Source organism: Pipistrellus hanaki (genome assembly GCF_964339955.1).
Source record: "Pipistrellus hanaki genome assembly, chromosome: 13".
NCBI lineage: Eukaryota > Metazoa > Chordata > Mammalia > Chiroptera > Vespertilionidae > Pipistrellus > Pipistrellus hanaki.
The window spans coordinates 57,765,085-57,886,980 of record NC_140515.1 but is presented as its reverse complement, the minus strand read 5'-3'; the positions used below and the strand labels follow the sequence as shown (position 1 = coordinate 57,886,980).

The 121,896-nt window shown below is 64.3% G+C and overlaps 6 protein-coding genes across 11 annotated transcripts in view; 1 reads left to right on the top strand and 5 right to left on the bottom strand.

Moving 5' to 3' along the window:
• Positions 1-391: 391 nt before the first annotated feature.
• TWF2 (twinfilin actin binding protein 2) lies at positions 392-99,514 on the bottom strand. 3 transcript variants are annotated; one of them, XM_084902355.1, is made up of 10 exons: positions 99,338-99,514; positions 95,840-95,917; positions 94,064-94,242; positions 93,654-93,749; positions 92,902-93,006; positions 92,230-92,355; positions 91,555-91,705; positions 91,361-91,482; positions 90,227-90,402; positions 392-404 (listed from the first exon to the last, which is right to left on the bottom strand). In XM_084902355.1, the coding sequence occupies exons 1-9, from the start codon at positions 99,360-99,362 to the stop codon at positions 90,235-90,237; spliced, it is 1,050 nt and encodes a 349-aa protein (XP_084758481.1). In that variant the 5' UTR covers positions 99,363-99,514; the 3' UTR covers positions 392-404; positions 90,227-90,234. The 3 variants fall into 3 exon arrangements, with proteins under 3 accessions (XP_084758481.1, XP_084758480.1, XP_084758479.1); XM_084902354.1 differs by lacking the exon at positions 392-404 and adding an exon at positions 79,322-79,333; XM_084902353.1 differs by lacking the exon at positions 392-404 and having other exon boundaries at positions 89,835-90,402.
• On the bottom strand, positions 4,280-10,746 carry DUSP7 (dual specificity phosphatase 7). The gene is made up of 3 exons (XM_084902321.1): positions 10,018-10,746; positions 8,241-8,675; positions 4,280-5,981 (listed from the first exon to the last, which is right to left on the bottom strand). The coding sequence occupies exons 1-3, from the start codon at positions 10,532-10,534 to the stop codon at positions 5,674-5,676; spliced, it is 1,260 nt and encodes a 419-aa protein (XP_084758447.1). The 5' UTR covers positions 10,535-10,746; the 3' UTR covers positions 4,280-5,673.
• On the bottom strand, positions 19,990-45,425 carry POC1A (POC1 centriolar protein A). Of its 4 annotated transcripts, none has more exons than XM_084902324.1 (11): positions 45,267-45,425; positions 42,319-42,403; positions 41,391-41,562; positions 40,914-41,093; positions 39,691-39,798; positions 38,916-39,031; positions 37,082-37,215; positions 35,014-35,082; positions 33,694-33,789; positions 26,106-26,252; positions 19,990-20,577 (listed from the first exon to the last, which is right to left on the bottom strand). In XM_084902324.1, the coding sequence occupies exons 3-11, from the start codon at positions 41,549-41,551 to the stop codon at positions 20,479-20,481; spliced, it is 1,110 nt and encodes a 369-aa protein (XP_084758450.1). In that variant the 5' UTR covers positions 41,552-41,562; positions 42,319-42,403; positions 45,267-45,425; the 3' UTR covers positions 19,990-20,478. The 4 variants fall into 4 exon arrangements, with proteins under 4 accessions (XP_084758450.1, XP_084758451.1, XP_084758449.1 ...); XM_084902325.1 differs by having other exon boundaries at positions 41,391-41,558; positions 45,267-45,418; XM_084902323.1 differs by having other exon boundaries at positions 45,074-45,393.
• ALAS1 (5'-aminolevulinate synthase 1) lies at positions 63,112-74,858 on the top strand. Its single transcript, XM_084902291.1, has 11 exons — positions 63,112-63,228; positions 63,970-64,196; positions 67,069-67,290; positions 67,937-68,086; positions 68,425-68,644; positions 69,229-69,413; positions 70,176-70,355; positions 70,643-70,807; positions 72,849-73,117; positions 73,877-74,039; positions 74,595-74,858. Exons 2-11 carry the CDS (start codon positions 63,998-64,000, stop codon positions 74,753-74,755), a joined length of 1,914 nt encoding a protein of 637 aa, XP_084758417.1. The 5' UTR covers positions 63,112-63,228; positions 63,970-63,997; the 3' UTR covers positions 74,756-74,858.
• Positions 80,930-85,195, bottom strand: TLR9 (toll like receptor 9). Its single transcript, XM_084902267.1, has 2 exons — positions 84,976-85,195; positions 80,930-84,238 (listed from the first exon to the last, which is right to left on the bottom strand). Exons 1-2 carry the CDS (start codon positions 84,976-84,978, stop codon positions 81,062-81,064), a joined length of 3,180 nt encoding a protein of 1,059 aa, XP_084758393.1. The 5' UTR covers positions 84,979-85,195; the 3' UTR covers positions 80,930-81,061.
• Positions 99,515-104,274: 4,760 nt separating the features above from the next.
• Positions 104,275-121,896, bottom strand: part of EDEM1 (ER degradation enhancing alpha-mannosidase like protein 1) — a 22,523-nt gene continuing 4,901 nt past the window's right edge. The window contains exons 2-12 of the mRNA XM_084902290.1: positions 119,786-119,858; positions 116,619-116,722; positions 115,039-115,210; positions 113,879-114,062; positions 112,769-112,943; positions 111,962-112,082; positions 111,303-111,473; positions 110,438-110,511; positions 109,326-109,422; positions 108,299-108,496; positions 104,275-107,126 (exon numbers count right to left, since the gene is read on the bottom strand). Of these exons, the coding sequence (XP_084758416.1) occupies positions 107,037-107,126; positions 108,299-108,496; positions 109,326-109,422; positions 110,438-110,511; positions 111,303-111,473; positions 111,962-112,082; positions 112,769-112,943; positions 113,879-114,062; positions 115,039-115,210; positions 116,619-116,722; positions 119,786-119,858 (1,459 nt within the window). The 3' untranslated portion in view covers positions 104,275-107,036. The remainder of the gene's footprint in view (positions 107,127-108,298; positions 108,497-109,325; positions 109,423-110,437; positions 110,512-111,302; positions 111,474-111,961; positions 112,083-112,768; positions 112,944-113,878; positions 114,063-115,038; positions 115,211-116,618; positions 116,723-119,785; positions 119,859-121,896) is intronic.

The window sequence follows — 121,896 nt, the reverse complement described above, 5'->3', positions numbered from 1 at the left end:
CCACCTCACCGACGAGGGGAGAGAGGCCCGGAGCAGGACTGGGGTCCAGGCGCACAGCACTAGCCTCCCACAAGCACCCCCTCCCCGTGGGCCTCCTCTCCGGACACCTCCATCCTCAGCTCCCAGCCCCCAGCACCTGGCATCCCCCTCCCCCGACCCCCGCCTTTACCAAACCCAAACCTGACTGGCCCCTCCTCGGCTCCGTGTCCAGCCAGCTCTCCTGCAGCCCTTCCAGGCCTCAGGCCTGGAGTCTCCCTGCCCGTGTGGCCGCTGCCTGCACCGTGGCCTGTTCCATCGGCCCGGCGCCCGCCCCCTCCGGGCTCCGGGAGAGCCAGCGGCTGGGCAGGGTGGCCAGGAGTGGCCTGTCCCGGCCCGAGCCGGGGCCCCTCTGCCCGGCCGGCGGCCTGCACGGCTTCAGTGCCCACACTGCTCTCCCGCCCCCCCTGCCCGCTGCCCCCCGCACCTGGCATCGGGCTCAGCGGACCCAGGCCAATTAGCCCTCCCCCGGCCCAGAGGAGAGCTGGCTCAGAGAGAGCCTTTCCCCCCGGAGGGATGGAGCTAATTAACCGAGAGGGCTTAATTAATCAATTAGCGTGGCCTCCAGACCCCGCCACTCAGCTGAGGCAGAGGCGGGCGTTAGAAGCAGGAGCTGCCAGCCCTCCTCTGCAGCCAAAGGGGGCGGCAGCGACCACGGTGGGCGCAGAGGCAGGAGACCCAGTCCGTGGGCAGAGCGGTGCCAGCCTCCGCCCTGGAGCTCTGAGCAGGTGCAGAACCAGCACCCGGGCGTGTGGCACACACAGGGCGGCATGGCCTCTGTGGCACACGCCATGCGCACAGGCCACAGGCCTGGCGTTCAGAGGTGCCCAGACAGTGTCCAGAGAACCGCTGGTTCCAGCCGGACCCAGCACCCTGGCCAGCCAGGCCTCCCGGGGATGGGGCTGCACAGAGGGCCAGGGGAGCCAGAGCAGGCACCGGCGCCCCCACTGGGGGAGGAGTCTGGGAAGGCTTCCTGGAGGAAGCATGTGAGCCGGAGAGAGGAAGTGGGGGTGCAGGAGGTGCGGGTGATGCAGAGAATTAAAGGGAGGACAGGCTGGGGGGGGGGGGAGCACTCTCTGAGACAGCTCTCCTCTGGGCCGGGGGAGCAGCAGGTTCTTCACCGCGATGCCCCTGCTCTGGGGAGCCCCCCAGGCCCCATACCTGCCCCCTGAGTCTCGGCCCCTGCAGCCGGCACACGCCAGGGCAGCCCTGCCTCAGCACCTCCTCCCAAGCCCTGTCCGCCCTGGGCGGCGCCCATCCCTTCGGGAAAGGGGCTGATCTCGCCCTCACATGCTGCCTCCAGGGGCGGGAGCCCAGGTGGTGTCAGGCTTGGGAGCAGTCAGAGGTCGGTGGCCAAAGTCGCCCAACCTCCCTGGACCGCTCAGGCCGGGTAGTTAGTTGAGAGCAGGGGCTCGGAGTCAGCAGACCTGCCCCGGGTCCCAGTCCTGCCCCTGCCCGGCTCTGCTGCCCTCCCTCTGCGCCTGGGGGTGATCAGCCCTCCGCCCTCCGAGGCTGCTGGGAGGGTAAGTGAATTGCAGGAAGCCCCTGTGCGCAGGTGGCCTCACTCTCCCTGCTCTGCAGGCCGCAGCGGGCGGCTAGGTCAGCAATGAGCCCGGCCGGTGGCCACGCACAGCCCACGTGAGCACCAGGCCCCGCTTCCCTTTGGAGCCCAGGCCTTTGCCCTGGAAATGCCACCTCTGGGCACGAAGCCCCGAAATGAAAAAACACTCCACCCGGAGTCCCAGACCAGGGTGCTGAGGGCCAGCTAAGACCCCAGCCCGAGGGGCCTCCGGGGACCCGCAGACAGAGGGAGCGGTCCCAGGGCCTCTGCGAAGAGGTGAGAGGGCTGTGCCCAGAGAGAGGCCCAGAACCCGTGGGGAAACGTGTCAGAGGTCAGACCGCACCACCCCCCCGCCCCTCCCCCCGGTCTCCCCCCCAGCGCCCCCCAGCAACCCAGCTCCTGGGTGCGGGAGGTTCACGTGGGCACCTCCCTCCCGCGCACCTGCTTCCCGCCAGGCCTCTGGCTTCGGAGAGGCTGGGTGTGGGGGCTGATGTGGTGGCCACATCCACCCTGACCGAGGGCAGCCGCTGCAGACGGGGGGGGGGGGGGCTGAGGTGCCAGGCAGGGGCGCAGCAGGGAGGGGCTGGGCCACACGGGCATGCATCCTGCCCCTTCTTGCCCATCCATGAGGATGAACGGCTGTCTGCTCGCTGGGAGGGGCTGTGGGGTGGCGGCTCTCCTGAGGGTGCCCCTCCCCCCGCCCCCCGCCCGGCAGACCCACCCTGAGGAAGCGCCCACGTCTGTTGTGGTGTGGTCAGACCGCATGTGCAAGCCCGTGCCTGCGCCTGCCTGAGTCACCGCCGCCGCTGCACCTGATTCATCTGTCAGAGGACAGTGAGGCCCCATCATCCGCGCCCAGCCTGACATCACCGAGCCCCCGGGCACGTTCCCACTCCCCGGACGCCCGGCGGCCCCGGAAATGGCTGCGGGATGAATGTGTGAGCGGGTGGGTGGCTGGGGCCTCCTCCGTGGGAATGGGAATGCCGAGAGGTGTCTGGGGGGGAGGGGCGCTGGGAACGGGGCTGAGATGGAGAAGCAGCAGAGGGAGCCAAAGGGTCAGGGAGGTCAGGAGAGAGATGGCACTGAGGACACAGAGACAAAGCCAGCTCCGCCCCAGAGAGCTGGTGTCCGGGAGCGGGGGGACCAGGCAGCCAGGGCTCAGCCAGAGGCGGCCGGGGCTGCACAGGGGGGCGGGGGGCGGGCGGGCAGGAGCAGAGGGGATGTCGAGCGCCGAGGGGACCGTGAGTCCAAACACAGGGACCACGAAGCGAGGACCTGGGACTCAGGGTGAACGCAGAGGAAGCATGGCCCAGCCCAAGGTCACCCAGGGAGGCCCCAAGGTCACAGGTGAGCCAGCCAGGACCTGGACCCCGTCCCCAGGCAGGCGCAGTGCTGATGAGGACACTGAGGGTCAGAGAGCCACTCAGCCTGGGAGGGCCTGTGGGGGCCTCCCCCTGAGGCTGCCTCCCTCATCCTGTGCTTGGGCACGCTGGCACTGCCAGGAACTTACTCAGCCTCGAGGGCCCAGCCCCCACCGGGCACCGCAGGCTTTCCCAGCGCTGGCCCAGGGCAGTGAGCGCGAACAAAGGCCCAGTCTCTGCTGCCCAGGCTCCCACCCCCTCGCCCGCCCCGGGCACAGAAGCACCAGGGCCTGAGGAAGTGCAGGAGCTAAAGCAGCAGCCACCCCTTTGCCAAGGATACAACCGCCCAACCGCCCCCCCCCCCCCCGGCCTGCTGGCCGCACAGCAGTGCCCACATTCCAAGTGAGGGGTAGGAGCTGGCGGCCACACAGCCAGACGAGGCTAGGCCCCTCTGCTCAGAGCCACCCTCCAGTCTGCACCGTAGGCTTGTCGGTGTGACAGTTCTGTCAGGGTCCCTCCAGGCAGAGGGGGCAGGGAGGGCAAGAGCCTGGAGTGACCCCTGGGAGAGGTCACCTGGAAGGAAGGGATCAAGTCACGTGAGAGGCAGAGAAGGGGAAACTGAGTCTGTGCCCAAGCCTCCTTGTCCCTGACATGGCCACTCAGTCCAGTTAGAGATGGAGACAAAGGCCCCTCTGAAGCCCCATCTCCCCGTCTGTGACCACTGGGCTGTCACCACTGGGCCTCACTCCCCCGGCCCGGCACCATCCTTCTGCTGGCCCTTCCCAGCTCCCTGCAGGGCTGTCCCTGAGCCCGAGGGCCTGGCTGGATGGCCAACTCCCCCCGTAGGTCCAGGCTGAGCAGGAAAGGGACACTGGGTGTCTGGGCGACTGGCCCCCCTCAACAGAGATGGGAACAGGCTCGGAGCTGAGGGACCTCAGGTCATCTCGTTCCACAGGAGCAGCAGGTGCCCGGTCCCTGGCTGGTTTCCTGACCCACTGGTGCCCGTAGCTGCAGAGGTGGGGAGGGTGATCAGTGTGCACCCCATCCCACCCACAGGGCCTGGGGCTGCAGGGCACAGAGCCCTGGGCAACCCGGACAACGTCCCAGCAGACAGACGCCCCAAGCCTCCTCCCCAGTCAGCCAATCAGCAAAAGCCGATGCCCGGCCTGCAGGGCCTGGGCCGTGGATTGCCCGCACCCGCTTCTCCAGAGGCGTGGCAGTCCTCCTGCGGTGGGCACCTCCGACGGAGCCCAGCTGCCACTGCACACAGGACAGGCGCTGGGATGCTGGCCTGTGGCCCCTGGTCCCTGAGACACCACGATTCATTTTAAAGAAAAAATAATATTTATTTGCAATATAAACAAAGTCCCGTTGCTGGCCGGGATGTGTGTGTGTGTACATATATGCAGGGTCACAAATTTTCCTTCATAAGGTCATAAAGCAAAACCGGCCCTTCTTGGCATACTCTCAACTTACACAAACTGATGCATCTTTCTGGGTTTTTCTTTTTAAAAGTAAAAAAGAGAGAAAGAGAACCATGTACAGCATGGAACCTTTTCGTCAATTTCTCGACTGTGGCAAGATCGGAGTCTGCTGCCGTGAAGAATCCCTGAAAACAACCCCGAGGTAAGATGCGTGGGCAGAGGGGCCATGGGCCCGGCCGCCCGCTCCCCGCCTGGCCCCCAGCGGTCCCGGCTCCCGGTGGAACTGAGGCTGGAGAAGGAACAGAACCGGAGAGGCGAATGGAATCCGTGGCTTTGTTCTGTGGAGACTGGGGGTGGACAGAACCCTCCCCGCCCCTCTGCGCCTGCCGGGACGGAAATGGGATGGGGACAAGGTTCCTGTCGCAGAAGGTATGGGCAAGGTGAGCGCTGAGCAGGCCTCACTGGACAAAGGGCTGGGAGTGGCAGCTGACCCAGAGCAACAGCCGGGGGGAGGGGGACTGACACCTGGAGGCAGAGCGGGGCACCCTGCCTGAGCTCCCCCCGGCCACTGGGCCTCACTGTTACCAACAAACAGAGGAAGAGACAGAGTAGTGGGTGTGTAGAGAAGAGGCCTGGCCCAGGCCCTCCCAGGGGCTGAGCCCAGAGGGCTAATGCTGCTGCTAATGCTAATGCTGTCCATCCTGTGGACCCCCTCCCGCCCCCTTTCCCCAGCTCCCTTTGCGGTTAGTCTGCGCACCGGCAGCTGTCACACCAGCGCAGGGCCTCGGGGCCGGGCCGGGCTGGGGGACATGGAGGAGGGCCCGCTGCAGAGACAGGCTTCACGCATGTGCAAAATGCATTTGGTCAAGGTCAACGCGGGGTTCGACTTTCCCATTAAAAAAAGAAAATAAAAAGTCAATAACGGCAATTTGGAAACAAAAACAAAACGGAGAACACTTCTCTCTCTCTCTCGCAGGATCAAGAAAGGGATGAAATACTGGTTTATACAATCCACTGCTGCATGTGGCCTGAAAATAACACTTTTCATTAAAAAAGAAAAGTCAAGAAGAGGTGGCCTTGGTGCCCGGGCTTGGCTTTACCTGCCAAAGTAAAAAGTAAACTGGGTCCGTGTGTCTTTAAAAACCGCCCGCCGGCTGGGCGTTCGTAGGAAGTGTCCTGCGGCCGGGCCGGGCCCGTGTGGCTCCGCAGCCCTGAGTCCGAGGCCGGGCCCCGGAGTCCGTGCGGGAGCGCTGGGGGCCGTCCCCGAGGGGGAGCGCCCGCCCCGCCGGCCTCACGTGGACTCCAGGGTGTTGAGGGGGAACAGGCTGTGGGTGGGGGGCGTGGAGAAGTAGAGCTGCTCGCTGGGCCTGCGGTTGTCGCACGGGCTGCTCAGCCCCAGCGTCCGCTCGAAGTCCAGCAGCTGCCCCATGAAGTTGAAGTTGGGTGAGATGTTGGACTTTTTCCTCTTGACGAAGTCGTAGGCGTCGTTGAGCGACAGGTTCATCTTCTGCATCAGGTAGGCCACCGTGACCGTCACCGAGCGGCTGATGCCCGCCAGGCAGTGCACCAGGACGCCGCACTTCTTGGAGCGCGCCTCGTCTGAAACACACAGCGGGGTCAGGCGCCCCCGAGGAGCGGGAGGGCGGGCACCCAGGGTGGCGCGGGGTGGCTGGTGCCGCCTCTCCACATGGCGGGCCCGCGGGGACGGGGAGGGCTCTGCCCGGCGCCAGCTCAGGCCCCTGGGCGCCGGGCCTCAGCTGCTCGTCCTCAGAGCAGGCCCGAGAGCCGGGCTCGTACAGGGACCGAGCCCAGTGAGGCCCAGACAGGGCTGTGGACGGCAACCGGCTGGTCCCCCTGCTGCCAGTGAGCTGAGGCGTCACCGGCACCCTCTCGGTCAAGGCACCCAGGGCCAGGGAGCTGACAGCTGAGGGACAGACACAGGGACAGAGCGACAAGCCCCCGGCCTCAGAGGCTCCTCCCACATTGCAGCACCAGCTATGGCCAGCCCGGGACCCGCTCCCCGGGCACCCCTCAGAAAGGGACGAGGGGCCCCGGCCCCGCAGCTGGCTCTGGCTCGCCAGGGAGGGAGGAGGGCCTCACAAGGGGGGTTTGCTGAAATGGACCCCTTACTACCCTCCCCCAACCAACCAGGTTCTGCTCCGCCGCCCCCACCCCCACCCCACTCTCAGCTCCTCTGCCTCGGAGAGAAGGAGCTCAATAAACAAAGGTGGAGCCACTGGCCCCTCCCCTGTGATCCCCCCCCCCCACACCCAGGGCAGCTGCCCCTGACCCCGCCACAGCTGTGCCAAGTTCACAGGTTAACAAGAGGCAGCCCTAGGCCCTCAAGGCTCCCACTCCCCTGCCTGTGAGCTCACTGGGCACCAGGCATACAGTCGGTGCTCAGTCAGTGCACTCCTACACGATGACCCGGGGGTCACAGACCGCCCCTCGCCCGGTGCCCACAGCCTGTGGCCTGGCAGAGCTTCCTCCCCTCCCCGGGGGCTAAGCATTCAATAGGTGCTTAATCCAGACTCGAGGACTGTCAGGGGCGAGGGCAGCAGGGGAAGCCAGGCACCTGGCTTCCCGGGGAGCTGTGGTCTGACCTTGAGGCTGGGGGCAGACGGCAGGTAGAGATGGGCCTCCAGCGGTGACAACACCAGGATATGGCCTCGCCTGGCCCCCAACCCACTCCGGTGGGATCCAAAGGGAAACCACTTCCGCGCTTTATTTTTAGCCTCGGGGTGTGGCTTCGCAGTGGGGGCTGGTGCTGGATCCTGTGCCTGGGCCTCCATTTCCTCCTCCAAATGGGGAATAACTGTCCCCATTACACCCTGTGCTGCTCCCCCCCAGACACCGGGGCCTTCAGGGAGTTGAAAGGCCTCCACAAGCCAGACTCAGCCCGGAACCGGGTCCCCCACTCCCCTCCCTCACGGGGCCGGCCAGCGCAGACGCTGAGGCAGCACCCAGGGGGGAGGGGGCCTCCCGGGCAGCCCCAGCCCCGCCCCGAGGCCTCCGCTTCCTTCCTTCCTCCCAGCCAGGCACCTAGTTTTGGTTCCCAGTGAGCGGATGAGGCGGGGAAGCCTCCCACTTCCTGTTATTAAAGCCAGCCCAGCCCGGCTGACACCCAACGCCCTCACAGGACACGGCCGCCTGGCACCCTCCCTGCCACCGGAGGCGGCACAGCCTCTGGGCACAGCCCCGGAGAAGCCGGGTCCCATTCACTGGTCCCTTCCCCACTCCCTGGGTGCCCCCCCCCAGGCAGCCCCCAGCTGGCCGAGGAGGAAGTAGGATGGGGTCAGAGATAAGGCGTCTCTTGGAGACCAAGTCAGCTGAGGCCGGGCTGTAGGAGGCTCCGAGCCGCACAGCAGAACACAGCCTTCCTCAGCCTCCACCCCGTTCTCTCTGCGCTCCATTTACTCCCAACGAGCGCGCGGGGAGCATCTGGGGCCCCACCAAGGCGCTCGGGGTCCCCACATTCGAGCAGCTGCCTGTGTGGGTAGGCCTCTGGCTCCAGACCCCCGTGAGCTCACTCAGGTGGCACCGTGACAGCCCCAGCCTCAGACACGTGTGCCAGGGCGTGAGCAGAGCCAGCGAGACCCGTGGGAGGTCTGCGAGCTGAGATGTTCCTGCTCCTTCAGCTCACACAGCCGCCGGGAAGGCCAGGCGGGCCGGGGGGCCCGGGGCCCAGGGACTGCTCAGACTGGGGGCCTCGGTGACTCACAGCGGGCACGGGTACACCCATGGGCACAGGCTGGCACATGCAGGGCACACACAGGCCTCGGCAGGCCCAGAGGTACCCAGAGTCCTGTGCGCATCCGGCCGCGCCTGCCCCCTCCCCGCCCAGAGCGCAGCACCTACCGATGAAGCTGATGGCCTCGGGGAAGAACTGGGAGAGGTTCTGGCTCCAGTGGTCGGAGATGGGGATCTGCTTGTAGGTGAACTCGCCCCCATGCTCGAAGGCGTTGGGCAGGTTGGGCGTGACGTTGAGGATGTACTTGATGCCGTACTTGCCGAGCACGTCCAGGTTGGTGGAGTCCTTGGCGCAGCCGAGGTAGAGGTAGGGCAGGATCTGGACGGGGAAGGCCGGCTGGCTGGACGGCGCAGGGCTGCCGTCCGACTCGGTGGCACTGCTGGGCAGCTCCCGGTCCGACTCCCCGTCGGAGCAGTCGGAGCTGATGCGCAGGCCGCCCAGGCCCAGCACGGAGGTGGGCGGCGAGCTGCTGGGCGAGGACGAGCTGTCCACGTTGGTCTCGCAGTGCTCCGAGTACTCCGTCTGGAACTTGTTGAAACCACCTGTGGCCGGGGCAGGACAGGGCCTCGGTGAGAGGCTGCCCCTGCCCCTGTTCCCGTGTCAAGCACTATCACAACAGCCAACACGGGCTGTGCCCACAAGTCACACGTGTGCCTTCTCCTGTGTTCCCCACATCTGTGCTGTGACCCACTTCACAGATGAGGAAACTGAGGCCCAGGAGGTGAAGGAACATGCCTGAGCCCAAACCCTTCCTCATTAGGCGTCAGGGCCCAGCCTCACCACCGGCATTGGGGCCGGAGCACAGGCCCGGCTCCTCCCTCTCTGCAGCTCTTCTGCGCACCTGGCCTGGGGTGCCCAGGAACGCTAAGTGGTAGGGAAGGCAGACGACCCACGGCAGGCAGCACCAGCAGGTCCGCAAGCCACTTTCAGAGGAGACTGCAGAGGCCGAGCTATGTCCCGGTTAGCAGCAGAGGCCTGAGCCCTGGATTGGGAGTCAGAGCCTGCCCCCACCCCCCGCCAGAGTCTGCATTGGCCGGTCATCTCCCCCTCGGGGGCAGATCCATAAGAGGCCCAGCTCCAGCTCCAAACCCTCCCTCAGAACACAAGACCCCCCCCAGCCTTGGGCTCGGGGGGGCACCAGGGGCTTCGCAGGGAGGAGAGGAGGGGAGCGCCTGCTGCTAGGAACCCGCCGCAGACCTCCCCTCCCTCCCTCCCTCCCGCCCGCCCGCCCCGCTGCCAGCGAGAGGCCATTTTGGAATGTTAATTGGAAACACCGGCTGCAGCCACTCGAGCCCCCCCACCCCAGTGCTCTCCCTCTTCGGCAAGCTCCGGGGCACAGCCTGGTCTGGGGGCCCCGCAAACTAAGGCCGGGCGAGGCGCGCTGCTCACAGCCCCGCCCCCAGGGGCCTCCAAGGCGGGATCCCCAGCAGCCGGCTATGCGGGGAGGCTCGGTCCCCTGGTCCCTGCGCCCGGGGGCTCCCGTCGTGACCCTGGCCTTCCAGGGACAGGCATTCCGGCCGGAGGAGCGGAGCCCGGTGCCTCTCGCCTTTGCGGGTCCCAGGACGGGTCCCTCCCTCCGCCGGGGGCTCCGCTGGAAGTTGGGCGCTGCTAGGGCGCCAACAACAGTTAAAAGGGAAGCCCAGCGGGGGAAAGTTGGTTCCGTCCTCTGGAATCGGACCCAGAGAGGGGTGCAGAGGCGCCCCAATCCCCCCACACACACACCCCAGGCTGAACCCTCGGGGCCCGGCTCCGGGAGGGGCGGTGCGGGCCGGGGGCGACGTGGCGCCCGGGGGCAGGCTGAGCGCGGGGAGAGGAGCGCCGCGCCGGCGGGGGCGCCCGGGGGCCGCGGGGACCCCCAGCCCGGCCGGGCCCGGGCCGCCTCACCTTGGAGGTAGTAGGCCTGGCAGCCGTCGTCGCGCAGCTTCTGCAGGAGCAGGCCGAGCACCGAGGCGGGCGCGCCGGGCTCCGGCTGCCACTCGGCCGTGGCCTCGTCGTAGAGCAGCACGGTGGCCGCCTTGCAGCGCGTGGCGAAGCGCTCCTTGTCGGCGTGGTTCGGGATGATGGAGCGGATGGGCAGGTTGCCCTTGCGCAGGCGGCGCAGCATGAGGCCCGGGATGGCCAGGTTGATGGCCGTCTCGATGTGCGACGACTCGAAGAGCTCGTGCGGCCGGCAGTCGAGCAGCAGCAGGGACGCGCCGCCGCGCGCCTCCAGCTCCTCCTGCAGCCACTCGGCGCTCTTGCTCGGCATGGTCCCCGCTCCCGTGGCCGCGCCGCTGCCGGTGCCCGCGCCGGATCCCGCCCCGGGCTCCGACCCCGCCCCGGTGCCCCCAGCCGCCGCCGCCGCCGTCCCCGAGGCCGACATGTGCGCCCGCGCCGGGGGGCCGCGGACCTGGTTTTTCATGGGGCGCGCGGGTGGCCCGGGGCCGGGGCCGGGCAGCCCTGCCCAGGGACGGCGCCCCGGCCGCGCGGGCCCCAGCCGCGTCTCCCGGCGCCCGGCTCCCGCCTCGCTGCGCGCCCTCCGCCCCGGCCTCGCGGCCTCCCGGCCTCCGTCCGCCCGGCCCTCCGCGCGCGCCGCGGCCTGACAGCCCCAATTAAACGGCGGCTCCGGCGGCCGCGCGCCCGGGCGTCCTCCAGGGGGCGGGGCCACGGGCGGCGCCTGGGCTTAAAGGCGCCGCGCCTCCGCCGCCCCTCCCCGAGGGGTCCCAGGGGGCGCCCAGGCCCTCGCCCTGACGGCGCCGCCGCCCGGAACCCGCTCCGACCCGCCTGGAGGGCCCGGCCAAGACGCCCTCCGGGGTCCTCTGTACCCGCGCTCCCAATCCTACGGCGAAGGGCTGCCTTGGGGCGTCCTGCGCCTGGCGCCCCCTCTCCACGTGAACAGAAGCTGAGTCCCCCGGGGGTGGGGCGGTCACGCTGAGCCGATCCCCTCCTCCTGTCTGTCAATCCCACTCGTTCATCCTCTCAATGAGTTCATTCTACGAGGAAACTGACCGCCTACTACGTGCCAGGCAGTGTGCTTAGGCGGCCACCGTTTTGGTGACTGCGCGGTCCCTGAGACGGCCACAGGCTCCGAGACCTGAGCGAGGTCTCACCCCAGCCGGCCTGGCCGGGAGTCTGCACCTCGACAGCTGGCGGAGCAGGACGGCCCAAGGCCGCGCCGCCCTCGGCGGGCAGGGGTGGAGAGATCCTGAAAGGACCGGTCCTAGGAGGAGCGAGCCCTTTAAGAAAGCTTTCCAGGCGGAGTGGTGACAGGCGCCGAGCGGAGCGCCACGTGACTTTTGCACTGGGGCGGGTGGACGAGGCATCGCTCCTTTATAATCGGCTCTTTTCCTACTCCCCTCTTCCCAATGCACCAATCAGCTTTCGTGGTGGGCGGGAGCGCGTCGCGCAGATGGCCAATCGCGGCCAAGAGAGAACGTGGTGGGAGGGGGTGGGGCCCGCTGCGGGTTCCGCCCAGCGCGGGAAGTGGGCGGGGCCCGCGGGAGCGGGCCGCCGGTTGGCCGGCGGGCGGGGCGGGGCGGAGGCGGTGAATGGGGCCGCAGGTAGCGCTGGAACAAAGCGGCTCGACGCGAGCGGCGCGCGTGCGCAGGGGCCGCCGCGCTTTTCCTTCGGAGTCGGGCTCGTCTGCCCGTAGGGAGCTCGCGGCCGGGCCCCGCGTGGTAGACCGTCCCCTCCCTGCAAAGCGCCCTCATCTCCTTTGGCTCACCCCTCCCGCTCTGTCCGAGGCCAATGGGCTCACAGCCACCAGGCCTCCGCCTCGAGCTGGAGGGAGTCGGGCTGTCGGTTGGGGGCTGAGGCCTGAGATTTGCCTCCGTAGCCCAGAGGGGTTGAGCTTTCCGCTGACCCGGAGGCGCAAAGAGAGTGGCCCTGGAGGAATCCCCCTGCGAAGGACGGTCTACCCGGAGGGCTTCCTCCCGGGCCACCGGGCTGCCTCGCATGGAAGCAGGGGCCTCTCCTCTGTCAGCCCCAGGCACCCACAGCATGACAGTCAGAGAGGCTCTATCGTCCGGGGCTGTGCTGGGCTGCTGGGTGGACCACCTCCCTGGGGTCCTAGAACCTGTGGGAAGAGCTTCCAGAGCCTGGGAGGCCGGACCCAGATTCTGCCCTGCCCCTTGCTGCCCGGAGTGCGGTTGCCACCTATCTGGGCCTGGGTTTCCCGGCTGTAGAAGGGCGCTGGCCAGGACAGCACCCAGCCAGTGTGCGCACACCTCTCTGTCTGCGAGCTGCTTCTCCCAGGCCAGGGCAGGCGCTGGTGGTCAGGGATGCAGGGAGCACTCAAAGAGGCGTTCTGAGGACCTCGGGGCGGGAGGGACCTGCTGGCCAGAGCACCGTTCAGGGAGGAGGAACTCCCTGCAGCAGTACCGGAGGAGGGACTGGCCAGTGCTCTCACTAGTGGGGGCACAACTGAAATGACCTCCCCTGCACCCCACAGTCCCTGGCCCCGTGCACGAGGGAGAACCACCCTCACATTGCCTGCCTCGGCTCCCCTCTCCCCCTCTGCACTCCTCCGGTGGGGACAGACCCCCTGGAGGAGGGGCTGGGGGGAGCTGGGAGAGCCCGGGGCAGATGTAGGGAGGCAGGGTTTGATAGTGCAGGAGAGCATATGGGAGGGGCGGCAGTGGAAACACAGGCGTGGAGGAGGATGAACACGGCAATGGCCACGGGTGGGGCCCAGGGCCCCCATCACAGGTTCCTGAGCGGAAGCCCAGCCTCCAGCCTCGAACAGCGGGACAAGCGCATAGGATGGGTCAGAGGGTTGCCCCTGGGTGTGTGGGGCAGGGGTGGGGGGACCCGGAACCCTCTGATATACAAGGCCCAGAGCCCAGCAGGAGCCTGCCCAGGGTCGGACAGCAGGAGGCTAGTGTCCCTGCCCAGGGTTAGACTTGCTCTGCCGCTGGAGCCTCCCTCAGGACGCTGGGAGTGGGAACCTGTGCCGGGGGACAGGCCTCGGGATCGGAGACAGGCCTCCTTCTCAGGACTGGCCGTTCCTGCCCTCAGGGGCGGGCCCTCGCTCTCCGGCAGCCCCGGAGCGGTGCCTGCCCACAGGCCCACTCCTCCTCCCCCCGCCATCCCTGTGGCATCCCTGTTCCCCCGGGGCCAGGCACGCCCCTGCGGCATGCTGGTGCCTCGAGCCCTAAATGAGTGCTGGCCTCTGAGGACAGGAGGGCGAGGGCTGACCGGCCTTCTCCTCTCCTCTTCCTCCTCCTCCTTCTCTTCCTCTTCTTCCTGCTCCGCCTCCAGTGTGTGCCATTCACAGTGTGGTGCCCGTCTCTGAGAGACCGTGGACGCCCGTGGGAAAAGGAGCGTCTGCTCCTGAGATGCTTAGACTATTCTTGGCGACACAGCTCCGGGTCACTAAGGCAGGCAGACGTGCATGGGGTGCAGTCCCAGCTCACATCAATCACCCACCATTACAGCCAGTGGCATGCTCCCCCCAGCCCCCTGGAGAAGGCAAAGGGGAAGAATGAAGACAGCCCCCTCCATGTGCGCAGACCCGTCCCAAGCCCCTACCCTGGGCCCGGGAGTGTGCGGGACGGTGTGTGGGCCCCAGAGCGGGACAGACCAACAGCACTGCTCCCTCTCCCAGCTCCTCGCCAGCAGGGACCCCAGGCCCTGGGTCAACCTCCCCACGTGGGTTCCCCCACGGCCACTCTCCCAGCCACACACCCAGCCACCACTCTGCAAAGCTTTGTACCTGCACACATCACCAGTCCATCCCAGAACTTTCTCTCTTGCCGAGCCATCTGCCGGCTTCAAACCCCTTCTAAGCAGGCATGACCAGTTGATTGACCAGGGTAGACAAGCAATTTCAGACCCACGTGCTAAGGCCTCCATTCATAGCCAGACCAACCAAGGCCTCTCTGTCCCTACCCCCAGCTCACCTCACCCTGATCTGCTCCCTCCTGCGCCCCAGACTCAGCACCGGGCCTCCACTTCCTCCTTCCCTGCCCCCACCTCTGACATCAGCGGCAGCTCCTCAGGGGCACCAGGGCACGCTGCCCCCCCCCCCCCTCATCCTTCCTGAGGGGCCCCTGGGCCGCCCTCTCTACCCACTTAAGGGCAGTTAGGTCTGCAGGGGGCCTGGGGTGGGGCACCGGCTGCCTCGAGCCCCACCCTCCCTCCACTTCAAGCTCCTGTTGGGACAGGCTCCCCAAGGGGGCCGGGGCCGGGCCGCGGGGCTGGGCGCCAGGCAGGTGAGTCTTGCTGGCTGTGCACGGGGCTGGCTCGGGACTGATGTCAAGCGGCCTGGTTTCTGTCCTGGCGCCAAGGCCACGCCCTGCGCCCAGCACCCACCTCCTCCGCCCTGCCTTCACCCCAGTTTCCCCGGGGAGGTGGCGAGCGGCCCTCTGCTCTACAGATGGGAACTCGGAGGCCAGGAAGGGAAATTGCCTAGCCCCAGGGCCTGGCTCCGGCCCAAGCGGGTTACTCACTCACCCACTGGGCCGGGCTGAGTCACGGTGGTGGCCCAGGTGATGGGAAGGAAACATAAACACGGCGAGTGGGCGGAGGCCTGCGGGAGGGCGGTGCGCCCGCCCACCGGGGTTCCCAGCTCTGAACTTCCCACCACGGGCCCTGGGCGGCCTGGGCAGGCACACACCTGACTGTCCGTCACACTCCCTGGGCCCCAGGCCCAGGCTTTGCATCAGCTCTGGGAGGGCTATCCACACCTTTGAAAGACGGGGAAACTGAGGCCCCCTGGTTGTAAGTCAAGCTGTGGCAGGGGGCTGAGCCCCAGACCGATACCCAGGTGCTGGCTCTCGCTGTGGCCCCTGCGGGAGGAGGCCTGGTTCTCCCAGCCGCCCCCATGGCTGGGCCACCACTGCAGGGGACACCTGGAGGCGGGGCAGCCACCCGTGCATAAGGAGAGGGCTGGGCGTGCACAGCTTCGGTGCTGTCTGCCGAAGGCCTTCCATGTCCCTGGCCAGTCCTTCCGGGGCCCACGTGCGAACCCTCCTCACTCTAGTCCCTGCAGCCCAGGCCCCTTCCCTCTCCTGGACCCTCTCGCCAGCCTCCTCTCCGCTCCCTGCCCCTCCTCAGTCTGCACTCATAGTAGCCGGAGGGATCAGGAAGAAGCCGAATCAGACCCGGCCCTCCCCTGCCCAAGGCCTCACGTGGGTCCCAGCACAGTCCCTCCGGTGGCCAGCATGGCCCTTGGTCTGGCCCTGCCCCCTCCCCACCTCAGGCCTCCTCTGACCGGTCGCTGCCCAGCCCCTCGTCGTCCTGCCCACTCTCTCCAGGGCCTCTGCACGCCGAGGCCCCTCCTCTCGGACCCTCCTCTCCAGCCTGTTCCCCTGACGGCCTTTCAACCCTGCCCACACCGTCCCCAGGGCTCCGGCCTCCTAGGCTCTGGTCCGCACCTGGTGTGAGAGTTAAGGTGCCCCTGGCTCTCCCCACAGGCAGGGGGCTCTGAAACCCCTCACTTGCGTCCCCCGCGGGCCTCAGCCTGTCCTGCAGGACCCGCAGTGAGACAGACGCTGTGTCCAGAGGCCCCACCAGGCCTCCACAGCCCTCAGTCCACAACCAGAGTCTCCGGCTCAGCGAGGGCTCTCCTCCCGCTCAGGCCTGGGTTCCAGTCCTGCACGCTGCCACCTGGAGGAGGGGCTGAGCCGGGAGGGGGTTCTGACTCTGCGGGGAGCCCCACTTCCTGGCACTGAGGCTGTGGAGGGTCAGAGAAGCCCCGGAGCCGGGCAGCTGGGTCCAGTTTCCCGCCCTCAGGCCCCAGGTGAAGGCCAGAGCCCGGTGATCTTACACCCCCTCCCCGCAGCAGGCCTTCTGGGCAGCACCCCAGGAGCCCACACGGACTCTGAGGACGGAGGGCTGGGCTTTGGGGAGCAGGGGTCCTCAGCTGCCTGCCCGTCTGGCCCCCAGGTCCCCCAGGCCTGCTGTTCCAAGCTTCTGACCCTCCTGAGCCCCCTGGGCCCCGCCCCCACCCCCCCACCCCCCGCCCAAAGGGCCTGGGTCCCGGGTCACTGAAGCGGGGATGGGGATGGGGGTCGGGGAGGCTGGAGGGCGTGGCGGCCAGGGAAATGGCAAGGGGCTTTGCCCAACAGCCTACAGTTGGGATCGGAGGGCCAGCGGCTCCCCAGCCCAGCCCGTCCAACTGGTGAGGCTGGGAGTTCTCCGCACCTGGCGGGCGGATGTGCCAGGGCCTGGGCCGGGCCTGCCAGGGCGGCCGCGGCGGTGCGGGTGCGGGTAGGCCTGTAGCTGCCAGGCCTAATTGCCTCATTAGCGTCTGCCTGCTGCCCAGGCCTGTCTGCTCCTCACCACGGCCCACACGGCCCTGTTTTTCAGGAACGGGCCTGGGAGGCGCGGAGCATCGATGGCGACACTCAGGGCAACCACGCGGCCTGATGAGGCTGGGACCGTCCTGGGAGCGGGTGCCTGGTTCCGGGGTGAGGCTGCTGGGTTGAGGCCTCAGGGCCTGCCCGCCCCGGTTTCCCGGTTTCGCGGTCAGTGCCAGCGGCCCAGGACCTGCCTGGCGTGTGGCTCTCCGTTCCCAGGCGGGCAGCCCCAGCACCAGGGAAGTCTGGGGCCTCTCCTTCCGGCCTGGCCCCACCCAGCCCTATTCTTGCCACAGGGACCCCACAACCTGGGAGACCCCCTTCCTGCCAGGACAAGGGTCTCCTGGGAGTGAGGAGGGGTTAATGAACCCTGACTCTCAGGGCTCAGGCCAGGGGCCAGGGGCCAGCTATGCCTGAGGCCCCAGTCCTGGCTTTGCCGTCTCCCATCATTGGATAGCACTGCCCTGCCCCCCTCCTTATCCCCACCTACCCCTATCTCCAGATGGGGCGGCCCCTGGCCTGAGCCTCAGGGCAGCGCAGAGCCCAGGCTGTAGGGGTGAGGAGAGGAGAGGGCAGTTTGGCCAGCCCCCCCCCCCCCAAGGCCCAGCCCAGGAGCTCAGGCTGGGGAGCGGGCTGGATCCCCCACAGAGCTGGGGACACAGCTGACTGCCTGCTGTGGAATTGGGGGCCCCTGGAGGAGCCTCAGTCTCCATCCCCAGAGGGGGCAATACTTCTGCCCACCTAACTCCCCGGGTGCAGGCCATGGCAGGGTCTGCAGGGGACTGTCGGGGAAGGGCTCCTTGGCTTAAGGCACTGGGCTCAGAGCCCACCCTCTGCACTGCGGGCGCAGGTGGCCTTGGCCTGGTCTGCCACTTGCCAGGCCTGCTCTGGGCACAGCGGACAGTCCCACGTGACCCTCGGATGACAAGGGAGTGCTGTGCGGGACAGGGCTGGGTGAGATGCGGGGGGCGGAGGTGGAGATTGGGGAGCCTGACCTAGAGACTTGATGCTAATACTGACTTAATCACTGCCCCAGTTTCCTCCACTATAGCATGCCATGATGTCCAGCTTCCATAGCTCAGTGGTTGAGCATCGACCTCTGAACCAGGAGGTCACGGTTCGATTCCTGGTCAGGGCATGTGCCCGGGCGGTGGGCTCAATCCCGTGTGGGGCGTGCAGGAGGCAGCTCTCTCATCGTTGACGTTTCTCTCTCTCCCCCTCTCCCTTCCTCTCTGAAACGAATACAAATATGTTAACAATAAAAATAAAAGACGTTTGTGAGGCAGGAGGAAACACACCAGGTGAGGGGCCCAGCCCTGGGCGGAGCACGTGCCCTGGCCCAGCCCTCTTGTGCCTGGACAGTGGAGAGAGGGCCTGAGGGCAGACAGTGAACCCCCCCACCCCCCCAGCTCCACCACGGGCAGGCAGGGAGTGTGGGCAGAGTGGGCTCCGAGGAGAGGCTGCCCCATGGGGAGGGACACGGAGACGGGACCGAGCGACTGCCCATCTGTGGCTGTCGTGGTGGGGGTGGCGCAGGGACACTCCCAGCACCGGGCCTGCCTGTGCAGGTCCCTCCCGTGGGGCAAGGCTCTGCTCACAGCCTGTGCCTCTGCCTGTGCCGCCTGCCCTCTCCCGAGGAAGGGGCGGGAGGACATCAGTCCCGGGCCCTGCGTGGCTCGTGGTTCTCCCTCCACGCCGTGGCCGCCCCAGCCCGGCCTTCCCTCCCTTCGCTATCACCCCATCCGGTCCCCACCCTCTGCTCAGACCAGCAGAAACCCCCTCTGACCTCAGGGAGCCCTCCCCTCCGGGCTCTGACCCAGGCCTCCTGCCTCCGCAGGGCCCCTCCTGCGGCGATGTCCAGAGTGGGATCCGTGGAACCCTGCCCGCCAGGTACGCCTGATGAAAAGGCTCGTGTGGTCAGATGTGTGGCCCCGGCCGCACGGCACAGGAGAGGTTAAAGGCTCTGACAAGTCCTGCAGGCACACGGCGCCTTCATGCTGTCCACCTGGCGTCTCCCTGACTGGTGACCACAGCATGGCTTCCCACAGCCTCTGCGCCCAGCGCAGCCACGGCCCACACCCTCTGCGTGTTCTTCGGGAAAAGGGGGCCTTATGCTGCCCGGGAGCTGTTCACACCCGTTTCTCTTCTCTGGACGCCCCTCTGTTTTCCGATGAGAAGCCGCTCAGAACCCCACAGCTTTCTCTGGCTGCACAGCCCGAGACCTGCTCTCCACAGCGGTCCAGCTGCCAGGGGGATCGGCTGTCCTGGCCCCCGGGGAGGGGGGGGCGGTTAACTGGGTGCTGCAGAGCAGGCTGGAGAGGGGCGAGAGGAGCCGGACGCCTGGCTGGGCGGCCCCAGCCGGCTCTTGGCCGTACCCACCCCCCTCTCCGCTTGGGGGCTGTGGCAGGGCCCCTCCCCACAGCCAGGCCCGAGCTGGGTTAGGAGCCCCGAGTCTCCTAATGAGTTCCACATGCAGCGGATGCGAGAGGAAGTGGGAAGGGGCTGGGAGGGGGAGAGGGGCCTGGGCCGGGATTGGAAACATGTGCTTTGGAGGAGGAAGAGGACGACGAAGGGAACGGGCAGAGGAGGCAAGAGCCCGGAAGACTTTATCCCTAGAACTCCACCCCCCTCACCCCCCACTACCCTGCAAGGTTGACCCGTCTCCCAGGCCCCTGCAGAAGGCCCCCGTGGCCTCCTGGTGTGGGGAGACCCCTTAGAAGGCCCAGGCCTCTCCTTCAGGCAGAGGAGCCCCCCATCCCTGGCTCCGCTTGGCTGGGTTCTGGGCCATTAGGGGCCGGACTATAGGAGGCGGGGATGAGGGTGGGGGTGGGGAGGTGGGGGCGTGGCATGAGGAGGGCTCTGCACAGCCAGCCAGCCAGCAGCCACGGCTCATTCACATCCACGGCCGACTCCCCCAAACTCCCCTTACCAGCCCTCACTGCCTGCCACCCCACCAGCTGGTGGGCAGGAGGTCTGGCTTGCGGGTTGGTGGCCCCATCCTCCCTGTCCAGGGGGGCTGCGCCTGGGCACCCAGATTGGCCTGGCACCTAAAGCCCCCCCGGGAAAGGCTGTGGGCGCTGGGCTGGGGTGTGGGGTGGGTGCTCAGTGGCGGTTAGGGAGTGGAGCCTGAGGGCCTCGTGGGGTACAACGCGCTCCCCTCACAGGAGCCCAGCTTTCTGGCCTCATGACCTCTCTGAGCCTGGAGTGGGCCTTGCAGCCGGCAGGACTGATGCTGGGCCCCGCCTTCAGCTCCACCTCAGCCCCTCCCAGGCCGTGGTCGGAGCCCAGCAGGGATGAAGCCTGAGCGCAGAACTTTGTGCCAACTGAGCAAATCGCCCCGCACCCGTGTGACGGAGCGGGAGGGCGAGGCAGGAGCTGGTGGTCAGAGCATTCCCGGCGGTGGGAATGGCAGGAGCAGAGGCCCTGGGGTTGGAATTGGCCTGGAGTGGCCGGAGGGACATGAGGGGAGTGACCAGTGGCAGAAGATGGGCATGGGGACCCAGCAGGTGCCATTTTTGCCGAATGGGCCCCGGGCCAGGCTGAGGAGGCCGTCCTCAGAATGAGCCATTTCTAAGACCACCGCGTGAAGTCTTTAATGTTCAGATCGTTTGCCCTGTGAACAGAGGGAGAAACCAAAGCCACCACAGGCCGGCGTGCTTGTTCCTGGACCCCCTGAGCCAGGGCCGCACGGGCATCGGTCCGAGTCAGAGACCAGGCTCACCCGCCAGGAGTCCCGCCCAGGCCGAGGCGGAACAGCGGGCACGGGGCAGAGGACATGGTGCCGAAGGCAAGGGAGCAGGTGGCGTGGGGCCTCAGGACTCGGCTCCGAAGCAGCAAACATCTCCCAGGGGCTCCTGCACCGGACCGGACACAGTCCCTCAGGCCTGTGCACTGCGCCGCTGACGGGCGTCATGGCTAGGCGGGGCCGCCAGGTGGGCAGAGGCAACACCCCTGGGCTTGGGACGGACCTGATTCCTGCCGAGTTGAACCCCGTTTATTTACCTGAGTCCCACAGTACAAACCCGCCCGCCACCCCGAATCAACGAGTTCCTGATTGCACCCCCGATCACGGTGTCACTCTCTGCATGATTAGCCGCTGGTTCTCCAGGCACTGCTTCAGCTTGTCCTCCGTCAGCGTCAGCCGCTGCTCCAGGATGCACACCGTCTGCAACAAACAGGTAGGCTCAGAGGGCGGGCGGGCTGCCCCGGACCCGCAGCCAGCTCTGCGCTGCCCGAGGCCAGCTGTCAGCTCTTCCCACCCAGGGGCTGCCCGCGTCTCTGGCGGCTGCTCGGACAGCTGTGCTCTGATGTCGTGGGCCAGGCAAGACCCCGGGTCCCACAGCCCCACCAGACAACCCAGGTCAGGAGCCCCTGGTCCTGGTGGCCTGGCATTTAGGCTGGAATCTGGGGCAGAGCCACCTCCTCATGAACCACCGGACACCAGCAACCACCTTCATCCAAAGGTGAGGCACGGCGCCCACAAATGAAGGCCCCCACACGTGAGGCCGGGCCCGCTGAGGCCGGGCCCCCTGGGAAGACTAACTCGCATCTCCGAGCCCATTTCTCCTCGGCGAAGGAGGGTGGCTGAGCTCACGGCAGCCTTGGAGCCTGAGGGGACAGCACGCGGCCAGCTTGCTGGCGTGGCCCACAACGCCTGTCACCACGACGGCTTCCGAGGCTGCGCCCGGGCTCCCAGCACGGTGGCTGGCCTCCACCGCCCGCAGCTGCTGGGCTGCACGTCCTTCGTGGGCCCACGAACCAGGTCACCCATTCAACTCCCGGTCAGGGCACACGCCCAGGTTGCAGGCTCCATCCCCGAGGGGGGGTGACAGGGGGAGGGCATGCAGGAGGCAACCGATGCATGTTTGTATGGATCTTTCCCTTCCTCTCTCTAGAAATTAAAAAATAAGACTTGTGGGCCCGCTCTGGCTCCGGACAGTGGGTCTGGGCGCCAGTGTGCTCCCGGAGGGGCTGACCCACCTTCACCGCATCCCAGCACTGCTCAGCCGCCCCAGGCCAGCCCCAACATCTGTGCCCCCACTAGGGGAGCCTGAGCCTGCCGGCCCGTCTGCTGTGGGCAGCATCGACACGGTCAGATAGTAACAACCTTCTATGAACGTTCCCTTTGGCTGAGGCTTTCCCCAGAGGTTTCGCCACCTTCCCCGAGGCTCCGAGAGGCACTGGCCTCGGTCCAGTCCCTTCGCTTAACGCTTCGAAGAGCGAGGCCTCTGGGAGGGCACATCCCACTCCGGCTGCTGTAAACCCTCCAGCGCCCGTACTCCCCCCCCCCCCCCCCCCCCCCGCGCCGGGGCCTGCACACACACACACACACACACACACACCCCGCCGGGGCCTGCACCCCCCGCAGGGGCCCAGACCCAGCCCGAGGCACAGCTGGACTGGGATGTCACTCCTCTGGCACGGGAGGGTCTCCATCTCGGAAAAGGTGGTGGAAACAGCCCCTGGCTGGTCCAGACCAACCAGCATTCCTGAAGTTTCCACTGGCTGCTGAGACACTCAGTGAGCCAAGCTTCAAACTCACTCTGCATCCAGCCTTTTCCGCAGCCCGGACTCCGGGCTCCGGCGGGGAGACCCCGGGCCCCGGCGGGGGGCCAGCCTGCCGTTCCTCCCCCAGCCCTCCCCGTAATGTACACAGGGACCCCTTTCCAAACGCGGAGGCAGAGGGTGCCAGGCCACCACAGCATGGGGTGCTGAGGGGACCCAAACCGAGATCCCGGCCAGGGGTGTCCAGCATGACCCCCAGGGGAATCCTCCCGGGAGAGGCTGCCAAGCCCCCGCCCGCCCGCCCAGGGGAGCCTGCCCCGTCCTCGGGTGGCATTGCCGGGCCGGCGCGCCCCCTCACGGCTCAAGGTGCGTAGGAGGCCTCCTCTGACACCCGAAGGGCCGAGTGCAGCACAAAAATAAAGAGCCATGGTGAGACCAAAGGCGCTGCCCCACGCCGGGCCTCGGCAGCCGTCAGCATCTGGCCCCGACGGGGAGCACAAGGCCTGCAGGTCCGGCAGACCCGCTCCGAGCCTCCCCTCTTCTCTCTGGGCACGGGGTTTCCAGAATCTGCCCAGGAGGGTCCTGGGGGCTCTGGGACCCAGAACAGGGGGCCCCGCTCCCACAGTCCCCCACACCCACCAATGGCCCACATCGGCCAATTCAGACGACCCATGAGGGCCAGGGCCTCGGTGTGCTGGCCCCCAAGTGGCCGAGGGTGAGCTCCACTCCCGGCGTGGGTGCAGGGCTGAGCTGTGAGGGGTCGGGGCGTGGCCGTGGCCAGGATTCTCCCTGGGCTGCGGGGGTGCAGGCGGAGCTCGCCCTGCGGAGGCAGTCAGGTGTGACCCGAGGAGGACCCGGTAGGAGGAGGGAGCGGCCCAGGCCCTTCATGCCGCCCTGTCCCTGACCATGTCCAGCCGAGCTGGGCGCTCTCCCCGGGCTGGGCCTGTTCCTCTGGAGGTGGGTCTGTCCTCACTCTGGCAGCTCGTTCTAAGTTCTGACTTCCACTTCCTTTCAGGCCTCTTTCTCACCCCCTTCGCACATGTGGCTGTTTGGGTGCAGGGTGTCAGTCTGGCCCAGGGGGACTGAGCTCCGAGGAGAGCCGGGCTGGCAGCCCTGGAAGGAGAGCTTCGGCCATGACGGGGCTTGGAGGCCAGTGGTCACAAGATCTCATTAAGTTTCTGAGATACCAAGCTTTTAAAATGCTTTTAAAATAAAAATCAAATAAGTTAAAAAAAAAAAAAAAAAAAAAAAAAAGACACACTCCAAAATGAGTTGAGGGAAATGCATTGCAAATAAAATATAGCAGGTGCAAAGGCCCTGGGGCAGAGGAGAACATGACAGCCTTACAAATGCCAGGAGACCGGGTGGGTGAAGAGGGAAGAGAATGCGGTGGCCACAGGAAGGGGGAAGAGGGCTCCAGGGCTCTCAGCCAAAAGGGACAGGAGGGGAAGCCACTATGTCAGAGCGGGCGGAGCGGGAGGAGGGTCCTGCGGCCGGAGTGCGCTCTGGGCCTGCCCGGGCTGCCGGCCCCACTATCAGCCGGGAGCCGGGGGAGGAACAGGCCCCTCCACGCTGACCAAGGGCGCGCCCTCCCTCCAAGCCAGGTCCTTCCAGCAGCTGCTCCTCCTCCCGAGGCCACGGCCCCACCTCCTGCGTGGCCCACGAGCTGATGTCGCGGGAAAACTGGAGCCGTCGCTTCCACCCACCAGCCCCCTGACGTCACCCACTCCCACACGCCCCTCAGGTGCTGCCACGTGCAGCAGACAAGACTGGCTCCCAGGCCCCCAGGCCGGCAAGGCCACAGGACCTCTGGGCTGGCTGAGGGCAGAGCTCGCCCCCAGGACGGACACGTTTTGGAGGAAGGAGGAAGGAATGATGGTCAGCCAGCCACTCTGTCCCGTCTCTCAGACCTCTGGCCACGGTCTTACAAATGCTTCTGCGGGCACAGCCTGGCTCTCGGCTCCCACTGACCCCTAGGCCCGCCATCTTGGGACTTCTCCGCGCCCACATCCTGCTCCAAGCAGGGCCCTTAGGTTGGCACCGGTTCTGTGGACAAAGTTCCCGCCTGGACATGGACACAGGTGGACAGGGCGGCTGGCCCAGATGCCGATGGAGGCCCAGGGCCGCCCTCCGTCCACTGGCCCCTCAAGCTCCTGCGGGGCTGGGGCACAGTGAGGGGACCGAGACTGCCTGGAAGGCGCCAGGGCCGTGTGTGGGCTGCACATGGCTCCGCACCTCGTACCCTCACGAGGGCCATGGCTGAGCTGGGCCCCTGGGAGCTCTGGGCCCCGATGGGGCGAGATGAGGCCGGAACACGCCAGCCTGTGGTCAGCCCGGGAGGGCTGGGATCCTTGGGGCACGTGGTGGTCTGGCTGCTTCTGTGACGGAAAGTTCCCTTTAATCATTCCCAGGCTGCGGGTGATTGTGCTCCTCCGAGCCCCCAACGCAGGAGCCAGATTACTGGGGACAGAGGGTCTCAAGGAGAGGGCACAGTCACCGGCACTGGTGCCAGGCCAGAGAGGCACCAGGGCCAGCCACTGGCTCAGCGCCCGGCTGACTGTGCCTCCCAGAATGCCGAGCTCCCCTTGTTTCAGCGCCCAAAGGGGAAATGTGGAATTAATCTCCCTCACCACGGTTTACTTCACTGGGATTCCAAAGATCGAAAACAGATGCAATCAAAGGGGCTCTCTGCCGGGGGTCCAGTGAGCCACCAAACGAAGGCTGCTGGGCCAGCGCCGCCCACTCCTGCGGCTCCAGCTCCCGCTCACTGCGTGTCTGTGCGTGTCTGTGCGTGTCTGTGCGTGTGCGCATGGGAGGGCAGGCTGCTGCCTCTCAGCCCAGCCGCCCAGACCACGGTCTCAGCCCGGGGCAAAGGCCAGGGCACGCGGGCAGCTTCCTGAGCAGCCTGATGGCAGCAGCAAGGGGACGGGCTTCCTTGCTCCCCCGTCACTGGCCGCCTCTCCCAGCCCAGCTCCTGCAGGATAGGTGCACGCCGAGTGCCGAGTGCCCGAGCCCTGGGGCCTTCGCACCAGCGCGGAGCGGGACGCCTCGCCTGAGCAGCCCATCCACCAGGGCCCGGCCAGGACCCCGGGGTGGGGTCACGGTGTCTCGAAGCTAAGGGGCCATCCTCGCCAACTCCCCAGCGGGCTCCTCAGTGACCACCCTTCCCAATGCCAACAGGAACGACCTTCCACGCGCACCCCAAACAGCCACAGGAAGCGTTCTTAGCGTTTTACTCCTCTGGCTCCAAGGGAGCTATTTTTAACCGTCTTCTCAGACTTCCAAGTCTGAGGTCTATCCTCCGAAGTCCTCATGGAGTCCACCTCCCAGCCCGGCCCGGCCCGGCCCCTCCCCTCTGATGCCTGAGTCTCAGGCCTGCTCCCCTCCCCTCCCCTCCCCTCCCTTTCCCTCCCCTCCCCTCCCCTCCCCTCCCCTCCTATGCCTGAGACTCAGGCCTGCTCCCCTCCCCTCCCCTCCCCTCCCCTCCCCTCCGATACCTGAGTCTCAGGCCTGCTCCCCTCCCGCACGGGCCTTCTCAGGCGCACAGATGTCTGATGATGTGCCACAGGCCCGCCCACCCCGTCCGTCACCGATGTCAGCCTTGCCCTCCGTGGGTCCAGGGGAGCAGTCCCAGCTGGGACACGGGACACGCTGGAGGCCGTGGGACACGGGGCTCAGGGCAGGGAGGCTGTGGCTGTGTTTGTCACAGAAGCCAGGGTCCTCTGCGTCCCGCTGGAGCTGAACGAGAGGGGGCTCTGCACCCGAAGCCAAGGGAAGGGGCTGAGCACCTTTAAAGCTCGCCCGTCCGCTCCACCCTTGCTCCCCGCACCGACCACGTGGGCTTGGCTCGGGGCCGGGACATGCTCAGGGCCCCAGGCTGCAGGCGAGCTGCTCGCTCGGCTAGGACGCTGCTCCCCAGGATGAGATGCCCGCTGTCCCCCGCACTGCCGGCCAGGGGGTCCTTTACCGAAGCCACTGCCCTGCAGGCTGAGGAGCAGCGGACCCACGCACGCTCACGGGTGGGCCCACGTCTGTCCTGCGATGAGGGTGGTCAGTGCCATAGCCCCAGCCAGGCACAGGCCAGCACCTCCCACAGGCTGCCCTCCTTCAAAGCTCACCACGGACACGGAGGCCGAGCCACGCCCACGCCCCTCACACACACCGAGGTGGCCCCGCGGCCGCGGCTACCTGGGTGAGGACGTCCAGCTGGCCCACGATGTGCTCCAGCGTGCTGGTCAGCGCCTGCGGCGTGCTGGCGGGCTCCCTCGGCGGCGGCACGCTCTGCGCCGACTCCTGGCTCCTGGCTCTGCCCGGCAGGCGGAAGTCCACGTCTGGCTGAAGAGGACAGGAGGCCTCAGTCGGCCGAGTGTGGAGGGACACTGAGCGAGGACCGCCCTGCGAGGGGCTGGGACACCACGGCAGTGGAGGAAGCGAGTCCACTCGTTCAGAAGGAACGGCCACGGGAGGGCCCCACCTCGGACAGCCGGGGGGAGCAGGAGGCCCTGGGCTGCCCCTGACAGGGCTGGGTTTCTGCCCAAGATCCTTCCGACCCCAAATGCAGAAGACACTTCCCCCGGCCCCAGCACCACTGCGGCAAGCGGCTCCCGGAGACGGAGGCCGTCCCCCGTGGCCCCCAGCCACCGCCCCGCAGACACAGCGGTCGGTACCCGTTTGGTCTTGGAACCTGCAACCCCTGGACTCGCCCCTGTGGGAGGGACGTGCTTCCATGGGCCCAGCTGCCCTGGGTCTGACACTCTGGGTCACTGCCCCCCAATGCCTGCCGGGCACAGGGCTGAGCACAGCCAGGCCCCCCCACAAACACACTTCAGACAGCCAAGCACCCCCAGCGGCATTCCTGTGCAATGACCCCTCCCAGGCAAAGGGCCCGCAGCCCCGCCTGGCCATGACCCCGTGACCCCACACCGGCACTCCAGCACCGAGAGGTGCATTTCCCCAAGAGCTCAGCAAGCAAGCGACCAAGCAGAGCTAAGATGGCGCCAGCGTGGGGAGACACCCTATTGGGGGAACTGCACCGGTGCCTTGCTGGACGTCAAAGGGCAGGAGCAGCCTTGCCCGGTGGCGTCTGTCACGACTAAAAGCACACGAGCCCACACACACACACCTGTGGAGCTGGTACTGTAACAACACAGGTGAGTCTGAGAGGAACCGGACTGAGCGGAAGGAAGCGGACTGCGAGGACGTGGAACCGCGGTCCCTGTGCGCGGCTGGCGACGCGCGGCCTGTGACAGCAGGTGCTGCCGCGGCTGGAGGGGGCGGGGTGGCTGCAGGAGGCACGAGGGAACTTTGGGGTGGTCACTCTACGCCCGGACGTGTGGTGCCTACCTGCCTGTGTGGCCACTTTTGCACACAGTGGATGTTACTCTCCACATGTTATCACGACTAGCTTTTAAAACGGCGGTGACAACGGAAATGGCCCTGGGCCCCGACCTGCTGCCGCTCTGCGCCCCGCGTGCCAGTCGCTCTCAGCGCCAGCACAGTGGGAAGGCCCAGCTGCAGACCCGAGAGCGGCGCCCATGAGGTCCACACGGGCTGGGGGTACAGCTTCCCAGGCAGAGTCAGCGCCACACCTTAGAGCTTTGGCTCCCCGTCGTCAGGGGAGCCGGCGTCCGGGCAGCGCGGCCCAGCAGCGGCTGTCCAGTCTGTGGACATCAGGCCGCAGCCACTAGGGGGCACACACCTGGCCAGCAGCCAGGAGCAACTGGAGTTCCCATGGGGAGGCCAGGAGCTGACCCGACAGCAGGGGGTCTCTGGTGGGTGGGCGGTAACTAACACCTGCCCCAGGCTCTTCTCTTAACCCCTCGCCCCAGGCCCTGCCCTGCCGGCTGCTCCAGAAACAAGCTCTGCAGCAGGCACGGGTCCGCGGCCTGAGCTGGAACATGGGCAGGACAGGGAGGGGCCCAGGCCCGAGATCTGGGCTCTCACTGGTGCCGCCTCCTTCGGCGACAGGCAGGGAGAGCTGGCCACTGCCCGAGCAGAACACCAAAGCACTCACCCTTCCCAGAGCGGAGCAGGAAGACGGACACGGACACACACACACACACACACACACACACACAGGAGGAGACCTGTTCAACCGAGTCTTTCGACCTCAGTCCAAGTGTGGGCGCAGAGGCTGGAGGCCAGCTGTTCCCATCGCACCCCAGCCCCTGGCCTGGCCGTCCCCCTCAGGGAAGACAAGGGCGCCTGCCTGGCCGCCGCCCTGCCCGCTCCTGGGCGCCGGCGAGCAGCAGGCGCCGGGCACTCACTGGCGCGCCCGCACCTCCACCCTCCGTGGAAAACAGCGCGGCTCTCTTCTCAGTCCGCGCGCACACGCTGCTGGGTCCCCACACGGGCCGTGGGCTGGACGCACAACAGCCTTGTCTGCCCTGTAATTAGGGTTCCGGCCTGGAGTCCAACAAGAGGAACTTCTGGTTCTAAACATAGCCCTGAACTCAAGAGGAATTCTGGTCCTTAAAACCTTTAACTTTTCAAAAAACAAAACAAACAAACAAAAACTTCAACTTGCTTGGCCACCTTGCCCACACCCCCCGGAGCCCGCCTGCTGGCTGTGAGTGCAGATGGCAGTGCGTCCTGTGACCCCCCTCTGCTCGGTGAGGGCGGCCCTTCCCAGCGCCATCACACACACACACACACACACACACACACACACACGCACGCGCACACGCACGTGCACACACACACACGCGCACACACACACACGCACACACACACACGCACACGCACACACGACCGAGGGCTCTCCCGCTGGCGCTGAGCACCTCGCTCCCACACGGAGCCTGGGCCGCCACACAGGAGCTCAGGCTTCTGACCAAGCCCAGGTGTTGACTGCAGGTTTTTTTAAAAAAAATTAGACTGCTTTAAACTAATGTTAGGCTTAGAAAAAAGTTGCAAAAGTGGTAAAGAATTGTCATCTATTCTCCTCCCAGGTTCCCCCAGTATTTTTTAAAATATATTTTTATTGATTTCAGAGAGGGAGGAGAGAGAAATCAATGATGAGAGAGAATCACCAATTGGCTGCCTCCTGCACAGAACCTCCTGGGCCTGTGTCCTGACAGGAATCGAACGTGACCTCCTGGTTCATAGGCTGACGCTCAGCCCGAGCCTCGCCGGCCGGGCAGGTCTCCCCGTATCAACATCTCACATAGCCATCAGGACAAAGGTCACCCCAGGAAATCAACGGGGTCAATGGCATCAGTCAAACCGAGGGTCCCACTGGACGCCCCAGCTTTCCTGCCAACGTCCTTGGATCCGCTGGCCCAGAAGCCGCCAGGCCCTCAGGCTGTGTCAGTGGCTTCGCCGTCGCCTGCTGCGATCTGTCACTTCCTCTGTGACCTCGTCCTCCGTGACCTGGGCGCTGTGGCAGAGTCCTGACCCGCCTATGGCCTGATGTCCCTTCGTTCGGGTCTGGCGTGTTCTCACAAGCGGGTGAGGTCACGTGTGGTTGACAGGAACACCACAGAGGCGGCTTGTGCGAACAGGACCGGTCTGCGTGGTGCTGACTGACAGTGGCGCTGACCTCGCGGATGTCCCCACGCCAGGTGGCACGCCCGTGCGGTTCATCTCGGGGGCTCTGGCTCTGGGCGGGAACGTGTGGCGGCCCCGCAGAGGCGCGTCTCGCGCAGAGGAGCGGCAGAGCGACCTCTGGCAGCCGCCGAACAGCGGCGTGTATTTATATCCCGCGCAGACGGCTCAGGGCACTGCTGCGTGAGTCTCTGAGAGCCGGAACAAAGGCTGGCTATTTTAAACTCTCCTGCACTTAGCTCAATGGAGAGATGAGAGGCACCGGCCGCGCCGGCATTGCTCCCGGGCCTGGCAATTCCTATTTCGTGCAGCATCTCAGGACGACAAAGCCTGCCAAGACAGATAACCCGCCGGCCTGCCTCCCCTGCAGAGGCGTGGGCTGCGGGCTGCAGAGGAGCCAGAGCCTAGCGGCCCCCTCTCCCCGCTGCCCGAGGGCACCCCCGGGCCTCACAGCGCCCTGTCCTAGAAAATGCAGCAGCATGGACTGGGTGAACTCAGGTTACATCACCTCTCCATCCCCCTGCAGGCAGCGAAGAGGAACAGCGCCCCAGCGGATGCCCCCCCGCCCCCCCCCCGGCCAGGCAGCTGGCAGGAGCTGGCCACCTGCGGGCACACCTTCGCTAGAACAAGGGCCCCTGGGCTCAGTCACACTGTCCCAGAGGACAGAGGGGGCCCGAAGCTCCCCAGCCCCCACAGCGCACCTCTGACCACCAGGACCTGTGTGTGTGTGTGTGTGTGGGGGGGGGGGGGTTTCTCGGTCTCCGCCGGCCTATCAGACACACACCATGTGGGAGACGCGAACACGGCGAGGCGCTGGTCCCCAGGAACTGGTAATTTTTGTTGGCGGTGACAGAGCACGGCCGCTATACAATGAGGAATGCCTTCACTCGGGGAAAGGGAACATCTGGGCCAAGGCACACCCTCCGGCTCCCCTAAAACCCGGAGGGGACGGAGCCGTGGAGCGCTGCAGCCAGAGCTGGGGACACCGGGTTCCGAACGCTGCTCTCTCCCCTGTGCTAGCTCAGAAACCTATTCTTATTGTTTCAATAATAATAAAGAAGGCTCCCGGAATGGGGCAGAACTGAGGCCACACAGTGGGACCCCCAAGAGGAAGCTGAGGCACAGGAGGCAGACCTGCCGCATCCACGTGAGTTCAGAGCGGCCCAGGCCCTGCCGCAGAGAAAGCCGCGAGGGCACCTGGCGTCCAGTGAGCCCGCAGCCATGTCTGCACCTTCACAGACACTCAAAGAAAAATCTCCATGGAAACTGTCTATTCTGACTTCCCCATGGTAATCAGTGAGAACATAAACACGAGAATCACCAACACCCTGCACCACATGGGCCAGGCTGCCATCCAATCTGGAAGACAGACGCTGCAAAGGCTTATCCCCACTGACAACGAACAGGACGGAAACTTCTCGTCCAGAAACGCAGATCCCGGTCGCTGCTCAGACCACCCCACGCCATGCCACCCCCCCAAAACCAGGCAAGACAGTCCTCCATTTAGTCAGGGATCCTCAAAATGCCAAAGGACATTTGGCAAAGCCGCCTCTAGCCTCACGCTCCCCCACGCTGCCCACGGGCACGTGTCCCTGAACTGACGTGCTGAGCATCCTGCTCCAGACACGTGCTGGGCCCACGGAGAGCGGGCCCGGCCCTGACAGAGGGAGGCTTCTGAGTAGCTGCCTCCAGAGGGGCTGCCCCGTGAGCAGACTGCCGAGACACAGGCAGGCGACGTGCGGAGCTGGGCCCTGGGCCCTGACACCAACACTCCCCGAGGCCCTGGCACGTGGCTTCCCCGCCGCACCCGCTGCCGAGAGCCCTGAACCGCCTGCGAAGCCCAGAGACCAGGAATTGGAGGAAGGAGGGCTCCCCTCCAAGACGTGTGAATCGGGGTTCATTCCCGCTCCCAACACCCACCGCCCTCACCTGCCAGGCGCTCCCTCAAACCCACTTCTCTCCCTGGAAAGCAAGAGCCAGCCAGAAGCCTCCCTTGTCACAAGGGGCCCACGTCTGCCACGTTCCCTGAGGAAGCGGATCTATGCTTCCCCCGCCTCAATGCCGGCTCCTTGGGACGCCAGAGCCTTGGCACCTGCCCTGAGGCTCCGCCCTGAGCCCGGTCCCGAGCCCCAGCCCGGAGACGTCCAGGGGCGGGAGACGTCCGGGGGTTACCACCCCCTTGAGGGCTGGCCCTGGGCGGGAGGCAGAGGCCTGTGGGCCTCCCCTTGGGTTTGAGCACACAATCGCCCTGAGGGGTTAGGGGTCATCCAGCTCTCAGTGGGCCAGAGGAAGGAAAAGGAACATTGTAAAAATAGCTAGCGCTTGCTGAGCACTCGCCAGGTGCCAGGCCCGGGGCCAATGCCACTGGCAGTGCCACTGGGTGGGATGTCAGCAGGGAGGCCTGGCTCCCACGTGCGGTGAGGAGAAAGGGCCTCAGCCCTAGAGGGTGAGGACAGCCAGCCCCAAGAACTAAGTGGGTGTTCGGTTTTACCGAGTTACCCAGAATTCTCCACTCCCCCTCCCACAGCCTTCCTTCCCGATTGCATAACAGCTCGGAGAAGTGCGGAGGGAGGCGAGGACACATCAGAGCAGATGAGCCTTTGCTCCTTGGAGTGACTTTAAAACGCTTCGTGGCTGAGGCAGCGTCAGGCCTGTGGCAGCTGGGACTCGAGGGGCAGGTGCCAAGTCCAAGGTCAGCCAGGACACCGTGGTCCTCAACCTCAGGGCAGGCCCGAAGCACAGACAGCCGGTGGGGGCGCGGGCGAGGCCCGGCTGCAGATGCTCGCGGGCTCACACCCTCCGGGAGGCCTCCCGCTCGAACCCTCCCACCTCGCTCCAGCCTCCAGCTTCCTGCCCACCCTCAGCCTTCCCCTGCAGCCCCCCGGCAGACAGCTCCCCAACCACAGCAAAGCCCCTCACCACAACTCGGCCCAGAGGAGAGGGAAGGGGTCCCGTTGTTCACGCTCTGAAGGCTGGGAATGGCTTTGCTTTTCACGTGGAAAGCGCCCAAGAATGAGCTGTGAGTCCCCCCAGGCTGGAAACAGCTGCGCAGCGAACAGGCCTGTTCCCAGCGGCTCGGGCGGCCTTCGTTCCAGCAGGAGCTGACCGCCTCAGAGCCGGTCCCGGGCGGGGGTCTGGGCAGGGGGCTGTCTCGGGCTCATGGGGCTGCCCGCCCTGTCTGCCCCCGGCTTCTAACTGCCACTGGAACAAGCCCACCGCCAGGAATTGAAGACCCAGCCCCTGGCCCGATGGGCTTCCTAGTCCCCAATGCCCGGGCGTGACTGGCTTCAGGGCCAAGGCCCTGGAGTGCGTATGCGGAGCCCAGGAGCCCACATGCTTCCCTCCGTTTGAGCCCATGGAGACGCCCACCCTGCCCTGTCCTGCTGGCTCCCGCCCACAGGCCTCTTCCCAGGTGACCCGAAGCCAAGGGTGCCCACCCATCCCTGAGCCGGGACGGAAGGACGAGAGGCCACTGTCCAAGTCCCTCTCCTGACAACTCCAAGGAGAGGGTGTGGGTCCTCCCCCTGGTGCCACCAGCCTTCCCGAGAGACGGGCGCCCTCCCCGGGATGGCGAGGGCAGGGCGTGGGGAAGAGGGGGTCCCTGTAGCCAAAGGCTGGATGGCCCAGGCTTCCTGGTTCTATTCTGGGCAGCCTGGGCTCGCTGGGGCCTTGGACAAGCCACTTCCTGTTGTCAGCCAGCTTCCGGGTTGGGAGAGGCCACGCTGCCTCCGGGGCCAGAGGGAGCCCCGGCCTGCGGCCACTGGGCCTGAGACCCTCCGGCTCGCAGCCTCGGCTTCAGTGTGGGTGTCAGCAAAGCTGAGTGCACCCTTATTCAGTTACCCATCCCCCAACTGTCACTGACTGTTTTAACTAGAACACGAATGCCCTCTACCACCGCGGCGCTGAGATGGCTTGTAGCTGAGGCACTTCCTTTCTGCGGTTTAACAAAAGGAAGTGAGAACCACAGCCGGCTGAGGCGGCAGCCTGCACCCTCCAGGAACGGGCCTGGCCTGACAGGCCCCTCGTGCCTCGGGCCTCACCCCGCAGGAGTAGGTGCCGTGGCAACACCCTGCCCAGTGGGCCACCCGGCCCAGGCCCCAGCAGCCCGCCTGCTCTGCGGCCCTCACCACGAGGGCTGAGGAGTGTTCACTAAGTGACAAGGTCTTGCCAGTCCCACCGTCTCCGAGCCCCATGCACTTCCCGGGACCGGGCCGCCGGGCTCACAGCCGCTTACCAGGTTCCGGGAGGAGCTGGCCAGCGCGGCCCGAGGCCTCTGCCCTTTGGCGCCGTCTCCGTCATCCACATCGAAGTTGCTCTTCCAGACCATCACCTGCGAAACGAGCAAACAGAATTAGGGGGGTCGTCCTCGCCACTCCTTCATGGAGATGGGCCCACAGCCCTGGGCCCGAGGCAGAACAGCGGCCCCACCTGACAGACACCCCAACTCAACGCTGAGACTGCCCCCTCCACCACGGGCCCCGGCCCGTGCTGGTCCCCTGCCTGGGCTGTGCCGGCCGCTGCACCGCCACCTGCTCAGAGGCCCTCTGGCCTAATTGTCACCAGGCCCCGACTTCCTCCAGAGCACGGGTCACTGCCTCATCTGTCCCTTTTCCTCACCTGTCACGTCTCCCCACTAAAACAGGGGTTCCAAGAGCGGTGGCCTTGCCTGCGGCCATGAGAAGTGGTGGACATGTGGGCTCCATCCCAGACCACAGGAGTGAAGATCCCGGTTCCACCCACCTCTAGGCAAGGGACTCAACCTCTCTGTGCCTCAGTTTCCTCATCTGTGAAAGGGGCACAATCCTAGTTCCCCCCGCACAGGGCTGCAGGGAGGCTCACAGCTCGGCACAGACATTGGCACCAGGAAGAAGTGGGGGCTCCAGGGCACCCCGGTTCTGCTGAAAGTGTTTCCTCACCACAGGGTGGGGGGTGAGAGGGCTGCCCACAGCTGCCGTGTGGACCACGTGAGGCAGAGCTCCGCCCACGGCCTGCACCCCGCTCGCAGTAGCACCCTCCAGTCACCGCATTCACACACGCTCAGCAGGAAGAAGTGGTTAGAGCTTTGGTCCCAGGCTGGCGTGAGCAGTGCATGTTCCGAGACCCGGCCCTGGGGGTCGGCACCTGCTCTGGGGAGGCCAGAGCCCGGGGTCTGAGCACCTGCCCAGCTCCTGCCTCTGTGGCCACTGAAAGTCACGAGGAACGCTGGCCCCGCCTCCCCGAGCCCCTCAGCCCGGCCCCGTTGGTCAGAACCCCCCTCAGCCGGCCCGTCGGTCAGCAGCCCCTCAGCCGGCCCGTCGGTCAGCACCCCCCCAGCCCAGCCCGTCGGTCAGCACCCCCCAGCCCGGCCCGCCGGTCAGCACCCCCCAGCCCGGCCCGCCGGTCAGCACCCCCCCAGCCCAGCCCGTCGGTCAGCAGCCCCCCAGCCGGCCCGTCGGTCAGCACCCCGTCGGTCAGCACCCCCTCAGCCGGCCCGTCGGTCAGCACCCCCCCAGCCCGGCCCGCCGGTCAGCACTCCTCGGTCAGCACCGGGCAGATCCAGGCCCTCCTCACACACCTGCTCGTCGGAGCCGCCTGAAGCGAAGTACTCCCCCGTCCTGGAGAAGGCGACAGTGGTGGCCGGACCCTGGGGACAAGCGAGAAAGCACGCAAAGGTCACCCTGGACTCCAGAGACGCAAGGAACCGGAGCTGGGCGGCCGCAGCCACGGGCAGAGCGCTGAGGGCCTCATTCGGCCTCGGTCCCCATCCCGGGCATGAGCGCCACTGAGCCCTCTGCCAGGACGAAGGCAGGTCCGGGGCTGGAATGAGCAGGACAGCCCACCCTGGCAGTCACGCTGGGCTGACACCCTGTCCCCACTCCCGAGGTGGCCAGCAGCCCGAGGCAGTGACCGATCCCGGCCCGGGCAGCGTCTGCTGAGCTGCTGTGTCCCGGGGGTGGCGGAGCCGCTGCCCATGGGGGAGGCTCTCTGCCATCCATGGCCAGGACACCCGCTGCCAGCCCTCCCCCAGGGGCTGCAGGCAGGGACGGAGGTCAGGCCGACGGCGGGGTGACTCAGGTTGAAACTAATGAGCTGTTCTCCCCCACTTTTTTTAAATCCTTACCTGAGGGTATTTTTTCCATTGATTTTTAGAGCAAGTAGAAGCGAGGGAGGATGAAGGAGAGAGAGAGAAAGGAAGAGAAAGGGAGAGAGAGAGGTGAGAGAGCCACATGGACTGGTTGTCTCCCACACTTGCCCCGACTGGCCAGGGCCAGAGACTGAACCTGCAACACCCACTCCAGTGCACTGCTGCCTCACCTCCGCAGGCAGCCCCTGTGGCCACTGTCCCCGCCCAGCGAGGCCCCGTGTGCACAAGCTGCAGTGCACTGTGGATCTGAGCCTGGGACTGCACCCAGCTCCCAGCACAGACAGCAGCCCGGGGCAGGTCCGGGCTCAGCCGTGGCTGCCTGCCGCACGGTGGGCCAGCTGGGGCGCGTGGAACCATATGCCAGGGTCCCCGTGCCACTCCGCCACTCCACAGCGACACGACGCCAACTGCACAGCCACAAACACCAGATTCCCTCCCGCCCACGCCCGCCCACCACCCGCTCCCAAATAGCTCTGGGACTCACACCAAATGAGTGCAGCTTGAGATGTTGCAGAAAATACAGAAAAATCAGCCTCTATTTCGAGTGCATTGCCTCCCGCTGCCACAGCCACAGGCCTCGCTCGGGCACAGGCTGGGAGGGCAGCGCGGGCGGTGGGAGCCCTTCCTCCCGGGTTTCCCTGCTGCAGCGACGGGCGCTGGGGGAGGGTCCTGGCAGCCCTGACCCCAGTCCGTCCTGGCACAGCAATAGCAGGGACCCCTCTCCTGCTTCTCTGGCGGGGCCGCCAGACGGCACAGGCGGACTGCAGAGCTCAGAGGGCACTGCACCCAGCCGGCCCGGGGCCCTCGGATCCCTGGCCTGGCCTCCGGGACTCAGGCTCTGGGGGAGAAGAGCCGATGGGCCGGACTCCTAGGGGCACAGCAAGCAGACCTGCAGGCCCCGGCAAAGCCCACTCAGGTGTGCAGCGCCCCACATAGCCCAGGGGTTCCCACACAGCCACCCCCAAACAGCCGCCCCGAGCCCAGGAGTTCCTGCACAATCAACCCCACACAGCCACCCCGAGCCTGGGGGTTCCCGCACAGCCGCCCTGAGCCCAGGGGCTCCCGCACAGCCGCCCCGAGCCCAGGGGCTCCCGCACAGCCGCCCCGAGCCCAGGGGCTCCCGCACAGCCGTCCGGAGCCAAGTGCCCACAGATGTGCGGTCTCCCTCCTGCTCATTGTCTGAGGCTCCCAGGCAGCAGTGCCTGCAGAGCCTGGAGAAAGGCCGTGGCCCCAGGGCTCCACTCCAGCGGGACCAAGATATCCCAGGTGCTGAGGGGACAGGCGGCACTCAACCAGCCCAGGAGCCGGACAACCACGTGCTGATGCCGCATGCCCGTCCTACCCACTGAGCCCGTCCCTCCTCAGCGGCGGTGGGCCCGGCACTCCGATGGAGGGCGCAGGTCTGATGGGCAAACCGCCCCTGCATCTCACCCACCCCAGGCAGCGAGGGGACCGGAAACTGCCGCCTGATGGCCTCGCTCCGCGGCGCAGCCCTCACCTGGTGCCCGTGGAGCGTGTAGAGCAGCCGGCCCTCCAGCAGGTCCACGATCTTCAGGGTCGAGTCGCTGGAGGCCGTGACCAGGTAGTTTCCCGACGGGTGGAAGGAGAGGGCGTTCACGGCGGCGCTGTGCACTGGGGAGGGGCACCCGTCAGCGTGGCTGGGCGGCCCCGGGCCCGGAGGCTGGAGGACGGGCCAGCTGGGCCCCCGAGGCTGGGCCGGGCGGCCCTCGCTCAGAGCTCGGGGAGCCCCACAGGACTTCCCGGGGCAGCTGCTCGGTCCGTGCATGTCACGGGATGCCCTGCAGGGCTGGTGCGGGAGGGCCGTGAGCTGGCCGGAGCGGGGAGACTGCACTGCCTGACCAGCCCATTTGGTCTCAGAGCGGGCTCAGAGCCAAGCCCAAGGCCCAGCTGGCTCACAGCTGCGGTAAAACCCCATGACCGGCCTGGGGAGGCTGAGGCCTCAGGGACAGGAACGGGGCGCTCTAGCTAAAGCTTCCCGCCAGGCCAGGCCGAGCCCTCAGGGGCCTGGGCAAGAACGACTAGAATCAACTAGGTGCCAGGGGACGGCGGTCCAGCGCTGCAGCCAGCCTGCATCTTTAGAACTGGGCCACAGCTTGGCATTCAAGGCCTTCCCCAATGGATGCCCACTGCTGCACCCACCACCAGCAGACCGGGCTCCCGACCCATCAGGTGGGCCGGCCTCCCCAGCCACACTCCCAGCACTGCATGGCCACCCTCAGGAGCCCCGTAACCAGGGCACTGCTGCCATCCCTCAGACAGGGGCAGCCTGCGCTCTAACCCTGCACCTCCCTGCTCCCTGTCCAAGCTCTTCCGGCTGATGCCAGGGCTCCTGTGCTGCCCACCTTCCCCAACGTCCAGTTCAGGCCTGGAGCAGAAGAAAGGCCTCTAAGCCTGGCAGGGGAGGGGTGTGGCCTCCAAATAGGGAGCAGACCCCCACGGCAGCTCTAGCAGCTGCTGTTCTAGAAGCCTCTGGAAGGGGCATCATCAGTGAGAAACCCCAGGGCTCAGTGAAGAAAATTGGTTCCTGTGGTTGGCCCTGCCACCTGGTGGTCGCGCGAGGTACTGCAGGCCTTGACCAGGGAGCCGGCCTCCTGACTCCAGACTGAGACCTGGCACCAGCAGCATCCTTGTCATGGTCACTGACATGGACTTCCCTGGCTCCCGCTTCCTGCCAGCACTCTCCAAGCTCTTCCACGGACTAACTCTACCTTCTCAGCACCACCTGCGAGAAGCCCGTCATTGCCCAGGAAGCTCAGAGGGGTCATGACCCACCCCAGTCACAAAGCTAGGACACGGATGTGGGGGCAGAGCCCCTCCTCCACGTGCCTTTCAAGTCCACCCGCTCCCCTTCTTGGAGGCCTGTCACTTTGGTTACCCCAATAAGTGCTGTCCTCAAGCATCTGAGAACCCACTAGGAAGGGCTTGTTGCTCTGAACCCCAGGCCCACATCTTGTCCATACGTGTCCTTCCCGTGTTCAGGTATGAATTTTGGAAGTGAGCCCAGGAACGTTAAACTTAGTCCCCTTCGCAGGTCAAGGGCTGCCAGCGTGGCCCTGGAGGCAGAGCCTCTACATGGGGGAGGCAGGGGCACGGGCAGCGCCTGAGGTGCCCGGAGAGGAGCCCTCCCCACCTGGCCCTGCAGTGAGCATGCGCCTCTGCCGCTCATAAGCGGGACAAGAGCTTGTCCATCTCCTGGCCAAGGCTCCCGCCCCGGAGATCCTGCCGGACCGGGCTGCTCCCCGTCAGGGCTGTGCACAGCCCCCGAGGAGGCAGAGCCAGCGCGGCACAGCCCGGGGCGCGGGGACACTCACGCTGGTAGTGCTGCAGCAGCCGGTGGGTCCGCACGTCCCACAGCTTCACCGTGTTGTCCATGCCGGCGGCCGCAATGCACGTGCCGCTGGGGTGGAAGTCCACGTAGGTGACGAAGCTGGAGAGACAGGGCCGTCAGAGCCTGTGCTCTCTCATCTCTCACGCTGCCCCAGAATGCGCCCCCCTCCGTCCCTGAGCAAGGAGGAGCGGTGCCAGCAACGACCTGAGCAAGGCCCGAGAGCAGTCTCAGACCAAGGTCAGCTGCTGCTCGGGCTCCGAGGCAGAGCCGGCGCCCTCGCCAGGGCTGGAGGCAGGCAGGCCTGCCCGCTGAGGCCCACGAGAGGGCCAGCAAGGCCTGGGCCCGCAATGTACCCGGGCGGGACACCCAGGGGGTAGCATGCCAGCTCTCAGGGGGCTCACTGAGAGCGCAGGAGCTCGGGTGCAGAGGAACCCAGAACAGGGAGTGTGCTGAGCTGCAGGCCCTCCTGCTCCCGATGACAGGGCAGTGGGAAGAGCTACCGCCCGCTGCTCACAAAGCCACCACCGCACGGGGATCACACCCACGTGCTGATAGGGAGTGTGGGTTCAACTGCGTTCACAGACATCACAGTTCTGAGAAGCAGAGGGTGAAAAGTGGGGCCCCAAGAATTACATGCCCTGGGGTTAAGCTCCCCCCTATTGGTAGGGATGGGGCTGGACAGTGAGCCAGGGGGTGGCAGAGCCGGCTGCCTGGCCCGCTTTCCGGAAGCTCGGCAGGCGGAGGCGGCGGGGACTCACCCGCCGTGCTCGCAGTACGAGTGCACACACTCCCGGCTGGTCTTGTCCCACAGCTTCACAGTCTTGTCGTCACTGGCGGACACGATGAGCCGCCCGTCGGGGGAGAACCTGTCAGACAAGCAAGTCCCACCACAGGCTGAGCTGTCACACCTCCCACAGCCCCCTCCTGCACTGCCGCTATCTGGGCCCAGGAACCAGCGGCTATATGCCTTGCTCTGACCACAGTGACCCTGGGCCGCAGCTGGCCCTCTGTGAGAGGGGCAGGCACAGGGGGGCAGGCCCGCGCCTGGCGGGGAGGGGAGGGGTCATGTGCACGCGGACTGCTGGCGCGGTCAGTGTCAGGGTGGCCTAAAGCCCGCGCTCTTCCGGGTCCGAGTCTGTGACTCCCAGTGGGTCAGCAACGCACAAGCTGCAGCAACAATGTGGGGGTTCTGGGCACCTGATGGCGGGACTTCAGAGCCTCAGGGACCTCCCAGCACAAGGGAACGGGTGCCCTGGAGGACATGGAACTTGCATGGGGTCCCAGAACACAGCCAGACCTGACCTCCGACTCCCATGGTTCCCAGTGTCCCACACCCACCTCCTCCACTGTCAGAGATCTGACAGGTGGCTGGAAGCAGACTCAGTTACAGCCTCCGAAAGGTCCTCTGGGCCACCCCGTCCCCTCACACTGCTCCCCACATGGGGAAGGCCAGCAAGAAGCCTGGCCCCGTCCCACAGACCTGAGCAAGACCCGCCCGAGCAGCAGCACCAGGAGGAAAGGAGGCGACCTCGGTGCCAAGGAGGGGCTGGACCCAGCTCTGCACACACCCACCCTGTGCCCGGGGCGAGACACTGCCCTGTTCTGAGCCTCAGTCTCCTCATGCAAACAATGACACCCTCCTCCACAGGGCCCCCCCCCCCGCCCCCCCAGGACTGCCAGGAGTCAGAGGAAACGGGGTGGGGCAGCAGTGCTGACTTCATCTTTGTTGTCTTGCCCTGGGCTGTTTAAGCCCTGGTGTCAGTCACCATGACAACCGGGTAACTCACTGGTCATCCATCACTCAGTATTCAACAACTCATAATGGAAGCGGTATTATCGTTCCCATTTCCCAGATGAGGAAGCCGAGGCTCAGGAAGATCAGGGAGCGGAGGGCTTGCCCCCGTCCCGGCACCCAGCAGGCCCTCTGTGCCCCCCCACCCGCCCCCGCCCCCCGCCGCCGCCCTCACCCCCGGACGCTCACTTGGCACAGCGGACCCAGTTGATGTGCTGGCTCAGGGAGAACAGGAACTTCTGGCGGTGGGTGGACCACACCTTGATGGTCTTGTCGTCGGAGGCTGTGACGAGGGACTGGCCGTCGCTGCAGAAGTGGACGCTCCGCACTGTGGCCGTGTGGGCACGGAACACAGTGGACTCACCTTTGCTGCGAGGACAGGCGCCCAGAATCAGCGACAGGAGGGCCTCCCCCTGGGAGCCCTTCCCTGAGCCCCCACGCCCCCCACATTCCCCACGCCCCCCACGCCCCCCACGTGCAGCAGCAGCCGGCGTGTCGCTTCACAATGGCCGGGGTCAGCCCCCTTCCTCCCCCGGCCCTGACGGGAGGCCCCCCTGAGGCCTCAGCTCCCGATGGCGCCCCCTCGGGAGTGGGGGACGTCCCGGGTGACCAGTCCAGACCAGAGGGTCCGGGCGGGGACAGTGCTGCCCAGGGCCCCGGACTCACACGTTGGGCACCCAGAGGCGAACGGTCTTGTCGCGGGAGCCCGAGGCCAGCAGGTGGCCGGAAGGGGAGAAGTTCACGGAGGTGACGGCGTCCTTGTGGCCGGTGAAGCGGTAGGCACGGGACTGGGGCTTCATGTGCCAGACCATGAGGCACGAGTCCATGGAGCCGCTGGCTGGGGAGAGCGGGAGCCCGTGACCCTCGCTCTGGGGCCTCGTCCCCACAGGGCTTTGGGGTGACAGGGACAGGAGAGCAGCAGCGCCCCTGGCCCCACGGGAACAGCCACCCCCGGTGAATGCTGGCGGGCCTGGGAAGCAGGCCGATGGGAGCAGCCCTGGCTGCAGGTCCCCAGACACCCGCCCAGGGCACTGAGAGCAAGGCCAACCCCATGGGCCTCTGGCCCCTCAGAAGCCATGGGAGGCCCCAAATGAACCAAAAATGACTTAGTTTCCAAGGCCAGCAGCCTCCGGCAGGGGACTGGACCCTGAGGTGAGGAGGGAATCTCACCCATAGAAACAAGCAAGACATGGCTATGCCCACTGTGTATGAACCCCGAGCGGCCACGCGGGGGGTTAAGAAGGGGGTGCTGGGCCTGCTCCTCACCCTTCCCTCTGCAGGCTGCTCCTCGGCGCCCACACCACCGAGGACACACTCAGAGGAGGCCGGAGGAGGAGGAGGAGCCGCTGTCTAGGGCCCGATCCACAGGCGACATCCAAGGGGAACCACAGACCCCAGGCCCACCCTCAGAGGCCCCCAACCTCTCTGAGCCCACACCTCGCAGCCCAGCACCCGAGAGCGGGCTGCCCAGAGCACGATGCAGGTCCGAGGAGCACGTGGGTCCTCGCAGTGCCCTGCTCCCCAGCCTCACCTCCCGGGGGGACACCAGCCTTCTCAGTGCACAAGCTAGTGCCAGGACAGGACGGCTCCTTACCCAGGTGCTTGGTGTTGAGACTGAAGTCCACACAGGTAACTGCATCTCGGTGGCCCTTAAAGTGCCTCTCCAGCGAGGGGTCCTCCTGGGGAGACGTCAAAAGTGGGACAGCTGGGTGAGGAAGAGGTTTCTGGGTGAAGGGGGAGGGGGTTACAATACTCACAGCATGACCCTATATAAAGAAATTAGTGGCCCAGTGCACATTAGAAAGGGATTAATTAGAAGAAATAATTTAATATTGCCATCTGCCCTTTCTCTATAATAGAAGTGTCAGAGATGAAAGAAAATTATTAAAATGTATATGAAAACCTTCCTCCTGTCAGAGTCTGGGCTCACCATGGCACCCAGAGTCAAGTCCCTGCCCACATACATGCACCTCAAAATGAGACCCAGACCCGGCCAGCCCCCCCACCCCTGCATTGGGCTAGATCCAGACCTGGCCAGTCCCACCCTTGTCAAGCCCTGCAGGGCAGGGGGGTAGCCTCAGGTCCCCTGGCCCAGCGCTGGGGTGGGGGTGGTGTAGCCCGAGGTTCCTAGTTAAGCCCCAGGGGGTGGGGGAGGGGTAGCCTCAGGTCCCTACTGATTGCTCCTTAAGGCTCCTATGGGAACGTGGCCTCAGCTGTGGGGGCAGCCATCTTTGTGGCAGTGATGGTCAATTAGCATATTCCCTCTGTAGTAGATAGGAACCTAAGGAACCCACTAAAAGACTATTAGAACTAACAATTAAGTTCAGTAAGGTTGTAGAATACAAAATCGATATATAAAAGTCAATTGTAATTTTGTATACCAACAGGAAACAATATGAAAGTCAGGTAACAGTTCTATTTATGACACACTTTAAAGATGTAAAATAGGAATAATTTAACAAAAGTATCAGACGTATCCAGTGAAAACTATAAAATACCATTGAAAGAAACTTAGAGGGGAAAAAATCAGGTAAATAGAAAGATAGCCCATGCCCACCGTTTGGGAAACCTGATATTTTTAAGGCGTAAAATCCCCCAAATTGTTCTACACGTTCAACAGAATCCCGATGAAAACCCCAGGCGGCTTTTTTTGTTTTGTTACAGAATTTGACAAGTGGATCTAAAATTCGTATGAAAATGTGAGACAGCCAGAATAGACAAAATCTTTTTTTAAGTCTTTAAAAAAAGAACAAGAAAAACGAGCCCCTGAAAGAAGCAGTTTGGCAGTTCCTCAAAAAATTAGTTATTTATCAAATGACCCAGCAATTCAAGGTAAGCACCTGAAAGAATTGGGAACGTGCTCACACAAAAACCGGCACACCAAGGTTCCGAGCGCTTCAGTCTAACGGGCACTTCAGTCTAACGGGCAAAGAGTGGGCAAGCCCAGAGCCTCCGGATGAGTGGGTCAACAACACGGGGTCTGGCCCCGCGACGGAACCCTCAGCCCAGGAGGCATGGAGCACCGACACGCTACAACACGGGTGAGCCCAGAGGACATTCCCAGTGAGAGCCAGACTCCACAGGCCACGTTCTGTCTGACTCCATGTACACAAAATGTGCGGAAGAGACAGAAAATAGGATAGTGTGGGCCAGGAGCTGGGGGGAGAGTGAAACAGGAAGGGGGTGACTGCTTACTGGGTATGGGGGCTTCTGAGTTGACAAAAAAGTTCTGGAATGAGACAGTGATGACGGTTGCATAATAAACACTGTAAAGTCACTAAAAACCACTGTTTTCCACTTTAGGAGGGTGAATTTCATGGTATGTGAATAACATCTCAGTTATTTTTCTGAGACCGAAAGAGAGAAAACGGTGCCTTTCAGCAGCCCCCCATCTCAGGCATCCATCCCACTGCGCAACGGCCTGTGAGCCCGAAGGAGACCCCTGGCGGCATCGCCACCATCTCTACCCCACCCAGAGCCAGGCCCCGGGTCAGGACCCACTCAGGAAGCCGGGAGACATTGCTCCACGAGGATTGTCCGACCAGGAGTTTGGCTCGGGCCCACGTGGGAGCCTCTGCATCCAAGGGCAGCTCCCGCTTAGCACCGAGATCGCTGCCAGCTGCAAACACCTCCCCATACCCCAAGCATCACCAGGGAGCCCAGCAGGGCCACCCTACAGAGCGGTAACCAGACCAGCCCAGCTCCGCCCCCAACACACCTGCCCGTCCCCCTTTCAACAACAGAGGGAGTGGCAGCTGGGGGAGGGCCCCCAACAGAACAACTGCCCTGCCCGCCTCTCTGGGAAGAACAGTGCCCACCTCTAGGCTCCCTGGGCAGAGCAAGTTCAGGTCCACCCCTGACCCGGGGACCCGGACATCTCCCAACACCCTCTCCGCCAACCCCAGGGACAATGTGGTTCATCCCCCCAACCCCCAGGCGCTTTGTATTTACTGGGAACGAGGGGGGGGGGGGGTAATCCTGCGGGAAGAGCACCAGATTGGGGGCCAGAATGCCTGGGTCCTCGGCTCACATCAGTCCCCACACCCAGGTGCCTACGGGGACCAACAGGCCGCCACCCAGCCTCCCGGGCTCTTGGCCTAGCCGGGAGGCCTGCAAGTTCGAAACCACCCCTCCCTCTGGCCTCCGCGGGAACGTTCGCCGGCCGCCCGCACAGGGCCTGGCACGCAGGAGGCGCCCCGACCCAGCGCGCCCTGCAGATGGGGAACCGGGGCCGCCGAGACGGGCTCGGAGCCGGAGGCCCCCGTCCCCCGCAGCCAGGGCCCCGGCCAGGGCCCCACGGTCCGTGCGCGGAGACTAAGGCCCGGCGGCGGCCGCCAGCAAGCACTTACCGCACAGGGCGCGGCCATGGCGGGGCCCGGGGCGCCCGAGGCGCCGCAGGAGCCCGAGGAGGCAGCCGCTGCCGTTGCGGCGCGTTCAGTTTCCGCGCCCCCAACCGCCGCCAATAGCAACGCCGGTCGCGTCCCCTCGCCCCGCCCACCGCGGTTAAAGGAGACGCGGCGCCTGGGCTAGTTGCTCCCCTACCGGAAGCAGAGCTGTAGGGCCGGCTCCACGGCCTCCGCTCCAACCTCGGCCGGGTCAGGCGGCCTGTGGACGGCGCCGCCCACGGCCTCTGGCCACCGACGCTCATCCTCCCTGGGAATTTCCAAAGCCCTGGCCGGGGCGTTCGCCCCACCCGCCCGTAGCCCGGTCATCGAGCCGGCGAGCACAGCTTTCTGGGAAATGCAGTTCCAAGACGGCCGTCACCTGACGTCTGGAGGGAACTGGGACTACATTTCCCAAGATGCCTTGCGGGCGAGACTGAGAGCCGTGATTAACCGGCTGCGGCGAAAGCAGTAGGAATCCCGGAAGTGAGTTCTGGTCTGTTTACCCTCTTAAAGCGCTCTGTTGGCTGGGTGTTCGCTCAGCTCCTTAAGAGCCAGCTCTTCGCCCTTCGGGAATTCCTTCAATGGGACGCTCCTCCGAACGCGCTGAAAACAAATGCCGATTTAACAAACACACCGGTCGCTTGGAATCTCATCCGTGGAGTGAGAGACCCAGGTTCCATCCTCAGTGCTCCCCGTGCTTCGTGTGCGACTTCACACGAAGTGACCTCTGCTCTGCGGGCCTCGGTTCCCCCTTTGTCATGGGAGGGAGTGGGTGCACCTGGCCTTCTCCAGACTCCTGAGCCCTGCGAAGCCCTTTGTAAATTAATCACATGCTTCCACGGGGAGGAGGCATCCAGGGGCCTGGCCACCAGAGGCCGTTGCTGCCCGCTTTCTGCGGTGGGAAAGCCAGGCCTTCCTATGGCACCTCCCGGCATCTTCCCACCTGGAACTGACCTGGACCGCATGTTTCCCAATCTTCAGGAAACCTCTAATAGACGAAACTATGCCCGCCTATAGGAAACTTCTATGAGTTTATTTGAGCCACAGAGTTCCAGGACGTGCAAAATCTCAGCGATTGAGAAAATGCTCGGAGAGTGGCAGTATCACAGCTAATTTATACATTAGGATCAGCCGAGACCGGTTTGGCTCAATGGATAGAACGTCGGCTTGGGGACCGAAGGGTCCCGGGTTCGATTCCGGTCAAGGGCATGTACCTTGGTTGCGGGCATATCCCCAGTAGGGGGTGTGCAAGAGGCAGCTGATCGATGACTCTCTCTCATCGATATTTCTAACTCTCTATCTCTCTCCCTTCCTCTCTGTACAAAATCAATAAAAAAATAAATAAATAAATAAATAAATAAATAAAATAAATAATTTATACATTAGGATCAAAGGAGGAGACGCTACATGAACTCCACTGGAGGGAGATTACAGAAGCGGCAGAAAGCAAAGTGGCGAAATCTCCAGGACTGGATAAAAAGGAGAATGGAGAAGCGCATACTTCTTTTATATATATATATATATATATATATATATATATATATATATATATATATTATTGATTTTTTACAGAGAGGAAGAGAGAGAGAGAGCTAGAAACGTCAATGAGAGAGAAACATCGACCAGCTGCCTCTTGCACACCCCCCACTGGGGATGTGCCCGCAACCAATGTACATGCCCTTAACCGGAATCGAACCTGGGACTCTTCAGCCCGCAGACCGACGCTCTACCACTGAGTCAAACCGGTTTCGGCAAAGCGCATACTTCTTTTACATGGGTGGGTACAGGAGAGTTAACTCACTTTCCCAGTAAAGAGAGATGGTGTGCAGGCAACGAGATGGCAGGGAGGGTGGGCCTGTGCTCTGGTGCCTGCAGTTGTGCCTTCCAGAGGTCTGGAAAAGAAGATTACTCTGAAGCCCTGGCCAGGTAGCTCAATACGTTGGAGAGCCATCCTGTGCACCAAAAGGTTGCTGGTTCCATTGCCCCAGGGCACATGCCCCCGTTGTGGGCTCAATCCCCTGTAGGGGGTGTGCACGAGGGCTGACCCATGTTCCCCTCGCACATGGATGCTTCTCTTTCTCTCTAAAATTCAATTAATGTGTGTATATATATATATAGGGTCGGCAACTAAGTAATTGCGGGTTTCACACATGGCTTCAGTTGAATTTTTAGGTTTGCAGGCGTAGTACAAATGTAAAACACATTTTGTTATTTGATAGTTGGCTATTCAGCTGTTAATCAGTAAAAAAAGTTTTTTGATCTGTTTTGTAGTTTTCGTTTGGCGTTCGTTGAAAAATGGAAAATCAAGAGGAACATTTTCGTCATATTTTGCTTTTTTATTTCCGCAAAGGGAAAAACGCATCGCAAGCTCATAAAAAGTTATGTGCTGTTTATGGTGACGAAGCCTTAAAAGAATGGCAGTGTCAAAATTGGTTTGCCAAATTTCGTTCTGGTGATTTTTCACTCAAAGATGAAAAACGCTCTGGTCGTCCAGTTGAAGTTGATGACGCCCTAATCAAAGCAATAATCAATTCGGACTGTCACAGTACAACACGTGAGATTGCAGAGAAGCTTCATGTATCACATACATGCATTGAAAATCACTTAAAACAACTTGGCTATGTTCAAAAACTCGATACATGGGTTCCTCACGAACTGAAAGAATCACAGTTAACGCAACGCATTAGCAGCTGCGATTTGCTAAAGAAACGTAATGAAAATGATCCATTTTTAAAACGACTGATAACTGGCGATGAAAAATGGGTTGTTTACAACAATATCAAGCGGAAAAGATCGTGGAGCAGGCCAGGTGAACCAACTCAAACAACATCAAAAGCTGATATTCATCAAAAGAAGGTTTTGTTATCAGTTTGGTGGGATTACAAAGGAATTGTCTACTTTGAACTCTTACCACCCAACCGAACGATCAATTCTGATGTCTACATTGAACAACTAACGAAATTAAACAATGCAGTTGAAGAAAAGCGGCCCGAATTGACAAATCGAAAAGGTGTTGTATTCCATCATGACAATGCAAGGCCACACACATCTTTGGTCACTCGGCAAAAATTAATGGAGCTTGGTTGGGATGTTTTGCCATATAGTCCTGACCTTGCACCATCTGATTACTTTTTGTTTCGATCTTTACAAAACTCCTTGAATGGTAAAAATTTCAATAATGATGATGATGTCAAATCGTACCTGATTCAGTTTTTTGCTAATAAAAACCAGAAGTTTTTTGAACGTGAGATTATGATGCTGCCTGAAAGATGGCAAAAGGTCATTGATCAAAATGGGCAATACATTACAGAATAAAGTTATTTAGTTCCATGAAAAAATTGTCTTTGATTTTCTTTAAAAAATCCGCAATTACTTAGTTGCCGACCCCCCCAGGAAATATTTTATTGACAACCAGGAACATAGCCATAAGAAGGAAGTACACAGGACTGCAAACTAAACCCAAAGGCCAGCAGGGGCCATTTGGGACAGGAACACTGCATCCTGGGGTCCTCACAGTCTCCTACCCGCAGACACATAAGACTGAACATCCAGGAGAGGGGGCAGTGACTTTTTTTACAGAGAGGAAGAGATTTTTTACAGAGAGGAAGAGAGAGAGAGAGCTAGAAACTCTAGCTCCAGAGAGTGTTCCAGAGAGTGACAGGATATATGATGCCTCATTACAAGAGACAGGGTAAGGAGGTAAAATGGAGAGAGGGTCCATCACTGTCTGAAACCACCTCCTCCTCTTAGAGCCAACACCAGGTGGAGGACTGAGCTGCCTAGGATTTTATAATCAGCTACTGTCTTCTCATTCATCTGTTTACCGCTGTAGATGAGCCGCTGCTGCTGTGGGGGGATCCCCTCTTTCTCTTCCGCACGTTCCTTTATTCTTTCCACCTTATCTGTGGGTTCAATGTCAATCTCAGTCTCCTTTCCGGTCAGCATCTTCTTCCAATATTGGGTCTGCACACAGATAAATCTACCGCTGCAGTGGCTGCTGCCACTCCCTGGCACTCTGTCTGAAAAAAATATTTTTTTTTTTTATTGATTTTTTTACAGAGAGGAAGAGAGAGGGATGGAGAGTTAGAAACATTGATGAGAGAGAATCATCGATCAGCTGCCTCTTGCACACCCCCCACTGGTGATGTGCCCGCAACCAAGGTACATGCCCTTGACCGGAATCGAACCCGGGACCTTTCAGTTTGCAGGCTGACGCTCCATCCACTGAGCCAAACCGATTTTGGCAATGTGCCTCCACTTTTTGCCTGAGCACCCCACCCGCACCCCATGCCTCCTCCATCAGACTGGACTCCATTTCTGAGTAAGGCCTCTACGGTGGGGGAGGGGCGGGGGGTCACGTTGGAAGAACCTCAATGTGGAGGGACCTCCATGGGGAGAGGGCCTGGAAGACAGCTTCTTTCAGTGCCCTGGTGGCAGGGAGGTCTCGGTCTGTACAAAACCCACAGACAGCCTGGCCATGAGCGCTGCTTCCCTGTGCTCACTCCTAGAGCCCCTGCCCAGGGCCAAGACGGGCGGGGGCGAGAGAGCAGGAGGAAAGGCAGGGATGACAAGGCCCACATGGCCCAGCGCCCCCTGCAGGAAAGCCTGCCGTGCTCTCAGGCCGCACCACCTGCAGGGGGCAGCGCAGGGCAGCACTGGTGCCCGGCGGGGAAGTCCAGGCCCTGCCTCTGGGCCCGTGATGTAGCAGGAGTCACCCCACAGCCTCCGCGTCCTCGAATGTAAAACAATCCCGACGACCCCCGGCGGGGAAGGAGCATCCGTGTGAGCTCATGCTGGGCCGCCAGGCTCCACGTGGCTCCAGGCTGGACCTCAGCCGCACCCCATACCCGGATCCGAAGACCCTCTGCCTCCGCTCCCCACCCGGCGCTCTGTCGCAGCCACGCGGGTCCTCACTGTCCTCTGGACAGAGGTGCCCACACCCCTCTCAGGCCTCTTGCACCGGCCATTGTCCCAGTGACCACTCAGCTCAACCCGGCGCTTCCCGCGGGACTGTGTTCGAACATCCCCTCCTCGGGGACCCTGTCCCCGAACCCCCTTCTGAAAATGCCAACCGCCTCCCCCGCCCCTGCTTTCTTTCCTCCAGAGACAGATCGCCACCCGACACACTGGGCTGGTGGGTTCCTTGTCTTCTCCCGAGAGAATGCCAGCCCCGGGGAGCAGAGGCGAGCGCACGGCTGCACCCAGGACAGGGCCTGGGCAGAGCAGGCACTGGAGACGTCTGCCAAGTAAACGAGTAGATTTCCCAGGATAATCACGACAGCACTGTCCCGAGGTCGCAGTGGGGTCTGTGAGGGGCAGGACTGCTCTCAGCTGGAGGGAAGCGGGGGGTTAAAGTCACGGGAAAAGCTTGTCAGAGGGCGCAGGGAGGTCTGACCTTCGGCCCCAGGGCGCACAGGTCGGCTGAGGGGAGGGGCGGAGGGCAGTCCCATCAGGGAGCAGCCAGCCAGAGGCCCGGCCACAGGGCTAACGTGTTGTGTCTGGGGCACAGGTCCAGGCAGGAGGCTCAGGAGGAAGGCTTGACGGTGAGGCCAAAGGCAGACAGGGCCATGAAGACCGGTCTCGAAGGGCAGGGGGACTGAGGGAGCCATAGAGACCCCTCCCAGATGGACCGGTCTGCTTGGTGGGGGAGTGACCCACACGAACAACATGAAGGTAACTGTTGGGAGCCATCAGAGTTGAGACAAGCAACTCCGTCTTAAGGAAATAGAATTAAGTTCCTTCTAGCAGAAGTTATGCGGTGCCCTGAGGGTTTGGCCAGAAGATAAGATTAACCTGCCGCTTAGCATCTTTGCAACTTCCCCTTCCTGATCCTCCCCCATAGCTAGCCCAGCCTTGGAATGTTACACCTTGGAATGTTACGACGCCCTGGCAGTTAGCCAATCCTGTGTTGCCAGATACCTTACCACCTTGTCACTCAGTGCCTAAACCAATTATACACTGCCAAAGACCCCTCTGCATAGGCAACCCTGCCCCCCTTTGTTTCTGCTGTATATATACAGCCATTTCAAAAAATAAAGTTCGAGGCTTGATCAGAACTTTGTCTTGCCTCCATTTCTTTGCGTCTCCTGTCCTCTATCATTCCCTTCTAGGTGCCTCCTCGCCCCCACGTTGATCTCCCGCTGGTCGGGACAGGTAACAATCACACCATCCTATCAATAGACTCGGAAAAAGCATCGGACAAAATCCAGCATCTAGCCGAAACCGGTTTGGCTCAGCGGTAGAGCGTCGGTCTGCGGACTGAAAGGTCCCAGGTTTGATTCCGGTCAAGGGCATGTACCTTGGTTGCGGGCACATCCCCGTTAAGGGGTGTGCAAGAGGCAGCTGGTTGATATTTCTCTCTCACCAACATTTCTAGCTCTCTATCTCTCTCCCTTCCTCTCTGTAAGAAAAATCAATAAAATACATATTTAAAAAAAATCCAGCATCTACTCAGCAAGGTGGAGATAGCGGCGACACACCTCAACATAAGAAAGGCCCTATGTGGCCCTATATGGCCGGTTTTGCTCAGTGGATAGAGTGTCGGCTTGTGGACTGAAGGGCCCCGGATTCGATTCCAGTCGAGGGCATATGCCGGGGTTGTGGGCTCCATCCCCAGGAGGGGGCGTGCAGGAGGCAGCCCATCAGTAATTCTCTCGTCATTGATGTTTCTATCTCTCCCTCTCCCTTCCTCTCTGGAATCAATAAAAACATGTTTAAAAGAAGAAGGAGGAGGAGGACGAGGAGGAGGAGGGCAGGTGGGGGGGTTGTGGAGCTCAGGGCGGCAGACTTTTCCTGCAGGTACCCACATACATGTGCACATGTGTGTAGATATGAGTTCACAGGAAGCCAACCCCCAACCTGGAACAGATGACCCAGGGGCCCAGCTTGCAGCCCGCCCACCTGCCAGGCAGAGCTGTCAGAGGGAGGCCCAGGGCCCCCTGGCAGTGCCCGGGCAGGAGGACCCCAATGTCAAAGCTGCGCGTCAGAAAACTCCTTGGGAAGGCCGAGCAAGGCCGCCCCTGACATCATGGACATTCGCTGATACCCCCAAGGCTACTCAGACCACAGCCTTGGCGAGATGGGGGGAGGGGAGGGGTACAGCCATCACAGCCGCCATGGGGGGAAGCAGGGCACAGAATCAGACAGGCCCAGGGACCCCAGTCCAGATGCGGCCAGCCACCCCCACCTCTGGAGGAGGAGGTCGGAGAGGGTCTGCCAACCCCCCCCTCCCCCTAACTCCTGGGCCCTGACAGTCAGACACGCCCGGCTCACCCTCCTTCCCCGAGTGCCCAGTGGCGTCACCCCGAGGCCAGGCCCTGCCTCCAGACACCCTCTGAGCTCATGGGGTCACGCGGGCAGCGGGCTGAACCCAGCTCACCTGCACCACTGTGACCTCTGCGTTTGCGTCAGCAGCACCAGAGCGCCGGGACAGGGACAGGGACAAGGACAGGGACAGGGACAGGTCGGCACTGATAAGCCTCAGGGAGCCAGGGCCAGAGCCTGCTGCTCACAGGGCTCTGTCCACTGCCCCAGCCTGTCCTCCCCGCCCCCACCAGGCACCAGACCCGGCCAGAGAGCCCCACTCGGTGCCCCCGTGTGAGGGCCCCCTGCTGCTCAGGCCTTGCTGGTGGGAGGCCCAGGCTCCAGGCCCCCCCTCCATGTAATGGCACCCCTAAACCTCCTCCCCCTCCTTTGCCAAGCACTGCGGGCAATATGGCGTGGCCCTGGCCTGGGAGGCCTGGACCAGGGCCTGGGAGAGCGGGGCTGGCAGGGTGGCCGGGAAGGGAGGGAGGGTCTGGGAGGCTTGGGGCAGGGGCATCACAGGGCAGAGGGACAGCAACGCAAGGCCGGGTGGCGATCTGCTGGGAGGGGGTGAGGGACAGAGGAGCGGGTGTTGGGGGTCCTCTGAGTGGGTGGGCCTTGCAGACCCCCGTGGCTCCTGCCCAGCGGGAGGGAGCTGCGGGGAAGGGGCCGGGGTGAGCAGAGGAGGAGCACAGGCAGGTTTGCTTTAAACCCCCAGCCCCAGCCCCAGCCGCAGCCCCAGCCCCAGCCCCAGTCCCAGCCCCATCCCCAGCCCCAGCCCCAGCCCCAGCCCCAGTCCCAGCCCCAGTCTCAGCCACAGCCCCAGCCACAGCCACAGCCCCAGCCACAGCCACAGCCACAGCCACAGCCACAGCCCCAGCCACAGCCCCAGCCCCAGCCCCAGCCACAGCCCCAGCCACAGCCACAGCCACAGCCACAGCCACAGCCACAGTCCCAGCCCCAGCCCCAGCCACAGCCCCAGCCACAGCCACAGCCACAGCCCCAGCCCCAGCCACAGCCACAGCCACAGCCACAGCCACAGCCCCAGCCCCAGCCCCATACCCATCCCCATACCCATACCCAGCCCCAGCCCCAGCCCCGCCCCAGCCACAGCCCCAGCCACAGCCCAGCCACAGCCACAGCCACAGCCCAGCCACAGCCACAGCCCCAGCCCCAGCCCCAGCCACAGCCACAGCCCCAGCCCCAGCCCCATACCCATCCCCAGCCCCAGCCCCAGCCCCAGCCCCAGCCCCGCCCCAGCCACAGCCCCAGCCACAGCCCAGCCACAGCCACAGCCACAGCCCCAGCCACAGCCCAGCCACAGCCACAGCCACAGCCCAGCCACAGCCAGCGTGGCTCCGTGGTTGAGCATCGACCTACGGACCAGGAGGTCACAGTTTGATTCTGTCAGGGCACAGGCCCGGGTTTCAGGCTCGATCCCTAGTAGGGGGCATGCAGGAGGCAGCCGATCCATGCTTCTCTCTCATCATTGAGGTTTCTATCTCTCATTCCTTCTCCCTCCCTCTCTGAAATCAATAAGAAAGGAAGGAAAGAAGGGAGGAAAGCAGAGGGAGGGAGGGAGGGAAGGAAAGGCACCCCTAAACACTGGAACCGCAGGGCCGGTGAAAGGCTCTGCCAGGCCTGCCAGCAGCCCCGGGCTCACCTTTGCTCGCCAGCTGATTGTATAACCTCCCCTTGCCCAACCGGAGCCTTTGTTTTCAGATCTCCTGCTAATCCTGCAGGACAAAGGCCTTCCGTCAGTCACACTTCAGCAGGTTCCTCTTCCCACCCGGCCCTGCCCCACCCCCCAGTTCCCCTGGCAGCCCGCCACCCTCCATTGCCCTCCGGGGGTGCACGGAGCCAGGCGCCCCTGGCTGGACAGGGTGATGTGTGAACCCCCCGGTCTCTCCCGAGGTCTGGGGAGCATGCTCGCTCCTGAACCGCCCTGGGACCCCAGGAGGGGGGGATCCGGAACAAGAGGGGAGAGGGAGGGGCCCCTGAGGGGCCCTCAGGCCGAGGCTCTTCTGGCCAGTGTGTTGCTGGGAGGCATGGGTGGGTCCCTGGCGGTCAGTCCTGCGGCCTGGCCTCCAAGCTGGACAGCCCCTCCTCTGGCCCTGCGGACAGCCAGGCATCAGGCCCGGCTCCGGGCCTGGGTCCCGGGGCGGCCTCAGGCAGAGCTGGGCTGGGCTGTGCTCCCGGGAAACCTTGCTGAGGGCCTGTTTGTCAGCGAGCGGCATCCAGCCAGAGCCTCGGGGGCCAGGTGGCCCTGCGCCCAGGAACCTGGGGCCCAGGAAGTGCTGAGAGGCCACAGGAGTGTCGCTGTCCTCATCGTAAGTGCCAGAACAAACACTTGGAGCCACGGGTCTGCATGCCCATTAAACAGGTGGGGAAACTGAGCCCGGAGAGAAGCAGGGACTGTTAGTCACACAGCGTGACCGCAACGCCCGGGGAAAGCTCCGGCTTCACACTGGCCAGTGGGCAGTGTCAGCGGGCACCGGGGCAGGATGGCCACAGAGCAGGCGGCGGAGGGCGGGATGTCGGGGCTCAGGACAGCCCAGGCCTCATCAGGGACTGGGGGGCAGAGGGAGGGATTGTGAGGCCCCATCCCGGGAAGCTGGTTGGGGTTGGCAGGAAGGATGAGGGTGACCCTGCAGGTGGGTGTGACTCCGAGCATGACCGTCCCTGTCCGGCCACAGCGAGTGTCGCCGGGCACGGGCTGTGCACAGGAGGCGGCAGTGGCTCCGGGCCTCTGGGCCTGGGACCAGGTGTGAATGCGGAACAGCCGGCGTGCGGCCCTGTGTCTGTGAGAGAAACGGCCCAGGAACTCCTGACCCTGGAGTGCCGTCAGCTGCCAGCCGCTTCTGTCTGTGAGGCTCGGTGGCTGGACAATGTTCCGAATGTCGTCACCAGACAGCACATCCCTGTCATATTCCCGTGGGCTCCCACCGGAGGCACTGAGGACGGGGAGGAGGGATCTGGGGGCCTGGGGGGGACGTGCCACATGCCCTGTGGTCTGTCCGAAGGCCCCGCCCCAGCGCAGCGGCATGGGCCTCCGTGGGGTGCTGACACCCCCAGTGCACAGGCCAGGCCGGGGCCAGAGCCCGCAGCCCGGTGAGCACAGACGGAGGCGTGGAGGGGGCTGTGCGGCCGCAGGGAGAACTCGCACAGGGAGGCGGTGCGGTGGCAGGGTGCCCGGGATGTGGGCGCTCGCCGACCGCCCTGGGGCAGGCTCCCACGGGTGCCCGAGCAGCCGGGCGCCTGGTGAGTGACCTCGCTCCGATTCCTGCCCATCTGCGCGCTGTGTGCTGACCAGCCGTCTGCTTCCCCTTTCCACGCTGATAAGCTGCCCACAGTCAGCCTCACGGCGGGGCCTGAGAACCCCCCACACTCCCCCTCCCCCCGCCCCGCCTGCATTCAGGGTGCAGGGCGCCCAGTGCGGACACCCACTGCGCGTTTTCCTTCACGGCGACCGCACCTGCGCATTTGTGCCCTCGCCCCCTCCTTCCTCCAACGCTCAGAGCTCCTCCATGAGCCGCCGCCGGCAGCACTGCTGACCCCACCAGCCCCCCAGGTCAGAGCCACGAAGGCAAAGTCCCAACGGACCCCGAGCGGGTGGCTCAGGAAAGAGGAACCGGGGCTGGGGGACGGCGGCCGTTAGCCGGAGGGAAGCTGAGCTGGTGTCACAACCCGCGGCTGCAGGGAGCCAGAAGCTGGGAGGTTGGGTAAATGCTGGGGCTGCGTGCCACCCCCCCTCCCCGCCCCCAGGCCCCCATGGCCAGGCCTGGCAGTCACTCTGTCAGAAGCCCGGGGTCGGCCTCGGCTGGGACTGAGCCCCAAGGCTCCAGAGCTGTCCCCCAATCCCAAACCGCAGAACAGGGTCCCCGTCTGGGCTGGCTCTCCGGGCTCCTCCGCTGGCCTCAGGGTCCCCACCAGCTACTCCAGCCTCTGCGGCTCCCACGGGGGCTCGGAGGGCGTCAGCTCCCCCTTCCTGAGTGAAGGAGGGAGATCTTTCTGGAAGGGCCCTGGAGAACTGCCAGCCGTGTTGTCTTGGGAAAGACCCAGATGAGAGGAACTTCTTTCTTTATTTTATTTAAATAACTAGAAGCCTGGTGCACAAAATTAGTGCACTTGAGTGGGGGTCCCTCGGCCCAGCCTGCGCCCTCTTGCAGTCTGGACCCCTCAGGGGATGTCCGTCTGCCTGCTTGGGGATCGGGCCTAAGCCAGCAGTCAGACATCCCTCTCACAGTCCGGGGCTCTCAGAGTCCGGGACCCCTCGCTCCTTACTGGTCACCTGCAGCGGAGGCAGGAGAGGCTCCTGCCACCGCCACTGCACTCGCCAGCCATTAGCCTGGCTTCTGGCACTCCCCCCATGGGAGCGCACTGACCACCAGGGGGCAGCTTCTGCATTGAGTGTATGCCCCCTGGTGGTCAGTGTGTGTCATACAGACCGGTGGTTCTGCCGTTCAGTCAATTTGCACATTAGGGTTTTATTGTATAGGATACTTTATTTTTTAGAGAGACAAGGAGGGAGAGAGAGAGAGGAGAGAAACATGGAGGTGAGAGCATAACATCGATCGACTGCCTCCTGCACGGCCCCCACTGGGGATCGAGCTCACGACCTGGGCATGTGCCCTGACTGGGAATCGAACCAGCCACCTTTTGGTGCAGGGACGACGCCCAACCAGCTGAGCCACACGGGCCAGGTCAGGGGACCTTTTGCTTTCCCTGCCATACATGCTATTTGCGTTTTTACCATAAACAAATATCTATTCAAATACGGTTTCCTTATTAAAGACACACACAGTGAGAATGCAAAGTGCTCCCATAAAAATCAGGATGCGAGGCTTTCCTTGAGGAGTGGGCAGAAGGCCAGGCCGCTGTGGCCGGCCTCAGCCCAGGGCCCCCAGGCCCAGGGCCCCCAGGCCCCCCGCTGCCCTGGCCCCTGGCCCCGGGCCTCCTGCTGCAGGGTCAGCCTGCTGGGTGTGCAGGGCGGGTGGGGGAGGGCGGTGAGCGCTCCCCGGGGGGGGGGGGGGTATGTAGCCATCAGCCGCGGCTGATTTCAGTCACAAGGGCTCTCAAGGCCGCCGCGGCGCTGGGGCTGGGGCCGGGGCCGTTGGCGTGTCACAAGCCGCGGTCTTGCACAAGAAACTGTTAACCGGTCCCCGCGGGGCCCCAGCGCGGTCTGGCCTCCCTCCCCCACCCGGCTGCAGGGCTCCAGGCCCAAAGGGAACCCTGGAGAGAGGGAGCCCCGTGGCCCTTGGCTCCCTGGGCCCGGGGGTGGGTGGCCGGGCAAGGGGACGCTGAGAGCGGAGGGCGGGCGGGCTGCTCGAGTGCCCACGCTGGCTCTGCATCAGCGCGGACAGGCACTCCGAGCCCCAGTGCCCGCATCCCCCCGCACCCGCGTCAGCAGCCGCTGCTAACACCCAGAGCCAGGCCGCAGGGTCCCCACGCCCACCTCCCACCTCCCTCCTCAAGCCCATGGTTCTGTGGAGAAACAGTACCAATTTCTTTTTCTTTTTTTTGCACCGATTTCTTTATTTAATACGTTTTTAATGATTTCAGAGAGGAAGGGAGAGAGAGATAGAAGCGTCCATGATGAGAAAGAATCATGGGTCGGCTGCCTCCTGCAAGTCCCCACTGGGGATCGAGCCCACAACCCGGGCCTGTGCCCTGACCGGGAATCGAACCGTGACCTACCGGTTCCTAGGCCGATGCTCAACCCCTGAGCCGCGCCGGCCGGGGCAGAACCGACTTTTCCGGTTATGTTAGGGGCGGGCTCACGTGATTGTGGAGGCTGCAGGGCTGGGGGGCTGGCACCTCGGTCGGCAGAGTCCCTCCCTGGGGGCGGTTTGGCTCGAGGCCTTCAGCTGAATGCACTTCGCCCACCACCTCCTCAAGGAAAACCTCCTTTGCTGGTGGTAGATGTTAGTCACGCACCCACACAGCCGCCTCCCCTTGGGGAACCTCCGGAGCTGCCTCGGAGCAGTGAGAGCTAGATAAGAACCGCATTCAGGCCCGGCCGGTGTGGCTCAGTGGTGAGAGTCAGCCTATGAACTAGGACAGTGGTCGGCAAACTCATTAGTCCACAGAGCCAAATATCAACAGCATAACGATTGACATTTGAGAGCCACATTTTTAAAATTTAAACTTCTTCTAACACCACTTCTTCAAAATAGACTCGCCGAGGCCATGGTATTTTGTGGAAGAGCCACACTCAAGGGGCCAAAGAGCGGCATGTGGCTCGAGAGCCATGGTTTGCCGACCACTGAGCCAGGAGGTCAGGGTTCAATTCCTGGGCACGTGCCCAGGTTGCTTCGGGCTCAATCCCCAGTAGGGGGCGTGCAGGAGGCAGTCGATCCATGATTCTCTCTCATCACTGATGTTTCTATCTCCCTCTCCCTTCCTCTCTGAAATCAATAAAATACATATTTAAAAAAAAAAACCAAAAACTGCATCCAATAAGGCAGTGGCTTTTATTATAGAATTACTTTTTTTAGAAGATTCTGCCTTCTCACACTGGACCCACCCCGATTCCACGGAGACCTGACCCCTGGCTGCAGCCCAGCCTCCCCTCTCCTGGCTTCCTCACTCCCTGGGGGTGGGGGAACACTAGACTAGAAGGCATCGAAGGCCGGCCATGCTCTCTACGCGCTGGCTGTGGGACCTCGGGTAAGTCATGTAACCGCTCTGAGCTTTCGTCCCACATTACCCTGGCCGCTGCTTCGAGAGCTGAGGGCACGTGCAATCCCAGCGCCAGGCCTGTCCTCTGAACGGAGCGGCTCCGGCTGCCACAGGGCCCTGCGGCGTCACCCCTGCTGGCTCTCTCCCGTTCTCCCTGAGCCCTGCCACTCTCCCGCCCATTCTCCCGCCCCCCTCCCTGACCCCGCTCCCCCAGTCTGGGCAGAAGGGGCGCTGGGCAGGCCTCTCACTGCCTCCAGGGCCGGGAAGACATGCAGGCCTTGCACCCTGACCGACTTGGCTCAGTGGATGGTGCTGGCCTGCGGCCTGAAGGTCCCGGTTCCATTCCGTCAAGGGCACAGGCCGGGGTTGCGGGCTCAGTCCTCAGAGGGAGGCGTGCAGGAGGCAGCCGATGAATGATTCTCTCTTATCATTGACATTTCAATCTCTCCCTCCCTCTCTCTTCTTCTCTGAAGTCAATAAGAGAAAAAAAAAGGAAGGAAGGAAGGAAGGAAGGAAGGAAGGAAGGAAGGAAGGGAAAGAAAGAAAGAAAGAAAGAAAGAAAGAAAGAAAGAAAGAAAGAAAGGAAGAAAGAAAGAAAGAAATCGGAGGCTTGGCCTGGTTGGTGACCACAGTCTGGTAGCAGCCGGGGCTCTGAGCTAGCCCAAGGCCAAGGCCGTACGGAGCACCAGCCTAGGAGGGAGGTTTGTCCGTCTTCAGGGCGGCCCCACGTCCACCGGGTCTCCGAGGGGAAGCTGCAGGGATTCTTAGGTGGCGGACAGAAGTGGAAACTGAGGCCCAGAGGAAAGCAGCGTGCTTGCCCAAGGTCCCTCGGCTGTTGACCCGGGGGCGGGCCAGCTAAAAATAACTCCTGTCCCCGAGGGGAGGATGGAATCCGGGCTGGGGGCGGACATCTGCTCCTCCCGCCGGCTGGGGGTGCTGTGCGCAGGGGCCCCATGGACAGGCAGATGACGCAGACCGGGGTGGGGGAGGGGGGCCGGGCTCTGTCCTCCCCGAAAGGGGCCTGGCCTCGCACTGCTCCAGCAGCTTGGTGATAAAATGAGTTTGTAGTGCGGCTCTGAGGAGGAGGCAGGTGGGGGTGGGGGTGGGGAGGGGGAAGTGCGGCTGGAGGGAAGGGAAAAGGGAGGAGGGAGAAGGTGAGAGACACCTGAATGAAGCCGGCAGAGGGGTCACAACTCTGCCAGAATAGGGACCACCCTGGCTCATTTGCAAAAACTGAAGCTTGAGGCGCGGGGTGGCTACCTGCGATCCCAGAGGCCCAGGCGGCCTGGCCAGGATTCTCTCCCAGCTTGCCTGTCCTGCTCACCAAGTGGAACCGCTTTCCTAAAACGTGACCCCAAGATACACCCCGCCACCACCACCACACACACACTAGCAGGAGAGAGGCCTGCTTAAAACACAGAGTTGACCGTGGCTCAAGGGTTGAGCCTCGACCTATGAACCAGGAGGTCAGGGTTCAATTCCCGGTCAGGGCACATGCCTGGGTTGCGGGCTCCATCCCCAGTGTGGGGCGTGCAGGAGGCAGCCGATCCATGATTCTCTCTCATCATGGATGCTTCTCTCTCCCTCTCCCTTCCTCTCTGCAATCAATAAACATTTATTTAAAAAAAAGAACACACACACACACACACACACACACACACACAGAAACGCAGATTCCTGGGGCAGAACCGAAGGGGTGTGGCCGGAGAGTATGCTGTCCCCCGGTGCCCTGTGTGTGTGTGTGTGTGTGTGTGTGTGTGTGAGGGGGTGTGGGGGGGTGCGTGAGCCCTGGCCCAGGAAGCTCTGTGGCTTTCAGGACCCCCAGCCTGACCTCCCGGCCCGAGGCCCCTGCAGCCAGCTGTGGGGCTGAGTCACCCCCGCCCCCCCTGGGGATGGGGACTGCCTGGGCCTTTCCCACTCCCGGCCTCACCCACCCCCTCCCAGCCCCTCACAGCCCCCTTCCCGGCAGCACACCCTTCTGGAAGCTTCCGGCAGCGGGGATCCCCCTCCTTCAGAGCGTGTTGGGTACAGAGCCTCCTCCTCCATCTGGACTTGTTTCCAACATCCTATTCCTTTGTTTCCCAACTGCTCCCTCTCTCAAACAGGAAACTCCCGGAGGGTTGGTTTAAAGCTTAAACAAAGAGCCTGTGAAATCGTGACTTCACCTGACCCTCCTGCCAACCACAGTGCCGGGCTGGGAGAGCCTGACAACGAGGAAACCCAGCCCGAGGGGTGGTGGTGGTGGCCCCAGGCCAGAGCCGGGGCTGGGACCCAGGGGCAGAACAGGGGTCATGACCCCACAGCCCAGATGGCGAAAGTGAGGCCCAGAGGTGGGCAAAGCACTCAACACCGTCTTTATCCTGCACTCACTGCGAGCTGTGCTTGGGTCTGCGTCCAAATGTAACTTTTTTAATTGTTTCTTAAAAATATATTTGTATTGATTTCAGAGAGAGAGAGAGAGAGATCAATGATGAGAGAGAAATCACTGATGGGCTGCCTCCTGCAGGCCACACATTGGGAATCAACTTTGCAACTCCCGTAGTTGCCTTGACTGGGAAATGAACTCTGACCCCCTGTCCATAGGTCGACGCTCAACCACTGAGCCACACTGGCTGGGCCTGAGCCCAAATGCTGACCTTTCCCCTTGACTCCCCCCAGTGGATGGGCACTGCCCAGGGCCCCACAGCAGGAGGGGTCAGAGCTGGGCCTTGAACTCTCAGACCAAAGCCTTCATCCTGGGCCCTGCACTGGTCCCAGTGTCACTCCGGACCCGGGGGCCTTCTCTGTGACTCAAAGAGAGGGAACGAGCACCTGGCCCAGCGTGGCCACTGTCGCTCTGGCTCTCTCCCTCTTGTGAATGCCTCACTGAGCACTGAGTAACCTGCAGAGCCCTTTCCCGAGAGTGGAGGGCCCCTCTGAGCTGGCACAGGCCCAGCCCAGCCCCGCCTCAGTTTAGCTGAGTAGGGCTTGGAGCAAGGTGGCTGGGCTGGCATTCCTGCAGGCGTGGTCTGCGGGACACTCAAAGGACGCACAGCCAGCTTTGGGTTGGAGTCCGAGCCACCCAGCTGGTGCCCAGGGTAGCCAGCAAGGGACCTGGGACAGCCCAAATGAAAAATAAAAATAACTAATGAGCCGAAACTGGTTTGGCTCAGTGGATGGAGTGTCGGCCTGCAGACTGGAGGGTCCCGGGTTCAATTCCCGTCAAAGGCATGTACCTTGGCTGCGTGTACATCCCCAGTCGGAGGTGTGCAAGAGGCAGCTGATGGATGATTCTCTCTTATCAATGTTTCTAACTCTCTATCCCTCTCTCTTCCTCTCTGTAAAAAAAAAAAAAAAAATCAATAAAATATATATATTTTTAAAAACCTAGTACGTGTCAAACCCTAATTATGTGTCAGGCCCTGTGCTTCCACCCCCACTCCGCACCCCTACCCCAGGTCTCCGTGCTGAGGAGTGTGCGGGTTCCATCCAGCCCTGTTCCTTCCCGGCATCAGGTTAAGTTCCTTCATCTCGGCCCAGAAAGCGCCACAGCGGGGCCTCCTTCCGCTTCTGCTCCTCCCACTGCGAGCCCCCCCCCCCCCCCCTCGTCCCTTTTGCACATCACCCCAAGGACCCCTGCAACCTTGAGCAATCCAGCCCCACTTCCTCCGGGAAAGCCAGCTGGGTGGCGTGGCTTTTTCTGCTCCAGACTCTGGTCCTGGGCCCTGCGTTTCCCCTCCCTCCTCTGTCCCAGTTGTCCCCTTGTCTCCCCCCCCCCCCCCCCCCGCCACACACACACCCCTGCCCTCTCTGCCCTCGCACGGCCCCCTCCGGGGAGGTGGGTCTGCAGCGCGGACTGGTCGGTGGGAAGCGCACGGGGTAGGGTGGGGTAGGGGGGTGAGGTGTGCGTGTGCAGGATGAAGTCACCCTCCCGCCCCCGGCCCGCCCCCCCTGCTCCCCGCCCCCCCCCCCCCCATGGGCCCCGGGCGCAGCGCGCCTGCGCGGGGAGGCCCACGGCGCCTGCGCGCTCGCTCCCGCCCTATATCAGGCCGGCGCCGGCCCCGCCGCCCGGACAAGGACACGCTCTGCGCCTCCGCTGTCCTCGCCGCCCCGCCGCCTCCGCCCGCCGCCGCCGCCCCGCACAGTGACCGGCGCAGGTGAGTGCGGCCCGCGCTCCGGCCCGCGCCGCCCCGCTCCCGGCCCCGCTCCCGGCCCCGGCCCCCTCCCCCACCGCCTCACCTGCCGCCGGGGTCAGGGCGCCCCAGGCCTTTGGCCCACGGCCGCCGCCGGCCTTCCCGCCCCCGGGGCAGCACCGCGCGCCGGCCTTCCCGCCCCGCCGCCGCCGCCCGCCCCTGCCCTCCGCCCGCCCCTGCCCTCTCCCTCCGTGCGCCCCTGTCCGCGGTGCCCAGCTCCCCGGACATCCCGCCCGGGGCCCAGGACCCCGCTGGGGGCCGCCGAGGGCTTGGGAGGCCGGGAGGAGCCCTTGCTGCCCGGGCGGGTGGACGGCCCCTGCCCGGGCCTCCTTGCTCCGGGTGTGTGCTAAGTGTCCCGTGGGCCCTGCATCCTCCTCCGGAGCCGCCGGCCTCCCAAACCTGTTCCGCACTCGTCCCTCCTGTCCCTCCCCTTGGGATTCTTCAGCGTTTGCTCCACTCGGGAGAGCCGCCTCGCGGGTGCTTTTGCGTGGAGCTGGGGCCCGGGCTGCCTTGGGGGACCTGGGCAGAGGGGCCCCCCACTCCTAGTGAGCTCCGTCTCCGCGCTGTTCTCAGACATCGTGGAGTGAGGCTTCTCAGCACCCCCGGGCCCCTCGCTGTGAGTTATGGCGACACCCGAACCCCGTGACCTTGCCGGGGCGTCTGCCCGATTATTAACAAGTGTCCATGTCACTCAACCCCCTGCAGGATCAGTGCACCTCCCGGACGGACCGCCATGGAGACTGTGGTGCGCCGCTGCCCGTTCCTGTCCCGCGTGCCTCAGGCCTTCCTGCAGAAGGCGGGCAAGTCGCTGCTGTTCTACGCCCAGAACTGCCCCAAGATGATGGAAGTGGGGGCCGCGCCAGCCCCCCGGGCCCTGTCGGGGTCTGCAGCGCACTGCCAGCAGGTCAAGGAAACCCCGCCCGTCAGCGAGAGTGAGTGCCAGCCTCCCAGTGGGGTTCGGTCCACGGGGGTCACTGGGTGCCGGGCCCAGTTCTTCGGGGGGATCTCACGTCAGCGACGCCCTGACCTCCCAGGTGGGCGCTGGGGTTTTCCGTCTCCAAAGGGGGCGCAGGACTCGGGCATTTCCGAGGAGAGGGGGCATGTTCTGACCCGGCCGTCCGTCATGAAAGATCTGGCCCTTGGGCTTTTCATTTTTTTAAGTGAATAGGCTATTTTTATTTTTTTATTTATTTTATTTTTTTTGTTTTTTGAATAGGCTATTTTTAGAGTTGTTTTAGGTTCAAAGCAAAATTGAGGGGAAGCTTTTTTTGGCTTCTAAAGTTATGATTCTTTTTCTCCTAATTTGCTTTTAAATATTATTTGTCATCGTGGTAAAATGTACGTTACAAAATGTACCATCTCGATCAGTTTTTAGGAAATTTTAGAAATTATTATTTTAGGTTGAAAGTTTTTTATCATCCATCGATCTTAAGTGCCCAGTTCCGCGGCGCTGAGGGCATTCCCGATGTTGTGCAATCCCCGTCTTCAGAGCCTTTCCATCTTGCAAAACTGGAACTCTGTCCCATTAACACTAACTCCGCCCCAGCCCCCTGCCAGTGCCGGTCCCCTTCCTGCCTGTGAGCTGCTCCAGGAACCACACGCGAGGGGAATCCCAGTTTGTTAGAGCAGGATTGTTTAACACGCGTGTTTTTACTTTGTACACGATGTAGACATGTCTGTGTTGAGTAAAGCGGTCAGAGGTGGCTCAGTGTGGTCGGCTGTGCCAGGCGGGGGTGGGCGTTCCCGATGCCCCTTACCCTCAGAGGTGAGCCTGCCTCCCAGGCTGTCGGGGTTCTGGGTGGGCGTGTGGAGGGCGTGTCATTAAGTGGGGAGGATTCCGTGCTTTGTAGGATCGCTTTTCCTCTTGGCCTCTGCTCAGGAGTTATTTTTTCACGGAGCTGTCAGAGCCCTGGTGCCATTGTGTCCCCAGCAGGAGGGCAATGGGCGTGTGGCCTGCGGCCTGCCCACTGGATAGGCTGCCCTGAGCCATCGCAGTGATGTCCACAAGCTCCTAGTTTAGGCAGAAGTTCGTAGTGAGCAGAGCAGAGCAAACAAGCACCTGCTGAAGAGGAGAACGTTTTTAAACCTGTGCATAGGGGATAAGATCACACCCAGATGTCTTACTGACTGCCTTTTGCTTTTTTTTTTTTTTTTTTTTAATTAATTTTTTTAATTGGCTTCAGAGAGATGAAGGGAGGGAGTGAGGGAGGAAAAGAGAGGGCGGGGAGAGACGTTGATCTGTTGCCTCCCACACATGCCCTGACCAAGGATCAGCCCTGAATGCGATGACGCTCTAGCCACCCAGCCACACCCGCCAGGCTCCAAAGGTTCAGTTTGATGAGAGAACCCTTCATTTTCCAGGCTTCCTGCACTGACTAACGAGCGAAGCGAATTTCAAAGCAGCCTTTTAAACTTTCCTTCACGGAAGATTTCAGTGAAAAGGGTATTGTGACACATTGCTGCGGCTGTGAGAGAGGCTAGCCTGTGACTCACGGGTATTCCAGAGAGATGAAGAAAGACTTTTCTAGAAGGAAGGCGGATGACTTTGCTGAGGGGAAGAGGGGAGTTGTCGTAACTAGAAGCCCAGGTGTGACGTCGGGGAAGTTTGATGAGAAGGTAGAGGTGTGTGCTGTGACGCAGCCGGGACCTGAGCTCTGGCAGGCAGTGACCTCATGACCTTACTCGTAGCCTGATCTCCTTTGTTAAGAGGAAAATCAATTGTGTGTCTATCAAGAAACAGCAGGAATCTGTTTGGAAAATATTAGCAAAACCCGGCCAGTGTGGTTCAGTGGTTGAGCCTCAAATCTATGAACCATGAGGTCAGGGTTCAATTCCCGGTCAGGGCATGTGTCCTGGTTGTTGGCTCAGTCCCCAGTAGGGGGTGTGCAGGAGGAAGCCAATCAATGATACTCTCTCATCATTGATGTTTCTCTCTCTCCCTCTTCTTTCCTCTCTGAAATCAATAAATAAAAATACTTTTTTAAAAAATATATATTTGATTTTTTTCCGGAGAGGAAGGGAGAGGGATAGTTAGAAACATCAATGAGAGAGAATCATCAATCAGCTGCCTCCTGCACATTCCCTACTGGGGATGTGCCCACAACCCAGGTACATGCCCTTGACCGGAACCAAACCTGGGACCTTTCAGTCCGCAGGCCGACACTCTGTCCACTGAGCCAAACCGGTTAGGGCTAAAAACACTTTTTTTTTTTTTTTTTAATATATTTTATTGATTTTATATAGAGAGGAAGGGAGAGAGATAGAGAGCTAGAAACATCGATGAGAGAGAGTCATCGATCAGCTGCCTCTTGCACACCCCCTACTGGGGATATGCCCGCAACCAAGGTACATGCCCTTGACCGGAATCGAACCCGGGACCCTTCAGTCCCCAAGCTGACGCTCTATCCATTGAGCCAAACCGGTCCCGGCTAAAAACACTTTTTTAAAGAAAATATTAGCAGAGAAAAAATTGTATGAACACTTCCAGGGACTTTGAGAGTGTGACCTCAAGAAGCACGCTGCGTGTGTTTGGGGCAGATTTACTGGAAACGGCCCAACTCGAGAGCCCTGGGTCTGCACCCAGAGGGCAGCGTGTGTGGGAGGGACTGTTTCCCGGAGGCAGAAGGGCCGCCGCTCCACCGCACCTGGTGGCCGTGGATTTGTGCCTGGCGGTGGCGGCGGCGGCGGTGGTGGTAGAGGTAGAGTGGCACCAAGTTTGTCTGGGCCGTCAGAGAAAGAACAGGTGGCTTGCTGGTGAGGTGAGCAAACAGTTCTGGGGCTTCAGCTCTTCCGTTCCCCCCACAGAGGACAAAACTGCCAAGGCCGAGGCGCCGCTGGCTCCCGGTGGCTCCCCGCCGGCTGCAGATGGCACGCAGCTCCCCCCTGGACACCCGGCCCCGAGCCAGGGCGCTGCCAGCAAATGCCCCTTCCTGGCAGCGCAGATGGGCCAGCAGGGCAGCAGCGTGTTCCGCAAGGCCAGCCTGGAGCTGCAGGAGGACGTGCAGGAGATGCAGGCCGTGAGGACAGGTAACCGCGGCTGCGCCGGGAAGCGGGAGGCCCGGGTGGCCCTCTGGGACCCTCGGGCTCGCTTACGAGCTGCCGGTGGGAGGATTGTGTCGCCGCCGCCCCGCAGAGCCAGGAGGAAGCTACGGGAAGAGGGTTGCGTTGCACAACAGGGGGAGTCCAGCTTTTACAGGAACCCCTGCTTGCTGAGCACACCCTGCAGGCACAGCTGACCCAGCTCACCTGTTTGTCCCCATCGTCTGGGGAGTAAAGGCACAAACTGTCACTGCAGTACGTGATGGTCTGGGCTCCTGGGCTGTGTCTCACAATGGTTAGCGAGTGGCAACCTTCATCCCGGAGTGGCTTCTCCCTGGAGCACCAAGGTCCCGGGGAGCGTCCCTAGCAGAAATGCTGCCCTGGGCTGGGGCTGTTTTCTGCAGCGGGAACAGAGGAGGGCGAGGGGGGAGACCGCCGGCCGGCTAGAGAGCCTGGGCCTGGAACATCGGCTGAGGCTGGCTGGGGCTCTGGCCAATCCGGGTCCGAGGGGCAGCAAAGCTTCACACTCCCAGTTACTACCTGCGTCATGAGGGGCTCTGCCCGCCGTGGAGACAGCGTGCCCGGAGGTATTGGACCGGAATGCCATTGGGCCCCCTTTGCCTGTCACTTACAGAGGCTGCCCAGGCCTCAGCGAACCCCAGTGTGGTCAGCGTGAAGACGGGTGGCGGGGAGCCGAGCGGGTTGCTGAAGAACTTCCAGGACCTGATGCGAAAGCAGAGGCCTGAAAGGGTGTCCCACCTGCTCCAGGACAACCTGCCCAAGTGTAAGTCTCACTCTGCCTGGCGATCCCACTCAACGCCACATCGCACGTGAGGCGTGGCTGACGCCGGGCCCTGCTCGATGCCACAGGTGCTCTTGGCCGTAGTGAGTACAAGCCTGCTGGTACCCACCTTCCCTCAGCGCAGCATCCACACTGGCACGGGGGCAGGCATGGCCGGGCAGTCTCCAGACGAGGACGTGCCGTCACTTGCCCATATGAACGCATCATGCATTTGCCCAGCACCCCCTAGTGGCTGAGCTGGGGTGGGACCCGGGTCTTTCAGCCAAGCCCAGACGTGCTTCCTAACCACCAGGCTCTCCTGTCTCTCGTTGCGTCTTCAGCTGTTTCCACGTTCCAGTATGATCGTTTCTTTGAGAAGAAAATTGATGAGAAAAAGAATGACCACACCTACCGAGTTTTCAAAACTGTGAACCGGCGGGCACAGCTCTTCCCCATGGCGGACGACTACTCGGGCTCCGTCAGCAAGAAGCAGGTGTCGGTCTGGTGCAGCAACGACTACCTGGGCATGAGCCGCCACCCCCGGGTGTGCGGGGCCGTCATGTGAGTGCCCTCGGCGCCTGGCCCCGGGCAGCGCGGGGCGGGACGCTGCTGATGTCCGGGTCTGGCTCCTGTGGAGGTGGGGCCGCAGCTGGAAGGGACTCCCCAGCGAAGGACTGCTCTCAGCCGTAACCAGCGACGGGGACTCTGTCCGCTTCCTACTGCGTCACAAACGCGTCCAGAAGGCGTCGATCTGAGCGGGTCCTTCGGGGGTGCCGTGGCCAGCGGCCTGGGGAGGGCTGCTTGCCGCTGGGAGCCCCCGAGGTCAGCGACGGTCCGTCCTGACGCCGCGTGGCCGGCGTGCAGAGGCTGAGGGAGCCGTCGGGGGCCTCTCCGCAGCCTGATGCCCAGGCACAGCCAGAAGCCTCCCCGATGCCGGGGGCTCAGAGACTGTGGGCGGAAGCTCTGGCTCAGGAGGCAGCTCCCCTTTGGGACCGGCTCCCTCCGCACCCAGAGACGCTGCTGGTGGAGAGTTCGGGGCCCGGTTCACAGCGAGGGGTCCCCGAAAGGAGTTTGTCTCCGGGGCCCGGAGGGGCCGGCTGGCGTCCTGCGCACAGGCAGGCTCACGTGCTGTTGCCTGTTTGCAGGGACACCCTGAAGCAGCACGGGGCCGGCGCCGGCGGCACCAGGAACATCTCCGGGACCAGCAAGTTCCACGTGGACCTGGAGCGGGAGCTGGCCGACCTCCACGGGAAGGACGCGGCCCTCCTGTTCTCCTCCTGCTTCGTGGCCAACGACTCCACCCTCTTCACGCTGGCGAGGATGCTGCCAGGTGGGGGCGCTGGTGCTGGGGGTCTGGGAGCCCCGTCCCTGCTTTCTGTGGTTTCTGTTTCCCCGGGTCGGCTGCAGTCCACAATTACTACATGGAAAGTTCCAGAAATAAGTGATTCACAGGTTTCCCACTGGGTGTAACTGAGTTGTGTGACGAAACCTCAGAGTCCTGTCTGTCCCTCCTGGGCCCTGACTCACCGCTCTGGCCAGGTCTCCTGGCCGCACAGGCACTCGGTGGCCGTCTGTCCTCAGATTCGCTGTCACGATCAGGCGGTGCTGGTTCGTTCCGGCACCCGCTGCGGGCCTGGCACGTGGCCCCTCGGGGGCGGGTTAGCGTGAGAGGGATGTTGACAGCAGAGAGCTTAACCAGCACCAGCTGGGAGGAGTGGCGTGTCTGGGCGTTCGTTGTGGAATTGGGTGTGAGTGCTGGCACACGCACATGCTGAGTTCTAGCGAACGTGACCCCAGCGAAGGGTCAGCCGCAAGGCCTGGTCCGGGGCTGCTGCTCCAGCGCGCTGTGGGTTCTCACTGTGGCTCCCTGTGACCGGGTGCGGAGCGCGGCCGCGACGTAAAGCAGGCTGGCCGCCTGCTGCGGGGCCCTGCACCCCGTGGCCTCGGAGGAGACGCCGAGGCGGGACTGCCGGCAGGAAGCAGGCTCCGGCGGCTTTCCCTGCGGGCTGAGCCGCGGTCTCGCTGCCTGGGAAAGAGGTGGTCTTCGGTGCAGGTGGCAGTGACAAACAGCGTCTGTCTGTCTGTCTGTCAGGCTGTGAGATCTACTCCGACGCTGGGAACCACGCCTCCATGATCCAGGGCATCCGGAACAGCCGGGTGCCCAAGTACGTCTTCCGCCACAACGACGTGGGCCACCTGCGGGGGCTGCTGCAGCGCTCCGACCCCCAGGCCCCCAAGATCGTCGCCTTCGAGACCGTGCACTCCATGGACGGTGAGTCTGCGCTGCACTCTTCTTTTTCCCCTTTCCTTTTTTTTTTTTAACTCTTCCAACGTGTCTATTTGGGCTTTGCAGTTTCTTTCCTTTGACTTGCCTGCCAGGGTTTGCCATCCTGGACATGGGTAGGTTTGGGTAAATTAGAGGTGGTTCTGCTCTGGCTTTTCCCGCTCTGAGACCCCAGAGCACCTGGGAACCGGGGAGTGCTGGCGATAGCCCCCGGAACGTGCCGTTCAGTCTGCTAACTCACAGGACCGCCGTCTGAGCGCGCTCTGTCCCCGCAGGCGCGGTGTGCCCGCTGGAGGAGCTGTGTGACGTGGCCCACGAGTTCGGGGCCATCACCTTCGTGGATGAGGTCCACGCGGTGGGGCTGTACGGGGCCCGCGGCGGCGGGATTGGCGACCGGGACGGAGTCATGCCAAAGATGGACATCATTTCCGGGACGCTCGGTACGTGCTCTGCGCCTGCTGCCCGCACTGGGCGCACTGGGCCGGCGAGCAGGGCTGGCTGGCCTGGCGGGGCTGGGTGGCGCAGGAAGCTGAGTGTTTGTTTTCTGGGAGGGGCTGGCGCAGCCCAGCAGAACCCCTCGGAGCCGGAGGCCTGGCTCCCAGGATCCAAGTGACTCTCATGGCCGGACACAGGAGCGTCTGAGCCCGAGCAGACAGCTGTGGCTCTGGCCTCAGCCGCAGCCCTCACCGTGCGCCTCCGACTGTCCCCGGGTCAGAACCAGAATCCCATGCCGGTGTCCGGGCGGCTGTGGGACCAGAGGTCCGGTGCTGTGGTGCTGAGCTCTGTGCCACGTGCCTGTATGTGGGGACCAGTCACCTCACAGCTCTCCCCATCGAGAGGCGGGATCTCCGGGGCCAGACGTGTAAGTCTGTGCACAGCTCCTCGCCGCCGGCGCCTCAGCGTCCTGGGGGACAGTGGGAACGGCCCTCCCCGGCTCTGTGGAGAAGGGGTCGTGTGGAAACAGAGGAATCCTCTTTGCCTACGAGGCACGAGGAGATGGGATGGAAATCGGTAAACTTGAGACTTCACGTCAGTAAGGCCCAAGCAGGCAGCTCTGTGTAGGCGCCAGGACCCCGTGACCCAGCAGACCCTGTGCAGGCAGCATGGCCAGCGGGCCCTCCCAGAGGAAGCCCTGTTCACGGGCGGAGCCCGCAGCCCTGCGCCCTCAGGCTGAGCCCACTGCCCAGAGCCCTCAGGCTGAGCCCGCTGCCCTGAGCCCTCAGGCTGAGCCCACTGCCCGGAGCCCACTGCCCAGAGCCCTCAGGCTGAGCCCGCTACCCGGAGCCCACTGCCCAGAGCCCTCAGGCTGAGCCCACTGCCCGGAGCCCTCTGCCCAGAGCCCACTGCCCGGATCCCTCAGGCTGAGCCCACTGCCCGGACCCTGCTGTCCGGAGCCCACTGCCCTGAGCCCTCAGGCTGAGCCCGCAGCCCTGAGCCCTCAGGCTGAGCCCACTGCCCAGAGCCCTCAGGCTGAGCCCGCTGCCCTGAGCCCTCAGGCTGAGCCCACTGCCCGGAGCCCACTGCCCAGAGCCCTCAGGCTGAGCCCACTGCCCGGAGCCCGCTGCCCGGAGCCCTCAGGCTGAGCCCACTGCCCGGAGCCCTCTGCCCAGAGCCCACTGCCCGGATCCCTCAGGCTGAGCCCACTGCCCGGACCCTGCTGTCCGGAGCCCACTGCCCTGAGCCCTCAGGCTGAGCCCGCAGCCCTGAGCCCTCAGCCCTGAGCCCGCTGCCCTGAGCCCACTGCCCTGAGCCCTCAGGCTGAGCCCGCTGCCCTGAGCCCTCAGGCTGAGCCCGCAGCCCTGAGCCCTCAGGCTGAGCCCGCTGCCCGGAGCCCTCAGGCTGAGCCCGCAGCCCTGAGCCCTCAGCCCTGACCCTGTTGTCCGGACCCCGCAGCCGCAGCTCTTCCTTCAGCCAGAGCTGGGAAGGCCCGGGAAGGAGTTTCCCAGGAAGAGCTTAAGCGCCCGCCCTGCAGGGGGTCCCAGAAGAATGTTAATCTCAGAGCGGAGGGAAGGGTGAGGCTCAGGGCACCGGAGCCGGATCCTGAAGCCTGAGAACAGGTTACATAAAGGGACTTAGCAGGATGAAAGATGAGGTGTCCCCAGTCCCACCTCCCCCCCGCCCAGTTCTGAGTGTTCATGTTTGTCTGGTAATTAATGCTGATGGTCAGTTCTGTGGTTACTGAAGCAGGAAGTCATACGGTCCCACCAAAACAGAGCGCCTTTGTTGGGTGACAGCCCCACCTCCAGGTGCTGCTCACGGAGAGGTGGGCCCAGAGCACGTGCGGGCGGGGGGCGCCGGCGGCCAGGCAGCAGTGCGGGCCCCGGGGCCGGGTGCCGGGTGGCACGGGCCGGGCAGGACCCTTGCCCGGTTTCCTCAGTTCCCCCTTGGGGAGGCGGGGACAGCCTCTCCTCAGTCTTAGGTCCAGTGAAGGAGGTAGAAGCGGGCGCCGAGGCCTAACAGCCTGTGTCTCCGCCTCCGCAGGCAAGGCGTTCGGCTGCGTGGGCGGCTACATCGCCAGCACCAGCGCCCTGATCGACACCGTGCGCTCCTACGCCGCCGGCTTCATCTTCACCACCTCGCTGCCGCCCATGCTGCTGGCCGGGGCGCTGGAGTCCGTGCGCGTCCTCAAGAGCCCCGAGGGCCAGGCGCTGCGCCGCCAGCACCAGCGCAACGTCAAGCTGCTGCGCCAGATGCTCATGGACGCCGGGCTGCCCGTGGTGCACTGCCCCAGCCACATCATCCCCGTGCGGGTGGGTACGGCCAGGCGGGCTGTGCCCCCGGCTGGCACGCTGGGCGGGGCGGGCGGATGGCGGCCAGGCTGCCCATGGTGCACTGCCCCAGCCACATCATCCCCATGCGGGTGGGTATGGCCAGGCGGGCTGTGCCCCCCGGCTGGCACGCTGGGCGGGGCGGGGTGGGCGGATGGCGGCCGGGCTGGGGCGGGGCCAAAGCTCGCTAGCTTTGCCGTGCGGCCTCCTGTCAGGTCCTTTCCTCCACAAACAGCGCCGCCCTGGTGCCGCCGGGAGAGAGTGGGTAACAGCTGCCCGCGCTGCCTTCACCCGGTGTGCACGTCCGTGGGGCCAGCTGGCGGCACCCGTGATAGCTGCTGCCCGCCCACCTGGGAGCCACCAAGAGCACCCTCGTGTGGGGCTGTGGGGTCGGGCGGGCACTGCCTCCCGCTGGCCGTGCTGCTCGAACCTGCGCCCACAGTGTGGGCTCAGAAGCTCCGCTGAGGGGGTCCGTCTGGTCTGACTTTACTTTTTAAAAAATTTTTTTTTTTATTATTGATTTTCCACAGAGAGGAAGGGAGAGGGATAGAGAACCAGAAACATCGATGAGAGAGAAACATCAACCAGCTGCCTCCTGCACACCCCCCACCGGGGATGCGCCCGCAACCAATGTACATGCCCCTGACTGGAATCGAACCTGGGACCCCTCAGTCCGCAGACCGACGCTCTATCCACTGAGCCACACCGGTCTCGGCCTGACTTGACCCTTTGTCCACGCAGGTGGCAGATGCTGCTAAAAACACCCAGGTCTGTGACGAGCTCATGAGCAGACACAACATCTATGTGCAAGCCATCAACTACCCCACGGTGCCCCGGGGGGAAGAGCTGCTGCGGATCGCCCCCACCCCGCACCACACCCCCCAGATGATGGACTACTTCGTGGGTGAGTGCCCAGGCGCCCGGCGGGAAGACTTAGGGCTGCAGAGCGGTCTCGGGAGCTCTGAGCGAGCCTGCTGGCCCCAGTGCCCCTGCCTCTTGGTGGTGGAGTTCCCGGAGGGCAGAGGCCTCAAGGCAGGGCCTGTGCTGGCTCCGAGTCCGCCTCGCTCACTCTCCTTCCCGAGGGGGGGTGGTCCCAGCGCCCGCTCACACCTGGCCGCTCCCCCCACCCACACACACACACTCTGGTAAGAGCGGGGGATTCCATCCTGCTACTCGGGGTGCAGTTTAAAGCCTGTGAATTGCTTATTTCTGGGATTTCCCACATCATGTTTTCAGGCCACGTTTGGCCACGGGTGACAAACTGGAAAGTGAAACTGAGGATGAGGGCGGGAGGGTGCTGTGGGCAGTCACCTGTCTGATTCCAGAACTTTCATCACCCCGGAGAGAAACCCACAGCCCCCAGCGGCCACTCGCCCTTCTCTGTCCACACGGGGGCCCGCCCCTGCCTGTCCGGCCTTCCTGGGCTGGAGTCCTCTTAACCCTCCCTGTCTGCTCGCAGGGAGTCTGCTGGCCGCGTGGAAGCGCGTGGGGCTGGCCCTGAAGCCACATTCCTCGGCCGAGTGCAACTTCTGCCGGAGGCCGCTGCACTTCGAGGCGATGAGCGAGCGGGAGCGATCCTACTTCTCCGGCCTGAGCAAGCTGGTCTCCGCACAGGCCTGAGGGCCCCGCCCCCCCACACGGCGCAGTGTCTGTGTGGACTAAGTTATGTTAGTTTTATCCATAGTGAAGCTCCGTCGGGAAATAAAATTGTTTACGTGCTGGGTCCTTCTGTGTTTGGTGCAGACTCCACGTCGTTTTCCTTTCCTTGAAGCTGGGTGTGAAGTGTGTGTGTGGCTGAGGTTTATAAAACGTGTGAAAACATCCTCTGGCAGCGGCTCCAAACCTGCGCCACCTGCCTCCGTGGCTGGAGCTGGCGGCCACCGCCGGCCCTGATGGCCACCGCCGGCCCTGACATTCACCGCCGGCCCTGACGTTCACCGCCGGCCCTGACGTTCACCGCCGGCCCTGACGGTCACCGCCGCCCTGACGGTCACCGCCGGCCCTGACATTCACCGCCGGCCCTGACGTTCACCGCCGGCCCTGATGGTCACCGCCGCCCTGACGGTCACCGCCGGCCCCGACGGTCACCACCGGCCCTGACGGTCACCGACGGCCACCGCCGGCCCTGACATTCACCGCCGTGGCGTTCCTCTCAGTTTCTATTCTCCAACCTGAACCAGTGGCAGCGCCGCCCAGCGACCCTCCACAGCCGCCTGCTTCCCTTTCCCTTCCCGCCGCCGCTGCCCGGCCCACTTCCCTCCTGCGGGGCCTCCAGCCCTGCCCCTGCCGGGCCCGTGCCGCCAGCACATGGGAGGGCTGTGCTCTGCCCTGCCCCCCCTCCTGTCCCGGCCCACTGCTGCCTGCACGTTCCTGGGCCCAGCTCTGTCCCCATGGATGTCCCCTTCCTGCTCAGCCCGGGGCCTGCACCAGACTGTCTGCCTCAGAGCACCCCGCCCCTGCCTGGGAATGAGCGGGTGAAGACGTGCACACAGACCGCAGACTGCCCACAGCCATGAGACGCGGCACTGCCAGGCGCGGCTCCCCGCGGCCGCACGAGTTCGTGCTAACCGAGTGGGACGGGAACCGCAGGGTTTCACTTCCCTGTGGGACTAAAGCACCCAGGGAACCGCTCCCTCCACGGCATGGCGGTTGCCGGGGGCGTGGGGGCAAGATGGAGGCTCAGATCCAGGTGACCAGCAGCCGGGACGTGGGGTGGAGAGCGTGCACGGGGGTTCACAGTGCACACCCGCAGGTTATATGCCAACCACCGTCACCTGCCAGTTTAATAAGACGGGTCCCTTCCAGCAGCAGCCCTGCCCTTGTCTGCTGGTCCCCCATCTTTGGGCCCTGTCCCCACAGCTCCCCTCCCTCGGAGCCTCGCTGCTGGGGCTGGTCCGTCTGCCTGCCACCGGCTCTCCCAGGGGTGTTGGAGGGGGCTGCCCTGGGCCTTCCTCTCCCCTGGCCTTCCAGGCCACGGCTTCCGGCTCTTCTCCTCCTCCTCCCCCTGCACCTAACCCTGCCTTCCTCCCTCCCACCCCACACCTGTGGCCACCGGGTCAGGGCACCGGGCTGCCGCTCCTCCCCCGCCTGTCACTCGGACCTCCTGTGTGAGCTGGTCCCTCCCGTGAGGCTCCTCGCCAGTCCCGCCTCCCACACATTGGGGCCAGCCACCCATTGGGGCCACCCCTGGGCCCGGCTGCCACGGCTCACCGCCATCGTCCCAACACCTGCCGGCCCGGCCCCCAGCGCTGCCTGAGCTTGGTGGAGGTGGCGGTGGTTTTTTGGAATCCTCACTCGGATATTTTCCCATTGGTCCTTAGGGAGCGTGGAAGAGAGGGGGAAAGACAGAGCCAGACGTGGGTGTGAGAGAAACGCATCAATGGGCTGCCTCCTTCACGGGCCCCCACCAGGACTGGGTCATGGGAGAGCCTGCAGCCGAGGGACGTGCCCTTCACCAGAACCAAACCCAGGACCTTTGGGTCTGCAGGCCGACGCTCCATCCACTGAGCCACACCGCTGGGGCCCGAGAGCTTCGAGTCTGAGTCACATCGGGCCCCTCCCACTCGGCGGCACGCCTCCTCACGCAGCTGACGGTGATGTGGGTCCCGGCTGCATCGCCCTCCCCCCATTTCTTCCTCTGCGTCCCCTGTGGGCGGGCACCCTGAGCCTCAGACACCCTGGAGGTCTCTGGCGCCCGGACCTGGGGCAGGCAGTTTCTCTGTCCACGTTCCCCGCCCTGGGCCATGGTGGGGCTGCCTCCCCCACACGCGACGGGGGCCTGAGCACACCTGGCCCGGCCCCGTCCTGGAGAAGCCCCTCGTGGGCTCTCGCCGTCCCCGGCCGCCAGCCACCACTGCCCTCCCAGCACGCTCACCGCCACAGGGGCCCGCCCGGCGGCCCGCACGGCCTGCACGGGGCAGGCAGAGCCGGCGTGTGCGAGGGGGCGGAGGGGCAGCCTCGGCCCACCTGCTGTGACAGCACGGACGCGGCCACAGACACGGGTCCTCACCGTTCTGCATGGGGGGTCCCGGGCCAGGCGCCGGCCCTCCGCTCCCGGGAGCTCTCCCTCCACGCGCCTCTGCTGGGAGTGAATCCACACGGCTCTCCGCCCGCGTGGGCGGCGGCCACCTGCCTCTTCTCGCGAGGCCCTGGGTCTCAGCTGCAGGCCGTTACCTGTTCCTCCCGCGGCTGATGCCATAGGCCAGGCCAGTGGTAGGCAAACTGCGGCTCGCGAGCCACATGCGGCTCTTTGGCCCCTTGAGTTTTTAAGCAAAGGCCAGCTTAGGAGTACCCTCATTAAGTTAGTAACCATGTACTACCTGTATAGTTAAAGTTTAAAAAATGTGGCTCTCCGAAGAAATGTCAATCATTGTCCTGTTGATATTTGGCTCTGTGGACTCCTGAGTTTGCCAACCACGGGGCTAGGTGATGCCACAGGCCAGGTGGTGCCATGCCAGGAACCCACGGTGGCATCCAGCCTACTTTCCCGGGAGGAACAGGGAAGTTGGGCAGAGGACAACACCTGCTCGAGGCTCCAGAAAGGGGTGCTTGCTGACACCCCACCCGAGGGTCTGGGAGGGGCCCCACGCTCCTCTCCGCCGCTCTGGTCCCCGCAGAGGGAGCCGCACGCCCGGGCCGGCACCGCAGAGCGGCTCTCCGGCATTTCTCTGCTCAGGAAGCCGCCCCGGGTTCCGGGTCTCTCGGTCCCACGCCTGCCATGCCCTCGGGCTGTTCCCTTCCCGTGGGCCCCCGGTCTCTGAAGGCTCAGCGGGACCCGCCATCCTCCTCACAGGACTTAGAGCCCGAGGGGCCCACAGCCGTCAGCCGGACTCTCCTCCTCGCTGCTCTGGGGCCCAGAGGCTGGGGGGATGGCCCGGGGAGGGCTGGGATTTGTGACCCGAGTGACAATGAGCAGCTCGGCTCCTGAGAAGAACTGCCGTGGCCCTCGCTGATTGCCCAGTGGTTAGAGCTCCGGCTCTCGGACTGAAGGGCCCCAGATTCAATTCCGAGGCAGCCAATGGGTGTGTCTCTCTCACATCGATGCTTCGCTCTCTGCCTCCCCGCTCCCTCCCATTCTCTTTGAAAATCAATGGGAAAATGTCCGCGGGTGAGGATTAAGAAATGCAGGAAGAGCTCATGTGAACGTGAATGATGTCATGGAAGTTTTCCAAGAGCCTTTAGAAGCCTCCCATTTCCCCCGAGGGGAGGGGTGCCGTCTCGGATCTCAGCAGGTGCGTTTCCTCTCGGGTGTCCCGTCTCCTGCCCACACCTCGGCAGTCCAGTGCTCCCTGCTCCCTGTGGCACACCACGGGAGCCACGCCTGGTCTGCAGGTGCCGGACTGTCCGGCTCCCCGAGCCTCTGAGTCAGCGTCTGTCTCTGAGCCCTGTTCAGTGCTGGGCGGGGATGGGGGTGGGGAGGGGTGGGGAGATGGGGAGGTTGGGGGTGGGGGGTGCCTGGCTCTGGGTGGAGAGAGCAAATAGCAAAGCCACCCGAGCCCCTTTCCTAGCAATGACGGCCCGGGGGGCCTGCCAGGTTTGTCAGACCTCCCCACACGTGGCCACGCGTCCTGACCACGCCGGGGCCAGCCCCGTTTCCAGATGAGGGAACGGAGGCTCTGCTGGGAGTTCAGACCTGCCCACGACCGCCCACCTGCAGAGCTGGTCCCCGGGAGCCGGGTGGGGGAGTTCCACCTGGGAGGGCCGAGGGCGGACTCAGCGGCTCTGAGAGGCAGGCAAATCGCGCTTCCCGCAGGCAGGCCTGCTTCCTGCCCGGGTCCCGGGGCCGCTCACAGGGGCCTCCCCGCTGCCCGCCCGCCCCGGGCAGGACGGTTCCTGGTTCCTCCTCCCCAGGCGCGGGCCCAGGGCCAGGGAGGGCGGGCGCTGGCCTTCACTGCTCCTCCGGACCGAGCCCTCGGCCGCAGGACAGGCAGAGCCGGGCTGGGTCAGGTCCTCCCCCAGCCCTGCAGCAAGCGGACCAAGGGCACCAGCTGGCAGCAGCCCCTGCGCCAGGTCAGAAAGAGGAAGGCGGCTGACTTCTCTCCCTGCTGTGTGGGCAGAGCGGCCGTGCCCACCCCAGCCCCATCCAGGCTGCCCACAGTCAGGCTGCAGGGTCAGCCAAGGCTGCGGCCGCTCTACCTTCCCGCGGTCCCACGCTGGCCGGGGCCTGTCAAGCTGGTTCCACTCAGGCGGCCGGCGGCTCTGCCCAAAGCGCAGGCTTGGCTGTGGGGATGGGGTGGCAGCCGGCCCAGGACGGAGCGCCAGTGGCTCCGGGCCTGACCTGACCACGGTTCTCATGTGTGCGCGTAGGGACCCTGTCTGTTGGGGCTCCCTGTGGTGTCCCGAAATTCACACACACACACACACACATACACACACGCACACTCTCACACACGCACACGCTCACACACACACACACTCGCATACACACACACACACAAACACGCACGCACACTCACACACACACACACACACACTCGCACACACACACACACACGCACACACTCTCTCACACACACACACGCTCACACACACACACTCACACACACACTCACACTCACACACACACACACATGCACGCACTCTCTCACGCACACGCTCACACACACACACACTCTCACACACACACACACTCGCATACACACACACACACACACAAACACGCACGCACACTCTCACACACACACACACTCGCACACACACACACACACGCACACACTCTCTCTCACACACACACGCTCACACACACACTCACACTCACACACACACACACACATGCACGTACACTCTCACACACACACACGCACACACTCTCTCTCTCACACACGCACACGCTCACACACACACACACACACTCACACACACACACACACTCGCACACACACACACTCGCACACACACACACACACTCGCACACACACACACACACACACGCACGCACACTCACACACACATACTCTCTCACACACACACACACACACACACACACGCACACTCACACACACACACACACACACACACTCTCTCCGTTCTGACCCCTGTGGCTGCGTCTCGGTCTCCGCTGGGAGAGGCAGGGTCCGGGGCAGGCCCAGCGTTGCGGACAGATGGAGGCTCACCTTGATGTCCCTCTGATGCCAGAGCAGAGGCCCGGCATGTGCTCCAGGGGGAGCAGGAAGGGGAGGGTGGTGAGCGCCCTCTGGAGCCCTCTGTGGCTCCCTGCTCCCGGGGCTGCCGCTGCTGCTGCTGCTGCTGCTGCTGCTGCGGGGGGTCCTGCTGCCTCCTCTCCCACCCTGGCAGCCAGCTGGGCACAGCTCAGGCATGGCCAGCAGAGGGCGCAGTCGCCCCCCTGAACTCACCACCGGGCTTTCCCATCATCCATCCCCTGGGACCCGGCTGCAGGCGAGGGAGGCAGACCCTGAGGCCAGTACACCACCGAGGCGGCTGAGCCGCAGAAGGGGGGCCCAGCCTGCTCCTGCGAAGACCAGGACCACGGTCCGGGGCCACACGCTCCGGTGCCACACGCTCCGGTGCCTGCTTCGGCAGCTCACAGGCTAAGGTTGGAACCATACAGAGCACATTAGCATGGCCCCTGCTCAAGGATGACAGGTGGCAGGCACATTTGTGAAGTGTTCCTTTTTTTTTTTTTTTAAAGACCACATTCTGTGACCTTCCGCAGACACCCTCCCCCGCCCTCCCCCCTGCACTCCCCCCCTCACAACCACCCTGGAGCTTCCCTCCCCTGCGACCCCCAATGGCCTCCCGCCCCTCTTCCCTGGGAATCCCCCTCCTCCCCTCCCATTCACACCTCCGGAGCTCCGCGCATGGCCAGCAGGCAGCCACGGGGCCTGCCAGGAACATTGATGGAGTGCCTGCTGTGTGCCGGGGCCCCTCTGCAGGGCGAGGCCGGCTGGGGCGTCCCGGGCAGCGCCTCTACTCGGCCGTGGTGGGGCCGCGGCAGAAGTTGCGGTTGTAGAAGTGGCGGTTGTCCCTGGTGAGGGCCACACCCAGCTGCGCCCAGAAGCTGCTCTGGCCGCTGGGCTGGTGGGGCCAGAGCAGCACGCTGCGGCGGCACAGGCGCTGGCGCAGCCGCACGTAGCGGGAGCGGTGGGCGTCGGGGCTCAGGATGGCCAGCACCACCACGTCCTTGCGGTCCTCCAGCAGGCGCTGCTGGGCCAGCAGGAAGCCGGCGCGCAGCAGGCCGCTCACGCGGTCCGTGTGGGCCAGCACGAACAGCGTCTTGCGGCTGCCGTAGACCGAGGCCCACAGGTTCTCGAAGAGCGTCTTGCCGGGCAGCCAGTCCCGCTCCTCCAGGCACAGGCGCAGCGCCCGGCGCCCCCGGCGCTCCTCCAGCCGCACCCGCAGCTCGTTGTACACCCAGTCGGCCACGGCCGCGTGCGTCTTGTCGAAGACCACGAAGGCGTCGTAGGCCGGGGCGTCCGTGCCCCGCCGGCGCCCGCGCCGCGGCAGCCAGGCCAGGCCCAGGTGGAAGCAGTACCAGAGGTCCCAGCCGCACAGGTGCTGCAGCAGCGGCACGGCCAGGGCCAGCGCCACGGCCAGCAGCGACAGGCCGAAGCAGTCCCAGGACAGCGCTTCGTCCAGGCAGAGCCGCAGGTCCTGCGCGAAGATGCTGCGGCCCTGCAGCTGCCCGGGGCTGCCGCACTTCACCTGGCTGGCCAGCCCGGGCACAGCCCTCTGCACCTGCAGCAGGAAGTCCACGAAGGACGCGCCGCAGGCGCAGTGCAGCGGGTTGGCGCGCACGTCCAGGAAGGTCAGGGCGTCCGCCGCCGCCAGGGAGCCGAACCAGGCGGGGTCCAGCGTGCGGAGGGCGTTGTGGCTGAGGTTGAGCTCCAACAGTGCGGTGGCCGGCGCGAAGAAGCCGAGGGCCACGTAGCTGATGAGGTTGCGGCTGACGTCCAGGCTCCGGAGCCGGGGCTCGGCGGGGAGGCTGCCGTTGGTCAGGGCCTTGAGCTGGTTGCCCGCCAGGTCCAGGCTGTCCAGCTGCGGCAGGAGGGCCAGGCTGCTCCAGTTGAAGAAGGCCAGGTAGTTGTCCCGCAGCCGCAGCCGCCGCAGGGCCGGGGGCAGGCTGGCCAGGTTGCGCGGCAGCACTGCGTGCAGGTGGTTGCGGGACAGGTCCAGGCTCTGCAGCCGGCTCAGGCCCTGGAAGAAGCGGAGGTAGAGGTCGCCCTCGTTCCACATGCGGTTCAGGGCGTTGCCGCTGAAGTCCAGGGCCAGGAGGCTGGCGCTGCGGAGCTCGGGGGACACGCGGCTGTGGATGGCGTTGTGGGCCAGGCTGAGGTGGCGCAGGCTGCTCAGCTGGGCCACGAAGCTGAGGTTGTGGCCCATGCCCTGCATGCTGAAGGGCTGGCTGTTGTAGCTGAGGTCCAGCGTGCGCAGGAGCGGCAGCTCGGTGAAGGAGCGGCCGTGGTACAGGTCCAGCTTGTTGTAGGACAGGTCCAGCACCCGCAGGCCCAACAGCCGCGCGAACTGCGAGCCGTTGACCTGGGAGATGCTGTTGTAACTCAGGCGCAGGCACTCCAGGCGCCCCAGCCCCGCGAACATCTCGGGCTCGATCGTCACCAGGTTGTTCCGGGACAGGTTCAGGGTGAAGGTGAGGTTCTCGCAGCTCAGCCTGAAGTCCCTGAAGTCCCCGGAGCCCGGGGCGTCCTCGAGGTCCCCCGGGGGCCGCCGCCCGCCCGCCTCGCCCGTGTCCGCCTCCCCCTCCCCCGGGGGGGCCTCCGGGCCCAGCGCCGCGAGGTCCTCCGGGTGCCGCCCGCCCGCCTCGCCGGCGCCCGCCTCCCCCCGCGCGGCCTCGGCGCCCGGCGCCCCGCTGATGCGGTTGTTGGACAGGTCCACCTGGCGCAGGCGGGGGAAGGCCCCGAAGACGCTGAGCTGGGCCTGGTTGATGAAGTTCATCTGCAGGCGGAGGCTCCGCAGGGCGGGCAGGCCGGCCAGCGGCTGCAGCGTGCGCCGGCTCAGCTCCCGGAAGAAGATGCCCGTCATGTCCAGGTGCTCCAGGGCGCGCAGCCCCTGGAAGGACCGCGCCAGCCGCAGGTGGGCGTAGGACACCCCCTTGTGGTAGTTGAAGGACAGGTTGAGCTTGCGCAGCCTCCTCAGGCGCCAGAAGACGGAGGTGTTGGTGATGAAGTCGTACAGGAAGTTCTCGCTCAGGTCCAGCCCCGTGAGGTTGTCCAGGCCCCGGAGCCAGCGGTCGTCCAGGCTGTGGAGGGAGCTGTCGCTCAGCACCAGGCCCTCCAGGCGGCTCAGGCTGCGGAAGGCGTCGGGGTGCAGCCGGGGGTAGCCCCGGGGGCACTCCACGCAGGGGTTGCGGGCGTGGTCGCAGCGGCGGCAGTTCCCGCCCAGGTCCAGCACCCGCAGGGCCGTGAGGTTGGCCAGGTCGCCGGGCCCCAGGGCGACGATGCGGTTGTAGGCCAGCAGCAGGGTCTGCAGGCCGGCGGGCAGGCCGCGGGGCACCGCCGTGAGGTTGTTGTACTTGAGCGACAGGTGGGTGAGGTTGCGCAGGCCCAGGAGGGCGCCGGGGGCCACCCGCACGGCCCCCCCGCAGGGGTTCTCGTAGTAGCAGTTGCCGTCCACGTACAGGTGGGAGAGGGCGTGCAGGCCGCGGAAGCTGGCGGCGTCGACCACCAGGATGTTGGTGCGGCTGAGGGACAGCATGCGCAGGGCGGCGGGCAGGGCGGGCACCGTGGTGATGTTGTTGTAGCTCAGGTTCAGCTCCTCCAGCGTGGGCACGGCCAGGAAGGTGCGGGGCGCGATGGTCATGTGGCAGGCCCAGTGCATGATGCTGAGGCTGCTGGGCGGGCAGTTCCACTTGAGGTCGAGCTTGCGCAGGCGGCTCAGGTGCGCGAAGTCCTGGTCGTGGAGGTGGCGGATGCGGTTGCAGCGCAGGGAGAGGCTGGTGACGTTGGCCCGGGGCGAGGCCTCGGAGAAGCGGGGCACGGCCGTCAGGAACAGCCACTCGCAGTCCACGTGGTTGGGGGTCTGCATCTCGCAGGGCAGGAAGGCGGGCAGGGCGCCCTGGGCCCGGGCCAGGGCCAGCACCTGGGCCTGGACCAGGAGGCACAGGGGCAGCAGGGCACCGTGGCAGGGGCCCTGCAGGGGGGAGGGGGAGAGCGGGAGGGGAGCGTGAGTACCAGCCCGGCTTCGCCTCCCCACCCAGGTCTCCCCAGGGAGGCTCCGCCTCTCTGCCCACCCCCCTCCCCCCTCCGAGGCTCGTGGGAACCTGGACGTGGGCCGGGGACTCAGAACCGCCCCTGAGACCCGGGACCCAGACGCATGGGCCAGACTTTCACTCCGAACCAAACCCCGGCCGCACGAGAGCCAGGCGGGTGCCTGCAGGCCCCAGGCTTCCCCTCTCCTCCCCGCACTCTCCCTCCATCCTCAGCCCATCGCTCTTCTCTCCTGAGCAAGGAGCCCCTCCCCGTTCCGCCCGTTGCTTCCCTCCTCCCCTCCCCCTCCCTTTGGCCAAGACCCAGGCAGGAATGAGGGTCTCGCTGGGGTCCAGGCCAGGGACCATCCAGGGCCTGGGCACCGGGGGGCAGTGCCCGCTCTTTCCCCTCGGCCCAGGAGCCTGCACCTGCTGCGGGTCAGAGCCAGGCCTGGGCGCCCAGCTTTGCCTCGGCCCCCGGGCCCCTCGGAGGGAGCCCTCGGCCTCGGCCTCCTCGTCCTCGCAATGGGTCGGGCTTTCTGCTCAGAGCCGGGCTCTGCTCTGATGTCTGGGGGGCCCAGGGGGCGCCCTGGGCCATGGGGGTCACAGTGCGTCCCCTACTGTCTCCCCACCCGTCCCCCGGCCCCGCTGTCCCCTCCCCGGCCAAGGGTGGGCGTCCTACCATGACCAGGAGAGGGGGCTTGTCCAGAGGGTCTCGTCCAGCCAGGCCCTTCCCGCTGCGACTGCTGCCAGCAGAGGAAGTGAGACTTTCACAACCGCCAGCCCCCTCCCTGCCATGGCGGGGGGCGTGCGATGAGTCAGGCCATTTGCATAGTCAGATGGCAGACGGGCCCTCCTTCCTCTTTCGCTCCCCTCCCTCGCCCCAGCCTGTCCCCGCAAGACCGCCGTCTGTCTGGGCTCACACCTGTCTGCGGGGACCCTGGGAGCCACGGGCCCCAGCCAGGCGGTGCTCCCGAGGAGCTGGCATCGGGGCAGTGCCAGGCCTCGAGGGCTCGGCGACACCTGCGGGGCCTCCCCTCTCACCCTCATGCCCTCAGGCCGGCGCCCCCTCCCGTCACCTGCCCTTCCAGGCAGAGGCCTTCGGGCCTGGGTGTGGGGAGCGGAGCCTCCCGGCTGCACCTGCACCCCAGCCCCTACTCCCTCTAGGAGGGGGCCCCCCTGCGTTCCCCACGTCCGGTGCGGGTCAGAGTCAGAGCACAGCCCCGGCTGGGCCGCCGGACCGCCTGGCTCGGCTCCCTATGGGCTCTGCCCGCTCCTCGGCCCCGAGCCTCAGGGTCCCCGGCCCTCAGCAAGGCCCTGGGCTCCACTTCCAGGTCCGCCGGCTCCTGCCCATCACCCGCCATCTCTCGCCTAGACCAACACCTCGGCCTCTCCTCACGGGTGGCCGGCTTCTGTGCTCACACCCACACCCACGCCTGTTCCCATGGGCCCGAGTCACCGGAGGCCCCCTCTCCCCGGCTCAGGCCCCTCTGTGACCCTTTCTGGAGCCAAAGTCGCACTCACATAGTGGCCTCCCTCCTGGGCCGGCCTGGACACACCGGGGCACCTGCCGCCGGGGCCTGTGAGGGTCCGGGCCCTCTGCCTGCAGCTCTTCTCTCAGACCCTCCCTCCCCGCCGATGCCTCCCTCTCGTCCCCTCACACGGGCCTCTCAGCAGGGCCTCCTGCGCTTCGTCTAAGCCTTCCACCCGCCAACACCGGTTTGGCTCAGCGGTAGAGCGTCGGTCTGTGGACTGAAGGGTCCCAGGTTTGATTCCGGTCAAGGGCATGTACGTTGGTTGCAGGCACATCCCCGGTAGGGGGTGTGCAAGAGGCAGCTGGTTGAGGATTCTGTCTCATTGACGTTTCTAGCTCTCTATCTCTCTCCCTTCCTCTCTGTAAAAAATCAATAAAATATATTTTAAAAAATCAAAAAAGGGTGATGATGAAAATTAAAAAAATAAAAATAAAAAATAAACCTTCAACCTGGGCCAAGCCCCTTTTCTGGCTGTTTTCTTTTTTTTTTTTTTTTTTTTTTAATAAATTTTTATTGTTCATATTATTACAAGTGTTCCTTTCCCCCCCCCGCTTCCCACCCCACCCTCTGCCCTTTCCCCACTCCCCATTGTTCTCATCCATAGGTGCACAGTTTATGTTCAGTCTCTTCCCACATTCCCCTCTTCCCTTTTCCCCAAGAATCATCAGTTCACTCCCCTTCCATACCTCTGATTCTATTATATTCAACAGTTAATATTGTTCATCAGATTTTTTTTTTTTAATTTCCTTGGTTTTTAGATTCACTTGTTGATAGTTACGTATTTGTTGTTCATAATTTTTATCTTTATTTACTTTCTCTTCTGAAAGAACCCCCTTCAGCAATTCATATAATTCTGGTTTGGTGGTGATGAACTCCTTTAGCTTTTTTTTATTAGTGAAGCTCTTTATCTGACCTTCGATTCTGAGTGATAGCTTTGCTGGGTAGAGTATTTTTGGCTGTAGGTTCTTGCTATTCATCACCTTGAATATTTCTTGCCATTCCCGTCTGGCCTGCATGGTTTCTGTTGAGAAATCAGCTGACAATCGTATAGGTGCTCCTTTATAGGTAACCACCTGCTTAGCTCTTGCTGCTTTTAATATTCTCTCTTTGTCCTTTGCTCTTGGAATCTTAATTATGATTTGTCTTGGTGTGGTCCTCTTTGGGTTCCTTTTGTTTGGAGTTCTGTGTGCTTCCTGGACTTGTAAGTCCAATTCTTTCCCCAGGTGGGGGAAGTTTTCTGTCACTATTTCTTTCAGTATGTTTTCGATATCTTGCTCTCTCTCATCTTCTGGGACCCCCATGATTCTGATGTTGGATCGTTTGAAGTTGTCCCAGAGGTTTCTTACATTATCTTCAATTTTCTGGATTCTCTTGCCTTCTAGCTTCTGCAGAGGAGTGTCTTCTGGCTCTTTATGTTCCAAATCTTTGACTTGATTCTTGCGATCTTCTATTCTGTTTTTAGGACTCTGTAGAATATTTTTTATTTCAGACAATGTATTCTTTATTTCTTGTTGATCCCTTAGCATTTCTTGTTGATCCCTTTTCATATCCTCATAGGTCTCATTTATTTTATCGGCCTTTTCTAGGAGTCTCTTGAAAAACCCTATAAGTGTGGTTTTGAACTCTATATCCAGTCGCTTTTTGTTCTCCATTTCTTTCGTTTGTGATCTATTTGGTTTAGGCATTTTCGCAGGCAGCTTTCCTGATGGGGGCGGAGTTTCAGGGTGGAGCCTACAGCCTTGGCTTCCGTCAGCCCCGCCCTATGCGACTCCTGAGACTCAGGGTCCTTCAGTACTTGTTGCAAGCGCCTCTGAGAGAAAGGTGCCCTCGATTTTCGCCTGCTACCAAACAGTGTAAGCTCTCCCGCAATGGGCCCGAAACTGGGGTTCAGTTCAGTTGGAAGTGGAGTTGGAGGTGGCGTTCAGAGCAGTCTGGAGCCTGTCTCCTTCCCGCCAGGGCAGTCCTACGGCACAGCCGGCCGGCCCTTCTCTGCGCGCTGTGTGCGCCTCCGGGACCTCCTTTCGCTGCTTCCCCGAGTACCGCCTTACAGCCCAGCTCCCTCTGGATGAGCCTGGGTCCCCGGGGTCTGGCCTAGAACGGGGGTTCAGAGCAGTCGGGGGCCCAGCACAGTCCGAGTGTTTATCTCCTTCCCGCTAGGGAACGCCAGCCAGGCACTCGGCCTCCCTCCTCTCCGGCTCTGTACTCGCCGCGCGCGCCGCGTGTCTCCGTACCTTAGGCTTTTACAGCTCCTCCGTGCTTCCTTCTGGTTTTCTCCTTGCTTCTCGTTGTAGGATTTCCAGTCAGTTGACTTTCCTGTAGTTCTGGGTAATGTCCATTTTATATTTTAGTTGTATTTTATTGAAATTGTTGCGTGCGGCTGCGGCTAGGTGCCTACCCGAGCAGCCATCTTGGATTCTCCATGTTGTATTATCTGGCTGTTTTCTTTTTTAAAAAATATATTTTATTGATTTTTTACAGAGAGGGAGAGAGATAGAGAGGTAGAAACATCGATGAGGGAGAAACATCGATCAGCTGCCTCCTGCACACCCACTGCCGGGGATGTGCCAGAAACCAAGGCACATGACCTTGGCCAGAATTGAACCCGGGACCCTTTAGTCCGCAGACCGACGCTCTATCCACTGAGCCACACCGGCTTCAGCCTGGCTGTTTCCTGTTTGAGTTTTACCGATCAGCATGCCATTTCCTTGCTCTTGCGTCGCCTATAATAGCCTTCTTGCCCGCTGGCACGTGGGACCTTTCCTGTCTGTGTCCCAGGGCCCGCCCGGGGCCAGCTGAGCCTGGGCTGTCCCGCCCCCGCCGGACACAGGTTCTGAGTGACGCTGAGTGAACGCAAAGGGCTTCTGCGGGGGAGGCGGGCTCGGCTGCCGCTGCAGGGAGGGGTCGGGCCCTCGCCCTCGCCCTCGCCCAGGCTGTGCCACAGCAGACAGGACAGTGCTGAGCCCCTCCCCAGGGCCCCTGGGACCAAAGGCTCAGGACCTCTCCCCTTCCAGTAGCCACCGTCTGCCTTGGGGGCAGTACCCAGGTCCCGAGGTGGCCATGAGCTGCCAGGGAAGCCTGCGTGTGCATGCACACACACTGGCTGGGCACTGCAGGATTTCAGACACCCAGACGCACCCGCCAGAGCCCAGCTCCACTGAGGTCGGGAAGCCCAGTGGGCAGAGCTCCCCAGCGGGGCAGGCCGAGGAATGCCCCCAGAGAGCCTCCCCGCCATCCCACTGCCTGGCCTGCGAATTCAGTCCACGAGAGGGGCTCACAGGCAGAGTTCCGGGTTTGAGAGGAGGGGCCCGCAGCAGTGGGAAAGGGAAGTGACTATAATTAGAGCGGTCCTCCAGGCAGGGGAAGGGGAAGCCGATCTTCAGAAGCAGCCGCCGCCTCGGGCTCTGCAGGGGGAGGAAGGGGCCGGGGAACAGGTGTGGCAGCGGATGGTCCCCCCAGGCCTCAGGGCCGGCCCTGCCCACGCCTGGCTTTCGCCCTGCGTGCACTCCCGCGTGTAAGAACTGCCGGGGAGTGAGTGCACGTGTGTTGTGTGAAGCCGGTAAGTTTGGCCTGACGGGCGTGGCTCAGAGGCTGAGCGTCGATCTGTGGACCTGTGAACCAGGAGGTCCCGGTTCGATTCCTATTCGGGGCTCCTGCGGCAGGGGCAGGCTCCATCCCCGGTGGGGGGCCTGCAGGAGGCAGCCGATGATCCCTGGTTCTCTCTCTTCATGGATGTTTCAATCTCTCTCCCTCTTCCTTCCTCTCTGAAGTCAACAAAAATAGACAAAGCCAGCGGGTTTGGGGAACTCGGAGCAGCCGTAGGAAACCCGCACACCCGCGCCCCTCCCTCCCCCCCCCCCCCCCCGCGCATTGCCCCCCAGGGAGACCCCTCCGAGGAGGCGTCCCTGCACCCAGACACTCTCCAGGCACCTCCTGCGGGGGGCGGGGCCGTCACACACACAGGGCCTCCCAGGCCCAGGGCCAGGGGCTCCCTCGGGCCAGACTCGGGTGTTGATTTAAAAATATTTTATTCTTTAAAAAATACAGCATCCAACCATCTCCCCCACCGTGACCCTGCCCGGCCCTGATGGACCCACCCCTGTGGCCAAGGATTCTGGGCTGCCGGGCCCTGGTCTCAGTTCCCTCGGGGACCACGTTCACGCCAGGCCCTGAGACAGCCGCCCAGGGCCCCGGACAGCGGGCACACGGACGGCACACGGACGAGGGGCAGGGAGAGCACGGGGGAGGCCAACGCCCGCCCGTGGCCCTGGAAGCAGCAAGCGTGGTCCGCCACCGCCCCCCGCCCCGAGGCCCCTGCCCGGAGCCCGGGCGGGCGGGCGGGCGGACGGACGGCAGGGCGGGAGGAGGCGGCGGCCGGGCGGGCGGCGGCCCCGCAGTGACCGGGGCCTCTAGCTGTCGTCGCCGTTCTCCCCGGGGCCGCGGATGAGGCGCTTGTGGCCGCGCTTGCCGCCCGGGCCCTTGGGCTTGGCGAAGGCCTGCTTGAAGGCGTGCTGCTTGGGGTGCACCTCGTCGTACAGGAAGTCGGCGGTCAGCTCGGCCCCGTCGCCGATCTCGATCTGCGAGGGGCACGCCGTGTCGGCCCCGGTGTGGGCCCAGACTCCCACCTCACTCCCGGGGTACCCCCTTCTCTCCTCCCCGACCCCCACCTGGACGACCTGCTGCCCCTGCCTTCCAGTCCCCCTTCTGGGCCCCCCGCCTTCCGGGCCCCCTGCCTTCCAGACCCCCCGCCTTCCGGGCCCCCCGCCTTCCGGACCCCCCCCCCGCCTTCCGGGCCCCCCGCCTTCCGGACCCCCCCCTTCCAGGATCCCCGCCTTCCGGGCCCCCCGCCTTCCGGGCCCCCCCCTTCCAGGATCCCCACCTTCCGGGCCCCCCCCTTCCAGGATCCCCGCCTTCCGGGCCCCCCGCCTTCCGGGCCCCCTGCCTTCCAGACCCCCCGCCTTCCAGGATCCCCCGCCTTCCAGACCCCCCGCCTTCCCGGCCCCCCCGCCTTCCGGGCCCCCCGCCTTCCAGACCCCCCGCCTTCCGGGCCCCCTGCCTTCCAGACCCCCCGCCTTCCGGGCCCCCCCCCTTCCAGGATCCCCGCCTTCCGGGCCCCCCGCCTTCCGGGCCCCCCCCTTCCAGGATCCCCACCTTCCGGGCCCCCCCCTTCCAGACCCCCCGCCTTCCAGACCCCCCGCCTTCCAGGATCCCCCGCCTTCCGGCCCCCCCACGCCTTCCGGGATCCCCACATTCCGGGCCCCCCGCCTTCCAGACCCCCCACCTTCCGGGCCCCCCGCCTTCCGGGCCCCCTGCCTTCCGAGCCCGGGCAGGAGGCACGGAGCCAGGGCTCGGGCCCGCCCAGGCCTTCAGCCAGCGGGGCAGCCCTGGACCGGCCCCCCCCCCCCCCCCCGTTTCTCCCCTGGACCGGCCCCCCGCCCCTCCCCCCGCCCAACAGGCAGCAGTGGCCCTGCCTCCACCGTCTCGCCCTGGGCCCCGGCGGAGGCGGGGGGCCTCGGGGAACCCGCTCGCGCCCACCTTCTTGGCGATCTCCAGCCGGAAGTCCTGCTCCACCGAGTCGAGGAGGCGGCTCTTGCAGCTGGAGTAGAGCATGCGCTCCCGGATGCTGCACTTGTAGCCGGGCATGGAGTAGATGAACACTGGGGGCGGGCGGAGCGGTGAGCGGGCGCCCCCCCCAGGCAGCCCCCCTCCCGCCGCCCGCCGCCGCTCACCCACGGACTCCAGCGGGTCGCCTTCGTGCGTGTGCCGGTAGAGGAAGAAGTGGTAGCGGGCGGCCTCGCGGGGCACGCGGGAGGGCAGCTGGGCCACGTCCGTGGGCTCCGTGTGCACCAGCTCGATGGTCTCCCGCTCCAGGTCCAGCCTCTGCCGAGGGCGGGGCGCCGGTGAGGATGAGGCAGTGCCAGGCCCGGCGCCCACCGTGGGGGTCCCGGCCCAGCTCCCTGGGAAGGCGGGAAGGCCCCCCAACCATGGGCAGGACCAGCCCCCCCCCAGACACCAGGCCGCTTGGAGAGGAGGCGCCCCTCGGCCCCGGGGGGCAGCCTGGACCACAGGGGCGAGGGCCTGCCTGGGGGTGAGGTGAGGAGGGGGGAGGGGGAGTCTGGGGCAGGAAGGGGCTGAGAGCTAAGGAGTCAGCGGATTCAGTGAGCACAGTGTGCGGGCGGAGGCGGGGGGGACTGTCACAGGCCCCTGCCCATGAGCGGGACAGGGCAGGGGACAGAGCGCATCCATGACACACGGCAGCTGCACCCAATGGGCACGGGCGGGGGCGGGGCGGGCCCGTGTTCCCGCTGGCACCGGGTGAGCTGTGTGGACAGGCCGGGGACACGGTGCACACGCCTGCACGTGTGAGGGAGGTGGGGGAGCACCGGGTCCGGCGGCGCACCCACCAGCTGGATGTAGTTGATGGCCTTCTGCCGGAGCTGCTGCAGCGCCCGCTGGGCCTCGGGCTGCAGCGGGAAGGCCAGGCCCTGCAGCGTCTGGTGCTTGCTCTCCACGCTGATCTCCGTCTTCACCTGGGGCAGCGGCCAGCGAGCCCTGAGTGGCCTCCCCTGCCGCCCGACGGCGGGCGCAGGGAGCACAGGCCCCGCCCCCAGCGCCCGCCCCCCCCTCCCCTCCCCCCCTCTCCCACCCCCCCTCCCCCACCCCCCAGCGCCCCGCCTCCCCTCCCCCCCTCCCCCCCTCCCCCTCCCCTCACCCCCCACCCCCGCCTCCTCCTCACCCCCCAGCGCCCCACCCCCGCCTCCCTCACCCCCAGCGCCCCACCCCCCCTCCCCCACCCCCCAGCGCCCCACCCCCCTCCCCCACCCCCCCTCCCCTCACCCCCCAGCGCCCCACCCCCCCTCCCCCACCCCCCTCCCCTCACCCCCCACCCCCGCCTCCCCCACCCCCCAGCGCCCCACCCCCCCTCCCCCACCCCCCTCCCCTCACCCCCCACCCCCGCCTCCCCCTCACCCCCCAGCACCCCACCCCGACTCCCTCACCCCCAGCGCCCCACCCCCCCTCCCCCACCCCCCAGCGCCCCACCCCCGACTCCCTCACCCCCCAGGGCCCCACCTCACCTCGTTGATGCGGATCTGCTGCAGCTCCCTCTCAGCCGAGGTCAGCGGGGCGGGCGCCGCGCAGGAGGACAGGTGCTTCTGGTAGCCGGCCAGGGAGAGGTCGTCCTGCCGGGCGGAGGCACGAACGGGCGATTGGGCAACTGCCGGGAGCCCTCAGCACCCAGCCCGCAGCCCGGGCACCCAGCCCTCAGCGCCCGGCCCGCAGCCCTCAGCGCCCAGCCCGCAGCCCGAGCACCCAGCCCTCAGCGCCAGCCCGCAGCCCAGGCACCCAGCCCTCAGCGCCCAGCCCGCAGCCCGAGCACCCAGCCCTCAGCGCCAGCCCGCAGCCCGGGCACCCAGCCCTCAGCACCCAGCCCGCAGCCCAGGCACCCAGCCCTCCCTGCCCATGGCCCAGCCCACAGCCCGGGCACCCAGCCCTCAGCGCCCAGCCCTCAGCGCCGCAGCCCGGGCACCCAGCCCGCAGCCCGGGCACCCAGCCCTGGAGCACCCAGCCCGCAGCCCGGGCACCCAGCCCTCAGCACCCAGCCCACAGCCCTCAGCGCCCAGCCCGCAGCCCGGGCACCCAGCCTGCAGCCCTCAGCGCCCAGCCCTCAGCGCCCGGCCCGCAGCCCGGGCACCCAGCCCGCAGCCCTCAGCGCCCAGCCCTCAGCGCCCGGCCCGCAGCCCGGGCCCGCAGCCCTCCCTGCTCATGGCCCAGCCGGTGCCCACCGCCCCGTGACCCAACCCGTCTGTCCTCTGAGGCCTGAGCGCACCTTCGTGGTCCCGAAGAGCTCGTCCTTGACGTGGCCGCCCCCGAACTCCTTCTTCACCGTGGCCCGCGTGGCTGCGTACAGCATCTTCAGCCGCACCTGAGGGCAGGGGCCAGTGTGAGGCCCTGGGGCAGGGCTGTCTCACCGCCTGGTGCCCACACCCCCGGCAGAGGGCGCCGTGCGGAGCGAGGAGGCAGTGGGGCTGCTCGGACAGCAGGGGGAGCCCTTGTCCAGCCAACCTCTGACTCCCAGGCCAGGCGGGGCTATGGCCAGAGGGCTGCAGGCCACCCAGGGCCTGGTCCCTTCAGCCGCCCTGGAGCCGGTCCCCACGTCCCCCAACACCCCAAGGATGGGCCTCGTCTCGCTCAGCCCCGGGCCCCCTCCCCCCGTCCGGGACTGGCACCGGGACTCACGGGGGAGCTGTCAGGCGACCAGGCCAGGAAGAGCCACTCGAAGCCCTGGGCGTTCTTGGAGTCCAGGCGGTAGAGCAGGTAGCAGGGCTGCTGGGCATCCAGGAGCGGCAGCACCGCCCGGTCGTAGTCCTGCTCCCAGCTGCCCACCGGCTCCCGCGACGCCCCCAGCGTGAGCTGCTCTGGGGGCAGAGGCGGGGTGAGCCGAGTCCCACCCCCACGCCTACCCCCACCCCCCAGAACCTCCCGCCTCCGGCCACCCTCCCCGCCTTCCCTGGAGCCCCCAGGCCCTGAGGGCGAGGCTGGGACTGAAGCACGAGTGAGTGGGTGGGTGAGTGGTGACAAAGCTGCCACGGGGTCTGCTCCCTCCGCACACGCACGGACACGGGCGAGGAGATGCCAGGACTGGCACAATCACATGAAGACACGCAGACGCGTGCCCTCCGCCGCTGCCACCAGCTCATTGCTCCATACACACCCTCACCCTCTCTGGCTCCCTGCCCCCCACACAGCCTCTCAGAGCAGAGGTGCTCTGGGGGGCTCACAGCCCAACCACAAGGCGAGGGGACAATCACACCTGGGCCGGAGGTTAGGCACCTGCTACCAGGCCCCTGATGGGGGCAAGGGCCCCCCAGGCCAGGCCCAGCAGCCCAGCCCCCTCTGCGGGCCTCGGCCTCCTCGCTGCCTGCCACAACTCGGAGGGGGCCGGCCGGAAGCCGGGGCCGCAGGCTGAGCCGGCCGACGGCGGCGCTCCTCACCAGGCCGCCCCGTCTTCACACCGGGAGTTTCACGTCCGAAGTGGCCTTCCTGGTTACTCTAGGAAACCCGGGAGCGGGGCCACACGCGGGTGGAGATGGCAGTGGCTGCCCGTCCGGGGCCTGGACCCTCCGGGCACGCCCGCTGCCCACCACTGCATGCAGGACTGGGCGGTCCGCGCCCCCGGAGCCCTCAGCTCAGCCCTGGGGGGACGTCCCGCCGGGCAGACCCTGCTCGGAGCCCATTCACTGCGTGAAAAGCCATGGGCACCACGCCCGCTCGGGGAGCCCCCGACGGCCCGCTATGCAGGCTGGGAGGACTGAGGGGCAGCCCCCCAGCCCCAGTCCCACCCTCGTCTCCGGGGACAGCCCCTCGGCACAGACGAACGGGAGAGGAGAGAGCAGTCCTCTGCTCCGGCCCCACAGCGCCGTCTGCTCCTCCGCCTCGACAAACCCTCCGGCCTGCGGCCTCAGCTCAACCCCCGCCCCCCATAAGCACATGTCCCAGGTCCAGGCCAAGGCCCAGCCACGCCCAGAATTCTCCCATCTGGACCTCAGAGTCCTTCTCCCCGCTGGGGGACACTTTTTGGGCTTCTCCGTAGGACTCCCCGCCCCCCCCTCCCCCCGCCCCGCCCCCGCCAGCAGCCACGCCAGTCTAGGCTGCCAGCCACTGACCCAGGTGAGCCGCACTGGCCACGGGGCAGGGCCCAGCCTGGCTTATCCCTGCCCCCTGCCCTTCTACCCCCCTGCCCTTCTACCCCCTGCCCGGCCCGTTTCTCCCCACACAGCCTGGGGAGGGGGGGCGCTGGACAGGACCCAGGGCCAGGCCTGGGCCGCCTGCTACCCCTCAGCTTCAGTTTCCTGCCGTTTCACAGGAAACAGGGACGACCACGCCACTTCCCGCGCTTCCTACAGGCCCTCCCGCTCCCCGGGGGAAACTGAGGCCCGTGGGCTGGAGTCCGTGTCCCCACCCCCCAGCAGAGCAGCGAGCTCGCGCCCGCCTGCGTGCGCTCCCGGCACTCACCGTCCTCGATGACGACTTTGATGAGCCGCACGGAGCCGGCCCGCGCCTGGGCGAAGAACTCCCGCAGCTGCTCGGTGGCTACGAGCACAAGAAACATGGCGGGTGAGGGCGGTGGGCGGTGGGCGGCGGGGGGCAGGGCGAGGGCGGTGGCAGGGACGCGGCAGGGACGCGGCCGGGCCTGCTCTGCTCTGCGGGGTCCGGTGCTGGGCGGGGAGCGGGGAGCGGGTTAAATACAGCCCCATGTGACCGGGAACCTGAGACGCCCGGACAGAAGCTCCCAAATTTAGCCGCGGAGGTGGCAGTGAGCGGCCGCCTGGCCGGAGGCCTCTGGTGACAGGCAGGGGGACGGCCGCCCGTCCAGGAGGGCGGCTCTGGGCAGGCCAGGCCGGCGGGAGAAGGCCAGCGCCGAGCTGGAGAGGGGGCCGCTCAGTCCTGTCATAGCCACACACAGACACACTCGAACAGCTCCCCGGGACCACTATGCCCACTGACACACACGTGTGTACATACGCACACACACATGTGCACGCATGTTGCACGTGGCAACAAACAGGTACATTCTCAGCCCAGCGTGAGTGAACATAACACATCAACACGTGCAGGTGACAGAGGAGTGTGAATGCCAACACCCTGTCCACCAGCACACGCTCCGCTGGGCTAACACAAGTGGACACTCGCGTTTAGACACACATACACACACACACACACACACACACACACCCAGCCACCATGCCCAGGTTCACACACACACACACACACAGTCACCATGCCTGGGTTCTAACACATACACACCCAGCCACCATGTCCAGGTTCTAACACACACACACACACACACACACACCCAGCCACCATGCCCAGGTTCTAACACATACACACACAGTCACCATGCCTGGGTTCTAACACACATACATACACACACACCTAGCCACCATGCCCGGGTTCTAACACACACACACACACACACACACACACAGCCACCATGCCCAGGTTCTCTCTCTCACACACACACACACACACACACACACACACACGAATGGCAGACGCAGAGCTTGGCGAAGGCATGTTTGCAGACAAAGGATGTATAAAGGTTACACGGAAACACACAGGCAGTCCGGAAGGCTTCCTGGAGGAGGAGGGACTCTCAGGAACTCCCCCAAGCAGACTCTGTCTTGGTCCTTGGACCACAGAGCCAGGAGGTAAGAGCCAGTGGCTAGGGACCGAGTGCAGCGGGGAGGACCGTGTCGGAGCTGGGGACCTGCCGTGGTTCGGGAGAAACCCAGGTCCGCGTGGGCGGGGCTGCCTGGTGTCCGGGTGCGCGAACCCGGCAGCGTGACCTTGAGGCTCCCCGAGGTCGGAGAGTTCTGCGGGAACTCCGCTGGAGGCTGAGGTCAGGGGGTATTTATAGGGCCCGCAGCTCGGGGCCGGGGGGCCTTTGGAGACTCTGCCCCCGTCCTCAGGTGCCCCCCACGCAGGGCGGCTGAGCCTGAGCCCCGGGCGGGCACCACCTCAGGGCCGCTGGGTGGGCGGGTCCGGGGCAGCCCGGGTCCTCGGTGCTGAGGGCAGCCCCGCGGGCCGGGCAGAGCCGCCCACCTGCAGAGCCCAGGCGGGTCTCTGAGGAAGACCTGCCTCTGGGGTGCCCCTTCCCCATCGCTGTGTGTGACCCCTGGCCTCTCTGAACCTCACTCTTCCTCAGGCGGGGCTCGCCGCCCGCAGGCAGAGGGAGGCCCGGGGGAGTGAGCGGAGGAAGTGCTCGGAGGGGCTTCCACTGTGAACACGCACCTGCTCAGACCTGCGAGGGAGGGCGCAGGGGAGGGACGCCCCCTTCTCCTGTTACCCGGGGCAGAGACAACCCCCACGCCTCCTCAGCCACCATCAATAATCCAGAGGCCGGGCCTGGGACACCTGAGCCTCTCATCAAAGATTCATGCCCCCGCCCCACCCCTGCCTGGCCCGCCCCCACCTGGAGCCTCCGGTTACAGGCCCCTCCAGGGCCCTGCCCTGCGGTCAGCAGACTTGCACCTATGGCCCCCCCCCCCCCCCCCCCCCCGCCGCCTGGCAATGAGGGGTGGGCTGCTCGCAGGCAGGAGGAAATGAGAGGGTGAGGCGGCCCCACCACAGGACTGAGGAGGAACCCTGGCTTCCGATCCCGCCCCTCCCGGCTCCGCCGGGGCAGCGGCGATGACCAGGCAAAGGGGAAGGAAGGGACACTGTTCTCTCCTGCGGGCTGAGTCACAGCGGCTGGCCAACGCCTCCTGGGAGAGGCCGGCCACCTGGGGGGAGGCTGGCCCTGCCCCAGGCCCGGCCTGCTGACCTGCTGGACGGGGCCAGGGAAGCCCTCAGGGCTGTCTGGCCAGCAAGTGGCCACAACCACAAGCCGAGATCTAGGCAGGCGGTCAGGCTGGTCGATGGTGGCCCTGGGGGGGGGGGGGGGGGATCCTGGTGTGGTGGGAAGAGTGGCTGAGGGCCAAACCACCAGGCTCCCCGGGCAGACCGTCTGGACCTTCTGCACAGCCAGGCAGCCTCTCGGGCCGGTGGAGGGGACCCTGAGGCCAGGGAGGGTCAGGACACCTGGCCACCGGCCACGGCCTCTCCGGCAGCCTGTCCAAGGGAGAAAGGGGGGCCCTCTGGGGAAGGGGGTGACGCTGGTCTGGAGAAGCTCGGGTGCGGGGGGTCTCCAGGGCCACGACCCTCACCCCCAAACCCCATACTCGGACCCTCTCCTGTGTTCCCAACCTGGAACTGGAACCTTCCAAGCCTGGCCCCGGCAGACTCAGATCAGAGTGGAAAACGGAGGGGACCTGAGGTCAAGGTCAGACCCGCCACGCTCCCATCCCATTCTGAGGGCCCTGCCCGGGGTGTCCCCAGCCTGGAGTGCAGGAGTGTGGGAGGAGCCAAAGGTCAGGGTCCCCCCTCAGACAGACACAAACCCACACCACACACACACACACACACACACACACACACACACGGTGCATGCATCCATGGTAACAAACGCACACCGAGATGCACCCAGACACCCACAGCCGTGTGCACAGTCATGAAACACTCACTGTCTACAGATGGTCCCACCTTACTGTGTCCCTGCAACCAGCCCCTGGTGTGTGTATGTGTGTGTGCACCCAGCTGGGCACACACAGGGCTGTGCATACCAGGCGAGTGAACATGTGTGCACACCTCCCCAGATGTGCGCATCCGGGCGCCCCCGCCCCCGGAGAGGCACACAGACCCATAGATGGGCACAAACAGGCACCTCCACCCGCACGGGCACCCACAGCACGGAAACTTCCGCCGCAGCCGGGTACCTGCCTGCACAGCCACCCCAACTCTGCACGGGGAGCCCCCTCCCCCCAGATGTGCCGTTCCCGGCGACGCGCGGCTGCAAAGGGAACAGGAAGCTTCCCCACCGGCGCTGGAGGAGCCGGGAGCAGCCGGGAGCCGGGGAGGGGCGCAGCGGCGGGGAGCCCCTCTGCCCCCGGCCCGCCCGCCGCCCGCCCTCACCGTGGATGCCCGTCTGGTGCGCCATGGCTCCGTGCCCTGCTCCGCCCGCGCCCTCGGAGCCCTCGGCTCGGCCTGGCTCCGCTCCGCTGGCTCAGACCCGGGAAGGAGGAGGCGGAGGCGGAGGAGGATGTGGCGGGGGCCGCCCAGCTCCGCTGCTTCCCGGGCGGTGTCGCAGGACCCGCCCCCGGCTGGCCCCGCCCCCAGGGCGCGGCCGGGAGGGGCGGGGCCTCGGCTGCGCTTGCGCACAGGCCGCTCCTTGTTCCGTGTGGGCGTCGGGGCGGAACCGGCGGGCGTGTCCGCGCATGCGCGAGCCAGCCAGGCGGGGGGGCGGCGGGGGACGGGCCGCTCCGTGCGCGTGTGTGCGCGTGCGCGAGCCTGTCCGCTCGGGGCCAGCCGGGTTTGCGCGCCGGCGGGGTCCGCAGGTCCCCCCACTTGTGGCCGGGGAAGGGGTCCGTCCGCACGTGGACGGGCGTGCGTGTGTCTGCGCGGCGTCCCCGGCCCGGAGCCCTCGCCTGAGCGCCTCCTGCGGGGCCTGGGCACCGCGAGGCGGCCCCGCTGGGAAGAAGCGAACTCTGAGTTTTCCCCTCCGGGGGGCCTGCAGGTGCCAAGGCCCAGAGGCCGGAGGAGGGCTGGAGCTTGGTGGGCTGAGGCACTGCCAGCTCCTAGCGAACGGTCAGCACCAGCAGCCTGGCCTTGCCTGACGTCAGCCCCTGGGACGAGCCTAGGACCATCAGGGTCCAGTCAGAGCCCATGGTAGGCGCTCAGTGAGGAACCAGCTTTTGCCTTTGCTTAGCATTCGATGTTCACATTTGCTGAAAGCACCCTTGGAAGGAAGCCTCGAGATGCAGTAAACTCCCAGGAATGTGGCTCTCAAACTTGGGTCGTCTGGCCGCCACCTCCCAACCCCTGTGAAACTGACTCAGGCCGTCCAGGAACTGGTTAGCAACACGCCAGGGGGCTGGTTTTAAAAAGATACACAGAAAGGGGTTTGTGATAACAGACTGGCCTCACCTGGTTACAGGGGCTGAGAAGTCCCAATGAGACGGGCCAGGGAGCCAGGACAGGCAGGAGAGGGAAACTGAGGCGGACAGCGGGACCCACTGCCGGCATCACAGCAGGTGCAGAGGGCGCCTCCCTGGTGAGCACCTCCAGGCCTGGAAAAGCAGCAGCACCCGGTGGGCGAAGCCAAGACCAGCTGCGGTGACGGAGGACCCTGCCCTGGCGTGACCCCTCAGTGAGGGCCTCACCCTGAGCGGGCACAGCCGGACGGATGACTGTTCTGCTGATAGAGCTCCAGACAAAGGCCCAGGGCGGCCACCCCCTTCCCCTCTCCCTCTCTCACACAGGCTGCATCTCCTAACCTAAAGGACCCGAGGCTTCCACTGGGGGAGCGCCGGGCAGCGGCAGTCGTCCGGGCTAAGCCCCCGCCCCGTCCCGAGGCCCCTTGGCTGACTTTGCGGAGAGTAGGGTGGCCCATCTGGGCTTTCCTGCTGCCTCTCTATGCGAGGCCCTTCCTCGTTCACGGTCCCAGCCCCCACGAGCGCTCCCTCGGAGTCACCTGGGCGCGTTGTGAAATCTGTCCTGCAGGAAGTCGGGAACCCACAGGCTGCGGCTGGCCGGAGGCAGACCCGCCACGGGCCAGTCTGCTTTCCGGTAACACCACCACCAGCAGCAAGCTGCCCTGGCAGGAGGCTCAGGGGAGTGCTGGGGGAGTTCCAGTCCAAGCCAGAGGCTGAGAACCGAGACCCGGGCGGGAGGAGGCAGAGTCCCCTTTCAGCAGGTCTGTCCCACCCCGGCCCTCAGCGATGGTGCAGCCTGCGTGGTGAGGGCGCCTTGTTGACTCAGCCCTCGGCAGGGAGGACCTGGCAGCCAGCCATGCTATCCTGAGGGGAAGCCAGCATTTCGGATGGGACAGGAGATTCGTTTTTGAAAAGAAAAAAAAAAAAAAAAAAAAAGCTTTCTATTGATTTCAGAGAGGAAGGGAGAGGGAGAGAGAGAGAGAAACATCAATGATGAGAGAGAATCATCGATCGACTCCCTCCTGCAGGCCCCCTACTGGGGATCGGATAGTATCCCAGGCATGTGCCCTGACCAGGAATTGAACCCATGGCCTCCAGGTTCATAGGTTGATGCTCAACCCCTGAGCCAGGCCAGCGGGCAGGACAGGAGATTCTGACGCAATTTTGAGAACCATTGGTCCAAGGACCACAGGTCATACCCCAGGCAATGAGTCGGGACCATGTGTTGTGAGCTCCAGAACTGGCCTCCACCACAGAGCAGCTGATCTGAGGGGAGGGAGGGCGGGCGGGGAGGCGGGTTGCCGAGAGACCCACCCCTGCACACCAGCCTTGCTCCCGTCCCGGGTACCCGATGTGGAGGTATAATTCGCCCCTTCTAACAGGTGAGGCAGCTGAGACACAGGTTCACTAACACCCAGCTCAGAGGAGCCAGGCCACAACCTGGACACCAAGTACCGCTGCCCGCCTGCCGCCAGCTTGGGTCACGGGCACAGCAGGCAGGGGTGAGGCTCCTGGGGACCAGGGCTCCTGACCCCCCAAGCCGAAGCTGACGCCAGGGGCTGGAGGAGAGAGAGCCGAGCAGAGCGGTGCCCCTGGCGCCCAGAGACACCGCCAGGCTTTACCCACAACACGCCATCGCCCAGCCTGCAGGCGGACAGAGTGCCCGAGGGGAAGTTCAACCGCCCACGTCCAGCATGTCAAACCCGTGGCCGCCGGCGTGAGTTTGACACGCTTGACCCACGTGATCACTGCCCAAGGCCCTAGGCCAGTGGTCTGCAAACTCATTAGTCCACAGAGCCAAATACCAACAGGACAACGATTGACATTTCTTTGGAGAGCCACGTTTTTTTAAAATATACACTTTATTGATTTTTTAGAGAGGAAGAGAGAGGGATAGAGAGTTAGAAACATCTTTGAGAGAGAATCATCGATCAGCTGTGTCTTGGACACACCCCACTGGGGATGTGCCCGCAACCCAGGTACATGCCCTTGACCGGAATCGAACCCGGGACCTCTCAGTCTGCAGGCCGACGCTCTATCCACTGAGCCAAACCGGTTTCGGCTGAGAGCCACATTTTTTAGACTTAAACTTCTTCTAACGCCACTTCTTCAACACAGACTCGCCCAGGCCGTGGTGTTTTGTGGAAGAGCCACACTCAAGGGTGGCTTGCGAGCCGCCGTTTGCCGACCACGGCCCTAGAGTCACACTCAGGAAAACGAGAACCCCCAGGCAGGCATCGTGATCCTAACTGAGAGGTAAGCATGACAGAGCTCGCCCGGCCCGGCGTGGCTCAGCGGCTGAGCGACCTAGGAATCAGGAGGTCAGAGTTCGATTCCCGGTCAAGGGCCCATGTCTGGGTTCCGGGCTTGATCCCCATAGGGGGCGTGCAGGAGGCAGCTGCTCAGTGATTCTCTCTCATTACTGATCTCTCTCTCTCTCCCCCCCGCCTCCCTTCCTCTCTGAAATCAATAAAAATGTATTTTGAAAAAGATTTAAACACATTAAAGAGCTTGATGGTGCAGGGAAGACCCGACAGACACCCAGTGTCATCGTCATTGTCTCTGCTGGCACACGCGAGGGCGCAGCACGGGACCCAGGGCCACGCCGTCAATCTGCACGCGTGTGGAAACGTCAGACGCTGCTCTTCCTGGACCTCAGTTGTTAGAATTTGTCTTTTTTTAAAAGGCCCCATTAGAGAAAGTGAAGCGACAGTGGCCTCTGGTGGACGTGAGCAGAGTTACAGCCACTGTGGAACCTGCTGGCAGGGCCCCAGGGGCACAGAGGAGCGAGGGGAAAGTGTTCTCTCACCTAAAACGCCCCTGACTGTGACCTGCCAGTTCCACCCCGCACCCCCGGCCCCTTATCAGAGGGCAGGCCTCTCACAAACCCAGAACCGCTAACCGGGCACACAAGCGAGCACCTCCGAGCCCCAGGATGGATGTGAAACCTTCACGAACAAGCTGCGAGCAAAGCCCCAGCCGCAGGGAGGGGGCCCCATGGAGACTCAGCAGGGCCTCTTCTGTCCCTCCCACCGCACAAAGCTGCTGGAGGGATGCTGGGTCGCAGGGGGTCCCTCCGCTGAGCCCCAGTGCTCCCCGGGGGTCTGCACAGGCCACTCACTGCCACAGCCCCTGGGAGAGGGAGGCAGGCAGGCTGCAGGGTCAGCTGGCTCTTCGGGGGCCCTGGGCAGCGTGCTGGGCCTGCTCAGCCTCATGAGGTTACTGGCTCCGTGGGTAGCGCGTCAGCCGGAGGACTGAAGGGTCCGGGGTTCCATTCCGGTCACGAGCAGGCCCTCGGTGGCAGGCTTGATTCCCAGCCCGGCTGGGGTCCAGGCAGGAGCCAGCCCATCGATGCCTCTCGCTCACATCAATGTTTCTCCCTCTGTCGCTCCCCTTCCCTTCCACTCTCTCTAAACTCAACGGAAAAGTACCCTCAGGTGAGGATTGACAACAACAAAGAGGCCACGGAGCCACGGGACTGGCAGCCAGGCCACCTGTGCTTTGGCATCAGCTGTGTCTGCCAGCCTCAGGGCTCTCTCGTTCGCCCCGTGGAATATTCCGTTTTTAAAAGGCTCCTCAGAATCACCTGTGCACAGAGCTGGGCCCCCCCCCCCCAAGATGCCACAGGGGCAGAATCAGCAACCTTCGAGGCCCCATCTGTCCCCGCGAGGCCCTGGCCTGCTTCCCTGGGCAGAGCCCCCACATCGAGGGCACGGCCCCCCCGCCCCCGTCTGAGAGGGGCCTCCCCGGAGGAGGTACAGGGCAGGCAGTGTAGGCGGCAGAGCGGGGCAGGGCGCCGGCTTAGCTGTGAGAAGCCCTGGCACCTAACGTCCTTTCCCTTAAAGACCCCCGCCCCTCCGCCTGCTCCGTGGGCAGCGTGTCCGTGTGCGCGTGGAAAGGAGACACGAAACGACGCCAAAAAAGCGAACCTTTTAATAAAAACGGCTCATAAAAATCCTAGTAAATTTCAAAGAGCAAGATATGTCTCATACATTTATAAAAGAGCGTTTGGTCCTTTACAAAAGGCTCGTTTCACGTACACACATCTCTTCACAGCCCGCCAGGAACCCGCCGCAGCGCAGGCCTATTGCACAGAGGCTCCCAGCTCCCTCTGGGTTTCTTCTCAAAACCAGACTCACGCTTCTCGGTAATAAATAACAACGCAGTGTGGGGTTCGCTACTTAAATACCTTTAAGACCATTTATTTCTCTGCCTGAGAAGGGGCGGGGGAGGGTCCACAGGAACTGAACCAGCCTCGCAGCCGTCCAGGGGAGGGGAGCCCTGAGCCCCGCCAGCCCGCACCGCCCGCGGCCCCTTCACAGACGCCTGCCTGCGGGGAGGGCCGCCGGCCGGTGCGGGACGGAGAGGGAAGACGGAGGTTTCCGACAGGCGCCATCACCACTCGGGGCCCGCACCTGTCAGAGCCGCGTCAGAGAGAAAGTGCCGGAGCGCAGGGAAGGAAGGAAGGAAGGAACTGAGCGGAGAAAAGTGCTCGGGGCAGAGGGGGCATCAGGCTTCGGCCCCCTGCAGGCCCAGCCGGGCGCACACAGAAGCGCGGGAGCTCGCCCACCGCGGTCCAGCCGGCCTCCCGGAGGCGGCGCCATGCTGGGCTGGCAGCACTTCCTGTCACCTCTCACTGCAGGAAGTGGGGTTCCTGTCACATCCTCTATCGCGGCGAGGCCGCCCCAAGCCAGGCGGAACCGGAAGCAGCCTTCCCAAACCCTGCTGCTCAGCCACCAAAGCAGACCGACACCAGCATCACGTGGACCAAGAGCGTGGCAGGGGCACGGCTGACCCGGGGGTGACGGGCGAGCCAGGGCGTTGGAGCAAAGCCAGCGAGGGCCCCTCCGCAGGCATCGCCCGCTCAGCCTCCTGCCCGCACCGCCCTCAGAACAGCCACGGACCCGCAGGTGTGCCCTGGCTGCAAGGCACCCGGCCCACATCCCACAGCCCCTCCCACTCGAGCTGGGCCCGCTGTGCCGTAGCGGCCCGCCCAGGATGAGCCCGGGGCCCGGAACCAGAGGGTGTGAGGCACAACACAGGACACGCCTGGGTCCCTGGAGGCCCGGGCCGCTGTGGCCCTGGGGCGGGGCCCTCCCGGTGGAGGAGGAAGGAAAGCCCAGTGAGGGGCTGTCCCCAAGCCGGGAGGAAGCCAGGGCAGCAACGATCGAGAGAAAACACACGGACGCTCGGGCCGCTTTCCTGCCTAACGTGACCCATCGTCCAAATGGGTGCTGAGGGGTCAGCCTGCCTTATCCCGGGAGAAGGTGCAGGGGGAGGCGTAGTGGGGAGGCCTGGGGGCGGGAGAGCAGCGGGGAGGACCCGCTCGGCCTGCCTGTGCATCTCACCCGGGACATGGGGGTTCCCCGAGTCCATGAGAACATTTAAAATCTGTACGACCCTTTAAGACAACTCTATTCAGCAGCGGAGACAAGACCGGCACAGACACCTCTGACAGGAAGGGGGAGGGCAGGACAGAAGCATTTGGTTCTACTTTAAACGATTTGCATAGTGAACGCTGGAAGATGGAGGTGACACATCTGTTACTGAAAACCCTTTAAAGCTCAGAGCGGAGCCACGCCTGTGGACACAGGACAGCGCCCCGTGGGGCGGAGCGTGGCCTGCGCTGTGCGGCTCCCGTTCTGAGACGGAGGAAGGAATCCAAGTGCACGCAGTGCAGGTGGCCCGTGATGGGGGTGACGGCCTCTCCCCTTCCTCTGGGCCCAGGGCCCCGAGGCCCCGGAAGCAGGTGAGGTCCGCACCCCTGGCTCAGCGAGGGGCTCTCGTTTTGGCCGGGAACGAGGAGCAGGAGGAAGGGAGACAGCATCTCAGCGCAGGCTCCTCCTCGGAGCCAGACCAGCAGGTGGAAAGGCCGGGACTGGCCAGGAAGCTGCAGACTCTTCCTAGCACGCCCGCCCCGCCCACCGTTCCCCTCCTGCCACGCGGTTACACAGAACACGCCTGTTGGAGCCACGGCGGCAGCTGTGACCACGTAAGGCACTGGCCGCGGGCACCGGCTCCCTGACTCAGGTACTTGGCACGAGACACGGAAACAGACTCGGACACGGTCAGAGCTGAGCATCCTGGTCCGTGACCATGCGGCGGGCGCAGCAGAGGCAGGCTCAGGGTCTTCTCTCCCCAAAAGGCACCCGGTTCTGGGGCTACGCAGCCCCCAGGCAGTCCCAGCGACGGTCAGACACGTCCGGGGTCCCCCTCGAAGCTCTCGGTGCGATGCCGCCGGGGACGGCTACTCATCAGCGCAGAACCGGCAACACGGCGAGGGCTCCGGGGCAAACAGGCCGCTGGTGGTTCTTCTCCCCACATGACCCACAGTCACGGCGACGCTGACCCCGGGAGAGCCCAGTGATCCGACGGAGAGGACGACAAAGGCAGCAGGTAGGGAGGCCGGGACGCGGGCCTCCGCAGGCTCCATCCACAGGCGCTGACGGGGCGGCCACACGGCGTCGGGCACGGAGATCGTCCACGGTGCCGATGGCATCAGCAGGTCCTTCTCACCTCACATCACACCCGTAAGAGAACGGCTTTTTATTGAAAGAGAGAAACACTAGGGAAGCAGGACGCTGCTGGACGCGGGCGAGGAGCTGACAGGATCCCGGTGTGGCCGGCGTGGCGGGCGCAGCCTTTGGTTCGGGCGGCAGGGCCCACAGAGCAGCCAGCGGTCAGATCAGGCCGACCATCTGGTCGATCTGGCGCATGTAGACGCTCTTCAGGGGCAGCGAGTACCTCCTCTCATCGGGGACGCGATTGCACTAGAGAGAAATGGGACCGTGAGAGTTTCCAGTTAAAGATCGGTGTGCTGACCCGGCCAGTGCGGCTCAGTGGTTGAGCATCGACCTATGAGCCAGGAGGTCACAGTTCAATTCCAGGTCAGGGCACATACCCGGGTTAGGGGACTGATCTCCAGTAAGGGGGTGCAGGAGGCAGGCGATCAATGATTCTCTCTTATCACTGATGTTTCTGTCTCTCTCCCCCTCTCCCTTCCCTTCTGAAGCCAATAAAAGGCATAAAAACCCTCCACGTGCTGAGCCTCTCGGCCGGGCTCTGCAGCCGGTGGCGTGTCCCGGGTGAGGCAGGTGCTGGCAGCACCCCGGCCTCTGCCATGAGATGACCCGGCTGCACCCCCAGAGGTGACAACCGGGGCGCTCCCTGGAGGAGCGGCACCCGCTGGGGCACTGGGGTGGGGGCGCCCTCGCCTCCCAGGGCGCAGGCGGGCCCACCACGTGCCGATGGCATCAGCAGGTCCTTCTCCCCTCACACCGCACCTGAGCGGCACTGCGTCTGCAGAAAGCTCACTCTCTGGGAACCTGCGGCTCCTCGGCCACAGCCAGACCCTAACGCACACGCGTGCGTCTCGGGGTGACGGGAGGCCGCGCCCCCTCGGAGGAGAGCGAGGTCAGGACCACGTGGTCTGGAAGCACCACCCGAGGAGCACGTCCACTGGGACGCACCTCGCTGCTCCTCATCCTCAAAGAGTCCTAACAAGTCCCTCAGCTGGCCCCGCATCCTCCCGCCCTCCCCTACTTCACCCCCACCCCCGCGCTTCCCCGCCTGAACCTCTTCCCTGCAGGGCCTCCTCCCCTCCAGGACCCACTGAAAGGCCAGCTCCTCCGGGAAGCCCTCCAGGCTTTCCCCCGCAGGTGGCTCCCCGCCCTGTGTTGACAGCTCTGTGGCTGCCCCTCCTCAAGCTCCTGGGGAGGTGCCGGTCTCCCCAGCAGCCAGGACCTATCAGAACCGGGCCCCTGGATGGGCCTGTGCCCGGCGCTGACCCCAGAATGAGGTCTATACATGAGCATCTGCCATCGACCCCTCGGCCGGAGTGACCGGCCGCCGCTCCCTCGCCCCGACGGCGCCTATGACCGCCTGTTAGTTAGGGGCGTCTTCTCCCCGTCCACACGCAAAGTGACCCCGAAAAGCAACTCACGTTGGAGCTGGAGTTGAGGGCTCTCAGGTCGGGGGCCGCCGGCCGGTGCAGGGACCCGGCCGCGCGCCCGGGCTCCTCGGGGAAGAAGTCCTTCCACGGCGCCTCCCGCAGGTGCCGGTCCACCGACACCACGTGGCCCTCGGTGGTGAACATGTACCGGGTGCCGGCCTTGTGCACCGGGTTCTCCTCGTCGAACAGCTGGCGGAGGAGAGCGGTCGGCAGCTGGCGGGACGACCTCAGCGCCCGCCCCGGAGCTGCCCCCTCGCTTTCAGGGGCCCACGGTCCCAGCGGCTGCGGGTCTGAGCACCCGCTTCACCTCAGATGTCCCCGACCCCGGCCAGAGCCCCAAGGCCCGGGACGAAGCCCAAACCGTCACCACCCCTCGCACACCCTGCCATTTCACATCTCCGTCTGCTGGACGTGCCCCTCCACGCACGGTCAGGAGCCGCGGGGGGACTGCCGTCCGTGTCTGCCCGCTGTGCACGCGTCTGCCCGCTGAGCCCGTGTCTGCCCGCTGTGCCCGTGTCTGCCCGCTGAGCCCGTGTCTGCCCGCTGTGTCCGTCTGCCCGCTGAGCCCGTCTGCCCGCTGTGCCCGTGTCTGCCCGCTGTGCCCGTGTCTGCCCGCTGAGCCCGTGTCTGCCGGCTGTGCCCATCTGCCCGCTGTGCCCGTGTCTGCCCGCTGTGCCCGTCTGCCCGCTGTGCCCGCGTCTGCCCGCTGTGCCCGTGTCTGCCCTCTGTGCCCGTGTCTGCCCTCTGTGCCCGTGTCTGCCCGCTGTGCCCGTGTCTGCCCGCTGTGCCCGTGTCTGCCCTCTGTGCCCGTGTCTGCCCGCTGTGCCCATGTCTGCCCGCTGAGCCTGCGTCTGCCCGCTGTGCCCACGTCTGCCCGCTGTGCCCGCGTCTGCCCGCTGTGCCCGCGTCTGCCCGCTGTGCCCATGTCTGCCCGCTGTGCCTGTGTCCCGGGCCAGCGCACTGTCCCGCACGGAGAGTGTGGCCTGCCCGGCTCCCCGCCGCCTGGGGCCCCACGTACCAGGTACAGGTACTTGCAGGTCTCGCTAAGGAAGAAGCTCTCCATGCGGTCCTCCTTGGACTTGTCGATGACGTGGTGCAGCGTGGCGTACCCGCACCTGTAAAGCAGCCGTCAGCCTGCCGCTCCCTCGAGGGCGCTCACCACGCCGCGGAGCGGAGTCTGTCCGGAATACCAGCCCCGCCGGCAAACGCCACGGAATACCAGCCCAGCTGGCAAATGCCACGGAATACCAGCCCCACCGGCAAACGCCATGGCAAACAGGCTACGCCCGGTTTCAGCGCTGCCCGCCTTAGCCGAGCCTGTCTGCACATTCGTTTAAAAACGGATTTGGTGGCCCTAACCGGTGTGGCTCAATGGATGGAGCGTCGGCCTGTGGACTCAAGGGTCCCAGGTTCGATTCCGGTCAAGGGCATATGCCTCGGTTGCAGGCACATAACCACCTAACCAGTAGGGGGTGTGCAGGAGGTAGCTGATCAATGTTTCTCTCTCATTGATGTTTCTAACTCTCTATCCCTCTCCCTTCCTCTCCGTAAAAAATCAATAAAATGTATTAAGAAAACACACACAACAGATTTGGCGGCTGACTCGCCAGGTTGCGGGGGTTAGGTTTGCTGAGAGCATACCTAACATCGAGAAACAACTGGGACGAATTCAGGATGTTTAACGTTTTCCATCCTAATATTTATAAACCTGACGTATTATTTGGAAAGTCTAAGACGGCAGTTTATAAAAAATACTCAGGACGTGCTGCTCGGTAAACACGCAGGCCACAAAACGGAAACATCTTTTTTTATACAATACATGCGTGCACACACGCTACATACGATACATACAAACAATGAGCACACACGTAAAGTCTGTGCTCCTCTCTGCACATGGCAGCCCAGGACAGTCCCAGTGTGTTTTACGTGAGAAACGGGGAAGTTACTTGGGAAGAATTCAGTCCCGCAGTCTGCCAGCACCCCCCCAAGGGACCTCAACTTCCCTGCAAATCAAGATGAGGCCCCGCCCACGACATGACCATGTGAGAACCCCATTCTCCACCCACCCCCACCCCCAGCAGCTCCCCGGGAACCGACCCCACCAGCAGGAGAGGAACTGGGAGAACTCACTTGACTTTCGTGTACTTTTCCAGACTCTGCAGGATGTCCATGCCCACGTGGAGGTAGAAGGGGTTCTTGGTCGCCTGCAGAGGGGAGAGAGCACAGAGCGTGAGCCAGCTGGGCGGGGGCGGGGACGTGCCACAACCCGCATCACCGCCCGCAGCGAGCGTCTCGGCTGCCGGCGTCTGGGTGAGGAGTCACGGCCACAGGAGGGCAGGGCCCGGCCCCTGAGGGTCACAGCGTCCAGGGCTGAGTGTCAGCTCCCGCCGGCTCCCGTGGCCCGCACACCTGCCCGCCTTCCTGAGCCACCAGCCAGGCCCCGCCCAGTGCCGTCTGAGCACACCAGTGCCCGCCCCGCCTCAGAACTCCGCGCAGCCTGTGCCTCGGGCGCGGGGAGCAGAGCTGCCCCGCCCCACGCAGCCTCCTGAGGCCCCTCGGCGGCTGCTCTCGGCCCTCCAGTCGCCCAGCTCAGCCCCGCCCGGAAGGCTCCTCAGGAAAGGGTTTGCTGGGAAGGTGAGACTTCCTCCAACGGTTTCACCGGTGAGGGTCAGCTTTTTATCCTCACCTGAGAATAGTTTTCTTCTGATTTTTTTTGTTTTTTTTAGAGTAAAGGGAGGAGGGAGGAGGGGAGACAGAGAGAGAGAAAGAAAGCACCGAAAGAGACACCTGGACTGTCTCCCTGCCGCCCTGACCCGACCAGGCCGGGACTGAGCCTGTGAGCCATCCCCGCCCGCGGGACCGCGCGTGACGCTGACAGCAGACGCCCGGACAGGTCACTGTCAGAACGACCGGAAACGAGAGCCCGCACCAGCCAGCGGGGGCTCCCCGAGAGCAGCCCCGGCCCCAGCGGCCCGGCGCCCAGGGCCAGCCGCACCTGGTACAGGAGGTAGGTGGACTCCACCAGCTCGGGCCGCAGCGGGTAGAAGAAGACGTCGGGGGCCTGCAGCTGCCAGTTGTAGCGCTCGGGGAGCGCCCCGTAGCGCTTCCAGATGGCGTAGTAGAAGGCGTGCAGGCAAATGGCGTCCTCAACGTCTCCGATCAGCACCTGCGGGGGCACGGCCGCCGGCTGGCACCGGGCCCACGGCTCCGGCTCCCCTCCCCTCCCCCCCCATCCCCACCCGGGCTGGAGAGAACGCTCCGGATCCCCTCCCCTCCCCACACCCACACCCACCCCGGGCTGGAGACAAAGTCTGGCTCCCCCTCCCCACACCCACACCCTCACCCACACCCACCCGGGCTGGAGAGAACCCAGAGCAGCGCCAGAGCAGGAGAGGCCTCCCCGGGCACCAGAGCCAGGAGGACGGGCACGGCACTGCAGGGCGTCGCTGTGATCACAGACGGACGGCGAGGGGCACCCGAACACGACCGGGCCACTTTTCGGGCACGGCTTCCCCTCATCTGTGGCCCCGTCCAACACCCTGGACCTCACTCCACCACAGGACCACTGAGACACGCCTGCCGCTGCCCTCCGACCCGAAGGCGCCGGAGCGGCCACGGGAGGGGAGGGGCCCGGCGTGGGCCGGCGGAGCGTACCTGCAGCCCCGGGAAGAAGGCCTGCAGCGAGTCCATCCAGGTGTTCATCAGCCGCCCGCTGAACATGTCCACGTTGACGTACAGCGGCGGGTCCCCCTCGCCCTCGTTGCAGGCCTCCCGGCTGCGGGGAGAGCGCGGGTGAGCGGATGGGACAGGCCAGGCTCACCCCCGGGCCCCGAGTTCTGCTTCCACGGCGTCAGCATGAACCTTCCTCCTACCCTCCCCCCCTTTTAAAAAATATATTTTATTGATTTTTTACAGAGAGGAAGAGAGAGGGATAGAGTTAGAAACATCGATCAGCTGCCTCCTAAGAACCAGCTGGGACACATGCAAGAAGCAACTGGTGGGTGTCTCTCTCACCGATGTTTCCTCCCTCCCGCCCTCCCTCTCAAAACCAGGACAGCTGTCCGCTCCCACAGCAGGAGTGGCCGAGCTCCGGCCAAACAGCCGCCAGCGGGAGGCGCTCCGGGGGCTCCCACGGCAGCCCCTGCGGGACGGGTCCAGGCGGAGACCTCAGGGAGGCCAGGGGAGACGCCAGGCCGCCGCCGGATGCACCGCTGAGCAGGGACAGGCGGTTTAGACCGGCAGAGGGAGGCGGGGCCGGCCTGGCTCTCAGAGGGGACCGGCCAGAGTAAAGGTCCACAGCGACTCTGGCCGCCCCGCACGGCGCTGTGCCGGCCCGTCACTGAGAACAGGTCAGGAAAGCACACAGCCTCTCCCCCCGAGGGAAGCCGCCTACGCGAGGCCCCAGCCGCCGGCCGGCGGTTCTGGCCGCCGCGGCACCGGAAGGGCCTGCCGTAGCCGTACCCGCGGCGCAGGTAGCTCTGGATGCTGTGGTAGGCGGCGTTGAACATGTCCAGGTCCTCCTTCTCGCCGAACAGGATGTAGGACTTGAGCAGGTACTCGTAGAAGGAGTCCAGCCCGGCGCCCAGGCCGCTCTGCTTCCCCACCCAGTGGCCCGTCTGGATGTTGACGACATTGCCTGCGGACGCGGACGGGGTGGTCAGGCTCCCGCTGTCGGGCAGGGAGTGGGCAGCCCCTTCCCGGGCCCCTGCCCCGAGCACCCCAGCACAAGGACCCGGAGCTGGGCCCTCAAACTGTCCTCGTTCCCAGGCAGCTCGGCAGCAGCAGCCTGAGCCTGACGCCAACACGGGACACACTGAACACGAAAGGGACGGTGTCCGAGGACACTGGGCGGGCAGACACCGAGGGCCCATCGCCGAGGGTCACTTCTCAGATTCAACGGTTCAGGGAGGGGAGGGGGAGCGCCCCGAGGAGGGGAAGGGATGGGGCCAGGCGGGCAGGCCCGTGGCTGGAGGAGGAGGAGGAGGGGAAGGGATGGGGCCAGGCGGGCAGGCCCGTGGCTGGAGGAGGAGGAGGAGGGGAAGGGATGGGGCCAGGTGGGCAGTCCCGTGGCTGGAGGAGGAGGAGGAGGGGAAGGGATGGGGCCAGGCGGGCAGGCCCGTGGCTGGAGGAGGAGGAGGAGGAGGAGGAGGAGGAGGGGAAGGGATGGGGCCAGCCGGGCAGTCCTGTGGCTGGAGGAGGAGGAGGAGGGGAAGGGATGGGGCCAGGTGGACAGGCCCATGGTTGGAGGAGGAGGAGGAGGAGGAGGAGGAGGGGAAGGGATGGGGCCAGGTGGGCAGTCCTGTGGCTGGAGGAGGAGGAGGAGGGGAAGGGATGGGGCCAGGTGGACAGGCCCATGGCTGGAGGAGGAGGAGGAGGAGGAGGAGGAGGAGGAGGGAAAGGAATGGGGCCAGCCGGGCAGTCCTGTGGCTGGAGGAGGAGGAGGGGAAGGGGAAAGGGAAGGACAGGGCCAGGTGGGCAGTCCTGTGGCTGGAGGAGGAGGAGGAGGAGGAGGAGGAGGAGGGGAGGGATGGGGCCCAGGCGGGCAGTCCTGTGGTGGGAGGCGGCGCGAACCTAGCAGCCCGGTGCCGCTGCTCCGGAGGCTCCACAGCGCCTTCACCGCGCGGCGGGCCACCCACTCGAAGGTGGAGTCGCCCAGCAGCCGGCTCAGCATCCCGAACTCCACCAGCAGGGACCCGGCGCCGGCCGTGCACGTCTCGTTGTTGCTGTCAGGGGGCACCCCTGTCTTCAGGTTCACCTGGGGACGGAGAGACAGGCTCGTGGTGCCCGGGCGGCGTGGCTCAGTGAATGAGCATCGGCCTATGAACCGAGCGGTCACCGTTCGATCCCGGTCAGGGCACAGGCCCGGGCTGTGGGCTCAGTTCCTGGTGTGGGGAGTGCAGGGGGCGGCCGGCCGGTGATTCTCTCTCATCATTGATGTTTCTCTCTCTCCCTCTGAAATCAATAAAAGTCTTAAAGTAAAAGGTGGGGCGGGGGTTGTGGCAAAACTCAAGGAACCTGCAGGGATGGCAGGCCAGGCCCCGCCCCTAGACTGAGCTGTGGGGGCCAGCTCCCCGCCTCCTGCCGGGCCTGGAGCTCGGGAGCTGCAGACACACAAAGGGGAGGCCTGCCGAGGAGAGGGGCCGTGTGGTCACATGTTTGTGGGCGCTCCCGTGCTCCTCCTCTCAGCCTGGGAGAGAAAGGCCCAGCGAGGCGGACAGGCCGCTCCATCACCGTCACAGTCACCGTGGCACCGCCGGGCCACTCTCTGCGGGCCCACGGCTGACTCACGTCCCAGGAGTCCTGGGCTCGGCCCATCAGACCGCAGGGACGGGCTCTCCCTCCAGGGCTGGCATTACACCAGCAGGAAACGTGCTGTCTGTGCGGCTCCCGGGGAAGCAGCCGTGGGGCAGTCATAGGACAGCCCCAGCTCCGACAGCCACGGAGGGTCTGGGAGAGGTGCCCCGGGGAGGCGAAGACACCCCCACGCCGCTCACAGCGGGGATAACCCCGCCGTGGAGGGCGGTGCTGAGCGGAACACAGCTCTGTCCTGAGGAGATCAGGCAGACACACTGTGCGCCCGCACACAGTAGGTGCTCAGCAAACGCCGAAGAACGGAGAAACATCTGCATCATATGCAGGGCCAGATTCTCTCTCAGACACAGCCGTCCCCTGGGTACCAGCCCCTCTCCCCCCAGAGGTCTCCATCGGGGGCCGGCCGAGCGGCTGCCTACCCGGGGGTAGGGGATCCCGGTCTTGGTGTTCTCGAAGGCGGGCAGCAGCCGCACGGCCAGGTCGTGGGCCATGTGCAGCAGCTCGTTGTCGTAGTCCTTGATGGTCATGTCGCCGAAGGGCTGCTTGGTGTCCGTGATGATCCTGTGGGCGGACAGGAGGCTGCCCAGGACCCTGTGGCGGGAGGGACACAGAAACGGCCGGATCGCATTCGCCCTGAAGGCACACGATCCTGTTCGACAGAGCCACCCCGACTCTGCCTGCGCTCGGGGGGCGGGCCTGGGGCCTCCCGGGGGCTCCCCAGCCCGGAAAGAACCGCCTGCTCTTAGTCACCACCTTACTGACAGGAAGTGACGGGCACTCATCTGGGGGCGCCGGGGGGTGAGGCAACGGGAGGTAACAGCGAGGTCTGTGGGGCGGCAGGGGAGGGGTGGCAGTGGGGGTGGGGGGGGCTTGAATCCCTCTCAGGTGAACCCGACCTTTATGCTGAGACATCGTGCTGCTTCCCTCACTTGGGGGAACGTGTGGCTTTTAAGAAACAGAATCGACAACACAGCACAGATGAAATCTCTCGCTCTGGCGCCGAGCAACGGAGGAGCCATTCTCCAGCCTCTCCTCACAGGGAGCCCAGCTGAGGGCCGTGTCCCTCAGTGATCTGAGCGGGTGTGACTCTTTCCAGAATGAACGCTTTCCTAACTTCAACGTGACCTCTGGAATACTACGCACTAACCAAATTTCAAAAAGTTTAACTGAGCCTGGCTGGTGTGGCTCAGTGAGTATGGATCTATGAACAGGAGGTTACAGTTCGGTTTCCGGTCAGGGCACATGCCAGGGTTGTGGGCTCGATCCCCAGTGTGGGGCGTGTAGGAGGCAGCTGATCCATGATTCTCTCTCATCATTAATGTCTCTATCTCTCTCTCCCTTTCTCTCTGAAATCAATAAAAATATTTTTTTAAAAAGTTTAAAAGAGCCCTAACCGGTTTGGCTCAATAGATAGAGCATTGGCCTGTGGACTGAAGGGTCTCGGGTTCGATTCCAGTCAAGGGCATGTAACTTGATTGCAGGCACATACCCTATAGGGAGTGTGCAAGAGGCAGCTGATCGAAGTTTCTCTCTCATCGATGTTTCTAACTCTCTACCCCTCTCCCTTCCTCTCTGTAAAAATAAATAAAATATATTTTTTAAAAAGTTTAAATGACAGAAAAATAGTCACGATACATCGAGCTCAACAGGTAAGATTCCGCTGGGCCCGGAACGCGTGCCCCAATGTCAGGGGCACACACGCCGGAGGAAGCACAGCCAGGCGGGGAGCAGGGTCCCCCTCCGTGGCGGCAGCGGAGATGGGCGCTCATTTCCTTCGGAAATTCCCGGCGTTTCCAGGACACCGGAAGGAAGGACACGAGCCCAGACCACATGAGGACCCCCTCACCCCCGTCAAAGCGTCTTTCCGAACAGTCCAAAGTGCAAGGTCTCTGAGCCGCCGAGTGAAGGGTAACGTGGCCTCTGCCTCCATCGTGGCCGGAGGCCCTCCCGGGAGTGTCTCCCCACGGAGCCGCCGCCAGCACTTCTCGTGCCGCCTCACCTGATCGTGGCCTCGAAGACCTGCACGGTGGAGTCTTTGTCAAACGACACGGTGTTGATCACCAGCTTGACCGCCTTCTGGAACTCGGACGCGTTTCCCATGATCTGTGACAGAGGGGCGGGCTGAGGGACAGGGCGGCCGGCCCTCCCCCGTGAGCTCTGGGGCGCCTCCCGGGACTCCCGCCGGCCTTGCCTCCGACCAGGCAACCCCGTCCGCAAACGGTGGGACTGAGTGGAACTGAGCATCGTTCCTCGGGCACCATTAGCCCTCCCTTCCCCTTCCCCTCCCCTCACTCAGGCGGCAGAGTTCCCAAAATTCCGGGAACGAGTAAAACTCCGCCCCCGAACGGAAGAAACAGAACTGCGACCTTCCCTCCTGCTCCTCACACACACACGGACACACGGACACACACACACACACACACACACACACACACACACACGGACAGCTCGGTGCCCGGCTCCCAGAAGACCCAGCACCTGGGAATGGCGGTGGCTGTGGCCCGGTGTTTACGCGGAGAAATAGGAGTAGTATTATCTTTTGGAGCAAAGCACAAGTCCAGGGACATTCAAAACAAAACACAAGAGACAATCAGCTCAGCCCCTTTAAAAACACACTCTAGCCCGGCTGGCGACGCTCAGTGGTTGAGCTCCATCCGTGAACCAAGAGGTCGCTGGTTGATTCCCGGTCAGGGCACATGCCCAGGTGGGGGGCTCGATCCCCAGTAGGGGGTGTGCAGGAGGCAGCTGATCAATGATCCTCTCATCATTGATGTTTCTCTCTCTCCCTTTCTCTCTGAAATCAATAAAAATGTAGTAAAAAAATTGTTATGACATCCTGGAACTATGACGACATCGTGAAGACACACACACACAAAACAAGGAAAAACAAACCACCTCTGAGACACAGTTCTCTCCGGTGTGCCTTATGCCCAGGCTCCCTGGTCTGCGGACCTCGGCCCCTCACTGTCCCTCCCCACCACAGGCAGAGCGCGGACAGGCGGCTCGGCTCCGGCCTGCAAGCTCTCTTTGTGAAAGATGGTGCCATTGCACTGTGGCTGCTGCACATCCGCGGGAGCCCATCTGACATGCTCCCGGAGGGAAGGAAACCTCAACAGACGTGCGAGCCCAGCAAAGGCCGGATGTTGTGCAACGGAAACCACGGGGTCTGTTTCCTTCCAGATGCTGGGCAGCACCCTGCCTGTGGGCAGCACCCTGCCTGTGGGCAGCACCCTGCCTGTGGGCAGTGCAGCTGCCAGTCTGGTCTCAGGTTGAGACGAAGGCAAAGATGCAGTGAGGTCAGCCGGCAGGTGCGAGGCCCTCTCTCAGGCTGGGCTGGACGGGGAGGCAGACAGGTGCCTCTGAGATGCCGGCGTGCGCTGGGCCCAGCCCTGGGACAGACGTGCAGACTTCTGCCAGTTCCCCGGGGACAGACTCCTCTTCTCTGAGAGGATGCCCTGAGATCCGTCTGGGACCCTCTGGCGCCGGAGAAAGTCACTTTGCACACACACCGCTAGAGCTGGGAGTGCAGTGGATGACAAGGAGAAGGCCTGAACGCCACACGCGCGGCTGGGACGGAAAGCAGGCAGGGCGCGGGCGGACCTCACAGCTGTGCAGGAGTCCCGGGACGCAGTTAAGCAGCACTTGTGGCTGAGTCAGCCTGCTAACTCCGACAGCTCAGTCCCCACAGTTCAGTCCTCCCACAGGTCAGTCCTCCCACAGCTTGGCCCCCCGACAGCTCAGTCCTCCCACAGGTCAGTCCTCCCACAGCTCAGCCCCCGACAGCTCAGTCCCCCGACAGCTCAGTCCTCCCACAGCTCAGTCCTCCCACAGCTCAGCCCCCAACAGCTCGGCCCCCCGACAGCTCAGTCCTCCCACAGCTCAGCCCTCCCACAGCTCAGCCCCCAACAGCTCGGCCCCCCGACAGCTCAGTCCTCCCACAGCTCAGTCCTCCCACAGCTCAGCCCCCGACAGCTCAGTCCCCAGACAGCTCGGCCCCCCGACAGCTCAGCCCCTGACAGCTCGGCCCCCCGGCGGCTCAGTCCTCCGGGGGCCAAACGGACTGGTCTGGGCACATGGGGTTGGGGCGGCGGACGAGGGGGTGGATCAGAGATGCAGGAGGAGGTCCGGGGAGACAAGGGCTTGGCAACCCCAGTCTGGCAGCTCCTCCCGGCTCCCCATTCCACGGGGCCCAGTGGAATGCCAATGAGCTCTCCAGCTCCGGCCGTTCTGGCGCCTGTCCTGCGAGCGACGTGCTGGCCGGCGCTGATGCAAACCTCGCCAGCATTGCACAACGCACTCCCACGCTCTATCCGCTCACAAGCTCAGGCCAGAAGGAATGTGCTAAGGGCGAAGGCTGGCTGGACACGCAGGCAGAGACCTGAGCCGTCCCCTGGGAGCCACACCAGGTGGCAGAGGCCGGAGGCCTGGCACTGAGCACCTGCCAGAGCCCATGGTGCCACCTGCTCTGCAGCGGGCACAGGCCTCCTGTTCCCGTCAGGGGGGGGCACGGGCAGCACTGAGGGGAGCCTGAGGGTCTGTCCAGAGCACTGGCCGCGAGGTCAGGCCCTGGCAGAGGCCTGAGCTCAGGGCCGCACAGGGTCAGGGGACTGACCGGCCCTCCGCTCCTGTCTTTTCCTCCTGAAACTTCCCTTTTCCTGCCGGGAAGGGTACGGTCACTGTGGCGCTAATAAATGCTCTTTGGATTCTCTGAGGCAATAAAATAGTGCAAAACGGAGGAAAATGGGTTTCCCCAAATCATCACATTTTCCCTCATTTCATCTGCAATCCTTTTCTTGCTCTGGGCGTCAAGGCCACGAAAAGAAACCACAGCGAAGGCCTGGCCAGTGTGGCTCAGAGGTTGAGCACCGACCTATGAACCAGGTCATGGTTCGATTCGCAGTCAGGGCACATGCCGGGGTCACAGGCTTGATCCTCAGCAGGGGACATGCAGGAGGCAGCCGCTCAAGGATCCCCTCTCATCATTGATGTTTCTATCTCTCTCTCCCTTTCTCTCTGAAAAAAAAGAAAAGAAAAAGAAACAGCAGTTATGAAATCTAGGAATACATTTGGAGATCAGGTTTCCTGGAATCCCGTCCTTGCGGGGAGCTAGAGTCACACCCCCAAACCCCTTGGTTAGTGAGGAGAGCTGCAAGGCTGCGGACTTACTGCCAGCGTGTCCAGTGCGTCCACGAGCGTCAGCGAGTAGTTGCCCAGCACGTCGTTGATGTTCAGGTTGGAGCTGGAAGGGAACGGAGGCGCTGGGTTAGGAGGAGGGACAGGGACCCAGCACCGTCAGCCCGAACCTGCCGGCCACGCTCATCACCCGGGCCCGCGCAGGCGGGAGCGCGGAGGCCTGGCTGCCTCTCAGGTGCTCCTTCACCCCGAAGCACGTCCCGGACAGCCACGGCGTGGACACTGTCACGTGGGCACTATCAGGAGGGAGACCCCGGCAGAGGCAGGGGCAGTGCCGAGTCCTGCCATCCTGAAAGCCATTTCGTGGCCTAAGCGCTCGCCCCGTTCAGCTTCCAGTAGCCCCGACTTTAGATCCTTCGGAGCAGAGAGGGGAGCCCTGCCCCGTCCTCCAGCTGGGACATCAGCCCCTCCACCGGCCACACCCAGAGGGGACCCTCCAGCGCAGTCTGAGCTTCTCATCGCCCTGGCCTCGGGGATAAGTGAACTTCAGGCGTGTCTCACTCACACTCGCCCCAAAGCCCCATGGCCCCGCGGAGGCTGAGAATGGCTGTGACACGACCAGGACAAGAGCTGCGCCACGAGTGCCATGCACCCCTGCCCTCACCAACACTGCTCCCTCTCTGCTTTCTAAAAATGTATTTCTATTGACTTCAGACAGAAAGGGAGAGGGAGAGATAGAAACATCAGTGATGAGAGTCACTGATCAGCTGCCTCCTGCACGCCCCTAGTGGGGTCTGAGCCTGCAACCTGGGCATGTGCCCTGACCGGGAATTGAACCGGGACCTCCTGGTTCCTAGGTTGACGCTCAGCCAGGAGGCCACGCCGGCCGGCACCGCTCCCCTTTCTGAAATAACCTGGAGGCCCAGCGTCAGGGCTGCAGAGGCGAGGCTGCAGGGAGGAGGGCAGTTCTGCGTAACAGACTCCGCACGGACGGCAGTGCGAGGGCCGGAGGGCAGGGAGGTTGAGCAGAGGCTCAGGATCCGGTCCCAACCCCACAGCCCAGAGGGCTGCCACAGGAGCTGGGAAGGAGGGAAGTTGGGGGAAATCCAGTGACGTTTAAGGACCAAAGGGAGAGCCCGGTTCCATCGTCACTGGTGTCTGGTCTCCCACCAACCAGACCACGTTCCCTTCTCCTGGGGACACACGGCGGGCCTGGCCGCTCACCACGCCCCCTGGTCTCCTCAGGCCCCGCTGCTGGGCTGGGCCTGTTAGGCCACTTAACCCAGGGTAGCCTGCACAGCACAATTTCAGGCCGCCCAAACGGTTTGGCTCAGTGGATAGAGCATCAGTCTGAGGACTAAAGGGTCCCGGGTTCGATTCCGGTCAAGGGCATGTGCATTGGTTGTGGGTACATCCTCAGTGCGGGGAGGGGAGTGCAGGAGGCAGCTGATTGATGTTTCTAGCTCTATCCCTCTCCCCTCCTCTCTGTAAAAAATCAATAAAATATATTAAAAACAAACAAACAAAAAAAACACTCCAGGTCCATATCTTATATCTATCTACCCACCTACTTATCTATTTACTTGTTTAAAACCTTACCCAAGGACATGTTTTCATTGATTTGAGAGAGAAAGGGAGAGAGAGAGAAACATGGATGGGTTGCACCCTGGCCGTTAAGACGAGCTTGTGCGGAAGGCCATACAGGCACCGGCCGTCCGGCCCCTCAGCAGCCACGAGTCCGACGCCCACGGCCGAGGAGCCGCCCCACCTGCTCTGCCAGGCGTCCACTCTCTGTCAACGCCCAGGGTCGTAGCCGGTCCTCTGCAGAGGAAGCCGGGGTTACAGCAAGCCCCCGAGCGCACACGTGTGCGAGGGCGGAGGTCAAGGCAGGCAGGGACACGCTCCGGGTCGCCCGCCAGCCCCAGGCTGCTGGTTGTCGGTCGCTGCTGAACCTCACGGCTCTGCTGCTCGGAAACTGAGAGGCCTCCGGCCAACCCCCTCGGACACGGTCCCTCCACCTGGCATCCAGCTAGCGAGTCCTACGGCCTCCTCGCCCCCGGCCCATCACTGCCCACCTCCCCAGTCTGACTGTGCCTCTCCTCCCAGGCTACACCTACAACAGCCCAGTTTATTTAATTTATTTA

Bases quoted from the DNA above. Each gene is read 5' to 3' on its own strand.
- DUSP7 (XM_084902321.1), bottom strand. From the start codon at position 10,534: ATGAAAAACCAGGTCCGCGGCCCCCCGGCGCGGGCGCACATGTCGGCC. The intron at 8,676-10,017 runs GTGAGGCGGCCC...CCCCGGCCACAG, and splicing joins CCAGGCCTACTACCTCCAAG to GTGGTTTCAACAAGTTCCAG. The intron at 5,982-8,240 runs GTAGGTGCTGCG...TGTGTGTTTCAG, and splicing joins CGAGGCCATCAGCTTCATCG to ACGAGGCGCGCTCCAAGAAG.
- POC1A (XM_084902323.1), bottom strand. The intron at 41,563-42,318 runs GTAAGGAGCCGT...CGCTCTCCCCAG, and splicing joins TCTCAACACCAAGCACCTGG to CCAGCGGCTCCATGGACTCG. The intron at 39,799-40,913 runs GTGAGCGTCCGG...CTTGTCTGACAG, and splicing joins AACTGGGTCCGCTGTGCCAA to GTTCTCCCCCGACGGGCGGC.
- ALAS1 (XM_084902291.1), top strand. From the start codon at position 63,998: ATGGAGACTGTGGTGCGCCGCTGCCCGTTCCTGTCCCGCGTGCCTCAG. The intron at 70,356-70,642 runs GTGAGTCTGCGC...CTGTCCCCGCAG, and splicing joins GACCGTGCACTCCATGGACG to GCGCGGTGTGCCCGCTGGAG. The intron at 70,808-72,848 runs GTACGTGCTCTG...CCGCCTCCGCAG, and splicing joins CATCATTTCCGGGACGCTCG to GCAAGGCGTTCGGCTGCGTG.
- TWF2 (XM_084902355.1), bottom strand. From the start codon at position 99,362: ATGGCGCACCAGACGGGCATCCACG. The intron at 92,356-92,901 runs GTGAGGTGGGGC...CCGCTGCCCCAG, and splicing joins AGCAGATCCGCATCAACGAG to GTGAAGACGGAGATCAGCGT. The intron at 91,483-91,554 runs GTGAGCGGCGGC...GCCCGCCCCCAG, and splicing joins CGACCCGCTGGAGTCCGTGG to TGTTCATCTACTCCATGCCC.